We start from the raw sequence: 144,179 nt of genomic DNA on the forward strand, positions 1-144,179 counted from the left end.
TAAATCGGATAAATGAATAATAAATAAATAAGAGAATGGTAAAATAATAATAATAGATAAATGAATAAATAACAAGATAATGAACAAAATAAATAAATAATAATAATGAATAACTAAATAAATAAAAGTGATTGACAATAATAATAAAAATAAAACTTCAATTTATTAAATCAAATAAATGAATAAAAAATAAATAAATCAGAGAATGATAAAATAATAATAATAGATAAATGAGTAAATTAACAAGATAATGAACAAAATAAATAAAAAATAATGAATAACTAAATAAATAAAAGTGACTGACAATAATAATAAAAATAAAACTTCAAATTATTAAATCGGATAACTGAATAAATAATAAATAAATAAAATAATAATAATAGATAAATGAATAAATAACAAGATAATAAACAAAATAAATAAAAAATAATGAATAACTAAATAAATAAAAGTGGCTGACAATAATAATAAAAATAAAACTTCAAATTATTAAATCAGATAAATGAATAATAAATAAATAAATAAAATAATAAATAAATCGGAGAATGATAAAATAATAATAATTTATAAATGAATAAATAAAAAAATAATGAACAAAATAAATAAAAAATAATGATTAACTAAATAAATAAAAGTGATTGACAATAATAATAAAAAATAAAAATAAATAAATAAATGAAATAAATGAGTCATGCAACCAAACAAGTCACGCTAAAATGTCTAATAGGTCAAGCGTGCCTAAATAGGCTTAAAAGTGTCTAAAGGGGCTTAAGTGAAACTAGACAGGCCTAAGGTGTCTAAATGGGTTTAAGGTAGTGCCTAATGGGCCGGATATACCTATATGGGCCTAGGGTGAGACTAGGTGGGCCTAACTAAGTCTAACCTAAAGTGCACCTAAGTGAAGCCTAATCTAAACTTGAAAGGCAGCTAAGGTCATAATGTGGAACCAGATAAACCCTTTAACCAAATTCTTCAAAGTGGTTCAGAAAATGTAAGCTGCACGAGTAGTAATGGGCCACCAAGAAATTGTTGTAAAGTACCGAACAAACACGTAAAAGGACATGTGCTAAGAGGACAAAATGGAGGTTTTACAAAATCATTAATATTGTAATGTATGTCCAAACTTACATTAAAAGAGAAATGTAGGACTACTAAATCCATATTAGCAATTTATTTATTCAAGTCATATAATTTTGAAATTTAAAGTAATTGTGAGTATGGATAACCCATAATAAATCCAACAAAGAAAAATTTAAAGTCATCATTATAAACAAAGTAGGAGAACGTTAGAACCATAAGTGGTTTAATGACCACATTAAGTTTTCTTATAAAAAAAAGAATCTTAAAATGTTTGGATTTATTTTCTCATGTATGAATTTTGACAAAATTAAATTAGTTCATTTTGAAATTCATAATACTTATTAAGTTCATGTTCCAATTGTTATTATTATCAATTAAAAAATGTTCAAAGTATTTAACTAGTGGTTTATTGATGGATAGAACCATAATGCACCTATAAATAGAAGAGCTCTTAATCCCTTTCTCCACTCTTACAATTTTTTTTAAGGATTTAGTGGACTTATAATAATGGTTGCAAGCTTGCATTTAGTGGAAAAGCAGCAAAAAGAAGCAAAAAAAGAAGTGGTTATAGATTCATGTCTTCAAATGGTTACAACACCTAAAAGCCTATCCAACTCTCAAATTCAAATCTAAAACAGCTTCAAAGTTGCTGGTGGGGCCAGAACTTTTCACATGTGCAAGTAGCATTTGTGGAATAACTAGCTTGGGGTTGTAAGTTAGCATGAGATTGTGAACCATTAGATTTTGAAGAAGCCGTGTAAGAGTAAAAATGAAAGATGCTATGGATGAGGAAATAAGACAATAATATTGAAGTAAAATCTCTTTCAAAAGAGAAAGACATTTGAAGACAGACAGATATACAAAACAAAGAAGAAAACAAAAGGAGAAGTAGACAAATATAAAACCTCCCAAATTTGCAGATTTTAGAAGATTAAGATCAGAACTTTTCATATATGCAAGTAGCATTTGTGGAATAACCAGCTTGGGGTTGTAAGTCAGCATGAGATTATGAACCATTAGATTTTGAAGAAGCTGTGTAAGATTAAAAATGAAAGATGCTATGAGGAAATAAAAAATAATAATATTGAAGCAAAATCTCTTTTGAAGGGGAAAGAGATTTGAAGTAAAACAAATATACAAAACAAAGAAGAAAACAAAAAGAAAAGTAGATAGATACAAAACCTCCCAAATTGGAAGATTTTAGAAGATTAAGAACACTACTTGAAGTTACAAATTAAGTTTAAGAGAGTATGTTAGAAAATAAATTTGAGTAGATAAAAAAGTTTCCAATAAAAAAAATAATTTGATTTAATTAGTTTCTAAAAGTCAATAGAAATATTTTAGTTTGAGTAATTCAGTCACATTTTATTACTTGGAGTTTTTATTTTGTTAAATACGAGTATGTATAGAAAGATGATGGAAGATAATAATTTGTTCTTAATCTTTCTCAATTATTCATCTCTTTTTGTAAATGTTTGTGCATTTTTTCAACCCTATTACTTCAACAATAACGTGCTACTTAATCTTCGAATTAAGTACACACCATATGTTATTCTCTTGAGATTTGATGAATGAAATAAGGAGAGAATGAAATAAAGGTACACCCCTTGAAGCTAGCTTTCAGCTGCTCCACAGAGGGCTCAGCATGAAGCTGTGAGATCAGCCATCAAAAGAAATAATAGCACACCCCAAAAATCCATGGCCAAGTTGGAAACGGTGCCAAAGAAGAAGCTGCTTGTTCCGGATTCCCACGGCATGTCATGAGAATGGGACAGGGAAAGCTGGTGGCCAAACCTACCAGAAGGAGAAAAAGGGTGCCCCAATTCTCACAGTAGAGGCGAATAAGCCAATTTGACCTTGTTGGCTTTTGCTTCCACAGCTGCCCTCACCTTCCATTGCGAAAATGCTAGGTTGGAGATTTTTTTTGTCCATTTGTTCCATCAATAGCTTGATTGGAGAAGCAATCAGTGATGGTTCTTGAAGTTTTTAGACCCTCCCCGCTTAAAACTTCTTCAATTCCCTTTCAAATGTTAGGTGTTAAACTCCCGTTTCCAAATGTTAAGTTTAAGAGAGTATGTTAGAAAATAAAATTGAGTAGATAAAAAAGTTTCCAATAAAAAAAATAATTTGATTTAATTAGTTTCTAAAAGTCAATAGAAATATTTTAGTTTGAGTAATTCAGTCACATTTTATTACTTGGAGTTTTTATTTTGTTAAATACGAGTATGTATAGAAAGATGATGGAAGATAATAATTTGTTCTTAATCTTTCTCAATTATTCATCTCTTTTTGTAAATGTTTGTGCATTTTTTCAACCCTATTACTTCAACAATAATGTGCTACTTAATCTTCGAAACAAATATAAAAAAGATGGTTAGTTATGGTTATGATGGTTTTTGCCCTTCTCATTAAATTTGATAGATGATTAAAAAAAAAAACTCTTCATCAGTTAATCCTATTTACGAGCAGAAATTATATGGAATTTGAAAGTAAAAAAATATATAGTTAAGCTTCCATTGTTGATAATCTTGTCGTATGAAATTTAATTACAAAGTCCCATTGGAGGATATATTAAACTTGTTCAACATCAGTGTCTGATTTTTGGTTTGAAATAGACTTTCTGTTAAGGGTCATCGTTGAATGGTGGTTGTAGAGTTGATCCATTATTGACTTGGTAAGTTGAGTACTCCACTTGTGATGTGGAGTCACCATATCACAAACACTACAACCCCACCATGATCTTTTCCTTCTTTTGTTTTTTCTCTCCATGTGATTCTGCAAGAAAAACTTTCCCTACTTTAAGTTCAACCAGCTTAACCATCGTAGAGATGCCTTGTCTTTTTTACTTTGTCCAGAAAATTACACTTTTCTATTAAATTTTGTGGTAAAAAATCGCACTAACATCACATCACATCACAGCAGCCCTTCTGTTTCTGTGTTGTACGTTACTGGAAAGTGGTTGATGATTTTCCCACATACATTGAATTCTCTGTCATGTAGGGGTTGCAAACTTAATTAAGCTAAGTCTTAACTTTCTACAATAATATTCCATTAGATCGACAATTATACAATAATGGTCCTTATCAAGTGAGTTAAAGAATTAATAAATTAAAGTGACACTTGATAAAACTAAAAACTTAGGCTATGTTTAATTTTTAGAAAAAAAATTAGGAAAAAAAAAAAGGAAAATAATTTTTTTGGGATTGGTTTTGCGTCAAACATATGAAAGAAAATTAAATATAATTAAAATTATTAAAAAAATGTATGATTTTAAATTATATAATCTTTATATAAAAAAGTCAAATTAGTAAAATAAGCTTTAAATAGCACATAAAAACTATATATCAAATTTAAATCTAATTTTTATTTTCTTTCATTTTTTTTCTTTTAATTTTATTTCCTTTGCATTTTCTTTCGAACCTTCCAAAAACCAAACATAGTCTTAATAGTTAATTGTGTAAAATGATTTAATACGAGTTTTACTAAATTTCATGAGTTGAAACTTATTATTAAATTTTTACTTTAAATGTTAAAATTGCTTAATAAATTAAATTATAAACTTTTGAAACTTCTATATTCAACATATTCTCTTATATTAAGCAAAGGGCTTAAGAGAAACAAGAAAGCAAGATGCAATTGTGATAGAAAATTAATGAGAAATTGAAATAGAGTTAATTTTAGGAATAATTGTGCTTGAGGGGTGGTTGAGATTGATAATTGACCCGAAGGACGTCATGTAAAGAGTGATGTTAACAACATCTGCCTAATTGGTATTATACAAACTACAAATCCTTCAAAGCAATTATTTCACTATGTTTTTTGTGCCCAATATATATATATTTGATAGAGACAAATTATTAGGTCTCATAGGTTCAAAACATAATTGTCTCTTAAAATTCAACCGCCCAAGATACTATCTTGAATTCCATAAAGATGATCTTTTTAATTTATTAGTTGAAAAGGACTATCTTGAATTCAGTAAAGGCGATATTTTTAATCTATTACTTTAAATGTCCATTTCAACTAGAGTACTATGATAAAAACACTTTTAACCTATAATGTTTTTCTTAGTAACACTTTAATTAGAAATACTTACACTAAGACGTGATGTTTGGATATAAAGAAAAATTATTTTTATAGTAATTTGGTAATATGTTATGTAAGGAACATTTGAAAGAAAGAAAAAAAAACCTCATGTGAGGACTAATTCAAGGATGGGTTCAAGTGATTTTCTCAAGTTTTTTAGTGTAATTTTTAAAACTTTACCAATAATTTTATTTTGTCAGATATAACACATTTATAATGTAGAAATACAGTCCTGATCATGGTTTTAAAAATCGGACCGAACTGGCCTATCTGACCTCTAGCCGGTCACGATTCAAGTCCAGTCCGACCAATTAAATCGAAAAGTGATCGAACTGAAATTGTACCGCTTGAACCGGCGGTCCGATTGGCGAACCAGACAAACCGACCGGTTCCCTCTGAACCGTCTGGTTCAACCATTTTTTATTTTTTTAGTTATTCTCATCCCCCTCCCCCACCTAGAGCATCGTCCACCGACAATGGTACCTCCACTGTCGCCTGTATCATCGTCCCATCGACAGCATATCCCCAACATTAGAAACCCCACTCCTTGCGTCGCACGATCGAAAGCCCCCCACCGTGTGCTGGAAATCCCCCCCACCCAGCACCGCGCGCTGGAAACCTCCCAACCCCACCCCAAAATGGCTGCAAATCCCCATCGTCGGCCCCCGCTTGTAAAGCCCCATCGCTCCCCACCATCCCCCACCCCTGACAACATGTTGAAAAGCTCCCACAATTGAAAAATGTAGTTGTTCAAGCCACCTTTGACAAAAAAAATCCGTACTTGGCTGAAGTAATGAAGTCCAACTCCCTATCAAAGTGTTTTGAGGCAGGTTATGTGTGATTGGTGGATGAATCTTTAGCTGAAGAAGAAAGATGGAAGACTTGGAAGTGTTCCAAAAAAGTTAGATGATGCGTTGGAAACGGGAAACCTCCCAAATTTTAATGTTTTATATTTAATTTCTTAAATTTTTTTATTGATTATAATTGTAGTGGTATGTTTAATATTTATTTTTTTGTTTTTGTTTTATTTATTACACATTGAAATTTTAATTGATTGAAATTATTGAAAATGTTAGGTGATTGACATCTACATGTAAAAAATTTTGTGAAAAAACTTAACAAATATAGTAGATATTATCAAAATTTAGATAGAATTTATTATTTTTATTTATTATTATTTTTTTAATTTTAATAATATATAAAATATATATTTATGACGTCACTGGTTCGACCGCTGGTCCGACCAGTGAATCGTGAACCGATGACTTTTTCGATTCAATGACCGGTCCAATTATGAAAACATTGGTCCTAATACTTGTCCAATCATAAAAATGAAAGGGAAACACTATTGTAGGGTTGCTTCCAAGGAGTGGCTGTTATGAAAGGAGGGATAAATCCAAGCATCCATTAACACCTCCACAAACTAGAGTCCCATATATCTGTCTAATAAGACAACTCTTAAGGTATCCTCCTCCATTTTCCAATGGCCAAATCAATCCCCTCTCCTCTCTATGAAAAAATCCCCCAGAAAAACACACTCCATAGAGCCTTGGACCTCACCATCTTCTTCCTTCTCCTCTCTCTCCTTGCTTATCGTCTCCTCTCCCTCAAAAACAATGGCCTCACTTGGCTCGTCGCCTTCCTCTGTGAGTCATGGTTCACCTTTCTTTGGGTTCTTAACTTGAGCTCCAAATGGAATCCTGTGTCCTACAAAACATACCCTGAACGCCTTCTACAGTGTCATCGGTATCCAATTATATCTTCTCTTAGTAAAACTCTTCACGTGCTTTGGCGTTTTTTTATGCCTTCAATTTTTATATATAACTATACTCATGATTTTCTGAACAGGGTTGATGAGCTTCCTCCAGTGGACATGTTTGTGACAACTGCAGATCCCATCCTGGAACCTCCTATCATCACTGTAAACACTGTCCTCTCCCTGCTGGCGGTTGACTATCCAGCTAACAAGCTTTCTTGCTATGTGTCCGATGATGGGGCTTCCCCTCTCACCTTTTACGCTCTCCTTGAAGCATCCAAGTTTGCCAAGCTTTGGGTTCCTTTCTGTAAGAAGTATGGTATTCAAACTAGAGCTCCCTTTAGATACTTTTCCAGCGAGTTGGTCTCATCCCATGATAATTCAATGGACTTCCTAAAAGAATATAGAAAAATTAAGGTACGCTCACTATTCCTAGTTGGAACTATAAGAGGAGATTAATCATATTAATATTTCCTCTCTATCATTGTACAGTGATGCTTTGATAAAAGCTTTTACAGATATCTGCCTTACGCTTAAGCAATTTTGTTTCTCTTCATCTCTTTTAGGAAGGATACCAAGAGCTTGGACGAAAAATTGAAGATGCAGCCCTAAAGTCAATGCCGTATGAGCTTAGTACTGCAGAGTTTGTTGCTTTCTCAAATGTAGAAAGGAGAAACCATCCGACCATAATCAAGGTATGTTTATATATATACACCATCATTAATTCTATATCAAAACAAGCAACCACTTAGAGCAAATCATAAGAGATTAAAGTGACTGTATAGTTTGAAACTAATTGTTTTGGGTTTTTCTCTATCATTGAAAAGTAACTTCTTTGGAATTAATAAAAAATAGTCATATTACAAAAAGGTTTCATCTATTTGTACTTTATGTGTGTCATTTCTTTGTACTTATTATCATTTTACTGTAAAATAATATTTCATTCAGTGATGTAGATTTAGTTGCATGCATCAAAGGTTGGTTGAGATTAAAAGTTCAGTATACTAAATCGAATAAGCTTGGCATGAACTCATCTTAAGGCGAAATAGCATTAAATTTTTTCAAAAGCATAAGGATTTAAATATTTTCCCCGTGGATTAGTATTTAAAGAACAGAAAAATGCATCCAATTTAAAAGATATTACTTTTTGGCTAACATTGAGAGAGCGAGTGGTGGTAAAGGACGTATTTGACAATATTTCTATAACAATGAATGGTGATTTTTGTAGGTTATATTGGAGAACAAGGAGAGCAGCTCTGATGGGTTGCCACATCTAGTCTATGTATCCAGAGAGAAGCATCCCAAGCATCCACACCATTACAAAGCCGGTGCCATGAATGTTCTGGTAAGGAAGCCCCTTGAATTGGTATAATTACTGATATTCCTTCTTTTCCCCTAATTGTTTCATGATAAACAGACCAGAGTCTCTGGAGCTATGACAAATGCTCCTTTCATGCTGAACGTAGACTGTGATATGTACGCCAACAATCCACAGATTTTTCATCATGCAATGTGTTTGCTCCTCGGTTCCAAGAGTGAACAGGACTGCGGGTTTGTTCAGTCTCCACAAATGTTCTATGATGTAGTAAAGGACGACCCACTTGGAAATCAGATGGTAGTTTTGTTTAAGGTATGCCAAATTTCAATAGTGAAGAGCGATCTCTTCCATACTATAGAGCACACCTAGTAGAAGCCTCTTTCATTTTTCTTATTAATTAATGTGTTTTTCTGAATTAGTATGTGGGAAGTGGGATAGCAGGGCTTCAAGGACCTCTGTATTCTGGAACGGGATGTTTTCATCGAAGAAAAGTTATCTATGGGTCATGGCCGGATGGCAGGATGGAGATTAAAGGAAGAAATGGTATGCAGTCAACTTTTCCACGGTCATTCTTCACTTTATTTATGTACCATTTTAATTTTCTTAGTGGGATCTTAAAATGTGCTATGAAACTAAGCATTACAGTTTTCTCTACTTTTTGGTAGGAAAATTAACCGATGAGAGATTAGAAAAAACATTCGGAAATTCAAAGGAATTCACAAAAACAGCTGCAAGGATTTTATCAGGGTTGAGCGGGATTTCGGATTGTCCATATGATCTTTCGAATCGGGTTGAGGCAGCATACCAAATTGCAAGTTGCAGCTATGAGTATGGAACTAGCTGGGGCACAAAGGTGAGTTGCCAATAGTTAGAACAAGAAGAATAGTATCTCAAATGATACATTTAGTTCAACCATTTTTCATTAAATAAGGATCTATTTTTATTTTTTATTTTTGAAAAGAAACTTAACTAGAAGTTACATGCATTATGTGACTATCCATGTTCAGATTGGTTGGTTATATGGAACCACAACAGAAGACATCCTCACAGGTATGAGGATACATGCAAGAGGTTGGAAATCCACAGATTGCCGGCCTGACCCTCCTGCATTTCTTGGGTGCGCACCCTCAGACGGGCCTGCTGCACTTACCCAACAGAAGAGATGGGCCACTGGCCTCCTTGAGGTCCTGTTCAGCAAGAACAGCCCACCCATTGCCACCTTCACTGCAAAGCTTCAATTTCGCCAATGCCTCGCATACATGTGGATTATTTCATGGGGTTTAAGGCCAATTCCGGAGCTTTGTTATCTTGCTTTGCCAGCATATTGCATCATGGCCGGCTCACATTTCTTGCCCAAGGTGAGCAAAACCAAAACCATTCAGTTTTCCTCTTAAATACGTACATAGCATTAGTAGTAGTACTTCACCAACCTTCGTTTTATTATCATCGATGCAGGTCCATGAGCCAGCTGTGTTGATACCAATATCCCTCTTTGTCAGTTACAAATTTCACACTCTATTTGAATACTATGGAGCTGGGTTTTCAATCCGAGCATGCTTGAACAACTTGATGATGGGGAGAATAATCACAGTGACCTCATGGTTATTTGGATTTTTAAGTGTCATTCTGAAGCTCCTGGGGTTATTGGAGACCGTCTTTGAAGTTACAAAAAAAGACCTATATACTACTCCTGGGGAGGGCAGTGACAAGGATGCTGGTGGGTTCACCTTTGATGGGTCTCTGATTTTTGTTCCGGCCACTACTCTTTTGTTGGTGCACCTGATGGCACTTGTTACAGCCTTGTTAGGACTATTTGATCATGTCGGGATTGAATCAAGAATAGGGGAGATAATATGTAGTGTGTGGGTGGTGCTATGCTTCTCGCCGTTTCTTAAAGGCTTGTTTGGGAAAGGAAAATATGGGATACCCACATCCACTATATGCAAGTCAGCAGCTTTGGCATTGCTTTTTCTTGCTTGCACTATTACAGTAAGAAAATGATTTTAGTAGAAACGGTAGCAGTTTATTAAAGCATAATTGTTAATCAAGTGTGTTATGACATGTACTATAATGGCAGTTTGCTTTCCACCATTGACGTAGCAGTAGCTCCTTGAACTGAAATGATGTAATGATCACAAGCAGTTAAACTATCCAAAAGGAGTTTTGGGTCAAAATGGCCTTCTCCCCAAACTTAATATCAAAATTGGGCTTCAGGTGAAACTATTGTTAAATAGCCTCATCGTCCACATAATCAAAGAACATTTTTTTATATTATTTTTTTTAACTTTCCCATTTGCTTCCCATCCCGTGGTTGGTTGTCTCCAAAGTTTCTTTAAAACCCTAGCCCCACCAGTAGGCCACTGTAAGAGACATTTTTGGAGTTGCAAAGTTGAGGTTGGTTTTGTTTATGCGTGAGAAATTTATTTGGCTTACAGGTTGTGTTCCGTGCGTGAGAAGATTTTGTGAGAAATTTTTTAGGTTGTATTCTATGCGTGAGAAGTTTTTTGAGAAATTATTTTGACTTACAGGTTGTGCTCCATGTGTGAGAAAATTTTGTGAGAAATTTGTTCAGCTTACAGGTTGTGTTCCATGTGTGAGAAATTTTTTTTGGCTTACAAGTTCTGTTCCATTCATGAGAAATTTTTGTAAGAAATTTTTTTGGTTGTGTTCCCTGCGTGAGAAAATTTTGTGAGAAATTTTTTTGGCTTACAGGTTGTGTTCCATGCGTGAAAATTTTTTGTGAGATTTTTTTTTGGCTTACAGGTTGTGTTCCATGTGTGAGAAACATTTGTGATAATTTTTTTTTTTGGCTTACAAGTTCTATTCCATTCGTGAGAATTTTTTGTGAGATTTTTTTTGGTTGTGTTCCATGTGTGAGAAAATTTTGTGAGAAATTTTTTCAGCTTATAGGTTGTGTTCCATGTGTAAGAAATATTTGTGAGAAAATTTTTTTTGGCTTACAAGTTCTGTTCCATTCGTGAGAAATTTTTTTTGTTGTGTTCCATGCGTGATAAATTTTTGTGAGAACTTTTTTTGGCTTACAGGTCACTCCATTTGTGAGAAATTTTTTTGGTTTACAGGTTATGTTCCATGTGTGAGAAATATTTGTGAGAAATTTCTTTTGGCCTACAAGTTCTATTCCATTCATGAGAATTTTTTTTTTTTTTGTGTTCCATGCATGATAAATTTTTGTGAGAAATTTTTTTGCCTTATAGGTTATGTTCCATGCATGAGAAATTTTTGTGAGAAATTTTTTTGGCTTACAAGTTGTGTTCCATGTGTGAGAAATATTTGTGAGAAATTTTTTTTTGTCTTACAAGTTCTCTAGGCACTCATCAACATTCAAAGTTGAAATTTAACTATTCAACATTTTTTTGCCAGAAAAAGTAACTTCTTTGTAGGCACTCACCGACATTCAAAGTTGAAATTTAACTATTCAAGTTTTCTAAAAATATTTTATAAATTTTTGTATTGTATATAAGTATGTAGTAATTAAGACATACTAATCATTTTTTATTAAAAACTCTATAAAAGAAATTGAACCTAAACTGTATACTATTTTATTTTATTTTTTGAAAAAAAAAAAATGACATGTGAATTTGTTGTCATGCCCTCATTTTCTTCAAATCCTAAATCTTAATCTTAAATAAGGGAAAAGAAAAAGAAAAAGTAGATAAAGGGATAAGAAATGAGGAAAATGAAGAAAAAGTAAAGAATAATGAGGAGTAAGAAGTAAAGTTAAGGTTTTGGTGTATTTAGAATTTCCAAGTGTTTTCTATTTAGACATGAAGTTTTGTTCCATTTCAATATTTATTTGGTTTATTCTTGTATTTTATAAATCATTTACCGTAAAGTATTATTTTTTACTTGAATAAATATTATTTTTTTATGTAATAACCTTTTGTTATTATCTATGTGAAGGCGATTATGACTGATTTCACAGTAGAAGTGTTATGTTATTGGAATTGAACCATTTTGAGGACATAAACGGATTTGAGATATATTGGAAATAATGTAAAGATTGAGCCTATAGATGTGCCCATTCATACGACCTATATGGAGTGGTTGAAGATGATATATGATATCATTGGTGTTGACAGACACTATCAATTAGTCTTGAAATGTTGACATCCAACTGAAATGAACAAATTTCAACCATTAATGGTGAGAAATGATTAAACAATTGCACATATGCTAGTGGTGTCATCGAAGTATGGAATGTCTTTAGTTCAATTATTCATAGAGCAAGCTCTCAACCACTATCATTTGAGTAATGAAATGGGTCATTTGACACGATTGTCGACAGGTTATACTGATGTTGATGACAAAAATGAGAAAGATGATAGAGATGATGCAATCGACACGGATGAGATTCATTTACCTAATGATGATGAAAATTGTTGTAAAAGAGAAAATATTGATTTGGTAATGGTCTAACAAGTTGTGGAATGTGAAAGCACAAGATTTGTGAACCTTGAAGTTGGTGATAGGTCTAATAATCCTGAGGTTGCGTTTAAGGTTGAAAACACATCACCAGTTGCCTCCTCACATGGCACCCAAGTTAATATTTCTAATGACAACCTAGAGGCAACATTTGCACCCGTTTCATACCATATGCCACCTACACCACAATTTTTAAATATGGACGAGGCAATTAATTGTGTTGTAAGTGATTGGACTCCATGGAAAAAGCCAACTTTAGGAAATGTTGATGGGAAGTTATCAATTGGCCAAATATTTCCCTCAAAATCAGATTTGCAACATGTTGTGAAGATGTTTTCTATAAAGTCGCACCAAGAGTTTACTATTTATAGATCAAATACAAGTGTGTTAGTTCTTAAATATAACAAAGCACTAGAATGCCAATGGCAACTAAGGGCAATGACGGTGAAAGATACGGGTATGTTTAGAATCACAAAGTACAAAGGTCCTCATACATGTGTCAATCCATGTATTAATTAGGATCATTCACAGTTGGATTCTAGCTTTGTATCTTAGTATATTGAAACATTGGTGAAGGCAGAAATGACCATTATAGTTGTTGCAATTCAAGCTATTGTTGCGGAACAATTTGGTTACCAAATTTCTTATCAAAAAACAATGAAGGCAAAAAGAAAAGCAACGACTCAATTATTTGGTGATTGGTACAAGTCTTATGTAGAGTTGTCTCATTTCTTCCTTGCTTTGGAGCAGTCAAATCATGGATGCATTGTGTATTCCAAAATGGTTCCTAGAAACAACCTGAATTTTTCAACGTGTTTTTGGGCATTTGCTCCATCTATTAAAGGGTTTACTCACTATTGACCAGTTCTCAGTATTGATGGGACACATTTGTATGGAAAATATAAAGGGACTTTGCTGATTGCTATGGGATGTGATGGTAATAACCAATTGTTTCCACTTGCATTCTCCATTACAAAATGAGAGAATACAGATAGTTTTGGTTTTCAGCATGTACCAGAGTTGGAGTAACACAAAGGAAAGGCTTGTGTGTGATCTCTGATCGTCATCTAGACATTATAGTTGTTGTAAATGAAACATATTCAGGATGGACTGAGCCAGATGCTTATTATAGATTTTGCATGCATCATTTAGAGAGTAACTTCAACACAAAGTTCAAAGATAAAACTTTAAAGGATTTCATGTGTAGGGTTGCTATGGAGAGTAAAGTTAAAAAAATTATTTCTCACATGGATACAATTGGTCAGATAAATGCCGAGGCTAGAAATTGGTTGGAGCAAATTCTTCTTGAAAAATGGGCACTCTCACATGATGGTGGGCGGAGATATAGGATTATGACAACTAACATGTCTAAAGTTTTTAATGGTGTCCTTAAGGGTGCTCGTAACTTACCAATAATAGCTTTAGTCCAGTTAAATTTCTATCAGGTTAATAGTTACTTCACAGTCAGGCGAGAGCATGGTGCCAATCGACTCACTTCAGGAGAAGAATTCACTCCATATATTGACACCAAGATAAAGGCTAAAGCTGTTAAGGCGGGTTCACATGAGGTTGTTTTGTATGATCATGTAGAGGGATGTTTTCATGTTAAAACTAGACACTCTGTTGGAAGCAGTAATAGGAAACTGCACACATCATGTTAACCTTCAAAGGAGGTCTTGCACATGTAACAAAACACTTTTGTTAGGATTTCCATGTTCACACATTCTTGCTGCTTGTCATTATCGAGCAATTGCTTTTCGACAATTTGTACAAGGTTATTATACCACACGTGGTTACCTATCAACATGGGCTCTCTTGTTTTATCACATATTTGATGAGTTGGAGTGGCCTCAATATAATGGACCAATAATAGTACCTTCAGACTCAATGAAGCGTCTAACTTCTGGTCGACCAAAATCAAGTCGTTCGCATAATGAGATGGATGCAAGGAAAACTAGAACTCCACAAACATGTGGACTTTTCAAGCAATCGGGTCACAATCGATGTTCTTGTCCTAATAGAGAAACCAATGATAGTAGGAATTGATGTACTTCATGAACATCTTATTGTACTGTTATTTTCTTATTTACTAGTATTGACCATAATCATTTTAAAATATATGTAGAAACTATCTTATTGAACATCTTATTGATGTTTGTTTGTTAGAAATTGTTGTTTTTTTGTCAATTCATTCATATTTTGCTTATATCAGGTTACATGGAAAAAAAATCTGAATCTTTATTGTTTAGGGCAGATGCTGCTAAAATTTTTACAACTTTAATCATGAATTCACGTTGTTAGAAATTTTTGTTTTTTGTCACTTATATCAAGTTACATGAAAAAAATCTAAATCTCTACTGTTTAGGGGAGATGCAACTCAAATTTTTACGATTTTAATAATGAAATTCACATTGTTAGAAATTGTTGTTTATTGTCACTTATATTAGGTCACATTAAAAAATCTGAATCTCTACTATTTAAGGAAGATGTTGCTCAAATTTTTAAAATTTTAATCATGAAATTCATGTTGTTAGAAATTGTTGTTTCTTGTCAATTCATTCATATTTTGCTTATATCATGTATTGATGTACATGCAGACATGGATACTCGGTTGTTTCCTGTTCGTCCTGACCTTGAGGATACATCTGTGCTTACTCTTTAGCATCGACATCAATCATCCACCATTCGTGTTGATCTAGATATGGGTCGTGTTTTGACTTGTTGACACAGGTTTCGTCGAGAGTGGGTTTTGGATGATTGTGTTCGGTCATACATTATACAACTAGAATTTTATGTTTTTCATCGAGTGGGGCATGTTAAGGTTGATTGACCTTTTATTACTGCACTAGTAGAGAGATGGCGCCCAGAGACGTACACATTCCACATGCCAGTTGGTGAGATAACCATCACATTGCAGGATGTAGCCATCTTATTTGGATTACGTGTACATGGTCATCCTGTCACTGGTTCTATAGATATCAATTGGCATGCACTTTGTGAGGAGTTATTGGGTGTTTGATCGACAAAGACTGATATTCGTGGAGCATCCCTTAGAGTTCGCTTTATTACTACCCATTTCTCCCACTTACCACCAGAGGTTTTAGATGAGGTCACGTTATAGCGCCATGCTAGAGCATATCTTTTATTGTTAGTTGGTAGTTCATTATTTCCAGATAAGAAAGGAACCTACCTCCAATTAGCAATTCTACACATGTTAAGAGATTTTGGTGAGACTGCACAATATAGTTAAGAGAGTGCAACACTAGCACATCTTTATCGAGAGTTATGTTGAGCTAGCTTAGATAGTGCAGAAACTATTGCAGGACCATTATAGTTGTTGCAGGTATAACTACAAGTCTTATAAATTATGTAATTTTTTCATAATTATGTGCATTTAAACATAATTTTGTTTCATTTTTAGTTATGGTCATGGGAGCGATTACATGTGGGTCGTCTTAGTAGATCACTTCCCCATGCACACTACAGTGCCTATAGATAAGATATTCTCGCCAGATGTACTAGGGAGTAGGTGGAGAGTTCCCTTATCTCATAGAGACACTCCTCATCATGTCTTGGGCACATACAGAGATGAGTTTGATAAACAACGATCTTATTAGGTTTGGGCTAAATATTAGTATTCTTTAACAAGATTATTAATATTAATATTATAATTTATATTTTATTAAATACATGCTAAAATTTGAATATATTAGGTATTATGGCAGTCTTACACAGATGATATACTAGCATTGCTTCCAGACATTTGTTTAGCTGATTAGGATATTTGGCGGACTATGTCACCATTTTATTTTTATTTTATATTGTTGAGTGACATTGTTTTGAGCGTGTGTTGCGACAATTTGGACTCATAAAGGGTATTCCTTAAACATCCTATGTAGATTCTGACCTTCACTCCATATATCGACGCAGTCAACCTCAGTTTGATTGGAGGTTATATCATGAGCGCTACGTGGCATTATGGGAGGCTAGGAGGACCACATTGTCACTGCGGAGCCTATAGAGCCTCATATGGACTACCATACTCCGTACATGACATGGTATCGTCATATTACATGTCCTTTTATTACACATATGGATGATTTTGGACCTATGCGATACCAGACCATTGCCTTATCTACCCACTTATTGGTTTGTATCACTTTTAATATTATGTACATATTGTGTATAATATTTATTCCAACAAATAAATATATATCATTTTATGTGACAGATTGAGACTATGACATCGATCATATCTCGAGGAGGTCATGCATTGGAGGACTCTGATAGTGATGTTTGTCACACTGGTATTGTTGATATTATTCATATGGCCATTGATGTTATGTGCATTATTCAAGAGGATTATTGTATCTCACATGTAGAGCATGGAGGAGGTAGGTCACCAGCTTAGTCGACAGTTGCTCGACCACCACTTGTTCGAGGTCGGTTGACATCTCAAGTGAGAGGCAGATATATTAGTTGTTAGCCCATCACATCGTCAGTATCAGCATCATTACAATCTCCTACCTTTTTATCCTCACGATTAGTACAATCACTCATCTCTTCAGACTTACCATCAGTGCAACGCCCTACTTCTTCAAACCTACCATCAGTGCAACCCCCTATCTCTTTAGACCCACCATCAGTACAACCCCCTATTTCTTTAGACTTACCTTCAGTTCAGGCCCCTATTTCTTCAAACCCACCATCAGCACAACCCCCTACCTCTTTAGACCCACCATCAGTACAACCCCCTATCTCTTTAGACTTACCTTCAGTTCAGGCCCCTATTTCTTCAAACCCACCATCAGCACAACCCCCTACCTCTTTAGACCCACCATCAATACAACCTCCTACCTCTTTAGACTTACTCCATTACAACCTCCTACCTCTTCAGACCCACCATCAGTGCAGATTGACACATCTACTCAACTAGATTTACCGCCAGCCATTCCAAGGGGTAGGTAGGGCCTACGTCGACCTAGATTGCTACCTCCACTACCACCTCTATTTCCAGCACCAACCCCATCACAGACAGATGTTCTTCATGTGTCACATGTAGTACCTGCTATAGTTAGAGAGGAGCGTCTAAAAAGGAAGAGAGTACCAGTTACACATAGGTTTTCTCCTTATGGAGACGTGTGAGATTATATATGTTTTTTTCCACTATATTAATGTTTATTGGGTATTTTTTTGTGACTTTGATGAAACTACCAAAAATTACATTTTGTAGTAGACTTTTCTATTTAATTTCATTAACTAATTTTGTCAAAAAATCTATATATGGCAATTATGGCATAAGAGTATACTAATATTTCAATAAAGATAAATTTGTCATAATAAAAATAAATTAATATCTTAAAAAATAACAAATTAAGTATCTTAAATTAATAAATTAAACAATTTTATATATTATTTATATGTTATATAAGTTTATTATTTTGAGATTATTAATTTAGTAATAAATGAAATATTTATTTATAATATCTTCTATTTATCAATTTATGTTTGTTGAAGTAATACTAGATTCTTAAGTTTAAATATAAATAATTTATTATTAAAGTATATATTTTTAATTTCAATAATAAATTGTAATTTAATAGTTTTTAATTAAATTTGAAAGTAATAAATAAATAAATAAATTGAAATCTTAGTTGGCAACTACGGCTTAAAAGTATACTATTATTTCAATAAAAATAAATTTGTCATAATACAGATAAATTAATATCTTAAAAAACAACAAATTAAATATCTTAAATTAATAAATTATACTATTTTATATATTATTTATATGTTATATAAGTTTATTATTTAAAAATTGTTAATTTATTAATAAATAAAATATTTATTTATAATATCTTCTATTTATCAATTTATGTTTGTTGAAGTAATTGTAGACCCTCAATTTTGTCCCTTTAGCACATGTCTTTAAATCCACTTCCAGTGCTCCACGGTAGTTCCTTGGTGGCCCATTACTACTCGTACCACTTACCTTTTTTTGAGTCACCTCGGAGATTTTGGTTGAGGGATTGCCTAACCCCTTATTGTGACCCTTGACAGTTTTGATTTAGACTCAGGTTTTTTTCATTTCTTTTTAGGATAGCTCTTAGGCACCCTAGGCCCATTTAGGCACTCTAGGCCCATTTAGGCACCCTAGGTCCACTTAGGCACCCTAGGTCCACTTTAGGACACTTAGTTCATTAGGCACCCAGGTAGGGCCGTTTAAACACTTCATCGGGCTTAACTTTTATATATATATATATAGATAACTTTTATTATTATTATTATTATTATTATTATTGCATGCATTCGATAATTATATATATTTTGTTTATTCATTTTCATTTTTGCTCTTTATTTGTTTATTATTATCATTGTCATTATTACTATTATTACTATTTTTATTTTTTTTTATTTTTTTATTTTTTTATTTATTTTTATTCTTATTTTATTTATTTACTTACTTAATAGAAAATTGTTGGAATTGTTTAGATTAAAAATATGCATATGACCCCCTTTGTTGAAGGACCAAATTATATAATCTATTCTCTCCTAGTTCTCTTCCTTTTATTTTAAAATCATGTTTTATTCTATTATTTCCATTGGTCTCTTTTCTTTCCTTTTAATTTTGTTACTTTTATTTTATTCTGTTTTGCATGAGGAGCACCGCCCCACCGCAAAGGCGGTGATGCCCGAACTTGATGAAAGACGGACTACTTCTTGCGTTTGTTTACACTACAGAGCACGGAGGCCTTTACAGCACTGTTACAGTCTGCCTGGAATGCGTTGAAGTTTCTGCTACAGCTTGCAGCAGAGGCAGAGCCTCAATGCAGGGGTTAATGCATCTCAATCTGTTCAAGAAGTGACTGATCCTATAATACCTGAGAAAGCATCAGAAGCGGAATTGAATCCATTTTTTTGCTGCTTCAAGTTCACAAGTTGACATGGGTACTTCAGGGGAAGGTGCGGCAGATGATGTTGCTTCTAATAAATTGCAGCAGAGACAAATTCCTGATACAGGGGTCCATGCATCACAATCTCATCAAGGAGCAATCATGCCCTCCATCATACCTGAGAAGGCACCAGAAGATGGATACAACTGGCGAAAGTGTGGGCAAAAGCATGTTAAAGGAAATGAGTTTATTCGTAGCTATTACAGATGACAAGAGATGAGACTGATAATGATGATGATCCTGACTCAAAAAGACAGAAGAAAGACATTAATAATGTCGACGCCACCAAAAATCCACAACACGCACTCCCTTTGATAACGGGAGCATGCACCAGATTGATGAGGACGCGGTTCGGGAACTGAGTGGTGAACATCAGATTTTTTTATGGAGCTTGATGCGGACCGTTTTATTAAGGGCATGGAATCAGTAATGAGGCGTCCAGTTCATGAAGATGTCACAGCTGACGTTGACTCTGAAGGAGGCTCGTCATCTGACATGGATTTTGATGAATCTGAAGGTGACAGCAATGTCGCATATCCATATGAGGATAAGAGGTGTGCGAAGGCTCGGTGCTACTGCAGTGGACATGCACCATGATGCTCTTGGGATTGTAGAAGCGCATTGGGAATAAAACCATGGGATTGACGCCGCCAAGGATGATACGCAGTCCACGCATGAGAAGAAGTGGACATGTAGTCTACCATTAGCGTACAACACGCATGATCAGTTCCGGGGAATGGAGGGCTCCACAACACGGCCTGTAGCTTCTTTCCTTTTCTTTCTTTAAAAATGAGCAGTCATCACATCGAAGAGAAGGGGGGAGCCAATAAACTAGTCATCTTTCAGCACTATAGAATTGAGAAAGTAAGAATCTTCCACCTCATATTAAATAATTTTCAAATCCGGAAAGATGCAGCGTATAAGGAAATATTGTGGCTGAATAAGAGATCCTTTGGGAGGACAAAATAAGAAACCTGGTACACGGATGGTGGTGCATTCCATATCAGCAGTCATACTTTCCATACTGAAGAGGCCATCCACGCGCATTAAAAGAGGAAATAAAAATTCCCATAGGGAGAGGCTGCCATATAAATAAGAAAAAAAAAAAGGAAGCAGGAGGACTTTTTCTAGGGAAGCAGAGATCCACGTAAAAAAACAATTCTTTGAGAGAAGGCACACAGAGGAGAGATATTATTTTTCGGGGGGAACAAAGAGAGGTCTGAAGGAAGAGGGAAGAGATATGATTTTTCTAGGATTGGAGAAGTTTTGAGAAGAAGGAAAGGAGAGGACAGCCATGAGAGGTGGGAATTGAGGCAGCCATGACGCAGCCATACGGGGGAAACATGCACAACCCACAAAAAAAGAACACCACGCACCATAAGTTTGGAAATCGATCATGCTGCCAGATTTTTGGAGCACACAACCAGCAGGCCTTCTGGACATGTTCCATGGAGATCGGGGAAGAAACAGCTGCATCATCAATATAGAGAAGAGGGCTGCCACTTTGAGTCTTCATTACGTAGCAGATTTTGATCCAAAGAGGATCATGCACAACCCGGAAAGAATATACAGACGCATGATATGTGTGGGATTTTCCATCTTTTGGAGAGAACATGCCTACATAACCCATGCACAGCTCGCACCTCTTCACAACTGTCATCCATGATTCAAAGTCACAGCCGGCTCCAAGCACCATTGCTCCATACACACGCAGCCGTCATGCTCCGTCCATTGAGTGGTATTTTATCTATTGTTTAGGTTTAATTATTTCCAATAACATTATATTCATGATTTAGTTTTAAAATTATTCCTATTTGGCCTATGCATTTTAGATTTTATTCTATTCTATTTTTTATTGTAAATTCATATTTAGTTTAAATGTTAATTTTTAATTTCTTTTTCTTAACTAAATAAATTAATTTTGATTTATCATCCTAGCTTGAAGATTATGATTTTTGTTTAACGTAGTTACAATTTATTTGTTTAGTTTGGCAAATTAGATTTTTTTTAGTATTAGTTTGGGCAATTTTTGTTGATAATGGAAAAGTTAGGATTTTTTTAAAGTTTGGATAATTCATGATGATAGTTAAAAATTTAAAGTTTTGATTTGCATTATTTTTATTCTCAATTAGGAAATCCATAATTTCTTCTAGTTTAAGCTTTAATTTATCTTTTAGTTTAAATGTTATTAAAATTCAGTTTATTAGTTCAATTGCTTCCATGTCACTCTTTTCATATCTAAAAGTTGTTAAATATAATTCATGATTCTTCCTTTTAGTTTATTAGTTTTAGAATTTAAGTTGGTTAATTTATTTCATTCCGCGTTGATATATTCATGTTTTAAAATAAAAATAATAATAATAATAATAATAAATAAATTAAATAAATAAATAAAAAGTAAATAATTATTTTAGTTTGGACTGACCCTGTTTTATGTTGATATTTTTTAGAGTTTTAATTAATTTGATTGGTTTCATATTGTTTAGTTTATGTTAAGATTTTTTTATTTTTTTTTTATTTTTTCTTTCTATTCCATTTTTCCATTAATTCTATGCTTTCGAATTGTAGGCTATTAGTTTAATCTATTCCCATGTTGTCGTTTTGTGTTTAAAAATAGTTCATTTTAGTTTTTGACTAATTTTATTTATTCTATGTGTTTGTTTTCTTTTATTCAATTGTTTAGTTAGTCGATTAAATTTATGACTTCAGATCATCAATATTAGTTGATACGTATCGTTTGTACTATTTTAGAGATCACATAATATTTAGTGCTTGATTAAGTTTATCTTAAGATTAAATGTTTTTAAAGTTTCAGTGCTTGTAAGATCTAAGGTTTTGGTTTATCACTTTGCTCATCCTTTGTCAAAATCAATTTTTAGAGGCCATTGGAAAATCATGAAGATTGGCCTCTACCATCACCATTATCATTTTTGTTAATTACTAAAAAAGATTTTACTTTGAGGTTTCATTTTTCTTTTGTTTGGTATTTTATTTCTTATATTTTATTTTTTCCAAATTAATTCCTTTTATTTTAAAATAAAATACTTTTCTCAAAAAAATCATTTTAAAAATCTATTTCAAAAACTCATTTAGAGTCCTTAGGATCAAAATCTTTTTTTTTTATTTTAAAAAAATAATATGCAACCATATTTTGTTCGGTTTGCATCCTTCTCGGTTTTTAACAAAAAGTTTGGTTTTGAACAAAAACACGAATCAAAGCTTGTAGTCCCACATAAATGGGATAATTCTGAGCTAAATTCGTGTATATTAATTTGGGGGATTGGTGAAACCCCTACATAAGAAAATCTTTTCAAAAATTATTTTTGTTGCCATTTTTGTCACTTGTTGAAATTATGTCTATCTTTTTTAGGGATTGTATACAAGATGTGTGTAATAATTAATGTTTCCATATACTTTGATAATTTTTGTTATGCTAATTAGATAACAAGCATGCTAGGGTTTCTTTATTTTATTATTATCTAATCCCTCATGTCTTATGGGAGTGCATTGTAAGTTATTTATGCTATCCAGGTACGCCCCCCTATCACCTACTTTCTAAATTTTGTAAATAATCATGTCACTGTGAAGTATGCATATGTTTGATAATCCTTAGGTGTTTAGATGTATGCTTGATTCACTATGATTAAATACATGTTGTGTGTTATACTTCTATACTAACTCTGATGTTTTATGATAGCGCTTGAAGAGCAGTTCAAGTACGCACCCTAACTCTCTGTTTTTGTGATTTGATCTTGTTTAGCATGCAAATCTTTTGAAATCACCTAGCCTACTTAGGTATCCATAATTAACCGATTAATTGCCATATTCCCCTTAACTTAGTCAGTAGAGACCTCTTTAGGGCTTAGAGGGGTGCTATCTCCTAGAGGTACCTTCCCGATAAGTAACCTGATCCCCGGACTTAGACTCGGGTTTTTCAAAGACATGCTTTTTCCAAAAATTATGGAGTCATTTTTTTTAGGGTTTTATTTCTTGTTTTATTTTCCCTTCAAAAATAAAAATAAAATAAGTGGCGACTCCAACTTTTTTTTCCAAAAATCAATTTTTCACAAAAAATAAATAAAAAGCGAGTCTCACCGATCGAGTGGGGACGCACGTGAAAAATGCGGGTTCACAGTAATACTAAATTCTTAAGTTTAAATATAAATAATTTATTATTAAAGTATATATTTTTATTTTCAATAATAAATTGTAATTTAATAGTTTTTAATTAAATTTGAAAGTAAAAAAAATAATAATAATTGAAATCTCAGTTGACAACTACAGCTTAAAAATATACTATTATTTCGATAAAGATAAATTTGTCATAATACAAATAAATTAATATTTTAAAAAACAACAAATTAAATATCTTAAATTAATAAATTATAGAATTTTATATATTATTTATATGTTATATAAATTTATTATTTTAAGATTATTAATTTATTAATAAATAAAATATTCATTTATAATATCTTCTATTTATCAATTTATGTTTGTTGAAGTAATACTAGATTTTTAAGTTTAAATATAAATAATTTATTATTTAATTATATTTTTTTAATTTCAATAATAAATTGTAATTTACTAATTTTTAATTAAATTTTAAATTAAAAAAAATAAATAAAACCTCAATTGACAATTGTGACTTTAATTCAAAAATAAAGTCGTAGTTATCAATTAAGGTTTCAGTTTAAAAATGAAGTCTCAGTTGGAAACTACCGCGTTAGTTCAAAAATGAAGCCTCAATTGCTAATTGAGGCCTCAGTTTTAAAACAAAGTCTTAGTTGGCAACTGCAATTTTAGTTAAAAAATGAAGTATCGGTTGTCAATTGAGGCTTCAGTTCAAAAATGAAGTCTCAGTTAGCAACTGCAGCTTCAATTCAAAAATTAAAGTCTCTGTTGGCAACTGCGGTTTCAGTTCAAAAATGAAACCTCAGTTCCCAATTGAGGCTTTAGTTCAAAAATGAAACCTCAGTTGACAACTGCGGTTTTAGTTCAAAAACTGAAGTCTCAATTGACAACTATGATTTTAGTTCAAAAAGGAAATCCCAGTTGTCAATTGAGGCTTTAACTAAAATTTTGAAAAAAAAAATACATTTTTATGACATGACTCTTACGTGGCATCAAAGAGGCTAATTTGAACATAAGTTTCATAAAGTGGTTATATCCAATATTTTTTTAATAAATGGGCCATTTCTTTATGTTAATGATCTATGGTTTATATTTTATATTTTATTGTGTATCGATTATTTTTGTTTACTTTTTATTTAAAGTTTTCTAAAACCTAGATAATTTTTTTTTAATCGTATTGATTTTGTGGTGAATGTTTAGCTTTTTTCAAAGTTTCTTATGGAGAAAATTATCTTTTATTTAATTAGTGAAAAAAATGATGAGAAAAAAGGAAGAAAATTACTTTTTATCATATGTTCTCTTCTTTATCATATATTTTCTTCATTCTCCACTCTCATTAATATGAATATGGAAGAGCATGAGTTCCCCCACATACAAATAAAAGAAGAAATAATTTCAAGAATATATTGATTAAATCGAGGAAAATAAAAGACAAAATAGAAAATTAAGTGATTTTAATGTGAAAGATCAAGTCAAAATAGAAAAAAATCTTCAAAAAGCAAAGTTGCATGTTGAAAATTAGAGTGATAATATTTTAATAGAATAAAATTCTTAATAAAGTAAAATTGCATGTTGAAAATTAGGTTAGCTTTCTTAATTAATTTGTCTAGTTTTGGAGGAGTTCTAGTGTGAGACCTATTATATTTTCTAATATCCAAAATCTGATTTTAAAATAATTTGACCCATTGACTAGCTTATTAACATGCAATCAAAATTTTTCAAAGAGCCTACTACTATAACACTTATTAGCATTAGGTCTTGGTCTCTTATATGTAGTGCACTTAGGACCTTACTTAGAGTTATATTCCCCAAAAAAGGAACTTTCCTAGGTTTTCATAAAAGTAATTTTGTCACTTATAGTAGTTCTAGACTTGTTTATGTATCCTAAACTCTTGTCTCTAGACTTTCTCATTTTGAATCATTTCATTTAAAATTTTAGGGTGAAGATGGAAACTTTAGTATTTTGACTTCCAAAGATCTTTTTCCTACCATCTAACTTTGAGAGGTTAAGGATTTATTCAAAATCAAGGAACTTAATTTTTTTCTTATCAAATTATGATGTTTACAAGTTGCTTCCTTAATCTTATTACCGAAATTAGTTTTTTAAGATTCATATGAAGTTAATTTTTCATTCAATTCATTTTTCTCAGAAAATGCTCCATCCACTTTCAATATATATATATATATATATATATATATATATATATATATATATAAGTCAATGCATGATTATGCATCAGTATCAGTCTATATATCATGTGCAATTGAGCCTGTTAGAGAATTAAATTCAAGACATTTAGAGTCGAAAGCATTGTTTGTCAAAGATGGATGGTGGATGATGGCCCAGAATATTTTCCTTCTGATCTATGAATGGATGGATGGATGGATGAGAAACTCTTCACGAATGAATCCACCTTTGAGAAGAAACGATGTGGGGATATCAAAACATTAAAGACGGTGTGGCTTTTAATGAAACTTGGAGTGTTGATCATCTTAGAAAATTGATTGGATGAAATTTCACTGAAACTCCCTTGGAATCGACTGTGGTCCAGAATAAATTATTTCCATTGCTTTTGCTTCGAAATGGACTCCCTTCTCTACTAAGAGGTTCTTGTTGAATACAAGTTAACCCAACTTGTGACATATGAAGGAAAGAGTTGAGAAACTGGAGTCATACCTTGTGATTGAACTAAAGATTGTTGCCCATTTTGATAAAAATGACAGTGTTGGCCCATTTTGATAAAAAAAAAAACAATAACCATCAAGTCATTGAAAAAGCAATATTTCATATCAATCCTCGAAGTTCACACTCTACAAGGAGACAAAGTCCCAACCAAGCTATAGAGATTTCCAAAAGATACGGGTGAAATTAAATTTTGATGGATCCCACAAAGATGTGGAGAGGACAGTTCCATCAAGATGATTGTACTTTTACACCTAACTCCGAGTTTATGTCCAAAATAATCCAGTGGTAGAAAAAAATGATAAGAATAATACTCATCTCAAAATATTTGTCAAATTAATTTTTTGCATCCATGTAAACATCCATATGGAATTTTTTTTTTAAGTGTGTAAAACCATCGTTGGTAACTGTGGTTTTAAAAGTTTCAGAAATATCCTTAAAACCACAATTTATGACGGTAGTTTTACAATTTTCCTTAGAATCACAGTTAGTAACTGTGGTCCAAAATTATTTTTACTCCACCCCCGTTTTAGTGGTATTGTGTTTTTAATATTATTTTTAAAATATTTTTTTATCATAATAACCATAAAACCACAGTTAGTAATTGTGGTTTTGAAAATATCCTTAAAAACCACAATCATAAACTGTGGTTTTACAATTTTCTTTAAAACCACAATCACAGACTGTGGTTTTATAATTTTATTTAAAACCACAGTTACTAACTGTGGGGTTTCACAAATATCTTTAAGGGGAACTCATGTAACCATACATCAACTAAAAAAATATGAGATTTTAAAACTTTGCTTTTTTATTTTTAATTTTAATGTAAATTATGGATGTATCAAAATTTCTTAACGATGTATCAAATTTCCTTAAAGTTCTTTTTGGAATGGGAAAATTTTCTTACAATTTTCCATTGTCAGTTTAAAATATTCTTTTTTACAAATTATCCTTAATAAATTTTTTCTTTACAACTGTTTTAAAATTATATATATACATGTTATCTTTAATTTTTCATATTTTCCTTGAAATTTTGAGAAAATAATTTCGCCTGCATTCCGATAAAAATTTATATATTTATGGTAAATAAAATATTTATTTGTTTTATGAATTTTATCACATATGAATTAAATAAAATTATTTTTTCATATTATTTTTAAATTTTAAAATAACTAAATAAATTATTTATATTATTTTTAAATTTTATATTTTCATATAAAAATTAATGTCAATGATTATGATTTTAGGTTATTCCTTAATAACGATGGTTTTATGGTTATTATGATAAAAAAATATTTTAAAAATAATGCTAAAATCATAATACCATTAAAACATGGATGGATTAAAAATAATTTTGAAACCATAGTTACTAACTGTGCTTTTAAGGAAAATTGTAAAACCACAGTCACAGATTGTGGTTTTAAGGATATTTCTGGAACTTTTAAAACCACGGTCACCAACGATGGTTTTACACACTTAAAAAAAAAAATCATGTGGATGCTTACTTGGATACAAAATATTAGTTTGACAAATATTTTGAGATGTGTATTATTCTAACCATTATTTTGTACCAATGGATTATTTTGTACTTAAACTCCCTAACTCCACAATGAATTGTCCAAGGGTCACCATCTTTGTGGTCTCACAATGGCATATATAAAGAAAAGGACAACCCTATGGTTGCTTAATGCCAGATATATTTGTCCCTCCCTGTATAAGGCTCTTCTTGATTCATCTAGATGCATTTTTCCACAATCTTTTATATTGTTAAATAATACTTGAGATTTTATATAATATTTGAATAAATTTAGATTTTTAAACTCAATTACTTGGTAGAGTTTGGCAGGATACATAAATAATTTTTATTTATAAAAAGAATGCAACATTATTATTATTCTTTGTTTTGTAAACATAGTCCTATTAGATAAGATTTTAGTTGTAGAGATAGTATGGAACTAATTGCTCATTACAAATTAATTTGTAGCTCGTTCTCACTATAAGTTAATTGATAACACGGTTTAACAAGGCTTTGCAAAGGAAAAAGAAAAAAAGAAAAACTTTGTAATTGATAAGACACGGGCTTAATGAGGCTTTGCAAAGGAAAAAGAAAAAAGAAAATCTTTGTAATTGATAACACATGGCTTAGCGAGGCTTCGCAAAGAAAAAAAAAAGCCTTGATCGTAAGTTAGAAGTGATTGGACAAGACCACTTGATAGACGATAAAGGCGGCAAAAAAAATCCCAATCAACACCACCACTTTCAACTAACATTCCAAACGAAAGGAGCCAACAAGGACTGATAGCTGAAAATAAAGTAGTCCTGCACATCATATCGAACACAAAAACTTGGTAGTCTGGAGTCTTTCTTAATAGTTATTGTGAAAGACCCTATTGAAATATTATACTAACGGGAATAAATAGAAAATAGGGTATATGTATTTTATGAGACACCCATGACAGCATAGGCTGATAGTAATTGTGATCCATTTTCTTAGCTTGGTAACAAGCTAGTATAAGTCTAATCTACAAGGAAGGACTAGTACTGATGCCGGAATAAATAACCCCAAGCACAACTATGGAGCCTTGACAATCCAAATACGCATAAACCACACTTCTAGCAGAGCCTTAAGCTATTGTTCTCCGTTTTCTAATGGCCGGCCCAATCTCTCTCCCTCTCTACGAAAAGTTGCCCCAGAAGAATACAGTCCAGAGAGTGTTGGACGTCACCATTTTCGTCCTTCTCCTCACTCTCCTTGCTTATCGTATCCTCTCCCTCAAAAGCAATGGCTTCAGTTGGTTCTTCGCATTACTCTGTGAGTCATGGTTCACCTTTGTTTGGGTTGTTATACTCAGCTCCAAATGGAATCCAGTGGTGTACCGCACATATCCAGAACGCCTTTTATTTTGGTATCTGAATAATTGTCTGAGTTCAACTCTTATCATTCATTTAATGTGTTACCTCATATATTACCTTTTCTGCTTTGATATTTTGCCTTCACTGTTTATAGCATATTTCATATTGTCTATCCAAAACTTTATACTATGATATTTTCAATAGGATTGATGAGCTTCCTCCAGTCGACATGTTTGTGACAACTGCAGATCCCACTCTAGAACCGCCTATCATCACTGTTAACACAGTCCTCTCCTTGCTAGCATTTGACTATCCAGCTAACAAGCTTGCTTGCTATGTATCTGATGATGGCTGTTCACCTCTCACCTTTTATGCTCTCCTGGAAGCATCAAAGTTTGCTAAGCTTTGGGTTCCCTTTTGTAAGAAGTATGGTATTCACACAAGAGCTCCCTTTAGATACTTTTACGATGAGGAGGAATCACCCCATGATAATTCAACAGAGTTCATCCGAGAATACACAAAGATGAAGGTGATTCAAGCAATTACATTAAGACAAATAATTTAAGAAAAAAATAAAAATATTGACTTTTTAATAGTAATTTTTAAAAACCTAGAAAATCTAAGTTAAACTTTCCAACAAGTAGAAATTTCAAAAAGTGCTTCTAAAGTAAGCATATAGGATTCCTATAAAAGTTAGGTGGTGTTTGTTTTTTTACTTAATTTTAAATAAAACCTTAATGCTTAATAGTGTTAAATATTAGGTTGTTTGTTTTTGTAGCATTTTATTTTTATTAAGTATTAAAAAGTAAAGCAAAACAAATATGTTATTTTTTCTATTTAGAAAAAATTAAATATTTTTATTTTTTCTATTCAATAAAAAGTTTATAATAAGTCATGAAAAAATAAAAAAACAATCTAAATTCTGGAAACAAATTACTTTCAGCAAAAAGCCAAAAAAATAAACACCCTCTTGGATTTTTATATAAAGAATAGTAATACTTCTGCAAAACCTTTCAAGAAGTTTTTAAAAATCTTTTTCAGGTTAGATATTGAATAATAAATAAAAAAAACTTCGCAAATATTTGCCATAAGTATTGGGCATCCTTTGTTAAACTGTCTTCATCTCTTTGTAGGATGAATATGAAGTGCTCAGAAGGAAAATTGAAGATGCAACCGAAAAGTCCATACCATGTGATCTTAGTTCTGAAGAGTTTGTTGCTTTCTCGGATATAGAAAGGAGAAATCATCCTAGTATCATCAAGGTATATAAATATCTCACTTATTGATCATTACTTAATTTCAAAATAGACGATGAATCTTAATCTAATTGTTCGAGATAGAAAGACAGTACAACTAATTTGTTTTTTTGCATAGAAATCAAATGAGTTTTCCATCAGCCCCAACACACGCACTGACATGTTCAGTGAGTGTGTTAATTTCTTTTTTCTTTCCTTTTTTTTTCCTTTAATTAGAAGATATTATTTATCAGTGTTTGGATTATTTTTAAAAAGACAACAAATTTAAAGCCGTAACCTTTTTGTTGACATGAGAACCCGAAACAGTACTAAACGAAATATCACTGGGCAAATTAATGGTATTCCATAGACGTTCGATTAGTAATTAATGCTGGTGCACTTGCAGCCTAAAATAGGCTATTGATATCTAAATCCATAGACGTTCGATTAGTAATTAATGCCGGTGCACTTGCAGCCTAAAATGGAGCATTTATTGAACAATTCACACTGATTTAGATTGCTTCTTTGTAGGTTATATTGGAGAACAAGGAGGGCCTCGTGGATGGATTGCCACATCTAATCTATGTATCCAGAGAGAAGTGCCCAAAGTATCCGCACCATTACAAAGCTGGGGCACTGAATGTTCTGGTAAACAATTTCCTTGAACTAGTACTATTCATACTATGTCTAGTATCTAATTATTTTTCCCTGGTTGTTTTATAAACAGACTAGAGTTTCAGGAGCAATGACAAATGCTCCTTTCATCTTGAATGTAGACTGTGATATGTACGCCAACAATTCACAGATTGTTTTTCATGCAATGTGTTTGCTCCTTGGTTGTAAGAAAGGACAAGACTTTGCATTTGCTCAATCTCCACAAATCTTCTATGATGGTTTAAAGGATGACCCACTCGGAAATCAACTAGTAGCTACGCAGAAAGTACGTTAAATATTCAAAATCTAAAAATTGATCTCTTCCATACCATAAAGCACATGAGCTATTTTTGGATGGGAACTGTGAAGATTTTTTGCTGATATAGAGACTTCTTTTCTTTTTCTTATTAATATGTTTCAATCAGTATATCGGTGAAGGAATATCAGGGCTTCAAGGACCTTACTATTCTGGTACTGGATGTTTTCATCGGAGAAAAGTTCTCTATGGGTTATGGCCAGATGGCTGCATGGAAACCGGAGGAAGAAGTCCTAATTGTGTGGCTGGTAAGCAAATCTACTTTTGACAATCATCTTTTATTACATTTTTCTTCTTGTTTTGTGTCTTATGTATTATTCAAATTCTTTGTTGGGATTACAAATATTGTAGAAACCTCTGCATGATAATTTTTCTATACTTTTTGGTAGGCAAATTAACTGATGAGGGATTACGACAATCTTTTGGACATTCAAGGGAATTCTCTAAAACGGTTGAAAGGATTTTATCAGGGTTGAGTGGGAAGGCCGATTGTCCATATGATCTTTCAAGTTCTGCAGAGGCAGCAAACCAAGTTGCAGATTGTGGCTACGAGTGTGGCACTAGTTGGGGTACAAAGGTGAGTTGTAAAACAATTTGAACAACCAAAAATGCTTGAAAGCAGAATGGTTTGGGACTTAAAAGATTAGGGTTAAAAGGCTTTTACCTAAGAGACTGAACAAAAGGCTTCATAGCATAATTTTTCTCTAGAACAAAATACACCATTGATGAAAGTTTAATGGTAACCTCTATCACAACATAACCAGTATACAGTGTTTTTGCTAATTGACGTATTGGCCATGCGGGCCGTGATCTCAGATTGGTTGGATATATGGATCCACTAGCGAAGACGTTCTTACAGGACTGAAGATTCATGCAAGAGGTTGGAGATCTGCCGAGTGCAAGCCTGATCCACCTGCATTTCTCGGCTGTGCTCCCTCAGGAGGACCTGCTTCATTGACCCAACAAAAGAGATGGGTCACAGGCCTCCTCGAGATCCTGTTCAGCAAGAATAATCCATTCATTGCTACCCTCACTGCCAAGCTCCAATTCCGCCAATGCCTCGCATATATGTACATTCTTTCATGGGGTCTACGGTGGATTCCTGAGCTTTGCTATATTGCTTTGCCAGCATATTGCATCATCGCCAATTCACATTTCTTGCCCAAGGTGAGGAGAACCTACAACCTTCCAATTTCTTCACATATCATAATTACTTCACTTAGTTTTCTGTGGTCTATATATGCTGGATGTTCATTTGATGGTTCTTATATATGATGGTTATTTCTCATATTTGTCTCATTCTTGATCTGATAAGTCCATTATTCTATGTTGGCATATACTTCGGCCTATTTATGGATTAAAATTGATCTAACAATGAAATGTCCAACTCAGATATAGTTTTGTGACCCTGGTTTGATAAAGGTTAATCTATGAAATAATGTCAAGATATCCTATGGTGACTCGTCATTTGAATGGCCAGCTTGATGCCAAGGTATAGAAGTTAATATCATAAAAAACATCTTGAATTGCTAGCATTTTGCGCAGGTATAGATGTTAACATATATAATTTGAATCTAGTTAGTCCAACATTTGTCAAGACATATATTGGTGGCAATGAGTCTACATGTCTTTTACTTAGACTTAGGCCTTGTTTCTGATAACTTCTTTCTTCTTTAAGTAGAAGTTGAATCGAAATTGAAGTCATAATTCTCCAAGGATAATATTAATATAATAAAAGTTCCATTAAACATCAAATAACTTCTTATATAAACTAAAATAGTACTTATATGAGAAATAATATTTTCCTCACTTTCATATAAGCTATCTTAAGTCATATATTCTTTTAACAAATTCATATAAATGTGTACAAAAGTTTTTATACATTGAAATTTACAAAGAACTTTGGCTTCTCACAAGCCATTCCAGATAAAGCCTTAATATATATGGAATCCACTTAGATAAAAGTTACTTATAGAATCACCATCATCAGCCCATATAACGTATTGAAGTATTAATGTTGCCTCTTAGTACAATCTTGAGTGAGCTTGCTTAAAATAGTTAATAAAATTTTAAGTTCAGAAACCTTTTCATGTAATATGTTAACCAAAAGCATCTCTGGCTCCAAATCTGTGGGAAATAGTTTTTGAACTATAAATCTTATTTCTAGTTTAAAGTGTATAATTAATATAATTAGATAATCTGCAAGGTACTTTTGAATTAAATTCTATCAAGATCTTAAAATGTGCAAATTCATGCATGCATGCAGGTTGAGGAACCAGCCTTCTTGATACTAGCAGCTCTCTTTGCCATTTACAACCTTCACTCTCTACTTGAATACTGTAGAATTGGGCTCTCAATCCGAACATGGTGGAACAACCAAAGGATGGGAAGAATAATCACCATGACTGCATGGTTTTTTGGATTTTTAAATGTCATACTGAAGCTCTTGGGCTTGTTCGAGGCTGTCTTTGAGGTTACACAAAAGAACCAATCTAGTGCCTCTGGCGATGACAACCACAAGGATGCTGGTCGATTCACATTCAATGAGTCCCCAATTTTTGTTCCAGCCACTACTCTTGTGTTGGTGCACCTGGTGGCAATGGTTAAAGCCCTGTTAAACCTAACTCATGGAAGGCATGAATCAAGGATAGGAGAGGTGATATGTAATGTGTGGGTGTTGTTATGCTTCTTACCTTTTCTGAAAGGGCTGTTCAAGAAAGGAAAATATGGCATACCCTCATCCACCATATGCAAATCAGCAGCTTTAGCAGCAGTTTTTGTGCACTTGTGCGAAAGGGTCTCAATAGCTTGAGATAATGGATAGAATACCTTGAGATATCTTTGCTATTTTCATGTTTTTCAGTACTTCATATGAATAAAATGGATTTAATTTTACATCATAGAATTTAAGTTTCATGCTCGATAATTCTTTGAGTCCCCTAGCGGAAGGACATTAAATTTGTAATAATCCATGAGTATCAAGAATCAAACACAAGAAAGAACTGAAGATGCATAAGGCTAGTTGAGAGGGGTGTAGAAGTCGAAGCTTATGTGTGATATGATAGTGGAGATTTTCTAAAAGCAAGATAAAACAAAACAAGAGTTGGTGATGTAAACATTGATACCATCAACATTGATATCCATTTTTAGGGATACGATTATACAAGGTGCTATTGCAGTGAAAAAAATCCCTATAATGGGCAATCTCGCATAAATGATGACCAAGTTCGTTATTACAATTAAGTTTAGGTATTGCTTAGACTTCATTGGTATTAGTAGCATCTGAAGGCCCTTTCAGGGTGTGGAAGCAAAGTAACTTGGAAGACTTTCCAGTTTGTTTGAATCTTGGGAATTTCAGCCAAAGTAGAAATTGTTGAAAAGTGTCTCAAATTCTATTTTTGAGTCAATTGGAAAGTTATAGATAGTTTCCTAATAGAAAATATTCGTGTAAATGGGTTTCCTATTATTATAAAGGAAATATCCTATTACAAGATCTTCTTTTAGGAAAAAACATCTTTGAAAATTATTCATTTAGTTTCTTATATGGAATCTTTCTATGTAACTAGGAAAATATATATAGGAAGAGATTTTGACCAAAATAAAGAGTCTCTTTTTTGGGTGTAATTGGGACTTTAAGATTTGAAAGCTCTAAATTGAAGATTTCTAGAACATCAAAAGATTCCAAGCATAACAAACTAGTACTAAAGCTTTTGCTGACACAACAATTAAAAGGAGAGCAAACAAGCAAATGGGAAGGCACATGGGTTTTGGTGGAAAATATATATGTACGTAGTAATTTGATGAGAACTTGTGATAAGATGTAAGTCACTATATCCAAAATCAAAATACCAACTTTAATCTTTAATTATTGCTTTCATTAACTTCTTAATTTTTAATTACATAAGTTTCAATAACATGAGGAGATGATGAACATACATATAGATTTTTTGCAATGTTATTTCTTTGGTTAACTTCTTAATTTTTAATTATATAAATTTCAATGACGCCATGGTGAAAGTGTATATAGATTTGTATGAAACATTGCAAAATTCTTTGCTATTTATTTTGTGCTAACTTAGAAAGATCAATTACAATTCAATTACTATAGTTCTCATAGAAAGCTATTTCTTTGAAATTAATCTTCAAGTAATTATAACAGAATAAATTTCTCTAAAATTAACTCTTGACTAAAGTATATAATCTTACTATTAATACGTAGATAGATATGAAGAAAGTCTTAAGATGATATTATTAAATGACATTTTTACCTATGATTCTCAATAAAAATAAAAATAAAAATGATTTTTAAGATAAAGGAAAATATTACTAATAGTTGAAATATTAGATAAAAGTATATCATTAAAATTCAAAATTATTTGACATTTTTACCTATGACAACAAAAAATAATTTCCATAGTAAGTGGAATATTATTTACAATTAATCTAGCAAAATAGAAGTATATAACAACTACAATAGAATGATTACTATTACTATTCATTGTAAAAATCGGTTTAAATTGAGAATACATGAACATGGAACCACACACATAAATGCGATTCAGTAATTAGTTTTGATATCATTTCCACTACAATAAAATAAAAGTGATATTACTAGACATTTACTTAAATAAAAATATATTTTTTAATACTTTCTATATTATAAAGTGACTAATACATCTTATATATTTTATATTATCGTCTTACTATGATAAAAATTTATGACATATATTTAAGAGTATAAAAGTATGGCTGTGTGTATTTCAATTTGAAATAGAAACTCTTAAATTTGTGTGTATTTGGATAAAATTATCTCTTAGAGGATTTTTTGCAAAAGCGTTATGTGGTGATGTGCACTTGCAATGATGGTCAAACATTGATGTAATTTTAAGGTAATTGTATATCATTAAGTTATTTTTTATTATGTGTTATTACTTATAAAACACACACATGTTCTAATATGTCAAACTAAAAGTGAAAATGAATAAATGTATTTGACTTATTAATTAAGTTTCTAATTTTAGGAGAAAAAAATATGAGAAAAGTAAAGCGAGAGATAGGATAGATGAATAGGTCTAAGCCTTTATATATTCGACGGGATGCAAACACCAATAAATAATATTAGATACAACATAAATGTTATATTTAAAATAATAATTGATTTTATTTTAATATAATTCTAAATCATTATTATAAATAATAAAATAAACTACTAATAATCATAACAATTGCATATTGTATTACAATAATTAATTATATATAAATAATTTACAACCTTTTACTATTTCATTTTGAATGTAACCATTCTTGTATAGAAGTTTCATGACTAACATAGACCTCAATTAGATGCAAAATCAATTTTAAAAAAAAGTTTAATATATTTTACCGTCAGTCTATCTCGTGATTTACACATTGTCCTTTTAGGTTTAAAATCAAACACATTAAACCTCAAGCTTCTTATTGCATTCAACATTGTCTTTTTTGTTGGACGGTGTTAGTTTAAGTGGACGGAAATCTCACGTGTTGTGCACATGACCGACTAATGAAGGGTAGACGTGTAAATTCCCAAACCCAAAAATCCCCAAACAGCTCTTCCTTTCTCAATCTTCATCTTTGTTTTCGTTTGTAACATAATGCACCCCTAGCCCTTTTTTTGTTTTTGTTTTTTTTTTTTTTTTTTTTTGACAATAGTGCTTAGTCACAAAATTATTGACGAAATGGTAGGATCTAATGGCGAAATTATTTTATTTTCTATGATTTTTTTTTCATCATAAAATTGTGATTATTCCATGACAATTCCAATTTCATGACCAAAACTTAATTTTTTATGACGAAATAGAAGATTTGTAAATCATGACTTTTAGTGACAAGCTTTTGTCAATGAACCTAATGACAAAATTTTCTTACAATACCCTATTAGTGGCAAATTATTGTTTATTTATGACAAATACTTCTGTGGCAAAAACTAATATTTGTTGTAGTGCACAAAATAAAGTCGCATACCTCTAAAGAGGTTTATATAGGCTTCCCCGTGGACTTAAGTAATGTGAATCCATGTTGGGTTTGAGCCACTTATCTAACCTACTTGGGTCATAATTAATGAAGTAACCATATTTGGCTCCAATTAATTAATCAACCTAGTCCAAAAAGACCATTCATGCTCTCTTGTGCAACCTTTTATTTTTACCAAAATGTCTTTATGCACATATGTTAACAAGGAACCTAAATATCCCTTAATAAATTTGTCATCAAGGAATATGACTTAAGTGGTGGCCATAAGGATCCATAAGAAAATACTGGCTTCCTCATAATTAGATTTTCAAGTTGACCAACACGTTGCAACAAAGAATCAACTGCACTTTAGTATTCATAAACAAGGTATATGCTATCAATCTCTCAAGATTATCTTTTCAATCCTTGAGCTTCAAATTCTCATATTATGTGATCAATTGACATAGTCTAGCTCTCCAAGAGTATACATCGAATTCAAATTAAGAAATTACTATGATCATAGTTTTATTGATCACATATTCTTAGGATCACTTAAACATTATAATAAATATCAATTTTTGTCATGAAAGTGATCGTCATAGATAAACAATAATTTGTACTATTAGTGCATTATGACAAAAAAAAAAAAAAAATTGTCACTAGGTTTGTAGACACAGTTGCATCAGTGAAAGTTATGATCCACGAATCTTCTGTTTCATCATGAAAAATTAAGTGGTGGCAAAATTAGAACTGTCACTGAATAATCACATTTTATGATGCAAAAATTCGTCATAGAAAATAACAAAAAATTTTCACTAGATCCTACCATTTTTTCACTAAAAGATATATTTTTTGTGACAAAAAAAATGATATAATTTTGTCACCAAACATATATTTTTATGACAAAAGTGTTCATCATGAAAGAGGTATCTTTAGTGACAAACATAATTTTGTGGCAAAAGGATTTTTTTAATGATAATTTACTGTTATCACTTTGGAATATTTTATAAAGCTCGAGTCAATTTCTAAAGTCAAGATGTTAATATTAACTTGCAATTCTTGTGATTTGAACTCATGTCTTTTCACTCTAAAAACACTTATTTTTACCATATCATTGATAAACCAATTGATGTTTAAAAAGGTCTACTATAAAAACATATTCATATTAATGAGGTAATAAAAGGTTGAGAAAAAAAATTAAAGATTGCAAATCAAATTTCATAAAATTATCAATTCTTATTTGCATACAAACATTATTATCTTTAAAAAAATGCTAAAGAAAATAAAACTCTAAATTTAAAAATAAATTTTAATGTCTGAAATGAGAAATCATTTTTAAAATTTTCTAACTTTTATCTTTTATCAATGCAAAATAACAATGTTACTATGATGATATTTATTCATTATGAAATATTACTTTTATTTATTTAATTATTTTTTTATAGTTAAACATTATATGATATAATAGAAAATGCATATTTGATATGTGTGTGTATGTGCGTTTTCTAATCATTAGTGATGTAAAAAAATTTATTAGAAAATATTTGATAATAAATAATTTTATGACATAACATATTCTTCATTATATATATATATATATATATAATTGGTCATATTAAATTATTTGCTCTAAAACATGTCAACAAAAATGTAAAAGTATTACTATTTTTTGTCGCTAACCACTATTATCATAAAAATAAAATATAAAAAATACTTTGATGACAAAGTAATTTGTCACAAAAGAATAAGTGACTTTTAATTTAATTTTTTTTTTTTCATAATGCAACAATATTATTATAGAATAATAATTACAAATTGTAAATATATTTTCGAAAAAAGGGTTGATGATTTAGTGGTGAAAAATCTTCATCACTAGAAATTGAAAATTGGTGACAAATAATTTCATCACAAATATATGTATTTCATCATTAGTGACGAAAATTATTCATTATTGAAAATTAAAAATTAGTGACAATAAATTTATCACAAAAATATGTATTTCGTCATCAAATAATTTTCCTCCATATGATGAGAGAGGCAATTTTTTGTGTTATTTCTTTAGTGACAAAAACTAGTTTTGTAAAGAAAACTTAATAGTGAAATATTATTAAAGACAACAAACAAATTTTGTCTCTATATGCTAATAGAGATGAACATTTAATTTGTTATCAAATCTTTTTGTAACAAGGATAATGAGACGTTCATGAAACAAAATAATTTTCTTCACATAATATTCATTTTTAGCAACAAAAGGTTAGTGTTGTTGATCATCATCTTTCTTGTAGTGAACTAATCCATCTTGCTCAATTTTATCCATAAGAACTTTTTATAGTGAAGCTCTTGGAACTTGAAAATCAACTTGAGACTTACTTTATTGATATGTACTCTAGTAGTGAGTTTTCAAGAGTGATAGATATTGATGATCTTGAAAAAAATAATAGTTGAGACAAAAAACACACACTCATACACATCATATATCCATTAGTTTACTTGTTTGTTACATTGGTTGTAAACTTATTTATTGCATGAGAGGTATTTTTCTATTATAAATATCAAGAAAAACTTATTGCAAAATTGCATAGGAGATCAATGCATGGTTGCAACTACTATTTTGGAGAGGGAGTTTTCTACTATGAATATAGCGAAGAATCAAATGCAAAATTGAATGGGAAATCAATGGATGAATGAAGACTTGCTTTTATATATATAGAAATATATTTATTTGATATCATTGATAACGAAATTATTATAGAAACTAAAAGCAAATAAATTTGATATCATTGATAACGAAATCAATCTCCAACGGCACATGCATGCAGAGCATAAAACACGTCCAAATTTATTAATTTATCATTTGATTTATTTTATTTTGTATTTTACATAATTCTAATATGTAATAAAAAAAATTGAAGTTTTATCTTTTAACTAGTGAAAGTTAGAATTTATCATAAAATTTGTACAAGACAAAAATAAATCATAAATAATTTAAACATGGGTGTAAAATGTGTTCAATTTGTAACAATGTTGCTCCTTCAAAATAATGATTTAAAAAGTAAGTTCAAGATTAACTTGACTTGAAATATAGTGCTAGCTTCTAGATTATGTCAAGTTGTGATTCACCATTTCACCTTATTGATAACCCATTAACTTTTAGGTGAAAGGTTAAAAGTTTTGGGCAAAGTTAAGTATTTTGTACTATCATCATTAATGGTATGAGTAGTTTCTTTTAAATACATTTTGTATTTTTAAAAAAAATTATTATGTGCTTTAAAAAGTGAAATTTGTTTAAAAACTAAAATTTGAAGATAAAACATTTAGTTCTATTATTTAAAATTTTGATTGTGAGAAACAATTAAGAAGGGATTTATAAAGATTTTTATGTTAAATTTTTCTTGAAATGAGTAAAATTATAGTATTTATTTCCATAATTAAAACTTGTTTTGGTTCTTATCTAATCCATTTTTTAAATTAAAAATTTACTCATTTCTTTTACACCATTACCTATTAATTATTACTTTTCACATATATTGATTTTATTTCTTTTGTAAAAAAATAATTCCAAATTAATTATATGAGGGTAAATTCTCAAACAACATTTAGAAATAATTTAACTAACCAAAATTCATCAAATTACACTAATAAGTAAAGCTACTCACAAAAATTATAGCCTCTAAAAAACAATTAAAATCCTATAAAATAACTCTAAATAATATAAAATTTTTATATCCAACTCTAAATTGAAATTAATTTTTTTTTTCCCAAATACCCTAACCCATTTATATTTTTTTCTAGAAATTAAAATTTGCCAAAGGGCACGTGGATTGCAATGACCACCCAAATACCAACCCCACTCAAAAGCCTAATTTTCCTCTATATAAATAGTGAAACTTTAGAAAGAGTAGCAGTCAGAGGCATGTCTCGTTCTCTTTCACTCACTCTCATGCTCACTTACTTGTCAGAAAAAGTGAGAAAATTTTAGGGTTTTCTATTTTCTTTGATCAATCTCGTGCAAATCCTAAAAATGTCGAATTTTTCTTTCTCCGATTGGAGTCAATTTCTAGATCAATGGGGAGCGAGTTCTAGTTCCAGTTCTTCCAATGCCAACCGCATGCCCGAAAAAATCACCCCCACTGCTACTTCTGTGGAGAAGTTGATCAAGGATATTGAGAACCCACTGACTCGAGAACATGCTCTATTTCTTCTATCAAGGGTATATGAAAAAACTATTTTTCATTTTTGTAATCTATTTGGTTGGTAAGAAAATGTGAGAAAAGAGAGCGATCTAGGTTTTTCTTTCTTATCATTTCTAATCTACCAAGAGGATTAATAGATTTTGTTTATCTAATGATCTTTACTTGATTAAAGTCTTTGCATATGGGTTTTATCATGTGGATATAGAAAAAAATTGGAAGATCTGGTATTGGGTTGAAGATATGGTATTGGGTTGATCTAGATCTTCTTGCTTTGCTAGGAAAATGCTTGTTTTTTATTGTGATGTTTGTGTGATTTAGATGTGAGGTTTTTTTTATGAAACCAAATTTTCATTAAAAAAAAAAAAAATTCTTTCTTTGTTAACCTAGATCAAAATCATTCTTACTTTGAAATCTAGGGTTTAAACCCTAGGTCACAATGATTCATATTTATAGTGTGTTTAGTGAAAGGAAATAATTCAAGATCTTATCTTGTTATTGTTTAGCCTTCTCATATCTTTTATACTAATCTATCATCCTCATTTTAAGAACAATGCTTTTTGAAATCTTATAGTATTTTTTTTTAATTTAGTTATGATTATTGTTTTATCTTACCCCCTTCAAGGATCATCATTTTATGTCATTTTTAAACTTTAGAATTTATATAAGTGGATTAATGTTTGATATATGTATAATAAGAAAATAATGAAACTTGCAGGAAGATTTAAGACTGATAAGACTAAAAGCTCATACAAGCAAGAATTTGTCAAGAAAAGTTTTTTGCAGGTTTTACTAATTAATGAAAACTAAAAAAAAAAAAAAAAAATCAACTTCTCATATATGTATTGGAATACTAACAAAGTGAATACAAAAGAAAGGGGAGTTAATTCTAATGTTAATTTTATAAGGTGTCTTATTTGTGAAAAATGATGTATCCTTAATGTTTCTTTCAAACATGTATTATTTTTCTTTCTTCTTATGCAAAAAAAAAAAAATTGAAAACTAGTGGTAGTTTCCATTTGGAGCTTAGAATGACTAAAATCCAAATTTTTTCAATTTTTCAATTCCAACTATTTGGATGCCTTTTTTTTTTTTTTTTTCAAGATGTAGCCTCAATTGAAGACAATATCAAGGAAAATCATCTAAAATGGTTTAGTCATGTCCCCATGGAATTAAAATCCATTTCACTGAGGATAGAGAAGATAGCAAAATAAGCACTCATGCATTTATCGTGAAGTTCTTATTTTCATTCCTCATTGTTAGTGTTAGATTTTGTTTCTATCTTTTAAGTTATATTGTTTAACTTATTCAAAGTTGTTGGTTAAACATCTTGCTTTTGTTCCTTGCTTGGGGAAATTCTAGTGCTCTATATTTTGTCAATTTATTTAACTACAACTTCTTAATGGTTGCAATAATAGAAAATTACACCTAACCTGTTGTTCACCTTCTCAAACCATTTTTTGCATATGGTGCTACCTTTGGATCTTAAATAACACAATCGTATATTTTTGTTCAATGTATCATTCAAAATCAAAATTCTTTCCAAAGTAAATTATATTGTACGATGGAACAATAATTAAACTCATGTTATCATATTGAAGAGAACTACAATCACATCTTTTGACATAATGTTGATGCATCCTTTGGTTGATCATTCTAAACTACAAAGGCCTAGTATTAATATTTGTTTATCTCCTATAGTTATACCAAAGTATCTTTATATTAATATACAATTACATTTGTTGTTAGGTATGTAAGCCAAGATCATCAGATCAATGGGCTTTATTTTTCTCATTTGATGATAAATATGCTATATTTATTTTGGATGAGTCTAAAAATGTCACTTCTATTTTTATTTTTTTTTCCTAGAATCGAGGAATACGTGCGGATTTAGCACCATTGTTATGGAACTCTAGTGGTACCATATATTTACTCTTACAGGTTTGAAATAAACACTTCTCTCAGCTCATGCATTTTTTAATTATAATGTTCTTAAGCTCTATTCTCCTATGTATGTAAACTAACTGGTCTCTTTGACTCTTATATACTACTTTGGTCCATGTTAAATGTAAGGTAAACTTGATTCGTAATAGCATTGCTGATAAAACTATTGACTTTGTATTCCAACTTCCCCTCACATTTGTCTTAAATCTTATCTAAAATAAATAAAAAATGGTTATTTAATTACTTAACAATTTTATTACTAGTTTTATGTTCTTTTTGTACATGTGATAGCTTTTTATAGATTGCTAAGTGTTTTATTTCTCCATGATTGAGGTTTGTGTTGTAATGAATATATCATCATATTATAATATTAGAAATGCTAATACATGACTTTTTTTAATTGCATCGGAGCTATGAAATCTCTATTTAGTTCATCTTTCTAACAAACACTTTATATGCTTACATGTGTTTTCCAATATGTGGATCTAATTGGTGGATTGTAGGAGTGAATCCCTGTTTCACACCCTACTCTCTCCCCCTACTTTTTTTTTTTTTTTTACTCATTTCAATTCAATTTGATATTGTTGATTTTAAATATGTATATGATTTAATTATGGGTCATTCAACATTCTTTTGCATCAATGCAACTTACTATAATTTTTGGATTAGTAACTATTCAATATTTCAGGAAATAACATCGGCATACCGTATCCTATCATCCCCTGAACTTGTAGCAAGAGCAACTAACAATGTATGCAATGCACTTGCTCTACTTCAGGTTGGTCATTGCTTTCATCCTTCATCGTCCTATTATATATATGAAGTCTTTTTCTAGCTCCTCCTTCATATGTTATTATGATTCTCTTTAACTCCTTAGAGGTTATTTCAAAGATGTAGTTGTTGTCTTTTATGCATGATGATTGTCTTACCTAAATTTGTTTTTCTCATGTAGTATAATTTTTTTGTTCATATCAATATTGTTGACTTTGAAATTCAATTGTGATTCCATTTTTGTTACAGTGTGTCGCTTCTAACCCAAATACGAGGATGAATCTCATTCAAGGTAATCAAGCTTAATCCTTCTAATATATAAGGACTTTATGATCCCTTGGATGAGCCAGAAGGTTAACTCACAAATTAATTGTTCTTTTATTAATAAAAAAATTTTCACAAAAGAGCATTAATATAGGTGTCACCTACCTGCAAAGGAGTGTTATAAGCAAAATCTAAGAAATTGAAGAAGAAGACAATAAAACAATGACCTTAAGCCTCCCCAAATCATAAAGTTTTGGTTCATGTTTTCTTTATTTCTCAAATGGAGAGTGTCATTATGAAAATACTTCCAATGCATTATAGAACTTTAGATCTATCATTCCATTTGCATTTCTTTCTTTCTTATAAAAGCATTATCAAATATAAAACCACAGGGAATTATTAATGACGCTAGATTCTATCATTTCAAAAAGGTTCATTTTTAATGAACTTTCTTTTTATTCCATTTCCCAAATTAGAAGTTTTCTTGATAAGAAGATTCATGAAGCTACTCTTCTGGTAATATTTTATTTCATGGAGTTGCATTTGTTGATAATAATTTTAGTTTTTTAACAAATTTTCTGAATGTACATCTAGGAACTTTTCTAATGGACTTAAGAAAATTTCATTTCTTTCAGCTAACATACCATGTTACTTATACCCATTCCTCGGAGTCAAGAACAAAGAAAAACCTTATGAATATTTGAGGCTTACCAGCTTGGGTGTTATTGGTGCCCTTGTGAAGGTACTTCCCTTTTAACATTAATTTTGAATCCACCATCTCTTGTTTGTTAATTTGTTTTTAAGTGTTAGCATATTTTCACCTATGATCTATTCATGTGGTGCACAAGTATAATATCTAGCTTTTAGATTGTGGGATACCATAACTTCATAAATCCATATATTCGGATGTGGCTCTTTCCTTTTTAATTTATAAAGATGAAGTTTGCTTGTGTTTGCATCAAATCATAGAGAGTAAAATAGTAATATCAAGAAAAATTGTTGGCATATTTTGACCTGTGATATGTTCATGTGATACATAAGTACAATATCTATATTTTATGGTGTTAGACATTGTAACTTCACAAAATCTAGATATTCGGATGTGACTCTTTTCTTCAGAATTTATTAAAATGAAGTTTGCTTGTGCTTGCATAGAGTAAAACAATGTCGAAATTGTATGATAATTTTCCTAACTTAATAGACGGTGTTACAATGGTAAAAATGAAACTCAAAACCCAATGAAACTTGATCTCTAGTCTATAGAATTATTCTAAAATTATATTTATAAGTTTTTTTGGCAAGAGATTTCTAAAGAATTTATACCTTTCTTACTGCTTAATGAATAAAGTTCCTATGTCATATCATATATTTCACATAGTTCCAAATTTGAGGCCCTAAGAAGCATCCTATTGTATAACAAGTAAGTTATGTACTGGTGAATCCAAAATCGGGAACTCTCAACTCTAGAAAAATTTTGATGCAATCCTTCTAAGTTACAAGATATTAGATTTTATACGAACCAACTAGGGTATTCTTTCTTCAAAATGTCCTAAGTAGCTCATACAATATTCTTGGATGTTAAGTGTTATAAGTGATAAGAAAAGTTGTAAATGCTTAAGCATTCATTTTCATTTTTATTTTCCCTTAGAATATTTTTTGATAACATCAACAAGCACCGCCTTCAATGCCAATTTTTTCCCCAAAAGAATTATATGAATTTCATTTCCTTATTATCTTAAACTATCAAATGGAATTGAGACCCATAGTTTGCTCAAAACATTTATGAGTTCTCAAATCTTTTTAAAAAAAATTAAGTTCAATGTATTATAAAACACTAAGCTAAATTTTTTGCATTTGTACACAAATAAATCATTGATTCTAGTTGTTTGTAGTCTCCAATTATATTTGGTGTGAAAATTAAAACAATTCCTTCCTTGTTATATATATATATATATATATATATATAATTAAGTTTTAAATCTTCTATTTTTCTACAGGTTGATAATGCAGAAATTGTTCACTTCCTTCTCCAATCAGAGATAGTTCCTTTATGCCTACGTTGTATGGAAGTGGGCAATGAACTATCAAAAACAGTGAGTTCCCAGTTTCATGATCTATCACAAACATACAATTAGTTTTATCATTTTCAAATTGTATTCTCTTGACCATTTTTTTATTTCTTAATAATTTTAAAAAAAAAAAAAAAAAACTATTTGACTTTACAGGTTGCTACTTTTATAATTCAGAAAATTCTGGTGCAAGATGAGGGGTTGAGGTACTTTTGCTCCTTTGCAGAACGCTTTTTTGCATTAGCCCGTGTTATGGGAACCATGGTTGACAACCTTGTCGAAGAACCTTCGCAAAGGCTACTAAAACACATAATTCATTGTTATGTTAGGTTGTCAGGCTGTCCAAGGTTAGTTCAACATTTATCATCACCAAATCTAAATTGTTGGGGAAATATTAACATTATGATTCTAAATTCATGGTTTTAATGTAGAGCTTGTGATGGGTTTAAAATTTGTCTTCCTATAAGGTTGAGGGATGCTGCTATCCTTAACCTTGTTCGAGTAAGCTCCTTAACTTTCTTAGTGCAAGTGTTCATGAAATGTGCCAATAAAAAAAATTGCATGAGCACACTCACATCAAACTTTCTTTTATGTCAGGCATTTTTATGAGATTTATAATTAATAGTGCGACATTCCTTTCCAGGATGACCCAATTGCACTTGAGTGGCTAAGACAATTGTTTTTCAATATTGCAACTGGAAATCGTGTTTCATCATCAGCCATTGGAGAAACACTTGGGAGCTTGCTTGCAAGCTAGGTAGAGTGTACAAATGTGTCCTCCATCTCCAAGGTGGCACCTAAAATAACATACGTTATCCACACAAGTCTAAGTTGACATATGTAGTTGTTGTTATGTATGTTTTATGTATGTTATGGGATTTTTTTGTTAAAGAGCCATGGAGTTTGTTGTGAGTATGAACATTTATGTCATTTTCTTTTTCTATAAGAGCTAAAGTTTAACAAGTCTTTGTTATTTTGTTACATTCCTATAGTGCCTTTGTTGTGTTTTATATCAATCAAACTAGTTGTGCAATGACTATTTCAAAGAGTTTCTAAGGATCATAGGGGAATAACATATGACATGAGCTTTGACTTAATGCTTTGTACTTTGTTATACACTTTGAGGAAAATGAATGTTTACATGTATGTTAATGATAGTGTCTCTATCTTTTAGAAATTTAATAGATCTTATCGTAAACTAGTGTTTTGAGATGAAGGAAGACCATAGGATAAGGATAATAGAAAGCAAGTCTTGTAGCTTTTACTTTTAAATACCTTAGAGGAAAAAAAAAAACAAAGATTAACATGGTAATTGATTTCTAACTTACTTGAGAAATGGTAATTCTACGTATTATAAATAAGTAGTTTCTTAAATGAATACATGACATAGTATATTTTATGTTTTTTTATTTGTATGATATTGTTAATGTCTTTGATGTTTCCTTGATTAGATGATTTTAATTAGAAGCCCTTTTTTTTTGGAGAAATTTATGTTTTTTATATTTTGCTAATTACATATCTCCAAATTTTTCCTTACATATCAACATTTTTTATTGATTTAATCTTTGTGATTTCATAGTAAATGTTAAGAAATGAACATTTTATGAAACTTCATAATAATGAGATTTCATCAACATATCACATATACTTGTAGTTATACCATATTTTAACAATATTTAATACATTTTTTCTTTTTCTTTTTTTCCAATATTTCTACACCATCTTCTCATTATAATTTCTCTCTCCAATGTTTCAATTCTTGGTTGTCAATTCCTAAAAGCTAATATAAAGAAAATTTCATAACCATAAAGAATCATCTCATTATTGAAGATCCATGCTATGCAACTAAGCACCACATTCACATAAATAATAAAATATTTAAAATTAAGCATAAGAATCAAATGAAAGAAACCAATGTCGCATTTAACAAATAAAATATTGTCTATAAAAGAAACCAAAGCTCATAACCAATTAAACAACTCAGATCATAATTGTATCCGAGATTATCCAACCAAACAAGCCATATTTTCAAGCTCTTAGTCCTTTATCTCTCCTCATACCAACCGCAACACTTGTTGCACTCTACCCTCTCTTTTTTCTCAGGTTACTCATTTCTCATAGAGACATGAATTGTAATGGGAATCATGTTCCTCTTATTTATAGTGGCTAGAAGGTTGTAAGGCGATCTCATGATTAGTGAGTGATAGAAAGTGTTCTAATATTTTAGAATATCCTAGAGTTATAGATTAGCAAAGGTAGCCATGAATTGAAAGAGCTCTCGTATCCAATACATATCTTCTTATCCAAATTCTATATATAGATTTCCCACCTTACCTTTATACTCACACTTTTCATCATCATTCTAACTCTCTAGCTTATGCTACCATTATTGCTACCTAAATTCCTACATACTTTACATTCTTTCACTACCATCTCAATATAAACTTACAAAAATTCACACCAAGTATAGTTTTGTGAAAAGTAATCATTAATACACAAATTCTACATTTTGCTACCATAATTTTAGGCATGAATATAATTTTGTGGCAAAAACAAGATTTTTGGAATAAATTTATTTTGCATGACAAAAATGATTCTTTTAGGAATGAAATTTGTATTCATCACAAAAAAACTACATTTTTTACAACATTATATGTGAATTGTGTATTCATGGCAAAGAATCATATTTAATATCAATAGCTAATTATGGCAAGTAGTTTTATCATTTACCCTAAATTTCTTTGGTGGTGGAAAAACATTAATTACATTTAGTCATAATATTTATTCATGTTCAATAGTCTCCCATTATAATACTCATGAATGGTTGTAAGTGTATATACATATATACATACATACATACATATATATATATATATATATATATATATATATATATATATATATATATATATATATATGGTCATATAAAGGTCTCATTAAATCTAGAATTTCATTTTTGTCATTAGGGTCATAATAACCCTCACAAATTTGTCTTTTAATAACAATCATATGATGGTTGTCAAATAAAGGTACTTCTAAAATTAAAATTGTATAAAAACTTATTCAAAGATAAATTATCTAAACTCAATTTATTTTTACTATATATAGCATTGTTCTTGATAATTGGATATGATAAAAATTGAAAAAAAATTGAACATTTTTACTATATTTCTTATTATATTATTAGTATTGTAATAGGACAGGAATAATATATATATGAATAAGATTTAACAAAAGTAATGGAAAAAATATTATTTTTGGTCCTATCTCAAAAATATATATTTTAAAAGAATTTGCCGTCCCTAATTAAAGATTTGCACTCTATCCACAACGCCAAAATAAGAACTCTATGAGAACCATAAAAAGAATTCTCAAGCATTTCTTGCCCTCCAATTAGGGTTGGTAAATGAACTTATTCCAAGCATCATAGACACTTAAAAAAATGTCCAACAAGCATTTGATAAGTTACAGTAGGATTTTAACACCATGACAAGGTATGCATCTCCAAACTACAAACTTTGAGAAAAAGCATAAAAAAATTTTAAACTTGAAAGATTCTAAGACAACCTAAGATTAGTATTCAAGAGTAGATAAAAGAGCATATCAATTGAGAGCCTATGAGGATGATATCCTAAAAAGGAAAGTTGTGGAAAAAAAAGAAAAAAACTAATTACTTGTGTGTGTGTGTGTGTGTATGAACCAATCATTACTTATGTCAAATAGTAAAGGCAAAAGAAAATTTAACAGTAACATAATTGCTTATGAACAAAAAATTGAGAAGGCGGGATGAAAGTTGTATTAAGAATGACTTCTAATCTAAAATCAATATCTAGACTTAGAAATCCAAAGTTAGGAGAAAATAAAATTAAACTTATAAAAACAAAGGGAGTCAAGGAAACTAGATAGAAAATGAAAGCAAGTACCTTTCTCATAGTATATGCAAGAGGAAAAGACACTTGGATAGCTACTATTGTTTTAAAGGAAAACTAAAGTGTCAAAATTCTAGATAAAAAAAAAAAAATTTAAATGTGTACATCAAGAAAGCTTGTCATTCAAATAAAATTAATCAAGTTGATATATTGAAAGAGAAAAATGCAAAAAAAAAAAAAAATCTCTTTTGTACTTGCCAAATTGCAATAGAAGAGAAGAAACATACATGGTACTTAGACATAAGTTATAGTAACCACATGACAAAAGATAATAGTATTTTCAAAAATCTTGGTAAGATCAAGGCATAAGTTAATAGAAATAGAAATTTCATGGAGGCAATAGGCAAAAAAACCATTTCCATTTACACATGAAAGGGCAAAAAGTACATTAGTAAAGTATTCTTGGTCCCTAGCATAAACCAAAATCTATTAAATTTGGTCTAAATAATGGAAAAAATATATTATCTACATTTTAAGGGAAATTGTTTGCATATTATATGGTAATCAAGATAAATTCTTTAAAATTAAAAAAAAAATGATGGAATACATGTGATGTAGAAACGAAGGCACAAATGAAAGAGTCATGGCTATGACACAAAAGATTTGAATACTTCAACTTCCATGGGTTCAAGCTTCTTCCCCAAAAAATACATAATGAGAGACTTGTCAATGATTAAAGAAAACAATGACATGTGTGAGGATGAGTTCATGGAAAACAAGATAACAACCTTTTTCATCTAGAAAAGCATGGAAATCAAGGAGCCATTAGAGTTGGTCCATAGAGATGCCTACCATAAGTGTATTCTATCACTTGAACAAAATAGGCATTTCATTCTCTTCATTAACTACTACACAAAAATAACTGGGTTTATTTTTTACACAAATATTGCATCTCTTTTAACTTTTGAAGAAATTTAAAACCTATGTTGAGAAACGGATTAGCCACTACATCAAGATGATAAGAAGTAAAAAAGAAAAAGAATATACCTCTAATGAATTCAACAAGTTTTGGCAAATAATTAGTAGGTATATAACTTCATCAAAACAAAAAAGTCATAGGGGTTAAGTGGGTTTATAAACAAAGATTAACTCTAATGGAAAATTAAGCGTAAAGTAAGGCTAGTAAGGATACTTGCAATTGAGAGTTTCCTACAATGAGACTTTCACTCTTAATATTGCACATCTCTACACAATAAAGGCACTGAGAGCACTTGCTACTAAAAATAATAGAAGATCTACTAGCTAAATATGAAATCTACATTCTTCAATGATGACCTTGAAGAAGAAATCTTTTTGTGAAACAATCTTAAGGGTTCATAGTGAAAAGATTTGCATATATGTTCAACTTTTCATGAAATGAGTAAAATTATAGTATTTATTTCAATAATTAGAACTTGTTTTGGTTCTTATCTTATCCATGTTTTAAATTGAAAATTTATTGATTTCCTTTACACTCGGACCTATTAATTATTTTTTTACATACATTAATTATATTTTCTCTTTAAAAGAAAATAAAAATCTAAATTAAGTATAAAAGGGTAAAATATCATAAATCATTTAGAAAGAATTTAACTAACCAAAACACATCAAATTATGCTAATTAGTAAAGCTAGTCACACAAATTATAGCCTCTAAAAAGCAATGAACACCTAAAATAATCCTATAAAATAAACCTTAACAATCTCAAACTTCTAAATCCAACTCTAAATTTAAATTAATTTTTTTATCCTGAATGCCCTAACCCTTTTCAAAAAAAAAATTTAGACAATAGAAGTTGAACATTTTCAACTGTAAAAGTTCCCAAAGTGCACATGGATTGCACGTAATCACCAAAATACCAACCCTACCCAAGAAAACTAATTTTTCTCTCTCTAAATGAAGACTTGGGAAATAGAAGAGCAGTCCAAGGCATGTCCTTTCTCTTTCATTCACTCTCATGCTCACTTCGTTCTCAAAGAAAGACTCAAAAATTTGGGGATTTCTAGAGTTTTCCATTTTCTTTGATCAATTCATGCAAATCTTTAAAATGCTAAATTTATTGTTATCCAATCAGAGTTTTTTTCTAGATCATTGGGGAGTGAGTTCAAGTTTCATTTCTTCCTATTCCAACCACTAACCCATAAAAACCATCTCACTACTATTTTGGTGGAGAAGTTTATCAGGGATATTGAGAACCCACTAACTCGAGAACATTCTTTATTTCTTCTACCAAATGGAATATATAAAATCCATTTTGATTTTATTCCTTTTTTGTAATCTATTTGCTTGGTGAGGAAACATAGGAAAAGGGAATGCAATTTGGGTTTTCTATCTTTGTGTTTCTATTCAGCCAAGAAAGGTAATGGGTTTTATCTATCTAATGATCTTTTCTTGATATATGTCTTTGAATGTAGGTTTACTGTATTGATATAAAAAAAAAAAATTTAAAGTTCTAATAGTGATTATTCTTGTTTTCTATTATGATATTTGTGTGATAAAGATGTGAGGTTGCTTTGATGGACCCAAATTTTCTTAAACAATCTTACTTTCTTGTTAACCAAGATTAGATTCTTAATTTGAAATCTAGGGTTTTAACCATAGGATACAATGATTTATATTTATAGTGTGTTTGGTAGAAGGAAATAATTCAAGATCTTACCTTGTTATTGTTTGGCTTTTTCATTTTTTTTATACTGATCTTTCAATCTCATTTTAAGAACAATTTTTTAAATGGATAATTTTTAAAATGAATTCAAATATGGTTATTGTTTTATGTTACCCCCCTCAAGGATCATCATTTTATGCAATTCTTAGAATTTAGAAGCTGGGTAAGATAAGTGAACTAATGTTTGATTTCTCTATAATAAGAAATGAATAAAAATTGAAGAAAGAATTTAGGTTAATGAGACTAAAAGCTCATATAGACAATAATTTTTAAACAAAACTTTTGTGCAAGGTTTACTAATTATTGAAAACTACATAAACAAATTAGCTTCTCATATATATATATGAGATACTAATAAAGTGAATACAAAAGAAAGGGGAATTAATGTTGTGAAGCAATATTAAATAAAGTGAATACAACGTAAAAGGCTAGGTATTATTAAGTCTAATATAATTTTGTAAGGTATCTTATTTGTGAAAATGGCATATCCTTAACATTGCTTTTAGACATGCATTTAGAAGAAAATGGAGAAAATATATGTTGTTCTCTATTTGTATGCAAAAATGAAAACTAGCGAGTAATTGTCATTCGGAGTTGGTTTTCACATTATTAGGATCATTGAAATCCAAACTTTTGCAATTTTTTAGTTCCATCTATTTGGATTTTTTCCAGATAAAGCCTCAATTGAGGATAACATCAAGAAAAATTATTGAAAATGGTTCAATCATGTCCCTATGGAATTAAGATCCATTTAACTAAGGATAAAGAAGATAGAAAAATAAGTCCTCATGCATTTACCAATGAAGTTCCCGTTTCCATTCCTTGTATTAGTGCTGGATGTTGTTTCTATCTTAAGTTATATCATTTCATTTATTGAAAGTTGTTGGTTTAATATCTTGTACTTGTTCCATGTTTGGGCAAGTACTAGCGCTCTATCTTTTTTCAATTGATTTAACTATAACTTGTTGGTGTTTGTAACAACAAGAAATTGCATCTAAACTATTTTCTACCTTTTCAAACCCTTTTTTTTATGTAATGCTACAATCTGAATCTTAAATAACAAAATCATATATTCCAATTCAATGCATAATGTGAAATCAAACTTCTTACCTAATTAAATTCTATTCTATTCTATGATGGAAAACAAACAACTCATGTTATGGTAGTGAAGAAAACTATAATCACATTTTTTTTAAATGATGATGAAGCATTATTCTTTTTATTATTCTAAACCACATCTAGTGTTAATGTTTGTTTCTCTCCTATAGTTTTATCAAATTATTTTTTTGCTAATATAGTTATATTTGTCATTAGGCACATAAGCCAAGCTCAATGAATGGATGGCCTTACTTTTCCTCATTTAATGATAAATATGTTGAATTTATTTTGGATGAGTCTAAAAGGAGCATTTTTTTCGAATCAAGAAAAACATGTAGATTTGGTATCATTGTTATAGAACACTAGCAATACTATATTTTTTCACTCAAGTCTAACTTAAATGTTTATCTCTACTTGTGTCTTTTTTAACTGTAATGTTTTCTTAAGCTCCATTTTCCTATGTATATAAACTAACTTGTCCCCTTTGTCTCATAAATACTACTTTGGTCTATGTTTTAGCATAAAGTATATTTCTCAATAGCATATTTGATAGACTATTAACCTAGCATTCCATCTTCCTCTCAAATTTTCTGAAATAAGTAGAGAAGGGTTATTTACTTAACAATTTTATTGGTCATTCTATGTTGTAGTTGTATATGTGATAGCTTTTTATAGATTTCTAAGTCTTCTATTTTTGCATGATTGAGGCATGCATGTTCCACAATAAATGATATGGCATGATATCATAAGATTAGAACTACTAATATAAGGCTTTTCTTAGTTGTGTCAAAGCTATCAAGATCAATCACCATTTACTTCCTTTTTTCTAATAAACACTACATGTTCGCACATGTTTTCCAATTTAAGGAGCCAATGGCTATACTTGGTGGATTCCAAGATAAATCCTTCGTTTCACCCCCTTCTAATAGAGGTAAGCGAAAATAATGACTAAAGGTATTGATATGGTTGGACACTAAAGTTGTTTACATGAAAAGATTAAATAGAGCCCAAATTTGGCAATGAAATTATTGTTAGGGAATGTAGTTGCAACCATGATAAGAGCCATAACTACCAATAACTTCATAGACTTGATTACTTTTAGAGTCGCATCTACAAATAACTTTTTGAACACGGTAGCTTTTTTAATGTCATCATATATTTATTTTAGATACAAATACTTCTTGACCACTCGCTTAGGTCCATGTATTATGTATTTATACATTTATATTTACATTTTTAAGTCTAATGTTTCCATGTCCTAGCTTTGCTACTCTTCTTAGCCTCTTTGATTCATTTCTATAAGAGATTGTCTTCTCTCTATGATTTCACACCCTAGAAATCATTATATTCTCATTATGTGAAAGTTTGATTTTTCTTTAATGCCTATGTGATTGATGAGTTCAACCATTGATATCACTCATACAACACTGTAGGTGCAACTTCTCTCTCTCCAGGTCCTCATTGAGAGATTTTCTTGAAGTTGTTTCTTGTAGTTGTTTCTTGTTCATCTATTGTAGTTTGAGTGATGCTTAAATATTTCTTAAAGTTGTTTTTCCTTTTGATTTTCCAACTAGATGTTTGAAGTCTAAGGATTTGTTCTATTTTTCAATATTTCTATAATTCAATCTTTATGGAACAATGTCATATGTGGAACATAGTTGCAGTAAACAATATCAAGTACCAGAGTGATGATTTGAATTCAAGGAGATGAGTGGGTAGATGAGCTTCATTTGACTACTTTTTTTTTATATTGTTTCATAGTTTATAAAATGATTATAGAGGTTTCACCTATTTTCCGTATATAAAATTTTAGATTTAACATAATATTGTACAAATGAATTGGTAATTAAAATAAAACGATTTGGGTTCCTCTTTGTTGTACTCCGCTGCATTCTTTTTCCTCCATGAAATTCTGTTCTTTTAATTATAAGTCTATTTATTTCCCAAAATTTGAGGACCAAAAAATACAACATATAGTTTTCCTTAATATTCTCTTTGGAATGTGCATCATGGTTATTCAATACAATGGGTCATCAAAGAATGTTCTTGCATAAGTCAAATGGTTGAAAAAAGACCACAAATCTTATATATGTTAGTTCAGATTTCTCAAGACTAGCTTTCAACCTCGAGTGCTAATTTTTATGTTAGATCACAAGTCATAGTAATTGAAATATGGTGCTCTGAATAGTCAATCAAGAAGAATTTATTCTTATTAAATCACCATGATGTTTAATGCATAAGTAAGGAAGATAAACACAATTTTATAATCTAAACACATTTCTTTTCTAAAATGTTAGAAGACTGATTTAACCTATAAAAGTTTACTGGTTAATTCCCTTATACGAAACTTAACTACCTAAAGTAGCCTGTGTTGTGTGATGGAGTGATACTTCTATGACTAACCTCTAGAACTATAATACCCATTAGGTTTATATGATTTGTCAGAATAGTAGTGCCTAATTTTGCATTTGACTAGTACCCTACCACATATGTATTAGTTGACTTATATGTATGTATATATATGCACAAAGCCTTGGATATTATTTGTGTTATCATATTGTTTAATATTGATTTGTTTAACTTAAGAAAATTTGAGATTCTAATATTATATGTGTTGTCCTTTTTTTCAATTTGAGAGTGTTGTTAGTTTTTCTAATTAATAGGTGTTTGAAAAACAAGGATAAATGATGTGGATTTTTACCAACCTATATAGAATTATTTTGATTTGGATTTTTTTTTAAGTCTTGGATGAAGCTTGTGTTGTTGAAGTAATTATATTCAGTTGGTTGTGATGAGAACATTACGGATTATTGAAGCATGTACAAAAGCAACTAGTTCAATTATTAGCTCTTATCCATTCTCCAATAGGAGCTTCCTTTTTAAAACTTTATGAAAATACAAATGATATATACCCAATCCACTATTTATCAATGATTGGTTTTATCAATGTACATATGCTAAATTGTTATAAAATTTTGCAAATTCAGCTCACTATTGTTTAAGTAGTGTTAGACTCTCTTAATGTCAAGGTTTATTCATTATTTATTGTCACTAGTTCTAAAATGTTAGTGAGATTTTAGCAATATGGTTCTAAATTCATGGTATTAATGTAGGTCATGCAATGGGTTTAAAATTTGCCTTCCCATAAGGTTGAGGGATATTGTTATCCTTAACCTTGTTTGTGTAAGCTCCTTAACTTTCTTAGTACAAGTGTTTATGAAATGTGCTAGTAGAAAGAATTACATGAGCATACTTACTTCAAACTTTCTTCTAGGCTAGACATTATTATTAGATTCATGATTGACAATGCTATTCCTTTTGACAATGAACCAGTTGCACTAAGTGGCAAAGGCAATTGTTTTTCAATATTCTAAGAAGAACTGTGTTCATGCCAACCATTGGAAAAAAAAAACTCAAGTACTTGCTTACAAGTTAGGCAAAATGATTGTGCAATTCTGTCATCCATCTCTCAAGTATGAAATAAACAAAATAACACATGTTATTAATAGTCGTTTAAGTTGACCTTTGTAATTGTTGTTGTGTTTGTTATGGTACTCTTTTTCATTAAAGAGCCATCAACTTTGTTGTGAGTTTAAACCTTTATGCCCTTTTCTTTTTCTATGTAACTAAAGTTTAACTCTCTCTTATTGTGTTGTTATATCCCTGTAGTAGTTGTGTTGTGTTTTATATTAGACTAAATGTACAATGATTATTTCAAAGAGTTGATAAGGATCATAAAAAAATAGCATGTGGAATGAGCTATGGCCTTGAGTTAATGGCTTTATTGTGTTTTATATTAAAATAAATGTGCAATGACTATTTCAAAGAGTTGATAAGGTTCATAAGGGAATAGCATATGGCATGAGCTTTGGTCTTGAGTTAATGGCTTTGTAAAGAGGGGTTTGTTGTATGCTTAGAGGGAAAATGAATGTTTACATTTATGTTAATGATATTTCTATTTTGGTAAAAATTTGATATATTTATCCTAAATTGGTGTTTTCAGATAAAGGAAGAGCACGAGTTAAAGATAAGAGAGCACTTCTTGTAGCTTATACTTTTAAATGCCCAAAAAAAAAAAAAAGATGGTTGCTATGATTAATTTCTCGCTTGTTAAGGAATACTAATGCTACTTATGAATTGTTAGTATGTTTTAGACTTTTGTTAATTTTAGGATATTGTTATGACTTTGATGTTTCCTTGATTTATTAATTTTAGAAGTTGTCTTTGGGTAGAAGATTTCATAATATCTTTTATGTTTTTCTAATTACATATCTCCAAAAAAATTCTTATATTAACATTTTTATTGATTTAATCTTTATAATTTCATATCTTATATTATGCATTTGTTAAGAAATGAGCATTTTATGACATTTTGTAATAACTGTAGGGACCCCTTCCCTTGAGAAACACGTGGCACGCAGTTCATGGTGACGCGTGGCACATATTATCATCCGGACCATCATCATCCGAATTCCCCTAAAGGTATGCATGGTGCAGTTATCCTATCCGGACCACCTCAAGGAAAGCCAAGCCCTATCCAAGGAAGAGCAAACGACGCAGGCAGAGCGTAGACATCCAGATGGTCTCCACAACACATCCGGATGATCAGCATGAGCCATCCGGATATAAATCGTCTGGATGGTCAATTAAAGTAAAGCGAGTCTTACACGCAATCACAACAAGCAGCCATGACCCACATCCCATCACCTGCAGAGTGAGAAGACAAGGGGAAGTGACAGCAAGTCACTTCCCACGATCATTCTACATAATCACTGCCCACGATCTCTGACAGCCGCATCACCTACCATGGTTTCTGACGGTCGTTCGTAGGGCGATAATGCTCCTACTAATACCTATTGTCATCATCACAACATAAAATATCTCCTCACCATTAATGAGAGGAACAGTACCCCTGAAGCTGTATATATATACCTTCGCACGAAGAAGAAAGGGATCCCCTGGTAACCTCTTGATACCTAGTAAAAGGCCAACTGATTTATATATCTCTCTCTCACCATGGCTAACAAAACCATCGGAGGGTGCGTCCGGACACCCTGTCCGGATGCCTTTTGCAGGTGCAACCGCTGAATCAAGAACCCCTTGTGTGTTGAGAATCACGTGTCCATCCATATAGCAGCAACGTGGACCACCGGATACGCGAGGCGACAACAATAACGATCTTCATCCACATATATATATATATATATATATATATATATATTTCTCATATCCTTGTCACTTGTACCCTATTTTAACAATGCATGGATATATTTTTGCATTTTTTTGTGTCAATATTTTCATATCTTATGGTCAATATAATTTCTCACTCTAATATTTTAATTTTTGGTTGCAAATTCCTTGCCACAACAAACAATTAAAACAAAGCAAATTTCATAACCATAAAGAAGCATCTCATTATTAAACTTTCATGCTATGCAACTAACCACCACATTAGAATAATCATAAAATATTCAAAAGCACAAGAATCCAATGTAAGAAACTAATGTCACATTTAACAAATAAAACCTTTTCCATAAAAGAAACCAAACAACCTGTAGCATAATTGTATCCAAGATTATCTAACCAAACAAGTCAGTGTCAAGCCCTAAGTCCTTTCTCTCTCCTCATACTAACCACTCCATCTCTTCCAATCCACCCTCTCTTTTTCCTTACTTTACTCATTAATTTCTTAGGGGGATATGATTTGCAAAGAGAGTCATGCTCTACTTACTTATAGTGGCTAAAAGGTTGTAAGGGATACAATGATCGGTGATTGATACAAAGTGTCATACAATTTTAGAACATCCTAGAGTAAAGTCACATATATGGATAAAATAAATAAATAGATAGTGTAGTGAAAATACAACTATAAGATTCGATGAGAGTTATAGATTAACCATAAATTAAAAGAACTTTTTTATCTAATACATGTCTTCTTATCCAAATTCTACTCATACATTACACAAACAATTATTTCTTTTCTCAACATCATTCTAACTCACTAGCCTACACTATCATTATCATTACCTAAATTCTTACACTTTTACTATCATTTTAATTTGGACTCAGGACTTCATACCAAGTAGAGTTTTATGGAAAAGTAACCGTTACTTCTACACTCTTGCTACCATAATTTTAGGCATAGATATAATATCATAGCCAAAATGAGATTTTTAGAATAAATTTTATTTGTATGGCAAAAAGGATTCTTTTAAGAATGAAATTTGTATTCATCACAAAAAGCTACATTTAAGCACATTATAAATGAATTTTACATTCATAGCAAAAAAAAAATCACATTTAATCACAATAGTTATTTATGGCAAATAGTTTTTCATTGTCATAAATTTATTTGGTGGTGACAAAACATTACATTTAGCCATGATATTTATTCATGCCTAATAGTCTTCAACAACCCTCACAAATTTATCTTTTAATAAGGATCATAATGGTCAACATTAAATAAAGCTACTTATAAAATTAGAACAGTATATAAATTGATTAAAAGATAAATTATCTAAAATTAAAATCTCTTTCAAACTTCATTTTTTGTATTTTATTTTTCTTGATGCTTATTAATAAATAATAAAGCTACATATATAAAGGGAAAAATCTTCACTATTTGTACTATATTTATTGTTAGATTATCGATAAAAAAAATACACACATAGCACAATGTTATTGGTCTCTACCAAATCGATGTCATAATGGGCCCCAAATAATATATATATTTAAGGGGAAAGGAGATATTATTTTTTATCCGAGATAATTTAAAAAGTGGGTTGACATAAAAAAGGAAAAAATGAAAGAAAGATTGTTTTTTCAACTGACTAAAACCATGAATAAATGCATTATGAAAGGAAGGGCTCTGAAGTCATCAAAAACCTAACCTGCAGGAAATCAAGTGTCATGTGGCATAAGTTTTTAACTACAGAAAATTATGAATAAATGCATGAATGAAAGAGTGGGCTCCCAAAAACGTCACCTGTAGGAAATCAAGTGTCATGTGGCATAAGTGAAGTCTTCAGATTTTGAATAGTTTCAGCCATCTAAGATTAAGGCCAAAATGGTTTAGCGATTTTGTTTTCTAGACAAAACAAAGAAGTGATTGGCTTCCAAGAAAAAAGAAACTCTCAACTTTCTCGTCGCCCTCATTCGGAGAGAAAATAAAACTAAATGGACAAGATGATGTTCTGTGACAATTACATCACCATTAATAACTAGAAAATCTCTAGATCCATTCTTGTAACTTTCCCTTCCACTCTGTTTGGTCCTTGAGAGAAATAGAGGGAAATAAGAGACAATTGGAACCTCGTAGTGGTCTTTTAACAATTTATGACCTCTTATGAGGTTTTGAAGTTTTCATTCGTTTCCCTTTTTCTTTTCAAGAAATTGTTGTCATTGTTTAACTTTTTATCTTTAGATAAAGCTTTATATATTAATATGTGGTTTTGTTGTTTTTGTAGGCTTTTTCTTATTACCTACATTCCCTCAGTTTTCTTAGCTTTTATGGTTATATAATATATTAATTTGCTATTGCATATTCAAACCTTCAAACATCTCCACCATCTAAGACTCAAGGGAAGATCTCTAGTTCATGTCTTCTTTTCTCAATCAGAGAGGATTTGGTTAGGCAAATTTGTATTTCAACATCGATGGTTCTACTAATAAGAAGTTGCGGGCGAATTTGGTTTAAAACACTATCGATCAAGATGTTTGGAACTTTTTATTGATCCATATGCATTAGACTTTCTGACATTATAATTATCTCTTCACTCCTTACATTTTCAATATCTTTTTGCAAGCTCAAGCAAATAACTGGTTGATCTAGTGGTATTTGCTCTTGGCACAAAAAGGTAGGAATGTTTCCTAGAGAATGAGTGTGGCTCCCTAAACATTATTAATGATGGTGTAACTTGGCCAAAGTATGGTACTTCCATGTTTTAAATTCTAATTTCACCTTTTTTAAGTTGAATATAAAGCAAGGTGAACATGTTATAAATATTGTTAATTTTTTATTCACTTACCTTTTTAGCGTATGCTTCAATTTCATAGTCTCTTAATGGAATGAAAATAATTAAGCAACATGTCTTCCACTTTTTATAGATCCAATCATTAATTTTTAACTCATATGGGTAATATGTATGAACCATTGTTCACTATGCCACCTTACAAATTAGCCCAATCGAGGGACATTGTTCACTAACCATTGTACAATCTTACGAAATTACCAAAATACCTTTATGCACATAAGTGAATCAAAAGTTAATTCAACCCTCATCAATTATACCATTAAGGTGTATGAGCTCTAACAAGTAGGGATTGCAACGGGGCAAGTTCAGGACGGGTCACCCTCATTCCAACCCCGTCCCATTTATTCAAAATAATTTTCATCTTCATCCCATTAAAAAAATTAAAAAGGGCAAGGCGAGGAAGAACGAGTATGAGAATTTCCCATACTTGTCCCGCCCAACCCCGCTTAACTTTTTTTCAATTACTTTTAAAAATTTTAATTACATTAAAATAAATATATTCTATAAATAATTAAATTATTATAATTTTTTATAACTTATTTTATTAAAAAGTATTTTTTTTATTGTCTATATATTATAAATACAAAAATAAAATTAAAATTAAATTAATTTTATATATAATCGGGACGAAGTGGGACAAGGTGGGACTGGATAAGGCAATACCCAAACCCGCCTCGAATTCTTCCTAGGTTTAAAAAAAAAAATTCAAACTCGTCCAAAACCCGTTTATTTAAAACTCAAACTCGTCCCATTAGGGGCGGGGCAAGGCAAGTACCCAAAAAAACATACCCCATTGCCATCCCTACTAGCAAGGACCCTTAGGACTTATAGGATAACATTAACTCCCTTAAAATCTAATTCTAAAGTTGATTCAACGTCTTACTATAAATAATCAATTGTATTTCAATACCTTATGTAAATAACAATGAAATACTAAGTGATTGGATTCATGACCTACTACTGTCTGTTGTATCTAATCTCCTCATAAAGTGGTGTCCATAGTCTAACAAGGTAAAAGTTATCATTCTCTCAAGACTACCTCTACTATCCTTGAGTAGCAAATCCTCATATTGTTTGATCAACTAACATATCTTAACTCTTCAAAAACCTATGTCAAGTTCCACTTTAAGAACTACAATGATCATAATTTACATGAACACACCTCCTTAAGATCATTCAAAGGGGCACTCTATCTCAATCTTATGAGATATTATGATGTCTCTATTGAAAATCATCTTCTTATAAGAAACTCATGACTCGAATCTTTTGTGCAACTCTTAATGCACCCAAGTCATGTATAATGCAAAAGATGCAAGCCAAAATACTCATAAAATAGAATGCATAGAATAAGGATTGATAAAAATGAAACTGAAATTTTATCAATAAATAATAAACTCCGAATTTGTTACGTTGTGTCCTAACGCTTAATGTGACTGGTGTCCCTTTAGTCCCTAGTAAAGAAGGAATAAAAGAAAAATTAGAAATTTTTCTCTATAATTCCTTTATCTTTGATAAAGAGGGAATATGAAGATAAATTATACAACCTACTAAAATTATATAATCAATCAACAGTCTCATGGTTCCAGTAGTTCAATTCACCTAACATCTATTTCAACCATGTGAAATCATGCAATACAAAATAAAGCATAATATAGGCTTGAGCAACTTGCAAAGAACCTAAGGAATGTAGGATAGGCGTAGGTTATTCCCTTTTGTTTGGGGCCAAGACAACAGCTTGTAATTCTCACCAAAACTTGGGAAAAGAAATGAATTCATCTTACACACACATAAAGGCTTTTTTTTTTTAAAGACACTTTTAATTGAAGAAAACTTGGACATAGGGGCTCTTCTTTTCAAAAGACACTTTAAACCTCAAAAAAAAAAAAAAAAAACAACCTCAAAAAATCTTGAAAATTTGAAGATTTAAAGGTTTTTATAAAGACTTGTGAAGATTATAAGATCTTAAAGATTTTAGACTTGAATACTTAAAAGTTTTTGTTTATCAAAAAAAATTTCATGTTCATTTAAAAGATGTCTTCAATCCAAAATCAAGCTACTTGGAGGACATTTTTATTTTTTATAACAAGAATTGGAAGATAGTATAAGGATTGTCTCTAATTTCACAAGTTAATCAAATTTATGATTTTATTTATGATTTTGTTTATGAGTTTTTATTTAAGAAAATTTTATTTGTAATGTGTGGTTAGTTTGTTTGTTGATCTACCTAAGGGTTAGTCTTAACCTTACAAACTAGTATGTCAAAGCTTTAATGAAAACAATATTAGTTCAAGAATACAAAGATAAAATAATCCACACAAAGGTACATAAGGTTTTAACAGTCAATCATGCCTACATCCATAAATGAGAAATCATCATTTTACTATACTATAGAGAATATTACAAAAAACATAAATCAAATATAACTATTGAGTTCTTGAAACATCTCATATTTCCCTAATCCTTGTATTTACAACCTAAACTATGAACTCTCTCACTCACTCCACAAGGCATCTCTCATTCTTCCTCATATCTCTATCCACCTCATATAGTCTTCATAAGCCTATCTCTATCTCATAACCTTTTCGCCTCATGACCTAAAATATTTATAGAGATATTCATAATAACTTTCCTTATTCTATAAGAAAATTTAATATTATAATAACATAAATATTTTATACAATATTCTTTACAAGAAAGGAATTCTAATTAAAAATTTGGGACACTATCCAACAATCTCTACCTTACTCTTATACCAATTTATTGTGTTTATGAAAGATTTAATAAAAATGATATCAATCTAAGAACACAAAGATAAAAATAATCCACACAAAGATACATAAGGTTTTAACATGGTTCAATTAAACATGCCTACATCTATGGATGAAAAAAAAAAAATCATTCCACTATACCATAGAGAATATTACAATAGACAAAAACCAAATACAACTATTAAGTTCCTAAAACATCTCATGTTTCCTCGTTCCATACAGTTACACCCTAAATCACGAGCCCCCTCAAACCACCAAGTATCTCTCATTGTTTCTCACATCTCTATCTATCATGTATATTACTTAGGGAATCCCTAGATTACTCTAATTCCAGTCCTGAATCACTTAAGGTGCATGCAAACTATACCTAAGGCTCTCTAGATCTAACTAACAAAAGGCTACATGCATAAATAAATAAAAAACTTAGATCTAGAGGTTTAGAGAGTTTTACCTTAGATTTGGATGTTCTTAGATCAAATTGATCTTGTCGGTGAAGATGTGTTGTACAAGTCGTAGAACTCACAAACCCAAAAGTCTTTTGCCACCATGACTTTTCCTCCTTGAATCCAAGTACTAAAAATGGTGGAAGTCTCACAGAGGAATGGTGGCTAGGGTTCTCCTTTCTCTAGAGTGAATAAGAAAATATGTCTAAAGCCATAATCTCTAAAGGGAGTTTATATAAGCTTCCTAATGAGCTTAAATGACTTAAACTCATCTTAGGCTTAGGTCACATAATTCAACCCACATGGGTCATAATTAATTAATCCTATTATGCTCCAATTAATCAATTAGCCCAATTTAGAGAAACCATTCACAAGCCCTTGTACAACCTTGCATGTTCACCGAAACACTTTATACCCCTTAATAAATGTATTATCAAGGAATACGAGCTCGAATAAGAACCATTAAGGCCCACAAGAAAATATTAGCTCTCTTATAACCTAATTTTGAAGTTAACTCGACATCTCATTATAGAAAGTCAATTGCACTCCAGCATCTGATAAGATTACAATAAGATACAAGAATTCAAGTTCATGATCTACTATCCATTATATGCATGCTTCTCATGAACTAATGTCCATAATTAAACGAGATGAACATTATTAACCTCTCAAGATTACCTCTAGAATCCTTGTGTCTTAGATCCTCTTATATAATAAATTAACACACTCTAGCTCACTAGGAGCATGTGTCAAATTCCATTAAAGGAATTACTACGGTCATAAATTTCATTACCACATGTCCTTAGGATTACCCAAAGGGACACTGATTCATGCCCAATTGAGTATTTTAACCAAAAATATTTATAAATCCTATGACCTTATACTGGCGTAGCAAAGCTACTATAGTATAGCAGCTCTAGGGTCGAACTCAGGGATGGGTTTTCACTCTACCAGTGATAAACTCTAGATTAGAAATTGAGTCTGATGATTTCCTTTATCATAAACTTAAAGTTTAAAAGAGAATAAAATTTGTTTTGAAAGTGGTGACTGAAATTAAACTAACATAGAACTAAGTAAAAATGGAAGAAAGAAAGTCTCCCAGAGCTAAGGGTTGCTAGGATCAAGTTCAGAATGCAAAGTGGAAATTCCGGATTCTTCACCTCGCATTGGGGATTTAACCTATAGTTATTTCCCGAACCGGAATAGGTTTAACAATGAAGATTTAATCCATAAAAAGTCAATAGAAGTGGTAGTTAAGTTCCATTAATGGCTTTAGACACTATGGGTCTTCACCTTGAATCACTTTCCAATGGCTCGTACATGATAACTAATGGACTGATATGGATCTAGCAATAAGCATCCACAGAGACCTGAAGCTTACCATGTATTGGCCATTCAAAGTGATTCTAAGGGATTTAAAGCAAAACTTTAGATTTAGAAGCCATTTATGAATTCCAACTACCTATATTTAATGCACGAGAGTTTTCCACTTTAGCATCTGGACTTTTCACCTAGCTTCCTTCACTCCAAGAAACCAAAAAGTTAGTCTCTCATCCTCTGGGAAAACATCCTCAGAGGTTGTTTGGCTTCCAAGAAAATAGTAGAGAGAAAGTAAAGCAAAAGAGATCTCTGTATTTCCTTAAGTGTAAAATATACATAAGTTGGTCTCCTGGAAAAAGCTCCCCGAGATAGTCCCTTTTTAGTGTTTACAAGAGAGTTTATATAGGAAGGTAATTTACCCTTCCATGGATACTTCCTAGCTAAGGAATTACATGAGTGGCTGAATACAAGGAGAAAATGGAAATTTAGCCACAAAAATATCAAAAGAAAAAGAGTCCGCACAAAATATCCCAGTTTCGCACGTTGCATGGTGACTTGTGAAAATTTCGCAAGTTGATTTCACAACTTAGAATCCACTTTCGCATGTTGATATCTAAGTTCACAAGTTGCAAAATCAACTTCGAATGCTGGGCTTCACCGCGACTTCACAGCTGCCATCCATTTTAAATTTCGCACGTTGAAGTTCCAATTTCGCAAGGTGCGAAATTGTCCCTCAACTTGATGCAGTTGCCTTCCGAAGGCCATATCTTCCTCATTTCAGCTCCAAATCGTACACGGTTTGAAGCGTTGGATTCTTGACTTCCTGAGCTTTGAAATGGTATATAGCATGTAAAAAATGGACTTCGGGAAGTGCTCCAAAAGTGCAAAGGAAGACTGCAGCTGCTGTCCTCTGTTTTCCTCTCTCCGTTTGTTCTTTCCTTGCATACTTTGAACGACTTTGGCAAAGGGCTATGGAGCTCCAAAGCTTGGTTTCTTCATGAATTTGAGCTTTCAAAAGCTTTTCCATGAAGAGTATACAGCTCTCCCTCATTCTTGGATTGCTTTGGTGAGCAAAAAGCTATCAAAAAGCACCAAAACTTACCACAAAATGGTTAGAACCAATTACTAAGGGCCTTAATGAATTAATTGGGTTAAATGAATATGATTACTACTCAAAGGTGCTTAAAACCATTATGATTAGGTCTACAAAATAGCACTTTTTGGTAATAATCAGACACATTATCTCAAATTCATAAGACATCATGGTGTTTCTATTGAGAATACTTATTGTCACCAACCGCTATCAACAGTGACCCAATTCATAGGGAAGATATGACTATATTAAAGTTTCACCAATAGGTAAAAGTCATTAAAGACTTTAACACAAACTCAATATCTCAAGGTCGAGAGGATATTGAATATCCGTTAAATGAATTATTGTGGCTACAAATTTCATTATCACATGTCCTTAGAATCGATCAACTAAGGGGTCATGTTGTTTCAAATCCATGAGATATCATGATGTCTTTATTGAAAATAACTATTGTCACCAACCTCTATCAGTGGTGGCCTAATTCATAGGGTATGACCACCTTAAAGTCACACTTGTAAGTCAAAATCTCTAAAAACTTTATCACAAGTTCAATATTCTCTCAAGGTTAAAAGTTCAATAATAGCTTGGTGAAATTATGACTATCTGATAACGAATGTCATGTATCACCATAAATTATGTCAAATGTGTAATCATACACACTAGTACACTCACAATAGAAACTTCATTTCGATGATCAAGACCAATCATCTTTCCAATTATGAGGCAATGCACTTCAGCCTTAAATAAATCGCCTAAATTCATGAACAGTTATAAACAAATCATCTACTTGCAATGAATTTATACAAATTAGTAACTTGAGACACTTCCCAACACAAACCATCCCCTCTATTTACAATCATTGCCACATGGCTTCATGTGTCATTATCATCGCCACATGCCCTTTTGTCTCATCCTCTCGTAGGCCTAACTAAAAGCATTTTGATATGAGATTCTAAAAAAGAAATATACTATTTTTAAAAAAATATTTTTTACAATAAGACAATTCAAAGAATATTTCATATTTCCGGTTCTACAACTATTGAAAGAAATCAAATAAAAAGATTTCTTTAAAAAAAATTAAATTTTAAAAGATATCTCTCTTCAAAAAGCAATTTCTATTAATACCTTAAAAACTATCATAGATTTGAAAATCATTTTTGATCTTCCATGCTTTAAAATTTGTGTCTATATTTTTTTCAAAATCCCAAATTTTTCCCCTTACTATGGTGTGGATCATGGTGAATCCTACTTAACCATGTACTCTTGTGAGCTTTCATTGTCACGTCTGCATACCCCCCCATGATATTAATAAAGATATTATAGCTTATGAACTCAACACGGTCAATGGTTCATCTTTGCGCAGTACCATTACTAACATAATCAGTGTCATAGTAGCTATTAATCCTGCTTCTCATTCTTGCTTTATAAAAGACCAAAATTTTGTTATATTTCACACTCGAGTATCTGCCTTGTTATTTCAAGACGAAGTTTCTTTGGCTTCTGCATTCCATTCCATCAACCATTTCAGCGCATTCCATCTTCAATATGCCTAATAATCTAGCTATTCAACATTACGGCAGAAGGATCAAACTCAGAAAGCCAGTAAATACATTAAAGAATACAAAATTATAGGGGGAAAAAACCCTAGAAAACAGCTCAGTGATTACAACTGGAGGATCAAATATGTGGCCGTAAGACATATTGGACAAAGCACATTATGTAATAAAAGCTCAAGGACAACACCTGGGTGTTTCAATCGTCTATCTTATCATGTAAAACCATCTAGCTTTGTGGGACCGAGAGCTTGCTTTCCAGCATAAAAGAGAGATCATGCATTTGTGACATCAACATCTCTACGTCTTCAGCCTTCGAACTAGTGGTTGCATCGAGAATATCTTCATCTTTCACAGATTGTTCTAACCTTCCCCCATCTTCTGCACTTGTATCAGCTTTCCTGAAACATGCAAAGAAGAAATGAGGATCAATGATTAGTCCGACTGTTTGCCCATCTTCAGGAGGTCATAGTTTGAGGCTCACAAGCAGTCAGTGTTCTAAAAACTAAATTAGATCAGACAGCCTGGTGAAACTGTGATCCACCAGAAGTATCATGGTTCGTAGTTCAATTCACCTAAAATCTATTTCAACCATGTGAAATCATTCATACTGAAGCAAACCATAGGCTTCGGCAGCTTGCAAAGAACCTAAGGGATGTAGGATGAGTGTAGGTTGTTCCCTTTTGTTTGGGGCCCAAGACAAGGGCTCATACTTCTCACCAAAACCTAGGAAGAGAAACGAATTCATCTTACACACACACTTGGATAGGACAATGACAGAGAGAGAAGTGCCCACACTTACATCACCTTTTCTGGAAGCATGCCATACCCATAGCCATAGGCATAGCCCTGACTATCACAGCCATGTCCATTTCTTTCTAGTTATCATTTTTGAATCATTTCTATGCCTATGTTTCACACCAAGATTGGGGTTCCCACCTCTCTAGTACCCTTGGTAGCATCCATGGAACTCAATATTACATCTTTATTCATTGCTCAAATCAAAAATAAAAACATATACGTTAAACTTATCAACACCTTTTCCTTTCCCCTTGCATTTTGATTTCAATGCTTCAGTGAGTATCATATTGACATAACATTTAACTCAACTTAATAAAGATGCATGCCAACCGTTTACAACATCCCATGTTATCCAATGAAGCTGAGGCAAGCCTCATGTCCCAAGGCGTAGCTCAACTGAAAATCCCCATGCCTCATATCATACAAAGGCATCTAAAATAAATACATGACTTTGAAATAGAACCTGATACCTCACTGATATTACAAAATCCTAAGCAATTGATTTTGAGGAGATTCTTCTACTGCATCTTCAGATTAGGGTTTTATATCAACAAGTGGGAAGAGAAGAAGATGATTTTGGGATAAGTTGATGTCTTTCTTGGTTCAGTTACTTCAAGGAACCCAACTGAAGCGTGCAACGGGGCTGGTGTATGCTATCCTTTCAGAATTCGTATACAGTTTATTAGCCCCTTCTGAAGTGGCAATTTTCATAGGGAACATGGCCTTAAACATAATCTATACAGTTGATTTAATATCTAGAAAATGAACTCAAAGGAAACAATATCTCAGGCTCAAGGGGATCTTAAAGCTTCCCATCATCCTCTAATTTATTAGTATATGCCATTTAGTATAAAAAGAAACTCTAACCAAGGTTTTAACTTCTAAAAAAGCAATATGGCAATTTGAATTTGCATAAATAACATTTTCAAAAGATAATAGACAGACAGAGTATACATACCTGTTTGAATCAGAAGCTTCTGGAAGCATATTGCTAACTGTGGAAGAATCATTTTGATTGTTATCTGCCCCAGAAGAAAGGTCCTCCTGCTGTGAGAAGTTACCAAACTCCATCTCTTGCAAGTTACTAGTTGAGCTCAACAGATTTGGTTCAGAAGTCTGTTCAACAGAAGGTGTCAGAGAACTACCATTATTGTGTTTCCAAGAACTTCTAAAAGGATCTTGTGAAGTAGAGGAACTTGGAAAATCATTCCAGGCATCAAACAAATTATCATTTTTTCCAAGCGCGATCTTATTATCAGTTGATTTTGCACTGCTGTTTTTCCATTGATCATCTTGAAACCAATCATTTCTTGTGGAAGAGGGACCAGCTAAATTTTGAGCATCCTCAGCTTGGATGGTTGAATCAACTTGTCCCACATGGGCTGGTACCTTGGAGTTCAAATTTTTATACAAGTCATCTTGAATCCAATCATTAGTCCTGGAAGCAGGAGTTGTGTCATCACTCACATGAGCACTATTTATATCTTTTCCAGATCCAAAGACTGCATCCATGTGGGATGAAAGATCAACTGTGGAACCCACAAAAGGGTCAAACTCTTTGGAGCCTTCATGAACACTTTCAGAATTAGCATTTTGGAACTCTGCCTCCCAACCAGAGAAAGCAGCACTATTCTTGTCTTCTGCAGGCCTCACAACTGTTTCAGAAGGATGAACATTCTCAAACAAACTAAGATTTTCATGACCTTGCAATGCATTGCTTTCCTTACTTCTTATCTCTTTTGTTGCTGCAAATTGTTCTTCAGATGCCTTAATAACAGTATCTCTCCTAGCTTCAGACAAAAAGTTGTCTAGGTCAACTCCAGCCAAGTTCAAAGGACTTTTACTCCGAACTGATGCCTCATTCGAAACACCAGCCCCCAGTTTCTCTGACTCAGAAGTCCATTTTATTTCCAGATCTAAGAGATCTGACAAGGAACCTTCATCTTTCAAAGCACTCCGTCCTCTGCTTGCTTCTTTTACTACAGTTGATGGTCCCAAGGCCTCCTGCAAAACAATGCTGATTTTACTAAACATCCATCACACGAAGCATCCCACAAAATATATTAGAAAATAATCCAAAGAAAAAACATGAATTTTTTATTTTTCATATGGAAGATAGCTTCCCAAAATCAAGAAAGGCGGTACTCTATTCGTTCTATGAATTTCCTTTCACCAACAATATGAGGTACAGGAGGCTAAACAAGTTTTAGTCTCTCTAAATGGGAATGGAAATTGACCCAAAAAAAAAAACAAACAAACAAACCCTATCATCTGACCAAAGGAGTTGAAAATGGGAACTGACCCAAGCCACAAACAGTGTCCAGACCAATGCTATCAACTTCTTAATAGGCTCATGAATCAAAGATAATGCAATTAGGTACCATTTCATTTCTACCAAAACGGTACATACTAAATCAGCACCCCTTTTCCATTTCAGCAGGATAAAGCAAATAAATAGAATGGGATTTATATATATTTAAATTCTGGGAAAATTAATAATAATCATGATCATCACTACCGTTATTTCACTTGTCGTATGATTCCACTCTGTGATAATTTTTAAATACATTAACTTGAAGCAATGTAGATTTCTTTGTATCTTGTATTCGATTTTATAAACTAAAAATCGTGTAGTAGTAAACCCTGGCATTATTTCAATGGAAAAACAGAAATGCTAGCTGAAAGTTTCAAAACCGAAACTCACAAAACCTTACTTTCTAAAATCCTACGCAATACAAACTTCAAAGCCCAGACTCCACTATCCCCAGATGCGATACTTAGCACCGAGCAAGAAGAAGAACATAAAATAGCAAAATTCAGCCTTAATACTCCATTTGGTTGCTGAGAAAATACAGGGGAAAAAAGACAAATTTGGAATTTGGAATTTTGAATTTTTGGACCTTTCTCAATTGTTTATAAACAGAACGACCCAAAAACATAACATCAAAAACCCACATTTTCTTTTCATTTCCTCGATATTTCTCAGCAACCAAACAAGAAAAAGAAACACTCACCGATCCATCCAAGTCCAATGTCTCGAGCAACCAACGAAACCCAGCTGTGTTCTTGAACAAAATCGGCTCTGGAGCAACCTCTCCTTTCTGCTCTAGCCCACAGTATACGCATATGATCGACTGCAACCCTCTGGGTAGCCTTCCCCTGCAGTTGGCGCACCGGAGGTGTGGTGGAGACGGATCGAACTCGGCAATTACTTGGTCGGTCGAAGGGAGATTTGGAAGAGATGGGTCGTGAGGATCGTAGGACGAGAGATTGGCGTCCTTGCGAAGCAAGATCTGAACTTGGCGTACCAGATCGACTGGGATCTCCTCCAATGGCGCCATTGTCTTCAAGGCATCACCATGAGCTAGGGTTCCTGACCTCTCCCTCTCTTTCGATCTGTGATAGACCTAGGGTTTCTGATCGAGTTCTCTGCAATTCGGCTCTCTTAGGGGGAAGGTGGTGCCACGTGTCGATGAAGACTGGTTATTTTGTCATTTGACAGGGATAAGATCTTCTGATCAAGAAAAATAGACGAATAGAGAAGTAGGGGGTGGTTGGATCATCAATATTTATTATTATGAAAAATAATTTGATAAAAAGAAATAGAAAAGAGATAGATTTATAAAATAACTCCAAATTGAAAGTGGGAGGTGGTAATTTATAGGAAAAATAAAATTCATCATGAGTTAGGATCAGTCATTTACACTTAAGTGATAATAAAATAAAATAAGTTTACATGGATTATTAATGTGTTCTCATTAAAAGCCTTGCCAAGAAAATTCAGTGAGATAAAATCTTAATGAATAAAAAAAAATTATAATATGTTAATAACGATGACATGATCATGTTGTTTTTAAAGACTTAGTGTAAAAATCTTTGAGTTGATGTATTCCGATTTGGTGTATAAGTTCATTACATTATCATTTGATCTTATTTGTTGAACACTGATTCTGCTATTTTTTTTAGACTTATGTGTATAAAAGAACTTTGGTGAAATGTGTTTAGTTTGATCACCTTTAATATATACTCCTCTAGTTTATATAACACATAGCATTATCTTCATATGATACTATCATTTTTTATAGAGGATAATCCACATTACTTTCAAATACACCGGATCATAAATCTTAATCATACACATTCACAACTTACAGCATAAATCCCAAGTACTTATAAATGATTTAAGAAGGTGATTATCATTATTTGTTTAACCAATTTTCATGATATTTCAATACTTCCACAAGTAAATACTTGTTATGTTTATGATAGATCTTTATAAAGATCTTAAAGATATTTTGCATCTTCATACTCAAACAACTACAGTTTTAATTCTTTTGAATAAATAAGCACGTGTAATTTATTCTACAAAGATATTATAATATATATTTAATTTCATTCTTATGTCTTCAAAGCTAAGGTAGAATTGTATCTTGCTAGTAAATTGAAAAAAAAAATGTTTAATCAAGCATAATTTGCAAGATGTATTAATACACCTATTTCATTGAGCTATTGGTACTTATGAGCTAAGTTATTATTCATTTTCTTCTTTCAGGACGAGACATGTCTTTATTCATTTCAAGTGAATGAACAACCTTGAGGGAATTAAGTGAATGTGATTTGTTCAAATAAAAGTCTTTCAGAACTTTCTATGCATATATTAATTGATAGATTAACACACTACTTGAACAATACTCAATCTACAAGTTAAGGCAATATCTTGTTTTTCTCAAATTTTTCATTTCAAATTCCTTTTTTTTTTAATAATTGTTGTTTTATAAGTTCTTCAAGAGTTCTTATATGATTCAAAAAATTCACATACATCGTAATTATTGCAAATTTGGGTTTGATTTCTTAGTGATGGTACATAGGTAAATTGAATTATTCACATATCCTTCTTTTAACAAATGCTTGTTCAAATGATCGTACCACATGTGAACAAATTGCTTTAATCATATAGTGATCATTGTAGTTTGCTTGAATAAATGTTACAAGATTTTAAATTAGTTATTTTACACAATTTGAATCCTTTGGGGATTTTTATATATTTGTTGATATCCATGGAAACCATATAAGTAAGTTGTAAGAACATCCATGAAGCATAAATTGAGTCCTTAGAAACTATTGAACTTATTAAATATCAAAACGTGAATGGATTCATTATAGGGGAACACATTTCTTTATAGTCTATACCAAGTTTTTGTGAAAAACCTTGAGTAACAAATCTCGCTTTAAATCTTGTGATTTCATTACTCTGATTAGATTTTTATACAATGACCCACTTATATCTAATAGGTTTTATGTTTTCGAGTGTTTAAATTATAAGTCCATATACCTTTGGTTTTGCTAACAAATTTAGCTCCATTTTGATCGCTTCTTTCCATTTTGACCAATCGTTTCTATTTTGGCATTAATCTACAATTTGTGATTTTTGATCTTCATTCATTCTTATTATGTCCATAGTCACTTGGAAAGAAAATATGTTATTAATACCGTTGCTAGTATGGTCTTGTATTTCTCTCATATGTATATGACTTATTGAGATCTTTTTGGTTCTAGGTACCACAATACCTTTTTAAGAGAATTTTTTAATTTATGCCTCTTCAAAGGCTATTTGTTTATCAAGTTGGGACTTACTAGTCATTTTGTTAACTCTTTTGTAATTGTAAGCTCTTTAGGAACACCAAGCTTTTCATATGTTGCTTTCTTGAGTTTATCTCCTTTGAATAAATAAGTCTATCATGTTTTAGGCATGTCCTAGATTCAATTAGTGTTATATTCTCTAATTGTCATATAAGAACATCAATCCATGCTAGAGTACTCACAACCAATATATGTGACCTTGTCACTTTATTTTTTATTTATTTTTATTTATTTTTGTATCTAAGAAGTTCTTCCAAATTAATAATCCCTTCAACTTCTAATTCACATTGTTTTCTACGATAAACAAGATGAAACAAAGAGAATACAATCCACATAATGTCTCATCATTTGTTTGAAATTGACTTGCTTCTCCTTAATGGCAAGAAAACATTTTCATCAAAATGATAATCTATAAAAAGGAGAATATAAACATCATAAGTTAGAGATTTAAGATAGTAGATAATGGATGATAAATGAAATCCATCATAAATAACATGGAGAATATTATATCCTGAAGTAGGGAAAGGCAATTTTGTTTTTAAGAGTAGTGGTCTAACAATTAATTGAAGATGTTTGATAAGAGATTCAAGTATATTCTTAGTATGAGCATAAGCAACAAGATGCTCAACATTAATATCAACCGACATACAGTAATCAAGGAATGTTTAAGAAAAGATTCACCAGCACCATTGAGACAAATTATCTTAATAAGATGATTAGAGAAATCATACCCTAAGCCGATTTCTTGAGCGACTAATCTAGCAAAGGTAACACTATGAGTTGAAAGAAGAGAAACATGAGACCACCAAGTTAAGACATCAATAAAACCATAAAATAATTTAAGGGTCCAATATAGGTCCTCTTGAATGTGTTCTTAAAAGGATCATGATTTAAATACAACTTTGGTAAAAAAAAATGGAGTTAATAATTACTTTGCATTATAAGCAAGCAATATAACTGTAATTATTAGTCACCAGAACTTTTTGATTCTTTAAAAGATCCACATAGGAAGTATTGATGATATAACACATCATTGAGAATCTTATATGACTCCGGTGTTAATGTCAAAACATAAATGTTTTAAAATTACATGACTTCTGATTCATGATAGCATTTTATAGTTGTTTGATATAACACATATAATAAAAAAGGAAATTTTCATAAGATACACTTTTGTCCATAAATAACTAAAGTAATAAAAAGACATTCATTACCACCATCACTTCAGAGTTTCAATATCATATCCATTCCAACGAATATATTCGAAATTAAGCTAATTTTGATTAGATTTAACAAAATAAAGAGCATCATTGATATGGAATTTAGTTCCACTATGTAAAATAATAATTTATCTTCCAAAGCCTTAAATCAAGTGGACATAAGAATATGGTATTAACATTAGATGTACCAAATGTTAAGTTTCTTTTTTAAAAAACAAAAAACCTCACAAAAGATTATGTCTATTGTGGCTTCATCTTTGAGACATGCATTTACATCGGATGTTGCATTATTAAGGCACGAGAAAGATTCATATATTTTCAAATATAAATAAATAAATAAAATTTAGATACAAATTGAAAATATATAAAAATAAAATATGAAATAAACTATTAAAATTGGATATTATAGATAATGCGTTCAAAAAAAGATAATATAGTAAAAGAGGCTGGATTATGAAATATTTTTTGTATAGCTACGGAAAATATAAATTTTATAAAATTATAAAAATGAATAATTGATAATTTTGTTTTATAATTGAATATGATATTAATTTTTTAATGTAAAAAATAAAAATAAATTCTTCATGTAAGAAAAATGAAATTCAATCATGGAAATCTGGGTGTTCATTCAGGCTCACCAATAACAAAAACTATAAAATGCAAATATGGTCAAACCCTTAGAAAACAAATCAGGAGGAAAATTACGTTCATGAAGGGGTCAAATAACCAAATCTACCAAAAATTTAGTGAAATGTGAAAATGTGATGAGTGTGCAGTCACAGAAAGATTGGACCTCACTGCTCCCACGCCAGACTACGCGTAGTCAAACTGTTAAAACACTGCAAGAACATTTACACTTTCCAAAACTGCTTTCGTTTTCTCTGTTTTTGCTTCCAGAAATCAAAATCGGATTCATCACTCCAAAACCCAGAATCCCAAGAGAGTGGGAGAGATGGCTCTGAACCAGCCAGCTTGGTGCACTCCAGCCCTGTTGAAGGTGTTGTTGGGTCTCTTGGCTCTGTGCTTGGCTGGCTACATACTGGGTCCTCCACTTTACTGGCACTCCATGGAGGGCTTAGCGGCCGTCAGCCGCTCCACCTCCGCCGCCGCCGCCTCCTCCTCCTCTTGCCCTGCATGCGTTTGTGATTGTTCTTCTCAGCCTCTCCTATCCATCCCCCATGGTGAGTCTCAAGCGGGTCATCTCGATTTCCTTGATTCTTTGAAGATCTGCTTAGATCCTAAACTGAATTGTTTAGATTGGTCTTGGTTTCAGCTTTTTTTGAGCAATACTATTGTCAAAATTTGAACCTTGGCGTGTACCCATTTTGGGTTTCATTTCATGAGGGTGGAATTGAGAAGATGGGATTGACCCAGATCTCATTTTTGGGAATCGGGAATCCATATGGGTTGAGGAACCCGGGATCTAATAAAATTACTTCAAATTCAAGGATTACGTTGTATGGTTGATTTCTTCAAGCTTTTCTGTTGTTTCATGTGATCCAATTAGCTTCAAATCTGACTCAATTAGTATGAACTTCTTATGCATAATTCTTATATAGATGTAATTAAAAAATTGGAGTATGTGGTAGTGCCATATCCAGATGCTTACTTCTGAATAGGTTAGATATTGATTCCTGAAGTTCCTTTGAAATGAATAAGGGGATAGGAATACTAGTTATTGAAAATTTTCCGTTTGGCATGCTTTTCGATGTTGTTAGATGATTGGAAGAATGCTCGACTTATTTTCAAATTTTGGGAAGTTTTCCTCTCCCTTGTTTTATGAGCTTCTCTCCAAAGCATTTTGCTAAAACAATAGTATTTTGGATAATAACTCATCGACTAATCTCATCATTTCAGCATATCTTTGCCATTTATTTATTCAGGATTTTGGGATTATGATATCTTCTGTTACTACTTTGATTACCATTCAATCTACTCAAATCCATAATATTTCAGTGCAGGCTTTGGATATGTGGCATGATGATCCAAATTACACATATTACACTTTAATATAAAGTATTGGGTCTTTGTTTCTCACATTGAATTGAGCCGCTAGTATCGTGCACAATCATGCAAACTATTACTAATCTGTTTTATTGGCTAGTCTTCTGATAAACATCGTTGTGCATGTTGAGCCTTGTACATGTGACGTGGCCCGAATAGGTTGCCAAGGCTTCTATTTGGGATGCATATTGGCTTCACTTAAGTTGAATTACATTATGTGCTATGTCTGCTTGTCTTTTAGTTTCTTTAACGATCAATCCGTACTTATTGAGTTCCTGTGTCAATATTTCTTGCAGGATTAAACAACATTTCCTTTTCAGGTTAGTATCTCTCTAATGAATTAACTGGAGAAGTCATTCTAAAATCTATTGAATTGGTCTATGAAAATACAATACTTAGATATTCTTACTTTCATGTGGTTTTCTGTGTGTTTTTTATCGTTATCTTGAGTGATAAATGTTTTTCTTGAAAAACTGCTTGTTTGTTTGTTTTTTTTATTTTTTTTTTGGTCTAATCTGGAAAGTGTGCATGTTGGATTTCACTTTTAAATACATAGAAAAGTGTCACATGAATATGTCCTTCCTATGTTAGCTTTTTTCCAAGTCTAGAAAATTGGGAAGTATGCCCTTTGGATCTCATGCAGTTCCGTGTTTTATTGCTCTTTTTACTTCTGATAAAATAAGGACTGAAAGAGGGGTCTGCATCCAGTTTGGGGTTTTTCCTCTGGGTGCTGGTGTAATTCCAACTAAATGATGATTGCATTTCTGTCTAGAATTTTCCACTTCCACGTAACCCTCCTCACATGGAAATGAATCATTCGGTTTTTATAGATGCACCTTCTTATTCAAATGTGAGGAATTTGGTCAGTTCACATAGAAATGAACTGTTTCGATTTTGTAGGCACCTCAATTCTTGCTTTACATCAAGGTGGAGTTTGGTGTATAGGCATATGCCTTCTTAGCAAATGAAACCTGGCCAGATTGTATGTCAGGATTTTTAATATTATTTTATTTTTGGTGGGTCTGCTTAATATGCTTTCTTTGGATTGGCTATATTATGAGATTGTTTGGACCAAACTGATATTACTTGGCCATTCTGAATTTTAATAGTAGCATATTAAAACAGTTGGCTTTAATTGAAGTGGATATTCTTGCAGATATGTGCCATGGTTAATTTGACTACCAACCGAAAATATCGTAATCATTAACATAGGGACTTTTGGACTCTTTATCTTGAAAACATCTGTATCAAATCTTCAAAGCAAGGGTAAAATTCCGGTTATCAAAATAATGTAGCAAAATCAGAATTCAGATGGTTTATAATCATCTACTCACCCTTTTAAATTATCATGGTTATGCCTTCAGGTATGACCTGTACAGTATGTGGATTTTATTTTATGAATCCTCCATACCCAACCTCTTCACTCTTTTTGATCCTCATCCTTAGTAGAGAAGCCCAGTACTAATCCGATGAGAGTATGCTTTTCTTCTTCTTAGGAAATTGGGTTGGCCTTATCTTTGCTGGACCCAACCCTAAATTCATGAGGAATATGAAATGAGTCAAATGACAAGCGTTCCTATTTCTATGAACTTGCAAGCCATATGCATGGAATATCCCCTGTTGACCAAGTAAATCAGTCTTCTTAGGCATGATTTTTTGCTGTTTTTGTCTTGCTTGGATTGGCATTCACATTTTTGTAGTTTGCATGAAAGAACTTCAAGATACTGAACAGCATACTAACATGTGATTGAAAAATGTTGTGTTGTGCGTATGAAATTTACAAAAGTATATTCTTTCCTTGAACTTCCAAAACCTTCTAAGCTTAAGTTTGGTTTGAGGAATTTGAAGAGCACGTTTCTGATTTTTTTGGATATTTGTGCACTTATATTCCTTAACTCTGATCAAAAGTTCTTTGTTTGATTGGTTATACTTCATGCAGATTGCTCAAAGCATGATCCTGATATGAGTGAGGACACAGAAAAAAATTTTGCTGAGCTATTAACTGAGGAACTTAAGCTACGGGAGGCTGAAGCCTTGGAAAATCAACAGCGGGCTGACATGGCTCTGCTTGAGGCCAAGAAGATAACATCCCAATACCTTAAGGAAGCAGACAAATGCAACTCAGGGATGGAAACATGCGAAGAAGCAAGAGAGAAGGCTGAAGCAGCATTAGCAGCACAGAAGAAACTGACAGCAATGTGGTTACAGAGAGCTCGTCAGAAAGGATGGAAAGAAGGGGTTGCCAAGTCTCGTGCCGGGTCTCAGGGAAATGTGCAGGCTGTCTAAGAGGCTTTCCACACGCTCATGGAACAATCATAGGGTAATGTTCATCTCCACACTTCTTCTGTCATGAGAAAATTTATTGTTTGGTCTCCCCTCAAAGCAGGTATCATATTCATGATTCTAATCAACTTGCTTGAACAATCTGATGGTCATGGCATAGAAATCTTGGTCCTAATCAGGTCTCTTAAAGTGGGAAATCTGCAAAGAAGCCCCCACATTTTCATCTTTTTATTCTTTCATCATTAGTTTAAGGATTCCACTTGTAAGACACTCTGAAATCAAAAATGGTAACTGTGAAAAATGGAGTGCCAGATATGTAATACCTCTTCTTATTACTATTAAAATGCCTTTGCTTTACTGTTCAGTATACTCTTCTAAGTTGTTGCAGACTATGTTAACATGATAGTTCATGAATTCCAAGAAAAGATCGATCGATTTCAAAATTCAAATAATTATTTGAATTCAAATTTAAGATTTAGTTATTTTCTAATTATGACAAGTTATATTATTTTTTATTATAAAGTAAATATATGTATAGAGATGTCACGATGCTATAATATATTTTTATTCATTTTCTTTTTAAATGAGTATATGAAAACACGCTTTTTTTTTTGTCGATAATATATACTCTGGAGAGTATTTTTGAATCATGAGATCATTTTTGAGAGGAGCCCATATCAATCACCATAGAGATAAACCCATAGCACTAATGCCAATGAAGTGATAAACATTAAACACTAATCTTTCAATACATAGGAGGAGACACAAAAGGTGAAAGAAAACAATCAAAGGACAATTCCACAGTTCCAAACATTGAAAAGAAAACGAAAAAGACCACGGAAAGGAAGGACCCCTTACTCAACTCAATAATTGTACATATTATCGACCTCAATTATTCCAAACACATGATGTCATACATCGCTTGTGGGGTCGATGATCGGAAGTGTTTGATGAACAACAAACCTAACAAACCAAGCTCGCGTAGAAAAAGAATAGTGCATATCATGAGGATCATCATCAACCACCATCACCTCCTCCGCCGTGACCATTACCATCACCGCTGCTCATTTGGGCCACGGTGATCGCCGCAACAGGCATGCCGGCGTCGGCACCGCTAGAATTGGCAGCCCCACCATGGGCGGAGTCAGCATGGCCTTCCTCATCATCGCCGCCCACATGAGCATTCCCTCTTTTCTTGGCCTTCTTGTGAGACTTCCGCCCAGAAGACTTCCCGCTGGAGGACTCATCTTCATACTTGTCCTTCCGCCCCGCAGGGATGCAGAAACAAATGGTTCCGCCCTTCATTCCTACCTGCCTTCCCTTCGCCTTCCCTTCTTCGACCCAACACTTTATAAGACTTCCTTATTCTTCTCTTGGATCAACAGCAACCCTGCTTAGCTAATAAGTATTATTAACCCAACATAGCAGCATCTATTCATAAAGCATTGTCGGTGAAGCTTTCGCTTTTTTTCTTATTCCCCCTCCTTTTTTCCGACCTATTTCCATTAATTTCTATCATATATCAAATCAGATATAGGTGTTTTCAAACATTTTTCAAATATGATTGTCCTATGTTTCATATTTTAATTTGGCAAAGCTGTAAACTAAAGCGGATTATACGGGGTAAAGCAAAAGGTCCCTTCAAAAGTCATTAAGCTTAATTTGATCTTGTTGAATAAGCAGCAAGACGCACTATAGAAAAGCAATGGATGGCAATTTTCTTATAGCTGGCACAAGGCATTTTCTTCGGGGACAAACGCACAAAGTTAAACTCATGAGAACTGGACAGACTGTCTCCAAATTATGAGTGTCCAATTATAATGATTCGGTAGACGTGTCATGAGCCATCAACAAATTATTTTGCCAAACATTTTGGCAGCATAATTTCGAGATTTATGGAAGGGATAGTACTGCGGTAAGTTTTAAATTATGATTGTCATGATGTGCTCGGCAAAGGCATGCATGGGAACATTGGGCGGCAAGGGATTACGCCTGATTTCCAGTAAGTAAAATGGTTAGTATGTCGTTGCGAACGGTCGCACTTTAATGATGAATTCAAAGAATTAAGCAACATCCGTCAAAGATTGTTTATAAAAGCTAATCAAATTCCCCTGAGGGATCATCGGGTTTTTGTGTTGCATAGTCTGAGATTCTTCAAGAAAAACACTCAATTCTAACTTAAGCATCGAAGAGGGTGGCCTGGATTCACCCAAACAATCCTTTTGTGCAGATTCTGATGGTCGAGTAAGGAACAAGAGTACCCAAGTCACCAACAATTGGTCCCATCTGTGGGAACTTACTGAACAAAAAATTTAATACCAAGAATGGCACACAGAGAAACAAATAGTCAGATAACTCGGAATGAGAAAAATCCTGCATTTGAAGAGTCACTCCCGATGGCAACACTTTTTAATTTGCGTGCTGAGTTTGAAGAATGTTGGCAAGAGTAAGAAAGGAGGATGTAAGCCATCCTGAAACAAACTGAAATGTTTCAACAGGAAAACAAGGCACTCTACCTCCAACTAGCCTAACAAAGTCACCTCCGTTCGCTGCCAAGTATTCTCGTTCGCAATAACCAAATCATCTACTTATAAAGAACTCATGATTTGGATCTTTCGTGTAACTCAAATGTATTCGAGTGATATATAATGCAAGAAATGTTAAATTGAAATACACATAGAGTATAATATATGAAATAAAGATAGAAAAAAGTGAAATTGAAACATTAATAAATGAATAATAAATTTCAAATTTATTATATCATGTCATACTTTTAAAGACTTTATTATAACAAAATGCTCATGGAATCACATGTCACCATATGGCATTGCACCATGATTAATTATCATCCTTCGAATGCTCATGGAATCGCATGTCACCATGTGGCATTGCACCATGATTAATTGTCATCCTTCGAACTTTGTACTCTCATGCATCTTTCCAATTGACCTGTCAATTAGATCAATTATCATGAGATTTAACATGTCTTGGCCTGCTTGTCATTGCATGAATGGTAGCAACTAGCCCTCAATCTTCTTGTCAAGTCAGTATTTAAAGTTATTGCTTCCATGGTTTGGTTCCTTCCTTGTTTCTTAGCCTCTCTAGCTTTCTCATTGTGGTTGGTTGCTACTTCGTGTCTAGCAAAAACAATCAGGTTTGAATTCACTATGCCTTTCTTTTTCATTTGTTGCCACTTTAGTCGAGAAAACGTTATTCTCTCATCTTCTCCAAAAGGGGTGCAGTAACTTAATCCTTTCCTTTTTCACCTTTGCAACTAGGATCCTTAAATGTTTTAGGGTTTTAGAGCTTCAATGGTGTTTTTTTGGTGCACCTTTGCATAGTGAGTCTAACTTAACCTTTTTGGATGCACTTTGTGTCTAGCGAACCCTTAAATTGGTCCCATTCCATTTCCCTGACGAGGTTCCTTAAGGGATTGAGAGTCCTGGTGTCTTTGAATAACAGTTCACCATGTCTGTACTTTATTCAAGACTCCAATAGTCCAACCTGAACCCCATATCTGGCTTTTGGAATGATGGAGAAGCAGAACAACACTTGCACAAGCAGGAGGCTAATCTGGCGCAGTGCAAGTTGCACATCCGGTAACCCGTACCCACATAGTACGGATTAAATAAAAAATAAGCTACAGGGGCACATTAAAATTAAAAAAAAAAATGTAGCATTTAGTACACATAGTAAGAGTACAATCCAACATTTAATATCTCAGTTAGCTTTCTCAACGGCGGTGATAGAAGAACCGCTAGCCGTGACAGAATCGTAGCGCTGAAACATGTGAGTCACGAATAGGACAGCGGTCATGGTGACATAGTCCTTGGCCGCGCACTGCTTGTTCCTGTCGCTGGGTGAACCGGTCTGGGGCCCGTTCGACCAGAAGAGATAATTCAGTAACTCCCGCCCCTTCTCTTTCGTAAACCGGTCCGGTACGAAAGTTTCCGGGTCGTCGAAGATCTTCGGGTCTGTCATCGCCACCTTCTGGAACCCGCAAAGCAGATCTCCCTTCTTTATCTCAAAAACTGAGTCGTGTGAACTCAGTTGAAAGTCCTTTCTGGCTCGAGCGTATTGGAGTGGGACGGGCGGGTTGAGGCGGAGAGTTTCGTACACGACGGAGTGGACTAGTTCCAAGTCTTTAACCGATTCAAAGGTTAGATTTGTTCCCGGCTTGATCTTTGATCTGACCTCTTCTCTCAGTTTGGCCTGTAACTCCGGTTTGCCGCTAAGAGCGCTGAGGAGAGATGGGAAGAAGATGGTGAAGCCACCGAAGGCGTTGAAGCCGAGGACGAAGAGGAGGTTGTGGATGGTTTCTTCTTTGGAGAGGTTGAACTCGGTTTCGCCTCTTTGAAGCACGGCTTGGCCGTGTTGTTCGACGAAGTCGTAGAGTTTTCTGTAGTCTCCTTTGACGAGGAAGAATGGGTAAGCGAAAGAGTGGAGGAAGATCTCTTCGAGTGGTTGCAGGAAGTTGACGCTGATGGTGGGGAGGAGCTGGAGGAAAACCCATTTGTCGAGCATGACGTAGCCAGACTCCGCAATTTCCGGCGACACAGCGGGATCCGCGCCAACAAGGCATTTAGTTAGGAAATGGAAGATGAAGCGCTGGAGAGGCTTGATGTAACTGGCGCTGTTGCTCTTGGCGACGCCGGCGTCGATGGTGTCCCACATGGTGTCCAGGCTGGCCACGACCTCGCTTGCCCAGATGCTGGAACTCCGTTTCAGAATGTCCATGGCAAAGCTCTTTACCTGCCGGAGATTCCATAATTGTTGATGTGATTTTTCTACAATTTTTATTGATTTATTTTAAAGGGTAATTCATGAAATTTAATCTATGAATGCAAGACATAGAATAAGATAAAATTTGTTGCCCCTATCCCATGGTCATGGTGATGAGTTGCGAGATATTTTTGACTTCGAGATTGTGGGGAACGCAACGTTCTATTTACAGAGTGTCCTCTAGACCACTCTTGGGCCTATATTCGACCTATATTCGAAAACGTTAAATGAAAATTATTATATTTTTATTAAGAAATAAAACAAAAAAATCCACTTGTGATTTGTTTTTAATATTTAAAAAATATTAAATATTTATAATCAAGAAAAATAAAAATAAAAAATTAGAAAAGCACATCCTAGTCCCTTAATAATTTAATATATATATTAAAAAATTATTTAAAATCAATTCATTATTTTATATACTACTCCGTTTCATTGATTTTATGTTTTCTGTAAAAATAAAATGATTTGAAAATTTGTAAGTTATAGAAAGACAATAAAATAATTTTTTTTAGTATTTTTTTTATTATGTTTAGTTTTTAAAAAATTTGAAAGAAAATACGAAATAAAGAAATTAAAGAAAAAAATTAAAAAAATATGAAATAAATTTAAATTTAATAAATTATTTTATTCTATTTATTTTTTTTATATTATAACAAGATTAAATAATCTTAAAATAAAAAAAAATTAAATTTATTTTATTTTATATTTTTTTAAATAAAACCAAATCTGACCAACCATCCAAACATATTTAATATTTTTTGAAATCAAATATAAGATAAAAATAAAAAAATAAAAAAATAAAATATATTTAAAATTAATCAATTATTTTTATATATTATATGAAAAAAAATTCCCACAAAAACCTTATAAATGTTCGTTTTCCATCGCAACTACTGTTTCAACATTAGTGGTTTAGATTTTTCAACACACAAATTTATAAATATTTCTTCCTCCATAAATGAAGGTACGACTATCAGATCTAAAGCAGTGTCACTCGACATAGATATGCTGACTCACTGAGTCGATGACTGAACTGGACTCAGTGAGTTTGGAAGATCAGAACGAGGCAACGGAATCTTACCCTGGCGTGTTGGGTCTCGGCGGTGTCGAGATAGGCACAGACTCGAATGTCGCCGGTGTACTTGACGCTGGGCATGAAGTCGCCGACGAGGACATTCTTCTTCTCGACAACATCCATATCAAAGAGAAAGGAGAAGGATTTGCAATCGAGGACGGCGATTACGTTAGGATTGACACCGACGAAGAAGGGGAACGACGGAGGGACGTTGGTACGGAACACGGTGCTCTTGTACTTGTCGATCCTCTTCCGGAAGAACGTCTCCGGGCCCTGGAACCAGAAGTAGTCGAGGCGGTCGGCGATCGGGCCGAGCACAGGCCAGCCGTAGCTGCCAGGAATCGCGCGAACGGGGGAGGACGAGGGAGGAGACGGTGGAGTTAGAGACGAGGGCGTCGGGACTCCCGGCGAGACGCTCATGACCGTGGAAGACAACATGATTCTACAGGAGAAGAAACGGTGTGTGGTAGGCAGTTTGGGATCCAAGAGGGGAAAGGTTAAATAAATATCTGTCGAATCTTGGTGATGATATGTGGAGGCAGTGAATGTGACAGCGATGTGGGACTGTGAAATGGAAAGCTGGTCCACACAAGTTAAAGGTTTCTTCTCTTCAAAAAATTATCAACAATTTCAAGTGTTCACATTTTGATGATTTTACTTTTATTAGAAAACGTGCCAATTAGGTTTTAGAAGGACAAAACGTTATCCTTTTTAAGTTAGAAATTTGAAGATTTTTCCAAGATGAATGATACTTCGACCCAACAGTAGTTATCGAATTAGTACACGTGGCACCATCTAACTCCTAACTAGTGACGTATTTTTGCACCAATTAAAAATAAGAGGTTCACTCAAAAATAATAATAATCTTTTTATGTTTAATTTTATTTTACAACACGTTATCAATATGATTTACAACCGAATCAATATAATTTTACTTTTTATGTAATTGTTATAATTGACCAATCATTTATATTTTTACAACATTGTCTAACTCTAATTATTCATGTCTGAAACTATGGAAAAAATGCTAGTAAATTAATAAATATCAAAATTCATATAATCAAAAGTTATATGAGTAAAGTTTTACTATATATATATATAACAAAATTATTCTTTTATTTTTATTATTAGATATTATGGAATTTTAATGTGATTTTTATCATTAGATTGGTTTTTATTTTTATACGATTTTGATTAAATTGTATATGTAGAATCATGTAAAAATAGAAATTCTCTTAACCCGAAGGTACAAAGAACTATAGAAATAATGTTTTTAATACCATTTAATATTTAATATATTAAAAATAAGAGGTTCACACAATAATAATAATAATAATAATCTTTTTATATTTAATTTTATTTTACAACACATTATCAAGATCTACAACATAATCAATATAATTTTACTTTTTATGTAATTGTTATAATTGACCAATCATTTATATTTTTACAACATTGCTCAACTCTAATTATTCATACCCTAAAACCATGGGGAAAATGTTAGTAAATTAATAAATATCAAAATTCATATAATCAAAAGCTATATGAATAAGGGTTTACTATATATACATATATATATATATATATAACAAAATTATTCTTTTATTTTTATTCTTAGATATTATGGAATTTTAATGTGATTTTTATCACTAGATTGGTTTTTATTTTTATACGATTTTGATTAAATTGTATATGTGGAATCATATAAAAATAGAAATTCTCTCAACCCGAAGGTATGAAGAACTATAGAAATATGATAATTTTTCATAACTTGAAGCAACTATCTTATATATTCATATAATAAATTTTGTATGACTCATATCATGAAGTTATATCAATTTTATATATTTTCATAATCGAAGATTATGAAGGAACTATGTGAATTTTTATTTTTATCTTTGTTTTTTAATTGAATTATTGAAAATTTTAATTTGTTATCATTCAGTTTTGATTGATTATATCATCACTGTTATCTTTAAGTTATAAAGATTGAAATTTCTAAAGTTGTACATTTCATATCATAGAAAAAAATTATCTTTTTAATACATGCACTTGTCATATTTATTCGTTGTATGCAATGATTAAAATATCGCGATATGTTGGCGATATATCGAGTATCGGTGAACTAGACAATTTATCGTGAATTGCGTCAATTTTTCACCCATCTCTCATGATATGTTGAGCAATCAACGCGGGTCAATCAAACTTTAAAAATTACTCCAATTTTCCTTCACAAGTTTGCCCCTTGTCATATAAATTGTACCAAATATATATAAACTCAAATTCATCATATAAACATAATTTTTTAAAAATGTTTTAAAGAACAAATTAAGTATAATTATTTTATAATTAAATGAAAATTTTTCATCTATTTAAATACCAAAAATATAAAAATTAGGGTAATAATTTTTTTTTCATAATGTTTTTAATACCATTAATATATTAATTAAGTGTTAAAAATTATACATAATTATCATTTATTTTATATTATTTAATATAATTGAATCAAATGAATTATAATAGTAATATTAAATATATTTTTAAATTAAACATATTTTAATCAAATATCACAATATTATTATCGAATAATATTTGATATAATTTAATAATAAATGTATATTTATGAAATTTATATTTTTTTATTAGCACATACAATATTATTATCAAATATGATAAATTATACTACACATATATCAATTTCTTGAACAAAACAACTTTAAAATATCTATTATATTTCTAATTTTATTTTAAGAGTTTTTTCTTACATTTTTATAATTTCTGATCAATTTTAGGTTCACCAACATTTTGTGTCAAAATATCCATCGATATATTTTCGATATATCCGTAAAATGGAAGTATTGATATATCTGTAATTACAAATATTTTCATCCTTAGTTGTATGCATACAATATCAAGTGTTTGATAGATTTATTTCAAGATATTTGTCTCATATATTGAATAACATATGTAACAACTGATGTTAATCGACATCAAGCAAACTTGATTACAGACTTTAGAAGGGATAAAATTATATCACAAATAATATATAATTCTATTTGAATGACATTTTACATTATATTCAATCCAAAAGAATATAATATAATTAATATGGTCCTCATGTCAATAATAATGCATTAATTTATTACAAGTCCTGTAGACATATATCATAAAGTTAACAGTTTTTTGTCTAACGACAAGTTTATCTATACTTTTGAAATGTAAAATGATATGTTGTGTAAATTATTATTTTTAATGAGATAAATTTTCTTGTCATTGAGGAGAAGAAGTTGATTCCAAAAGAACAACATGAAATTTCTTAGAAATTTTTTTTATAAAATATGATACATTAATGTCTATGAAGAAATATTAATTGACATAGTAGATACTCGCTCGAAACATGGTAGAATAAAAAAAGCAAAAAATACCATCCTAATGGGACAAGTGGCTATTATAATGAAAAATGAATTTAAATTATGCCCGAAGTGTAATAGATTTGTCAATTCAAATGATGTAGTTCCTCAAAAAGGGAAAACAAAAAGAAAAAAACATATGAAAAAATTGACACTCTCCAAAAGGTAAAAAAAATAACTTATCAGTTTAAAAGTGATGAAAAATTACATTTGAAGAGACAATAACGAATGATCTTTAAAAAGACGCATATTGAATAAATAACTCCTAAACAAGTACAAATTGGAGGAATAAAGAGACACAAATTGAATAAATCACCCCTAAAAGGGCATGGATGTCTTCATACTTAAAAGTAAAAGAGATCTCTATTAGTTATGGATATGATAGAAAGAAATGATATCAAAACTATATTGTCATTGACAAATCATCTTCTTTTTAGATGACCTTTTACATAATATGGAATGAAGAAAATTCCAAACTTATGAATTATGTAACAATGTCCAAGTAGAAAACAATTGTCCAAAATGGAATACAAAATTAAACTAGTTGATGAAATGCCAATGTCAATGTCAAAATAATTTGAGGCTGTTGAATATAAATGAATCTGAAGTCCAATGCCAAAAGACATAAAAACCATTGGATATCAATGGGTTATTATGCTATTATAGTATAAGGTTTTCTGCAAAACCCTAATATCAATTTTCATAATTATTTGGTTATATGATTGACAGTTAATGAAAGACTTGATATATCCTTTAAAATGTATATGGATGCATAAATGTGTTAAAATTCCTAAAGAATTCAAAATGTATTAAGCAACCAAGTCCTTGAGGAATTATGTGCCTAAAGCAAATAATTCACTGAGCTATTAATATTTAAAGTAATAATTGAAAATTTCATATCATATTCTAAATGATGTCATGTAATATACTCAACTAAATTATGTCCTTGTATAGACTAAAATAAAGGTTTGTACTTGTTACAATCTTATTAGAATTATTGAAGAGTTTTATAAGAGTGATCAATTATCTAATGAAAAATCTTAGAAAACCAAATTTTATCCTAACTTACAAATGAAGCACATTCCAAATGAAATGTTCGTCCATGAATTAGTATACACAAAAAGTCCTAAACTACTTTCATATTGATAAATCACATTCATTAAGTTCTTCAATGCAATTTGTTCACTTGAAGTGAAAAAAATTCCTTGTCTTAAAGAAGATAATAAAAAATTCCTTTGGTCCAAAAATACTTTTATCTTGATATTAGTGGTGCACTATGTGTTTTGTAAATTATACACGATCAAATATAACATTCTTTCTTAACTTGTTTGTAATATAATTTTATACCTACTCAAAAACATTGGAATAAAGTCAAACACGTTTTACAATATCTTTGTGAAGCTACTAACAAGAGTTTGTTTTATTCAAAATGAAAATAATCTCAACCGATTGGATATGTTGATGTTGGTTATCTTTCAACACCCTCACAAAACTTGATCTCAAATGGGGTATATATTTACTTATAGTAGTGTAATAGTATCATAGAGATCAATTAAATAAATAGTGGTAGTCATTTCTTTAAATTATTTAAAAATACTCTCTATCAAATATAATTTTACCAAATTACATGAAAATAATGAGACTTGTACTATACAAATTAAAGGGGTATTTATAAAGGATGATCGAACTAAATAAATCTTCAACAAATTCTTCTATACTCATAAGCTTCAAGAAAAAGGTGAAATTAATATTCAACAAATTCGATTATATGATAATCTAATAAATTTTTTCATAAATGTGCTACTATCAATTACATTGAAAAAATTAAGATATAATATAGAAATACATAGATTGAGATATCTACAAATTAAAGTGTTGAAGAAACCATAATTATGTTTACATTAAGGGGAAAATATTAATATAAATATATTATGCCTTTTTTTTTCTTTATCCAAATTTGTTTTATTAGGTTTTATTATGAATGTTTTTAAAGAGGTAGTCATAATGGTCAAATTATTTAAAGAATGTTATACTTTTTTTTTTCTTTATTAAGGTTTTTCTATTGGATTTTTTCTGATAATGTTTTAAAAAGGCATATTTTTATGATTATGTAAGAAGAAGTGTTATAAAAATATGTGAATGATCAATATCGATGTAAATTTATTCCTATCTCTCTATCAATAAATAAATAAATAAAGACTTGTTTATGAAATTCTATTTTATTTTTCTCTCAACATTCTCATTTATTTTATTTTTCTAATTCTTTATTTTACAACATTTTTATTATGAAAATGCAAAAACAAATCAAATATAACTAAAATTAAATAAAAATTTATAAAACTTTCAATTATTTAAAATAATTAAAATACCATATATTTTAAATTATTTTTTCTTTTTTCACCCATTTTTTTCCAACATTTTCCCTCCCCACCGAATAGTCAAACCGCATCAATCATGGGCATACTACTTACATAGGCCAAGTTTTAAAAAAATTAAAAAGCTGAAGCGATAATGTGGGACCTACGGGTCGGTGTCTCTATTTTGGCTTGACCATTTCTCCTTTTGCAGCCGAGAGGAAAAAAAAAAAAAAAACAAACAAACAAACAAACTAGAAGTAGCTTTCTTATCAAGAGGCCTATGCTCTTGAAAAATCCAATTAGGAGACATCGTTGCCAATATTTTGGTCTATTGAATCAAATAAAAAAAAAAAAGAAGAAAAAAAGCATGGAAATATTGGCGTATTAGTAGAAGGTGGGGTGGTTAGAATCAATGAATCCGCCTACCGAGGCTCAGGAAATCTCAGATGTGGACCTCACACAAGATTTGACACGTTTTTTTTTTCCTGTGAGCATGGGCGGATTCGACACGTCAGAGAAGAAAAGGAAAAGAAAATAGGAATTATGCTAACGTGTCCTAAGGTTCCTGACAGCCCATGGATCCAAAACCCTCATTGGACAGTGGGGGGAAGTTCAACGTGAACATCAAATTTTAGGGTTGCCAAGTCATCAAGATGAAAATATTGGTTTTTATGATCGCCACATGGCGCATTAGGTCAGCTGTGCTGAAGGCTGATTCAATTAAATCGATCATTCAACACTGAAAAAAATCAGTACGTATCAGGAAAAATTGGAGAAAATCAACAAATGATCGACTTTTCTATCTAAATATCTTTTTGGTGGTTAGCGAGATTTGAGGGATAGCTTTGAATATAGCATATGGAGCAACTCATGTTTGATATGATACTATTTAGGGATAGCTTCCTTGGCTTTAGTTTATTCAAACAACCATAATTCAACGCCCAAGACTCATAGTTTATGATAGTAGAATGTGCTCAATGTTACAAAGACAAATTCTGTCAGCAAATCAGCATATGATATGGACAATATTGTAAGAAAAAGGCAGATTTTATAGAATTCAGTGCTTTCAGTGCTTGTTTTTAGAATGCATTGCAGGAAGACAAATACAGAGTGAGCTACTCTAGAGTACACAAATCTATAGAAAAAGCACAAGAAAGAGAGAGATGAGGGTTTAGATCACTTCACTTGTAAGTGTATCATCATGAGGAAGGTGTATGCTGAGATCATCCAAGTCGGCACATCCGTTGATGCTCAAGCCATGCTCGTTGGCTAAATGTAGTAGGCATATGAAACACAAATGAGGCGAGATATCCTCCATTGCAGCAGCTGCTCTGCTGTGATCAGGAAAACTGGCCAGGATGTGCCTAAAAGAGACTGCTTCTTCATCCTTAGAGAGATGAAATATCCAACATTAGGAGTAGCTTTCCATAGTATGAAGGATAAGAATAAGAAGCAGATAGTCATGGAAGCACTTGAGAAGATAATGAAACAAATATCATGGAATCTTAGAATTGTTTCAATTGGTATGTGTCATGTATTCATACCATGAAAATGGTCAAAAACTTCAGACTGAAGCAATCTTGCTTTGCAACATCCAAACAACAGCAAACCTGATGCTTCATGATTTGATAATTTGGTTTCTACAACAATTTTCTTCTCATGAATCATGGTTAGGGGATAATCCCTACCATGTTAGTAAGATTGCAGATTGTTACGCTATTTTTAATAATGCAAAAAACAAGGCCCCACCAGTTCAGCGGTCAAAAACTTGTCCCTGATGATGTTTATTTTTTTGGTTCAAGTTAAACACACAATGACGTGCCACTATCTTTTGCTTTTCCATTTTACTTTTCTTGACCAGCTAGGCATCATCATTTCGCTTATCCAATTCCCTTCAATATTCTTTCTCTCTTGCTTTTCTTTTGTTCACCTATCTTGCTAATAACTTAGATGGCGGACTAAGACTCCCACAGGGACAACTGCATCTTACCGTTTTCTTCTCAAGCAGCAAAAAAATTTCAAATATCAAGATCACTATGGATCACGAGAAAGGGTTTTGACAAAAAGAATCAGTTGCATAATAGAATGACATATCAATAGTCCATACTTGATAACCTTGTGTCCGTTTATCCACTATATCCTAAATCAACATTTACTGATTGAAGAGTAATCACCAGGAAACCAGAACAAAGAATGCCAAGAAATTGGCATTATAAGGATCAGGAATATAAACTGTGGTAAAATGACATGACAAAAAATTGTTCTATGGTAATTCCAAGAAAGGAAAATCAAGTGCATTCAGATTCCTCTGATAAGTCAGCAAGATTTTTATAGATACTTCTACCCTAATGCTTTACTCATGTGGTGTGCACGTGGCGGGTGTTTGTTTTGCATAAAAAATTTGAAGGAAAAAAAAGGATGAAAGAAAAAGGATAGCAAGAACTCTTCTATATTTGGTTCGGTTACAATAATACAAGGAACATCCAATATCATAAAAAGATGTTATGAAAAAAATAACAAGATATTCACTTACCTTGACTGATGATTGAGTAGACTTTTGCATATGGCCCCAAAGAGTTTCTTTTAGTGCCTGGACATCAACTTGTTTAGATGTTTTATCATACTGGACTTCAATCTTGTTTACCTGAATTGTTTGAATAACAAAGCAAAGCATTAACACAAAACGTAAAAATATTTTCAATGCAAACTAATTCTGTTTGACCAATAATGCAAAGCATATGTTGGAAATATCAGTTAAATTACAAAATATTGCCTCCTGATGAAATATAATATGCTGGACATGCTTCATGATCTTAATATATGAAGCCATATATTCAGGTTATAAAACTAACAGACTCCCATTTAATGAGCCTTCCTGATTCCTAGATTCAGGCTCAAGTGCATGGGTAAACATATACACAAGGATTATCAAAACCAACCTGACGAGGTTGAGAGACAAGAGTGCTGGAGTCCTCCAAATCACTGTGAAAATTTCCATTGTCAAATGCGTCATCAAACCCATTTTCATCATCCCATGATGGAGATACACCAAAATCGTCAACTTGTTGCCTTGATTCATCTGAAAATCGGGTAAGGATTAGCAGTGGCAATTCGTGTTGGTGGGTCAAGTTCGTATTGTGTCAAAGCCTAGGAATTCTACTACATAGCTCAACCCAAACCTGACACAAATAATAATTGTGTCAAAAACATAAACTCAAATACTACCTAATTATTAAATAGGTAACATGTCGTGTAGTCCATTTAACCCATTTGATAATTAGGTTCTCTTATTTAATAAAACAGGTTGAGTAAGGTCTTATGTATGTCTATATGATTAATGTTTCAGCTAAACATATTTATGACTCAATTGACCTATTTATTTAAAAACAAATTTCAAATGAATCAAATATGGGTTAAATAGTTTAAAGATATAATTCAGTTAATAACGAGATTATTAGATGGGTCAATTTGGGTCAAATTCAATTCGTGTTATGCAGGTTGACCAAAAAATTACCTATTTATTAAACAGGTTATGCAACTCAGCACGAATTTGACTCAAACCCATTTATGCTCAACCAAAACTCATGAAAAGCGTGTTGGTGAATTACATCAAACTTTGTCACCCTTAGTAAGGATTGATAACCAACAAGAACAATATGTGCATATTCTATCAGTTGGAGTACAGTAGTTGATGCATCATGAATGAATAAGAATAACAAAAGGAGGGGGACATGATGATGGAAATTCTCATGTAAAATGTAGTAAGCAGCTTTCATAAAAGATAAAATGTGTATCATTGCAATGAAGCAACAAATAAAAGCCTAAAGAGGCAGTACAAGAGAAAAAATCCCAGAAAATTGAGTAATTTTGAATCATCACAATCCCCTTCTCTGGTGTTTACATCCAGTATCTGATATGTGAAATGACTAACATATTAGAGTTCTGCACTACTAAGTAGACGAGGTTATTAATACTTCCTAGATCTCCTAGAGATTTTAAATCATATGTGAGTAAAACAATCTTACCTGAGAACCTTCTTCGCCTCCTCCCAAGACACTACAGGCAGACCAGATGTTTCATCAAGAAAATTAAAAGCAAAAATTAGCATGAAAAATCTACAGCAAAGCAACCATTTTAAAATACCATTTTCACAAACCAAACGGTAATCTACAATCGGTACACCTAGAATTACCATTATATTAGGTAGAAGAAATAACTTGACAAGATTCTCCGGCTGATAGTGGCAATCTTCTGGAAGTTTTGTATTGCAAGGAGCTCTATTAGCAGGCAGAAACAATGACTTGGGATTTTTGGGAGGAGCGAAGACATCTGAGATCTCTTTGTCCAAGGCTTTTGTAAAATCAATATCAGGTTCTGCCTGTTTTTTACCCCTTGCTCTCTTAGTTGTTAATGGTGATCCCTTTTCTGTAGCAGGATCATCCTCTGGACCTAATAAACAGATAACATGTTATGTAACCACACTAATGAATTTCCACAATAGAAAGGCCAATTAATATATCAACTACCTCCAGCCTCCTAAAGCTTACCTTTCACCTTCCGATACTTCCAATGATCAGGACCTGCCCAGGCATTTTGTTTCGAAGCAAAACCCAAACTTAAAAACAAATAATCATCAACTCTCTCAAATCTGTCATCCATATCAGGTTCAACAACAGTAAATGGTCCACTTTCCTGCAGAGTAAGTACCAACTTGTGAAAAAACTTAATTTTACTCTTTGGTTTATCAAGATAAATGTATTAAAGTTACAAAATAAATAACAGACAAAACTCCTTTTTTGAGCGGTAGGAAACAGACCTCATGATGAACTGGAAAAACTGGATCTGCACCATAGGAATCTTCATCAACCACACTTGTTCTGTCATCATGATCAAAGGTCCAGGTATTGCAGTTCTCAAATGCATCAACATCCGACTCAGCCTCGTTATAAACTGAATTAACTTGCTCTTCTGATTTATGGGCAGAAGAAAATGTATCTAATGGCCTTTGATTGTTTTCATCAAATCGATCAACTATATTCCTTAAAGTTGGCGAAATTTCATCTTTTGTACGCATGTTCAATACCATCTGTTCGATGCTTTCTACAAAGAAAAGAGGAATAATTATTCTGTGAAAGAAAACTGCAATTTCCTATTTATGTGCATGATAACACCAAAGAGATTAGAATATTAACAAATGCAACACACCTTTTGCAAAAGAAAGATCTATTGTATCTGATTTGTCAAGTTCAGTTGCACATGACATACAGTTCCCTGGTATTTCAAAGGAATCAAAAAGCACCCGACAGCCACCATACACTCCAAGATTGTTCAACAAGAGGCCTTTGGCTCCACCTTCATCAAACTGTGCAGATGTTTGATGATAGAGAGGGTCGACGGCAAATGCAACTAAGAAACCAAAGAAATTTCTTTAAAACCTCATCTAAATCACAAACTGGTACCATATATAATACAGGATTGGACTCACCATCGAACTTCTTTAGATTAAGAACCTCAAAAGACGATTCCAATGTTGACAAAGGTGATATCTGCATATATTTACTTCAGTCAGTTTGTAGTCTCGTCAATTAACCTATTCTACAAGTCAGAACTATTAACCTTCCTATCTAGCTCTTTCTTAGAATGCCCTTCCTCTTGCTCACTGTTGACATTAGCATCCTCCACCACATTATCTGGCATCATAAGTCAATATATTTAAAACAGAAAAACATAGAAGGAACACAAGGTGCAACAAAATGTTACAAGTCAGCAACTCAAATAGATAGGCCTCCAACCTCTTAACAGTTAGCCTCACAAGCAAAAGCTAAAAAAGAAAGTGAAACCAAACTGCAGCAATAAAGAGAATATAAAAGAAAGGAACAATAGAACAAGCAAAAAACTTCTAAATTCAAACTTCAATAGTTACCTACTAATAGAACTGTAACATAAATATCCACTTAGAGGATGATAAGTCAATTTAAGTATTGCAAAGGCAACTATATAGCAAGCTTTCCAAAGGATGAAATTTGTAGTGTTAAAAGTGAAAGTGGAATACATATGTGATATGAGGCTTGAAGAATAAAACCATTTCCATACCAAACAAGCATACATTAAAGAGTAAAAAGGAAAATTAACCTTGTTCATTTTCCTGACCCACTCTATTAATCCCACCAAGGACCTTATATGCCTCTGAGTGCACTGAATCCACCCTCAATGAGTAAATTTTAACCCCGGCTTCAAGAGTGCAACTTGCCTGTATAGAGGAAAATGTTAAAATAAAAAAATAGAAAAAAAATAAATAAGAAGAATGCAGAAATTACAAAAGAAAAATAAAACATAAAAAAAAAAATTTAGGGCCTGTTTGGCAACATTTTCAAAAACCATTCTCAAAAATTAATTTTTGAAAACAATTCTTAGAAACAATTTTCAATTGTTTTCAAGAACAAAATTTTATTTGAGAACTTATATATGGAAATTAGTTTTCTTAGCCTATTCTCTATGAAGGTATTGGAAGCCTTTGTATAATGTAAAAGTTCTTGACCTCTTCTCCATGTTTCAAATTGTTCCTTAACAAACTCTATTAAAAACAAAAAAACAGAAAAAAAACACCTGCAAACATTTCAAATTTGTCAAACCTGTTTTTAAAGTTGAAAAACTGTTCTAGAACAAAAAACTATTTCCAAACAAGGCCTAAATTTCGGACATAAGCTCTCACTTATTTTTTTCATCTATCATTTTAAAAAGCTAAAGTCGGTCTTGAGGCATTTTGCCTAAATGAAGGGATGCGTAAGCCTTGAGGTGGAACAAGGAGTAAACCTCAACTTAAACAAAAATAAATAAATAAATAAATAATACGAAAAAGAAAAGAAAAAATCTCAAAAAAAAAAAAAAAAACTGGAAAAATACTAAGACAATCACATGAAAATTGAATAATAAGCAAATCATATAATCATAATAATCAAATAAATCGTTTTTTAGGGCCTATGGTTTTCAATTTAGTTCTTCTCTCTCTCTTCTAAAATTCAGCTCTTCTCATGGCTTCATTAAATAATCTTCAACATTATCATCAATATCACCAGTAGGATCTTCCTTGGAAACATAGTCATATTAATTGCTCTATTGTCCTCCCCTTTAGTGTTAACGTCCACTCATTCTTCTTCTTCATCTAGTAATTGCAATTATCTATCAATAAACAGATAATGATTATATATGAGCTCAACCACCACAATGGCCAACTAAATCCTTTGTTAATTATTTAACCCTAGTCTTGGACCCCAAATAAAACCTGTAAATCTAAACCAGAACCCCACAAAAGCAAAATTCATTAAAACCATTGAATATTGAGGTTTAAACCTCTTACAAAATATATACAAAAAGCCCATAAAGGTCTTAAACCTATTATAAGCCTTAGACTATTTGAGGCTTAAGCCTCGAGGCTATAGCCTAAAGGTTGTAAGCCTTGATTACCCAATACTGAGGCTATTGCCTCAAGGCTAATTTGCACAGCCTCACCTTTAGGTGAGTCTCAAGGTATAAGCCTCAATTGCCTTTTAAAACACTATTTGCATCAATAAAGAAATAAAAAATTTCAGGGGTGTCCAATTCCTTGTGAAGTAGACTGGTTTACTCATGAACCAAAACCAGAGCATAAAGTTTAACAGTTATAAGAGCAAACAGCAAAGACTGATGAGTAGTTTACTGTCTTAAGGATTATATGTCCAATATACTGTTGAACTGACGGTTATCCGATCATGGAAGAATGTACAATATGTTCATGTGTCTAAAAAGTTATGTAAAGAAGAAGGACATTATGGAGTAGTCCAAAATAACACATGCTGATAATCATAAACAGTGTGCTTATAGCCTTATCATATATTTACTCCATGAATTATCAATATCATGTGGCATACCTTTTGAAAATTTGTCTCCGCGTCATCTTCTTCTTCAACTTTAATTATCTCGCAAAGATGATCTATTAGATTCAGCTCCCAAGTGTTCTTTTGATTGATTTTCTGAACCAACACAACCCAAAAGACAAACTAAACCCTGAGTTGCAAGATACAATAGCGTACTGTTTGGTGACTGAGAAAATTGAGGAAAATGAAAGAAAACATAACTTTAAGTCCTACATCTTCACTTGTTCCTTTTTCTAAAAATAAAATATAAAAAATAATAACAACATTACCAACTAGCCCAAGTACTTGTCTTCGGTTAAATTCAATCTATTTTTCCCGGTTCTTTTTAATAATCAAAATTTAAATTTCTTTTTTTTTTTCCCTTAGAAATCAAACTGATCTGTCAAATGGGGACCCGGAGAATTCGGTTGGCGTTGAAAAGGTTGTCCATTATACAAAGGTAGAGTGAGAGAAATTACAGACATTTTCGCTAGCGAGTTTGATGCAATTCTGAAACAATTCAAGAATCTGCTCTTTGCCGAGGCACGGATCGGGATCGGGAGGAGGAGGGGCATGAGCAGCCACGGACTTTCGGCGAATAGAAGCTGCGCGTGCTGCTCGTGCCTGAGCCCGCTCGAGTTGGTCGTCATTGGAGCCCAAGAAGAAGGGACTTGTGGGAGATTGGATCCGCGCAGACATTAGGGCTCTCTGCTTCTGCACCGTCGCTGGATTGGGGCTTAGGGTTTCAGCCATTAGTAAAGATAATCACTGTATTTTTTCTGATCTGAAAAAAAAATTATGTTTCCGAAGCTTCACTGTTGAGAAAATGCAGCGAAGAAGAAGCGGAGTTGCGATTTTCCCTCCCTTTTCTTTGTTTGAATTTTGGGGAGAAAGAGGCTCTGCTCTGCATAATGGACAGAAGAAAAATTATGCCTTAAGTAAAACGACGTCGTTTGGGTTCCACCGTTAAATGAAACGAGCCCCGTTAAGCTCTTTTGCAAGATTTAGGAATTAAGAACATTCAAGAAATTCCATGTTAATAAAAAAATGAGGTGATTTAATATCATACATGATGAATACTCGATAGTGGAAATAAAAATAATTTTTTAAAGATAAAAAATATGTTCATTTTAAATTATTTTCGCCTTGTATATTTTAAATAAACATTTTTTGTAAATCTTGTTTGTTTTTTTACGTGAATTTTACCTTTTTCTGTTAAACTAAAAGTAACTTGTTAATATCAATTAACATAATTAAAGTAAACCTATTATCAACAGGTTCAATTTAATCATGTGAGTTAATATCAATCGAGTTATTTTTAAATAAACAAAAAATAAAGATAAAATAAAATATTTTGACTTTTTCTATTGGGTCAAAAAAAAATACCACTACTTATTTTTTATATAATTTTTACTTTTCTAATTTTAAAACAAATACCAAAGAGACCGAGTTGTTCAAATTTCCCCCAACAATACCATACCATGTGAAGGAGAAAAATCAAAATTCAAAGAATAGGAATGAATTTTCATTTATGTTCCCATTTCTAATAAATAATCCAAACCAGTAATTAATGGGAAATAGTATGAATTTCTCCTTCCTATTACAATGTGGGAGTTCAAATGCCAGGAGTAAGATTCCCATATTCAATGTAAATCAGCAACAGAGGAAACATCAGAATAATTGTGCTAAGAGAGACAGAAAAAAGGAGAAACAATTTATAGAGAAGCCCATCCATTCCATGTATACAGGGGACTAAGCGAAAGTTAACAGCAAATATTAACTCTCCCTGAATCCAAATGAAGCACCCCCAAACCACTTTATAGGCTTTCAGTAACTGGGAAATCTTCTTGCACAGCAGCTCTTCTGCTAGTCCTTGCCAAAGCTGCTGCATATGATAATCAATGGTCAATTTGGTGACGAGGTGAAAAAATTTGTCAGTGATCCCATGTCTTAATTGGAACCCCTCAACAGATACGCTACGATGCATCCCAACAAGCCACCTGCCACAACCTGTATAAATTCAAACCAAGTGAGCGTTGTGTCATCTCATGTTTATGCATAAATAAAATCAAGTCCATCAGTTGTGGTTGGGTTAGAAGAAGAGAAAAAAAAAAAAAAAAAACCAGCTTGGTAGTTGGTAGAAATGAAAAGGCTTGAAGCAGGAACAAGTTAGTAATTTGAAATAGAAGTCAGCATGGAGGGCAACATACCTGAATAGGAGTGTGCCCAAGTGAATCACGCAGAGGTCTGCTACTGGATAGTGGGTGTTCAGGAGGAAACTCACATACTATTTGATTCAGTAACTGCAATGAGGGTAAAATGAAATCATTTTTAATAGAAATATATGAAACAAGTGAGTATGGTCTTAGGTACATAGTCAGAAACATGTATATCTACACTACACAAATACAGTGATGACATGAATTTATCCATCTTGTTCAAATCCCTCTTCCCTTTCTTTTTTGATTTACTTCTTGGGAACCCACAGTACATTATATCAGCTGCCTAACATTATTTTTTTCCATCTTTTGTAATCACATGGTGGACTCCATAACATCTTAAATGTTAATGTAACTTTCAACTGAAGGCTCACGTTACAGTAAGCTCTAGCCTCAAGCAGGGTTTGCACTTTCCCAACTTTGAGGCTCTAGAAGACATCTCAAGGTTCAATTTTGGTATATCGTAGAACAAGGACACTGAGAACAGCCTCAGTGTTCTACATCAATACAAGACTTGTGAAACACCAACCTCAAAAGCCAAACACAAACAAATAGAACACTAAAAAGAAAGCAAAAATGGAAGTGTCCATGCAACATATAACAATGGAAAGTCAACAACAGGAAACCAAACTTTATCTGATGTGACAGAGATCTTACTTCAGCCTGTCGACCGGCATGCTGTCTGACTCCAGAGGCGTCATACATCACCTGCAAGTATTTGAATAGTAGTCATGCTCGCATTCCTCAAACAAATACAGGGAAATTTGTCCAGAGAAATAATTTCTGAACCAACTAGAAAAAAGACCACTGGTAACTAATGATTTTAGAATTGGGAACGTATTCTTTTAGACCAAATTAAAAGGTTGGACTGGCTGTATGCAACCTCAAAATGTCATTTATTGACAGCTACACCCTGATCCTTTCTATCTCTGTTCTTGAACCCCTCCATGTCAAGATCCTACTAAAATATTCAATCACATAACTCTTAGTCAATGGGGTCACTTTGATTGTTGGTTCAAGTTTCATTTTTATTTCTCATGTAGTGGGAAAAAATTGATATGAAGGGTTTAGAGTCTTCAACCCTCATGAACAAGTAACTAATTCTATGAACGTAGCTTAAGGTATGGTTAAAGGGGATTTACTTTTCTTTGCTTGCAAATCTGTATTTCAGACTCCAAAAAGTTATTTCATAAAACATAATACTTTAATAATCTAAGTCCCATTTTAATGGTTCTATACAGATTACAGACTATTCATTCAAACTCTAACTACATAAAAGAAACACCATAAAGATAAAAGATCTAGGCAACATGATTCAGCATTTGAAATTATGGCAATCAACAAGCATAAGCTATGAAAAAAAGGAACCTGGTTGCAGAGTACATACAACACATGCAAAGACTATTGCTATGGCAAAAGCAGGTCCTCCTGTTCCATCTTGTAGGCCTATAGTCAACGCCAAAGCTGTTACTGTTGCAGAATGCGAGGATGGCATTCCACCAGAATCAATCATTTTTTTAGAATCCCATCTCCTCTCCTTATACCTGAACACCTAGGAGAAACATATCAAGAACTTGAACCAGCATTTCAGATTATACGTATAATTTAGAAACTTTCAATTTATCAAATCCAGATTTGAAGCAATTGAAGTTCAACCGAAATTAAAGCCCCTAACAGTATAACAGTAGAAAAATTATATGAATTGATTGAAGTCCGAATAGATTTATTATTCATTTGTATCTTCATCCCTCTCCCATAAACATCAATTTCCACCACATTCAACATTCTCAAAACCACAAAAACATCAACAAAAACTGTGGGCAAAGTATCGACTCAAAGCTTCAATCCTTCTTCAACAGAATCCTTATTTTTAATTGTGATTTGTTCTGACTTCTAACTTATGACACAATAGAGATAAAGGGAGCTAAGCAGTTTTTTTTCAAATAATAAAAAAATATTGTCAAATGAAATCTTGTCAAAGCTTCCCCTTTGTGTTTTCATGTCACCAGTTTCTTCATTGTTTGCATCCAAACCAACAAAAGGCAAATTCGGACACATATTCCAAAAGTCATGAACCCTAAATTTGTGTATGGTTGCATAGGGTTCTGGCACCCAGAACTGAGACTGAAGACCCTCATTCGAATCCCACAGCTAAAGAAAACATAGTTGGAATATTCCAAATTCCAGAACCCGAAATCCAAGCATAAAAACAAACAAACAAACGAGTTTTGAAATTCTCAGAAGAAATCTGTATCAAGGAAATCAAACGACATCGTTAGGAATGAATTGAAACGAGGGAGGAATGTACGGACCAGGTGGTGAAGAGCTTGAGGAATTGGGCGATGGCGAAGGAGAGGAAAGCAGAGATGAGAGGGAGGTTGAACGGAGGAGACCAGTAAGACGTCGTTTGAGAATCCCCCGCTGAATCTGCTGCCCCGATCGCATCCTCCATTTTCTTACGACCAACAAAAATCAATCACAAAACAAAGAAAAACACCTGATCGATTGCCTTGATTTGATTCAAAACACATTCAAATCTTCATATACTCTCTCTCTAGAAAAATGGTGGGAGATGAGAAAGAAAGGAAGCCATATTGGACCAATGAGATTCTGAATAGTGGCGCCCATTTGGGGTCTTGGTCTGACTCTGACTAATGTGAAAGTGGCTTATTCGGTTGGGAAGAAACTAAGTCAAGGAATTATTTTTTATGCCTTGTGATGGAAAAAGTGTTGAGTTATTCCAATGTCCAAATCCATGTAAGAGTCGCACAGACGACAAGTTTGACGCATTATCACCCAACAATGTAAATACAAAAAAATAATAATAATATTAAAAAAAAAAAATTAAAGGCTTGATTTATTTATTGTCTAAGATATTGATTCCACACATGTGGAAGTATTAATTTCTATTGAGAAAATATATAATAAAATCTAAGCAATTGGATAAAGGTATAAATATATAAAATTACGATGCGAATAAGATCGTGTATAATACTTTCTCGAAGAGTAAGTTGAGAAAACCATTTTTTGTATTTGAATTATTCGGTATAATTTTGCTTATGAAGAAAATTAAAATTTGTTTTAAAAAGGAAAAAATGGTATGTTTGATTGATGTTTTTGAAAACCGTTCTAAAAAATAGTTTTTAAAAACAGTTATTTGTGTTTTCAGAAAGAAAAAAAAATTGTGTTTGGGAACAATTTTTATTCTCAAAAACAAAAAAATATATGTTTGGTTGAATTAATAAAAAAGTTTTTTACAATGAGCAAAACAAAAAAACATATTTAATTTTTTAATTAATAAAGTGTTTTCTTTCATTAATTTGATATTATAAATATATAAATAATTTTCATATTTATAATTCATTTAAATTAAAAAAAATTATTCTATTTTGAAAATTTTATACCATTTATAATTTTTTTAAACTAATGATGATTTTATAACCATATGTAAGTATATTAATTTCAATGATTTAAGGAAGAAGAAAGGGATTGTGGATGGGGGTGTGGTAGTTGGGTGGAGTTTACCTTTGTAGAAACATAAAAAGCAAATAGGAAAATACACAAAGAAGGAAGAGAAAACATGAAAAACAATCCATGCATTGAACATTAAAAAAACAATGAAAACATCTTTTTATTGTTCTCAAAAAAGTGGTTTTTGAGAACACGAAAAACACAAAAAACACAAAAAACAAAACACACGCCCTTCCCCAAACAAGTTTTTTGTTTTCAAGAACATAAAACAATTCTTGAGAACAGGAACCAAACATAACCAAAAGCTTTGCTTCATTTCATCAAAAGACAAAAAGGGCTTGTCTGAACAAAAATATTACATTCATTGTCCCCTTCTTTGGGGGATTGGTTGGTTGGTTGGTTGGTTGGTTGGTTTCTGTACATAACAAACTTGAGTCTGCCAATTGTCTCATTTTTTTTCAGTTCTATTTCCACAACTTATGCCATCAGAACCTCCTGAGAGGCCATGTACATAATAACACACACACGCTCACTCTAGGAATGGTCAAGAAGAAGCCTTTCTTTACAAGTTTGGGGCAGGTTGGTTCAGCAGGGGCGCATCACTGCCTATGCTAGACATTGGTGTATGCCTTCGGGAATGGCGTTTTGTTGGGACTAGCTCAGGCTTCTGCACCATCTCCACTTCATTTGCTTCATCCATCTCACTGTCATCATCCCCAGCTTTGAAGATTGGGTGGAAGTAGGCTTCCCTAAGGTAGCCTTTCAGGTTCAGGTTTGGCTCTCTTACTCGTTCCAGCGTATCTTTCATCATCGCTTCCTGAAAAGCAAAAACCCACCAAGAGATCAATTCAAGTTACCAGACAACAGCTGAGGATGCATGTGAAACAATGCCTGCTGATGGGACTTTACATTTTATATAGCAAGGAATATGCTCTATTGGTGGGACTAAGGGCATGTAATGTTGTAGAGGACACAGATGATAAGCACATATAAATCTAATGAAGCATCCTCTACCTGCTGCCCCTGTATACTAGCGTGTCTCAGTTCATTTCCCATAGTTTTTGGTTTGTTTGCTAAGTTTTCTAGACTTGTCTAGTTTGGTTCCTCGGTATGTATATAAGAACTTCAGAAGATTACAACTATTAAGTAACCACCCTGATCAATTCTCATACCAACATCTCTCATGTCAAGTAGTAGAAAAGGACTAAAACCAATTCCCTCATCCTACATAACAAGGTGACTCACTATTTGGCCCTTTTCCACACTCAAGCAGGTACCTGTGCCCCTAGAAGGTTCCCATGTCAAACAACTGGTATCCATGCTGATTATGACAATTTTTTTTTCTTACATGATTTTCGATTTAAATAAGCCAGTCAATCAAGAATATGGTGTCATGCAAAAACATGGATAAGCTACACACAAGTCCAAGAAGATAGAAATTAAACAACTTTACCATATCAGATTATGATTAAAGAAACAAGGAAAAAAAGGGGTACTACACAATAACAAATGATGAAATATGACATCCTCTAAATACTGTTCATGCAATCATTTCAACAGAAAAGAAGCATCAGTGATGCCAATGGAATATCCAACAAACCTGTAATGGGTATCTAACAAAAGCAGGTTCATAACGCCCTTTGCAGAAAAAATGGAACCATATGGTCAGGACTGGAAGTGCTATGAGCAGTGGAGTTGATTGAGCTGCTTGTTTTGTACTTAACAATCCCATTAGTAGCAGCTGTGAGACAACTAATGCAACTATGATGCGCATGTGAACATCAGGCCAGAATGCAGCAGCACTCTCATACTCCTGATTGTATACATTTATGATCTACATATCCACCAGAAATTTTATTAGAGAAAGAATTTGGGCAGAGAGGACAGAGATAATATATTACATCAGAGATTCCTTTCCAACCACCAACTGAAAAACACTATACTGTAAAACAACTGGGCAGGGAAAATATGATTAGGGTAGGAGGAGATTCCTCCACACAAATGTGAAGGAATACCAACTTTTACCTGATGACGAAATACAACATATGCCAAGCCGAAGAATACTATTATGAAAGGAAGTAAAATGGGGGTGACCACGGCATAAACGAGGCCAAGTAAGAAATAGAGTTGTATTTGGGGTTCGCCTGTGTTGAAACTAAGGCTCCCTGGATCCATTGCTTCTTCCCTATCTTTTTCAGTTTTCACAGTGAAGAAATTCTTTAAGTGGTAGATTATCATTGGCTTCAATCTTAGAATCTCCCCAGAAACTCCAGCCCATCCATCAACCATTATGTAAGTTATGAAGAAAGTTGCCTTCATTGGAATTGAGGTTCCGATGATCTTTGGGATACTGCAAAATCAACCACTTGACTTTATATTAAACATATCAGATCAAAGTAGCACTTGATGTCACATCCAGATCTAATTAATCCAGTAACAAAAATGGTATTAGAATATTCTATCTATAGCAGTATCTAAAGACTGTTTCAAAGGAAAGAAACATCTGATGAATTATGTTTGTGGAAGAATAAGTTATGGGAGCCAATATGCTCAATCCATACATAGAATAAGTCATGGAATCAAGGTAAAAGTGTCTTTAGAGATGATAGTTCATTGAGCATTGTCATATAAAACAAAAAGAAACCTGAAACAAAAGGGACTAGAGATGATTTACTCTCACAAAACATAAAAATCAAGACCATCAGATGCTATATCTTGACAAAATACAATTGGAGGTGCCATTGATCCTGTTCTGCTATCTAGGTTTATAAAGGGTCATATAATTGACATATGTGAGACAAAAGCTACAATCAATTTTGTAATTGCAAAGAGAAAGATACTGCAGAACTGTGTGCATAGGAAAGAAAATTTTTAGAGAAATATAAGAATGCAATGATTTTTGGATCAATCTGTTTTGCCTCATAAGAACTCACATTGTCATTTATAAGCCTGTGGATTTCAAGTTTACTTTGAATATGTCATCCTCACAGTCTAGTTTGCATCAGAAGTCATTTTGTTACATGATTGGATCAGAAGTCAGTTGGTGAACATGGGTTTCTTCCCCTTTCTCTACTGGCCTTTTATAAAGAAGCTTAAAAAGAAAAAAGAAACAGCCATTAATAAGATAGCTAAGGCAATTAAAGGAGCTGGGTTCTCAGGATGTAAAGGTATTTTTGTGGGTTAGGCTTTAGGGCGCCTCAGATGGGATTCTACATAAGAGAGAAAATCTAGCGTTCTTTGGATCAATGAAGATGATAAAGATACAAAATTCTTTCATAAGTTACCAGTTTGTGAAGGAAGAATATCATCTTTAGGTGGATGGTGCAATCCGAGATGACCTAGTATTTATCCAATAAAAGCTAGGGCGTTCTACTATCCTTTATTCATTATTTATGTATCTAGGTTCAAACAATTTCATTGTGCCTATGTATTAAGATAAGAAGCCAAGCATAAGAGAGTTTTCAAAATTTAGGAGCTCATACAGACACCTCTTTTTTATCTGATATTAATAGGAACCTGACCAAGGTCTGAGAGATTTCACACCGAAAGTTTCCATTGCTCCACTATTACTAAGGAATACAGGATGAAGTTTTCTTTCTCTGTTTCTATTATTATTATTATTATTATTATTATTATTTGTCATAATTTGCTGCCAATTGGAACATGTTGGCTTCATTTCCCCTGAGGATATCAGGCCTAAGAATTTTGTACCTATAAACTAGAGAAGCCTCAGTCCTCTCCAGATGCCTGAAATATCTTTACTTTTGTTGCAGAGAAACAAATAACTGATAAACATCAATCGGAGCAATGGTTAGAGAAAGCAACTTGAATTGATGAAAACAATTATCTTCAACTAAAGTGGAAGATGATAATTCAGGGAAAAACTTTGTCACAACTCTAGAAGATAATATAATAATACATGCATCGATAATGATTATTTGAAGATTGCATTTCCAAAAACCTAAGAGATGTCTCAGAAATATAATGCACAGTGCATATATGAGAAGAACTTACTCATTTGCAGACTGGTGGATAAAACTATTTAATTGTTGAAATGCAGTTCCAGTGATTATGCTCCCAAGAAAAACATTAATAAATTGGAATATATAAAATCTAGCTGCAGATCTCCTCTCTAGAGCTGACCGGCTGATAAATCCCTCAAATTTAGACATTAGCATCAATATTGATGGTAGAAAAATGAGAAAGATCTTTAGAGCAATCCCAGGAAGAAAACCTTGGATGATTGACTTGATGAAGTGGCTGCATGACAAAGACAATGCTGTTAATAAATATATATATATATATATATATATATATATATATATATATATATATATATATATTTATATATATTTAAAGTAATCCAATCTCAAACTAAAAGATGGTGAACCTTGTGTAAACACACAAGCTTCAAATCATTCTCAAGTATTAAGCAGAAACAGGAACTGTCAATGCTGGGATGTGATTGATGAACTATGGCAATGTATTATAGTAAGAAAGAACATTCTCAATTGATTGGAGCAAATGAAGCACATGACCATGAAAAAACCTCATCTAACAACATCAAACCCTTAATGAACCAACAAAAACTTATCAGATAAGATCAACCCATTTCTGATCTTGAATCAAAGATCTTAAAAAATGAAAGTTGATACTTGATAGGTTCAGGAGAAACAGAACAGAATGGATAAAAGGGGAAGTAAAAGAAAACCAAGCTAGAGTCAGATTAATGCACATAAGTATCATTTGGTAGGTTCACGGGAAGCTGGTCAATGGACTCCCAACAGCAAACGGGACTGGAACCAGCAACCACCTGCACTACTTACAGCAGTTCAATTTCTGGTATGCCACCTAGGGCAGAAGGGCAGTGATGACCAAGTCCTCAATTAAAATACCAAGTACAAGGTGGACTAAACTTAATTGATAATTGTAGATAATATAGTTTACTAGGGATTAATAAAAGCACCAGAGTAGTATGGCATGCAGAATCAATTTACTAATAAACCAAATCATTCAAATCAGTACAAATGTGTGCATAAGTCTATTTGTGTGAATGTGCATATGAAATATATACACAAAGAAAAAGATACTATCAAAAATTTGAGAACAGATGACAATAAATATTCTGAGATAGCAACAAGTAGTAAAGAAGACTAGCAAACTCACGTCTCAATTAAAGGCTTAAGAAAAGGTACTGCCTTCTCAATTCCCTCAATGTTTGCAAGGGACTGTACCAGTGCAATGGGAATCATGAAAAAGAAGGTAAGGAAGAAGAATGCAACACCACTTATGAGCTTCCTAACTGCAAGTGCAACATAAGGAATTGCCAAGTTTTCCCAATATACATCACGAGGTTCTGGAGCCCATTCAGTTAACCATATAGTTGGATTTCTGGTTTGTTGAGTTTGTGCACAAACAGCAGCAGCCCATCGTGTCTTAAAGGAAACAAATGCTGCAGGCATGACATATTTAGTGTCATTTGCAATGACCTCTCTCTCCACTGATATCTGGCAGTTATCCATTCAAAAGTATCAGTGAGCCATGAACTACTATTTGAAGAGTACACAGAAAGTACACATAACATTAAAAACATTCTTTTAAACAAACACACAATTCAATCCACTCATGCAGTGAAAGTAGTAGAAGAACTTTCTTTGAACTTGGGAACAAAATTTTACAGTACTTGTCGGGCAAACATACAGAAGAATCCTAGAGACCTTCAACTTGGACTCATATTCTGGATTGAGAATCTCAACTTCAGCTTGGGATTGATTTTCTATCACTTTCGAACCAGAATTAATTCATAGAAGTTTTGGGGGCAATGAATCAAACTAGAAAATTGAAAATAACCAGAAAAAACGCATCAAAGTTTAAGGTGGTCTGCAATCAAGCAGACAGTTCCTGATGATCATAAGCTTAAGAAGTTGATTGGGAGAATCCCAGAAAAACTGCTTTAGTTTCAGAGGGTCTCACCAAGAAAAGATAAGTCAAGTGAAACAATATAGCAAAAACAAAGAAAGAAAGCAAATATTCCAGGAGTCCCATGTCAGAAGTTGAGAATAAGAAATTATACAGGTCCCCTAATAAATGACAACAAATGCTTGTGGAGCAGTATGCAGTAGAATAGAGATATCATATATGCCTTCTGGGAAGTGTCAAGAATAGGATAAAACAGCCAATTAAAATTTTGAAATTACAATACAGGACGCTAGGAGTGCTGCTTACTTCTTTTGCTAGTCTCTCAATATTAGATGTATAGAAATCAATTGCATCCACCCTATTTCCCAAGAGGCCCAGGTAGCCAGTCTGCTTAATGCTCAAGAAAAGAAACAAAAATAAGAAAAAGAAAAGAATCCTCATGATGTTAGTGATCAAAGGTGAATAATAATATGATTTCATTTGCTTTTATTAAGTTGTGCATAAGAAACACAAATTTTAGAAGATATTAAACAATCATAAGGTCATTGTAGATACAATACCTTCAGTGTGGGCCTTTTAGAGGGATCTCTAACATATTTGAGTTGATAGTAATCAAGCCAGTTATGCATTTTTTTCTTCTCATCGACTAACTTAAAAAGTTTGTTTGCATCGTAAACAGCCTGCATGAAAATTCTCAAATAAGAAGTCGAAGTACAGAAATTTTCATCCTTAGGATGATACCTGAGTACAAAAATATAGGCAATCAAAGAATAGACATAATACAAAAAGAAACAAATATAAAGTGTATACCATCTTGGATAATTGTTAATAGTAAAATATACTTTGGCCAAATTAGAATTAACTATGATCATCAAAACCAGCCCCCAAGCCCCCTCTTGAATAAAATAAAATCATAATTGCCGCTAGGGTTGTAGCCCAAATAAGCTTGATATATATTTTTGGTTCAATACCTAATGACTTAAGCTTTTGGGTCAAATTGATAGTTTAACGATTGAAATCATCCGTGTTTCTATAGGTAATGATAAATTCTTTAAGGAAAGTTATCAGGATGGTTGACTAGGAAAAAATGCTGCACAAGCTCTAAGCTTCCAGTTTCTTCTTTATGTGTGCATAGTTAGATGTTATAAATTATAATGACAATGAACAAGTTACATTGTAAAGATCTATATGGTCCAAATTTTAGAGGCATCTTAGCTAATTAAGCTTTACATATGTGAAATTATAGCAGGACCAACCTGAAAACCCAAAAAGTGATTGGGATGGTTGACCAAGAAAAAATGTTCCACAAGCTCAAGAACTGATTCGTCAGGGTCAGATGGCACATTTCTCACAATCACCTGTACAAAAGAATTTTGCAATGCATGAAGTTAAAGGAGTAATTGGAAAGACAACAATACAGGAGCATTACTACTCAAATTTGTGTGACTAACTATACATACCAAGCTTTTTTCTAACTCGCCTAGCAAGTTGAGCTAGAACATAAGAAAGTCTACAAACATCAAAATGTAACTACTGACATGTTTATTACAGTTGAAGCAGGTCTAACAAGATCAACACTTAATTAGTGTGTCTCTTTGTCATTCATATTCCTTAAGGCAGCTTAAATAAGTCAAGCAGGTAAGATGTACTTACATCAAAAGTTAATAAGAGCTTGAAAGAATCTATTCACTGGTAGTTTATATTTTCCCAAATAAAATTCCAAGCAAAGCAAAGAGACTAACATGAAAGAAAGATAATAAAAATAAGTCATTCTTTAAGTGCTACTATCTTATTGAGAAATAAAGTTGATCTTACCGTAAACTGATCTGGCCGGCGTCGTTCTGATGCAAGAAAATGTAACCTCATTGTTGCAACTATTTCATACTCCTTTTTCAACACATAACACGTCCAGAAGGAAAAAACATAAGCCATTACCAAATGAGTCCAAAATCTGTAACCCAAAAGGAAAACAATAAAAGAAATGAGTAGAATCCTACCACACAAGTCTGATCAAGCAAAGCAACTGCAATGAAAGTTCATCATTAAGGAAGAAGGAACTCCAGATAACAAATAATCTAAACCAGTAACCAACTGGTATATAAATGTGGCTGCTAAGGTTCTTTAACATGTACCATGTGATGTCACAATGGAACATCTTTCCAGTAGATATTTTAAGCGTCTTCTTCACCAGAATTTTAAATGTCAATGTTGGTGAAGATGTTGGAATTCTGAAGTATATATGTGTTAATGCAGATGTCATGAAACAGAATAAAAATTGTAGAAAATTGGGGAAAAGAATAGTGAAATCTCTGTATAACACTATGAGAAATGCATAAAGAGAAGCAAAAAGCCTAAGAAGAGAAAGGGGGTTACAAAAGATTGCTTTGGTAAACAACTATATAACAAGTAACGCACTAACGCACCATGAGTACATTGCTATGGAAATCCTTAATGCAATGTAATGCCCAACAACAACACTACTCAATCAAAGAAATTTTCAATGTCCTGGTTATACCAAATGTTAAATAAGTCATATACAAAAGTATTAAGATTCTTATTGTTAGATGAATCACACACACACACATATGCACATAGACATCTAAAGAAATAAGAGAAAAATTGTTAATGTTGAGAAAGAAAATATATTACCCAAGAACAAACCTACAAATGCTAAAATAGATTTACTTTTGGATCTAGTGCTAACTTTTCACAGTTCAAGCATCAATCGAGCTTTTAAAAAGCGGGAAGGATGGCATATTTGATGAAGTTATCGAAAAAAAGAAAATAATGATGACAATTTCGGTATAGATAACCGAAAATGCCAGCAAAAACAACAGTAAAGATGTCAGCAGGATCTTTCAATAATAGAGACCTAGAGATGTTGATGGGAACCCTCAGTTTCTCAATATCTAATAGAAGTATCTATTGATGCCCTTCAGCATTCAAAATATCCATTGTTATACAACATGTCAAGACATTTTTTCTTATTCTCTTGGGCTAGATCTAGATCACCTACAGATCATAAATCAGGCTAGATCCCATTACAATGAAATACATGTCACAATCTAAAAAGACACTTAATTGTCCCTAAATTCTGAGTGTTGACTGTCAGAGAAGTTGTATTTACAAGGAAGTTATTTCCAAAGAATCATTCCTAAATATTTTCACTTATTCTCACAAGATACTGATTACTACTCAAAAACCACATATTTTAGATACTAACTTTCATGAGTTTCACACCTTTTGAGTAGTAATTATGCCTAATATGCTCAAGTAATACATTACTACCCTTGCAAGAGATTCTAATGGTTCTTTGTTGAGTTTTGGAGATATTTTAAGGTGATTTTTGAAGCATGGAGTGACAAATGGAAAATGGAATGGAGGAGGATACATAATGTGGATGAAGAGGAAGAGGAAGAGGAAATGCACTTGGACCAAGCTTTGGAGCTTAATTGAAGGTGGTGGAGATGGATTAAACATGAACAAATGAGAGAATTTGCAAAGAGGAACCGGAATAGCATGATTTTCGATTTCGCATGACCATGCGAAATTTTCGCACAGTCATGCGAAATGAAACAGAGAGAGTATGGCTGCAGCATATGAGGAAATTGTGAAGAAGTGATTTCGCATGACCATGCGAAATTTTCGCACAGTCATGCGAAACGCTCCAGAAGAACGAAATTCCAGCTGATTGATTCTTCATTTCGCACCATCATGCGAGATCACTAGGGGCTCGTGCGAAAGTGCATTCTCTCCAGATTCCTTGATGAAGAAGCATCCGGAAGACCTCTAAAATGTTGCCAAGTGTCCTTTTTACCTTGGCCTATAAATAGAAACGGGATTTTCTCATTTAAGGACTTTTGATTCATTTTCTAATTGTAAAACTTTTCATACTTCTTCTCTCTATATAATTCTCCATTTTCCTTCAGTTTCTCTTATTTTCTCGGTAGCCAAACATGTCTTGTGAGATCAAATCTCCAAGCATGAGTGGCTAAATCTCGTTTTTCTCGGAGGAGGGAGGATCTAAAGGTAAGATCTATGGTGAATTAGAGAATTGAGCTTGAATTGCTAAGGTAATTTGATCCAATTGATTGATTAATTGAAATTTGGGGATTTTTCTCTTCAAATTGTCTTGGATGATTACTACAATGCAAGCTAGGTAGATTCATCAAATTCTTAATGCTAGATTTGATGAGATTGAATAGTTGCATTGTGTGAATCATTGGAAGATAATTTAAGATGAATTGAATATATGATTCAAATTGATCTCTTAGATTAGATTACCTAATTTGAAGAGAAATTAGATCTGGATCTAAAGCTAAATCAAAAATCGGTTTAGATGAGAATTTAGGTTTTCAATCTAACTTGATGAAAATTAGATCTTAATACCTATTCACCATGGAAATTGCTCTCTAGAAAATCCTAACTCCGAGAATCTCACATCTTATAAATTTTCTTCTCTTTTAAACTTCATTTTCAATTCAATTTGAATACATTGTTAATTTGGAATTTTATCATGCAATTTCAAGTTGATTTCATTTTTTCACAATCACTTCTTATCATCTCATTCAAGCCTTAATCACCAAGAATAATCCATCCTTGTGGACGATACCTAAAAACCACTATGCTACAGTAGTTTGTACTAAAGCCACTTTTTGATCGGGTACAAATTGCTATAGAAGAGTGAATTAGGTTATAAATTTTGTTTTGATCCAACAAACGACAAAATCTGAGCGATCAGATACCTACTTTGCCAAGGCATGTATGATGCAACAAATGGCTTTCCACAGGCAAACTTGTTAACAGAATCATCAAATTTAAACTTCTTTTTCTTGATAGCCAGAATTGTCAAATTTAAATTGAACTTGAAAATTATGAACATTGCCCATATAAGTCAGGATGATGAAAGAAACTTGTGCAATGACAGGTTCTTCCAATATTTTCTGTTTCCTCTTTGTACAAAAGTCTATTAAGCAAATGAACAAGGTGTTAGAAGATGGCTTTCCTGGTGAACAATAGTAGACTGCATTGAATTGTATGTCCAAGTCTTCCATAAATGGTTTAATCAGCTTCACAATTGAAGCCTAAGAACAAGTAAATGTGATGGATTTGGACTCTCAATTCATATTATGCCTCAGTTCTCAAAATGTCCAAGCAATCAACTAATTAAGTTAAGAATATAACAAAGTATTGGACATAATCACTATAGTTCTCTTAACTGGTCTGAACATAAGAGGCTGTTATCACAAGCATTAGAAAGTTTTGCATACCTGGGTGATCCAGTTGGAACATTTGAAATAGAAAGCTTATCAATATTGCTGTAAGTTAAACCAGAATGCTCTAATGTGCCATTGCTCCAGTTCACTGGTACCATGATTGAAAAGGCAAGCAATGCAATAGGAACAAAAATTTTAAGCCTGCATAAAAAACCAAAGATAAATAAAAAAAGAAAAAGAAAAAGAAAAAGAAAACAAAAAAAGAAGAAGAAGAAGAAGAAGTTGAATCAGTCCGAGAGAACAAAAAAGCAATAAAGCAATGTCCAATTTGAGAGGAACATTCTGTTGAAATATTATGTTCTTGCAATCCAAAACAGCATTTCACACGAGAAAAAACTGCTCAATGGAAAATGACCATGCTCGTGGGAAACTCAGGATGAGCTGCAAAAAAAGAGAAGGAAAAAAAAAAAGGGCAAGTGTCCATGGAATAATTATCCATCTTGAAAAAAAATCAAGATTACATTTCAATGTTTAGCCATTTCAAAGCTTTTACCATTTTCAATCCGTTCACAAAATTCAAACATTGTGATATGAGACTTAAGTACCCTACCCTTGATACCAATAAGGACCAACATTAGTAACACAATTAAAAAACCTCAAATGCAAGTTAATAACAGTTCCAGGGAACAAAGAAGAATGCCTGAATTAATCATGACATTTGCATATGGAGGGGATCACCATATTTTTGTGCTTATTCAGAGTTTAATGGCTCTTGGAAATTAAGTTTGAGACGCATCATTTTCCTTAATTATATCCAGTGATTGAGAAATCCTCAGGATGAATACAAAATACTTTATTCTAAAGTATTAAACAAAGAAAAAGGAAAAGAAAAATGTTATTGAATAGCACCATGATAGAAATTTCTTCAACCTCACATTGTTAGACAATGAATTGGATAAAATCAACTTTTTAAATTGCAACTCAAAACAAACACTTAACTGAAGTTGCCCTGTCAAATAACAAAACCATGTAGAAAGAGATGAAAAATGAATGGAAATGAGATGTAATTGAAAATACCCGGTCCAGTAAATCCTCAAGTAAACAGCAGAATCCAATCCTGCATGGTCAATAAGCTCAGGTTCTGGCATTTGCAAGGCAGCTAGCATCCAGTTCAGAAACCTCAGGTACGATCTAAAGTCCAAATTGACAAACCTCTTCACAAATACACCCGAGCTTAATGGGCTGTTCCTTAAACCCTTCAGATACCATTTTGGAAAATAGACACGATCATTGCAAGGTTGAATCCTTAGAATGGCAAATGCTATAAAGAAAGCAAATGCAGTGAGGATATTGATTGCTGCTGCTACTGCTATATCATAGAGGGTAGCCATGCTTCCAGTTCAATCAACAAAGGTGTATTATTCCCTGTAAAATAAGTAAGCTTTAATATAGTAGATGATACTTAAACAAAAGAGAACTTACAGGCCACTGATGTGGACATAAGCTATTCTTGATAAAGGGAACAAACACTCCTTTTCATCACAGAATTTAAATGTTAAATGACCCTTAATGAATGAAGGCTACTTTTCAATTTCAGTGCTTCATTTTGAAGAAAGGATCTTCCTTTTTTACAAAGGCGTGATTTGGTTGTTCAATTTGCCCAAGTTGTCAACAGAATTGGTTCTCCGATAGTGTAGATGAAAGAGCTTCGTCTACTCTAAAAAATGGAGATTGGATTCAACTAAAACTGACCCACTTCATATATAGAGGAATAAGAAGAAATAATCCAGCTTCAAGATGCACATTTGATTGTCGCATGAAAATTGAACAGTCCCATTTTGTCCTGCAAGAGCTTTTATGTATAAATTCATCATCATCATGAATGGGACCATCAACAGAATATGGCATCCAACAATACAACTAATTTTGAAACTTTGAAATGGAATCATCCCCTGACATCATAAAACTGATCCCATCCCATTAGTTGTGGAAATAGCCACAATTTTCTTTAATGGCCCCATTCTAAATCATGGTTTGATAAACTCCAAATGCTAAGTGACACACAGTTAGACACTCAAGATATAATTTCTACGAAAAGAAAATGCTGGATCAAACCAAAAATAAACAAGTAAATGCAAAAAACAAAAGAAAAAGAAAAAGAAAAAAAAGAACCAATGATCAGTAAACCCTCCACTGTTTGGCTGCTGGGAAAACCACGGAAAAGGACAAATAAATGGAAAAAACCTTAAGCTCGGCTGAGGAGGATGTCCCATTTGTTCCCAGTTCCAAACAACTCAAAATTTTCTTTCCTCGCCATATTTTCTCAGTAACCAAACACACATTCCCACTCAAACCCACCTACCAGAGTTTAAAAAATTCACAATACCCTTGAGTCAATCAGCAACAGGCTCTGATCAGCAGCCCCTGACAACAGCCCATCAAAAAGTACACACAATCCTCGGCAAAACGCGGCGTTTGAGCAGTACCCTGAACTGTATTGAGAGAGACAAGAGGGAGAGGATGGCAAAATAGTTGATGGGGTCTGCTGATGTTTCGATATGACAAGAAGGCTCTCCTGGATATGGACTTTCGCTCAGTATTTTGAGACACCCTCTCTACATAGTATAAAGTTTGAATAAGTGGCCCATTCATTGTATTGTCGGCAAAAGAAACCCTTTTTGCAAACGTAACGGCTACTTTTTTTTGTATGAATATGGAAAGTATGCGCCCACTCATCTTCTCAAAACGACATTGCTGACTACTAGATAACCTTCATACCCAATTTTGCTTTTTTTGTAATAAATATCGCTTTCTGAATATGAGAAACATATGAAATTTTGGTATAATATATTTTTGGTATGGTAAATTTTTTATTCGTCTGTTTTGCATATATGAAACTATGGTATAAAGTTTCTTTAATATGATATAATTTCCTTTATTATTATTTTATTAATTTGGTTTTGAAGGTCTATAATAGTAAAAAATGGGCATTTTTTAAATTGGAAATTGGAATTATTGTTATCCAAAAAAAGAGAGAATATTATCAGATATTTAAGATGCTAAAATAATAATCAAATCTAGGGAATTAGAGTAATTTAGAGGTGGTTTCATAGTAATTTTATAAAATATTTTTAATATTTTTAATATTTAAATTTTTTTATCTTTTAAGTATTAGACATGATTAAATAATCACTTTCTATAATAACTATCAAACACACTCTTAATTAATATATAATTATTATTAATATCAGTAAATTTAAATTAAAAAATTATACTTTGATTGAGACCAACCTGTATGGTTGAAACACATCAAATATGTAACGCGTGTCAAACATGTCACTTTTAAAACCATATGGTTGACAAAGCTACACTCCTTTTGACTATCGTTTGATAGGGAGGTGTTTGAATGATTGAACCTAAAACGTTAAAGAAACAAAATTAAATTTTTTAAAAAGATAGGGAGGTGTCAATTTTCTTTTTGATTTCAAAGTGGTGAGTGGGCCACCAAGAGTCATCACCTTTACAGCATGATCAGCAGATGGATTTTTAATTTGAATGCCAGATGAGAACATGCACCTAACAAAAGGCACAAGAGTTCTTCAGATTTAAAATATGAAGTGAAATACTACACAGGCAAGCAAACCAAGTTGATTGATCCAGATTGGCGTTTCATACATCACACCAGGATTTCCAGGAAAAAATAATAATAATATTAGAATTACATGCATATCAAGGCTGAACCACGATATCAAAGTTGGATATATGCTGATGCAGAGTGATGGGATATATGCTGAAAGCATCTGGTTCATGCTGATGTTTATGGCAGAATTTCCAGGTCTTGTGCCCTAAGCAGCATTAGGGGCCATGAATGAGTATAGGAGTGAGAGCTCATGCGTGGCATTAGTTCCTCTGATGAACGGCTATTTGGTGGATGTCCATCTCTTTTAGCATGACGGAACGCCCACATGAGTCGCATGGGGCGGTTCTTGAGCCACAGATGCTTTCATGCTCAGACAGTCCTCTTAATCGGTCTCGGACGTCCATGGCAGAACTCCCAGCCTGAACCATGTCACCACAAAACCGGCATGTTATTAGGCGAAGAGGGCACGCTGAAGCCTGGTGTTGCACCTGCAGAAGACCATAGTAAAAATGAACCAATTGCAGATGAAACTGAACATGAGGCTGGTTGCCCATACAAAATGGCACAAGATTTTCACTTACTACATTGTTAGAAAAAGTAAAAAAATCCGAAGTGAAATTTCTGATGTCATTTTGCAATATCGATCAGCTCATGAATTTGATGACTGAACGAAAAGCAACTATAACACGAGACAGTAAGGGAAAAAATTGTTGAAATGAGCAGAGATCGTATTGCTAACCATTAGTTCCTTCTCAAGTACTACCCCGCATGGGCAGTGAAGTGGTTCATGGAACACTTTCATGTGCTTCTCCATCTCTCCCCTTTGAAGGGCTTGCCCACATTTGTCACAATGCACATGGTTCTTGGCCTCTGCCACCCTGAGAACAACCCCACAACCAGCATGTGGACAAATGATGTTATGTCTGCTACAATAGGCCTCATGCAGTGCTATAGATCTACTGGGTATATAATGCTTGCAATTCCTACACTCTACGGTATCCACCTCCATAGATGAAGAAGATGTAGCTTGTTGACCCACCTTGTGGTTTAAGTTATCTTGAACACTTACCGATATCTGGTACTTTGTTGTTCCTTTAAAGCCATAGACACCAATGCTAAAAGTACCTGCTTCCAAGCTCTGATCCTTATGACTCAGTATCAAAGTTTTTGAACCCACATCATGAGAAGACCATTCATGTTGGTGCCTATTTGGGAATATGAGGGGATGTCTCGAAATGTAAAGATCAGTATCTCCACCATCTGACTCTGCTTCTATCTTTACCTCAATTCTTGCATCCCCAGAAGCAATTATCCCCAAGATGTCACCATCCATTGAGAACTTGTAATACACATAATTACCTTCCTCAACCATTCCAGTCTCTGATTTTCCAAATTCCAGTGGTTTCAGGAACTGCTGATTTGTCCTCCCTGAAACCGAATCAGGACCCACTATATCAACCTCAATATCTGTTTCCAGGACAGATATACTTGAGGATGGTTTTAACTCAAGAACCTTTAACTTGTATGTCAACTCCCCATGGTTCACGATCAGGACATCATCTTGAGAAAGAGTGGCATGCTGGCGTAGTCTTGTTTCAAGGACAGCCTTGTGATTGGGTATGTCTGAAAAGCCAATCCCATCTGCTTGAAGTTTTGCATAAGTTCCTTTTGGGAGCCAAAGATAACGAACTTCAACCAATGGAGACTTTAAGGTTTCCTCCGGAAACAAGTTACTCCATACATGAGGAGGAAGGCTGACAGAACCTTCCTCTGCAGTGAATTCCAGAACACCTGCATGAGTTGTCCTCTGATTTTGTGTTTCAGCTGCCTTTGTATCTAAAGAACCCTCTTGATGAACAACTGAAAGCCCAAAGTAAAGTGGCCCTTTATCAAAAGCACCCTGATCAGATAATTCCTTAAAGCAGGAAGGTGGCAATTTGATCTTATCTCCATTACCCTGATAAGCAACAGCTTCTAAAATACGAAAAAACATTACTCCTCTGCCAGCAAGTAAACTTTCTTCCATTTGCTGATCAGCCTGAGAAGAAAAGCCAATTTTTGGTAAATAATAGGACATGGCATTAATTTAAGAAGTGTAATTTCCATGAAGATAAAATAAGGAAAGAGGCCATCTAACTTTAAATTGATTTAAACCATGCAAAAATTGTAATCAACAAACATGATAATAAGGCTTTTTATGTTTAACAACCATAAAGGATAATGAAGGGGTGAAACCGGTATTCAACTACAAAACACAAACGTACATCAGAAGGATTTGCCAATCATGCTTAATCAATCAGTCACTAGGATGGCTGTGCTCTGTTTTAGTTAGATGTATCCTGTTCTTCAAATATCTTCTGTTACTCTTGTTTAACCAGGCTTCAATGCTTTGATAGTATCCAATTATTTAAGAGCTCTTTTATAATTTCAGGAAATCAAGGAGGAGTATTTATCATACCAAAGTCATGTTTTAACCACTAATGAAGCAATGCAATTCAAGAAAGCTGGGTCCATGGCACATACAACACTTAAAAAGATCCCCTAAGCTAAGTGCAACATGCTGTGAAACAATATCAGTAACCTGTCAAAATGCCAGGGACTCAAAATTTGTAGACAGTAAAAAACACATAGCACCAAACCCATATTCTCCTTTGCAATATTTGCCTAAGTTATCTCCATGCAGTAATTCATTCTTTTAGCTAAATACTATAGTTTGACACCTTCCAACTGTAATGGGTCTTTCATCAAACTGATTACCAATTTAAGGTTTCAATTATAAATTCATAATCATGAAAAATCATTGCAACCTCTATATTGCAGTGAGCAGCTTGGAGGACTATCCTAGTTTAGCCCATAGATAAGCAAACATCATATCACAAACCCCTCAATTCATGCTAGATGTGTCTCAGAGGAGCATTTGAACATGGTCATGTACAACTCAGCCACTGGTAAATATGTGCCACGCATGTAAGTTTCTTTTATATTAGTCAAGTGAGCATTGTTAAGCCATCCAATTATCTTTTCTCTTACTTGTCATTGAAGCTTTGGACAATAAAGGAAATGGATTTTCTAGAGTACATTATCTCCACTGAGCTTCTTTTCTTGGTAGCAATAGAAGAAAATGTCAATATATATATATTTATAAAGTAAAGGTAAAAATGCTTTGACTTAAGCATAAGACAGCAGAGATTTATAGTGACCCAAATGCTTGTCAAAAATAATGCTCATTCGAAGAAAAAGAAGTTGAAGAAGAAGATGCCCAAACATAAACAAGAAGAAGTTGAAGAATGCAGGAACTTATGGTGACCCAAATACTTGGCAATGTAATGTTCATCCTAGACATTAATAAGATGCCTATTAATAAGAAGCCTGTTCCAAATTCATGTTTGGGAACCATTAAGAAGATGCCCAAACATTAATAGGAAGAAGAACTTGAAGAATAGCAATGTGGCTCATCCCAAGCACTAGCAGAGCCAGAAAATAGGTTGGGGGGCATTATATGGAACTTATTTTAGAGGGGGCAAAATATCACCAAAGAACTTGCATAGCCTAGTGGTAGGCAGTTAAGTCCTACAGAATTTGAGGTCAAGGATCAAATTCCCACTAACCCTCAACATTTTTTTAAAACTTTCAGGGGGGGCATATGCCCCTCCTGGGCACTGCCTAGCTCCGCCCCTGATCCCAAGCACATTGAACCTATTTATTATTTCCAAAATGATGCTCAATTATTGTGCATTATTAAGTTCATCAAGGACTCAAGATTATTGCCATCCACACATGTGATAGGAAATGCAAGTACTCCTTGATTCATATGCTTGAAGAACAGACAAAGAAGTGGAAGACTCATGCATTATTAAGTCCATCAAGATTTTTGACATCTACAAATATATGATAGGAAAAGGATATCAAAGCAAACTCTTTCACGTGAGTAATTCATCGCTTTTTATTTTTTATTTTTATAAAAGTAAGAAAAACAAGTGATGATTCATCTAAGATGTCAGCATCTAATATCTAAATTGCTTGGTCTAAACCAGGTTACTATGACATCTACCTACATATGATAGGAAAAGGGTAACAAGCAAACCCTTTATTCTCAGGATTCATTTGATTCATACTTCACAGCTTCTCTTTTAATGCGTCCAACAAAAACAATACTTTTCCAGAAGAAAGTTGAAATTATTTGATCGAACTTTGCCAAAATCACAGCAAGTTTACCATTCAATGGCACTTCAATACACTAGACAAAACAATTACACATTTTTCAATCTAAGAAACGAGAACAACTCTTAAGAATCATATCACGCACGCAAGAACGAAGCCTTATTGCTCAAATTCTATGTTTATCGATAGAACACCATGATCGCACAATCTCCAAATCGAAAAAAATCAAGAAAAATTATCAATTTTTATGATCGGTTCGATAAGATTAAAATTAAGAACAGAAATTAATTAGCTTGGCAAAATCGAGGAACAGGAAGGGGCAGAAAGGACAGAAAAGGGACCTTGAGTTGGGCTTCGGCGGCGTCAAGGCGCCGAGATCTCTGAACCGCTTCAATGGCATCGCGCTGGCGGGCCGCTTCCTGTTTGGATTTTCTATCCCTTTCCAACTTCAACCTTGCTTTCTCCTTCCTCTCCTTCTGCTCTCTCTCGAGCTTCTCTCTGGCTCTTCTCAGCTCGAAATCCATCCCTCTATCTCTAGATGTTCACAGAAACCCCTTTTATCTCCCTAGGCTCTCAGAGGAAAATCTTTGTTTCTCCCTCTACTTTTTCTCTCTAGAATTGCAGAGGAAATCGAGTAGCAGGGTGGTTGTCGTGGGGAAGGGGTTTAGGAGAAGAAGATGGTTTTCACTTTTCGAAACGGTGTCGTTTTAGGATTCGAGTTATCCGGGGCATGCGGGAGATTTTCTGACTCTGGAAGGATCTGGGCCTTTCCTAGGAGTCCAAGTCAATTTGGGGTGTCTTAATAGGCCCCACAGGCCCATGTGTCTGTGAGAAGGCCCATGCTTGCTTTAGAAAAATATACACAAAACCACACCTGCGGTTTTTGGAAATTTCACCACCCTCCTCTTATGGTCTAGTTTTCGAAATAGCACATTTTCATGGCCCAAAAAGGAAAACTCATACCTGCGGGGCAAGGAAGCATAGAAAATCCATTCCCTTTTCCATTGTGAATGTTGTTGCTATTATAATTTTTAACTTACATAATTATGTAGTGAATATTTATTTGATTCACCTTCATCAACAATCAACTTTTGTTTGGTAATAACTAATTTGATTGTGATTTACTAGTTCTAAAATTTATGTTGTTTCGTTTTTATTTTTGTTTTATATTGAATTGTATATGTTTCGAAAATATTATATACAAAATACATCATAAAAATCTTTTCGTTCTTTTAGATTTTTCTCATGGTATCAAAGCATTAAGCTCTTGGAAGACTTGTATCAAATTTCTTAGGCCAATACGACATATTCGTCTTTATCAAACATAATTAAAAGTGATGTTCTTGTGGCCCCTTCAAATCCTTTTCATCTTCATCACTCAAGTCATTTAAGAATTATTATAGTCACAAAACTATTGAATGGTGATAACTATGACACATAGAATTGCTCAATGAGAATAGCTCTTAGTAAAAAAATAAAATAAGACAAGTTACACTTATGGATAGATTAAGACACATCATCAATTGATGAAAAATTTCCCTCATGGATAAGGTGCAATGACATGTTAACTTTGTGAAATCTGATCTCACCAATAATATAATATATGTTGAATCTACTATACAAGTCTTGGCTAATATGAAGGAAAGATTCTCATAGAACAATTCTCCTAGGATATTCCAAATTGAAAGGGATATTGTTTCATTATATCAAAATACCTATTTCACTAAACCAGGGGATTATGAAGTGAACTTGCCTCCTATAATGACCCACCTCTTTGCACACGTGGTGTTATGAAAAAAGTGGAGTGAGAATTATACTATTTGTGGTCAAATTCTCCTTATGTTACCCTTTCCTATAGTTCAGAAAGTTTATTCCATGATTCTTCAACAGGGAAAACAAAGAGAGTTGATTGTCTCCAAAGAAGTCATGATGATGGATATGCGAAAAAAATAATTTCAACAAAAAATTATTAAATAAAGCAAAGTTACATTGCAACCACTATAATAGGAATAACCACACGGTTGATAGATGCTATCATTTACATTTCTTTTCTTTAAGATATAAACTTTATAAAAAGAATGAGAAACTTGGGAGCAAAATCGAGTCATTTTCCAATAACTCCTGATTAGAAATTGCAAGTTTCACTCATGAGGAGTATTAACAACTTTTAGCCCTCTTAAATGGTTCATTCCCTTTTGTCTTTTATCTCATATCGATTCTACAATTTTCAATAAGTAGGACATTGAAAGTGGTGTTATTAACCACATTGTTTCATCATCTAACTTATTACATAAGATAAGGTTGCCCATCCGTTCCTCTATTAGATTATTGAATGGAAAAAGACATAAATCACTTTCATTGGTTCAACTAAACTTAGTCCAGAGTTTACCCTTCTAAATTTTCTTTATATGTCTTTATTTTATATCAATTTGTCGTTAGTTAGTAAAATGACAAAAACATTGAATTACTCAATCACCTTTTTTTTCCTAATTTTTGCCTTTTACATGACTTGTGAATGAAGAGGATGATTAGTTTACAGAGGCAACATAATGGTCTCTATTGCTTCTCCACAAATACTTCAACACCAACAATTCCACCTATTTCAAAAGCAAACAACACAACTTCTCAATCCTCTCTTTAGCATATACACCTTGGTCACCCATCTATACATCCCATGAAGCACTTTATAGACTCAATTCCTCAAATTTTTGTGAGTTTTAATAAGGCTTGTGATATTTATACTTTGGCTAAACAAACCAAGCTTCCTTATGGTTTGAGCTATATTTTTACTATGAACCCTTTGAATTAATCCATTGTGATATTTGGTGTGCTTTCTAAGTTCCTTCTTAATTAGGTACCCATTATTTTTTCCCCGTCGTGGATGATTTCTCTAGAAACACATGAATATACCTTATGCAGTTTAAGTCACAAACATAAACTTTATTAAAATCTTTATTTGCTTTTGCTACTTAATTTAATCAAAGGATTAAACAAATTCGAGTAAATAATAATAGTGAGTTTTACTCGATGCATAATTTTTTTAATGATAATGGGATTATTTATGAGCATAGTTGTGTTTCTACACTAAATTTCGTCACATCTTGAACATAGGTCAAGCCTTGAGATTTCAATCTCAACTTTTATTAAGCTTTTCGGAAGAGTGTGTTTACTGTAGTTTATCTCATTAATAACTTATCTACAACTTTACTCTTAAAGAAAATACCATTTGAAATTCTTTGTAATCAATCACCCACCTATAGTATTTGCGTGTGTTTGGATGTTTATGTTTTGCCACCAATATTCAACCAAAAATAAGTTTCACCAACATGCTAAAAAATGTATTGTTGTTGGGTATTCCTCAAGCTAAAATGCTTACGAAGTATACAATTAAGAGATTAAAGAAAATTTCACAAGTTGAGATGTTATCTTGCATGAATATTAAGAAAATTTAGGCTAATCTTAAAGAGAAAACACCCAAGAGGGGTTGGGGATTGGGGAAGGGGGGAGGGGTTGAATTGGGTTTTAAAAAGATATTTTTTCAAACACCAAAAATTCAAGCAAAAGAAGCACAAATATAAAGAGATGGGGTTAAAAGAAGCAAACTTGGAATTTATAGTGGTTCGACACTCCTTGCTTATGTCCACTCTCCTCAAGCTCCTACCCAAATGAGAGTTCCACTAAATTTGAAGCTTCAACTAAACTTCCAACCCCTTTACACTTAGATTCTGATTCCAATGAGCTATTACACAATCCTTTCAAGTCTCTACTTACTTGAACCTTCTAATACTCAAATAACAAGTTTGAATCTCTCAACCTAACTCAACAATGGCTTAAACACAACTCAAAGTTAGGATGAATCACAAAGGTGCACTAAAGAATATGCAAATGGAGATTTAATGCACCAAGAAAAGAATAAGAGCTTTTAAGGCAAGAACAAGTATGTAAATAAATAAATGCAGGTGTTCTCTTGCTCATAAATGAAGTGGAACTCCCAATTTATAGGTTTCTAATATTAGGAGTCAAAATGCTAAAAAACAGTCTTGACTGATCAAGTTGGGGGTCGACCGGTTCACTAGCCGTTAGGTATTAAATGCATGGTAGGTGACTCTTATGTCTCGACTGGACCTCGACCCAGAAGACATATCCCTCAATCGAGAAAGAAAGGCTACTAAAAAAGAGAGAATATTTTTTACATCTCTTGACCAGACCTCAACTGGGAAAGTGTAATTGGTTGACCGATACCCTAACCGGTTGAGCCGATTGGCCACTACCTCGACCAATTCACATTTTTTAGCCTGAAAACCTATATTTGTTTTATTCTTTTCTCTTCTAATATTTAGGCAAGATATTTAGGTAAATTAATATTCAAATTTTGAAACAATTTGCCTAAGGTTCATTTGATAAAACTTAGGTTTTGATGAAAATGTAACTTTAATGCATAAACTAAGTTTTTAAAGATGCATGAAAATATATGAAAATCCTAAGTGCACTCATGCATTCATCTTACATATGTTTCTTATGATCAAAGGTCTTCCAAATGTCTTGATCTTGCATCCATTGGGTCCTTTGATGAATTTCCAAACTAACACCTGAAATTCTTTGTAATTCAAACTAATTAGCTATTTAACCATGGTTTGTTATCATCAAAACACGATTAGGAAAACCCTTGGACTAACAAATATATACTCCATTTTCTCAATTGTGAAACAAAGTGATGAAAATGAATCATATGGATTGCCATTACTATTACTTCACCAAGTCTCTGTCCTTGAATTTCAAGTTGTAAAAAACAATAACAAGTATATTGAAGAACTCACTCTATCTACTTCACCTTAACATATCCATTTGGTTATGAGATTTCCATTGTTTGTGGATCACATGTTGCCCTTGATACATAATCAGCACAACACCATATGTAATGTGGAAAGACTATTTTTTAAAAAAAATAGAAAATCGTAACAAAACCTTCTTCCATTTGAATGAAAATGAAAATACAAGTCCTTGTTAATTTCTTTAATAATGGAAACTAGTAGAAATATAACAATACTTGAGATGGAAACCTCTTATCTCATAAATACAAAGAAGATGAAGCGAGTATATCACAAAAACTTTCACAATGATGGAAATAGGAACCTTCATAAGCAAAGTTGAAGGAAATTACCCATAATAAACTTCACCATTTGTACCCTTGAGCCCTAAAATCGTGCTTCAAAAACCAATATGTTTTCTTTCTTTTTCCCACTTCAAGACTTCATCCACAAATTGATTCATAATGGTCTTAAAAGCTAGTTGTAGACCCCCTTAAGAGAGCAAAGACGTTTAGTTTGTTTTTAAGGGATTTTTGATGACATGGGAAGGATAATATCTCGCCACTTGGAGGAGCTGGCGACACCTAGGATAAGTGAGTGGGGGCCCCCTTTTCTGCTGGAAGAAGCCAGATTGGTGGAAAGAGCAAGTCAAGATCGGCCATGCTGGTGGTCAGAGCTGCCATGCTTGCTGAGTGAAGCAATAGTGGAGCCGGTAGTGGCTTGCGGTAGAAGATAGAAACAGGAGGAGATAAAAGGTGGAGGAGAAGGATATCACAAGCAGGGGTGAGCTTTTCTTCGAGCGGGACATCCAGAGCACAGGGGGAGATTTTTTTAGCAGCGAGAGAGACTTGGGGAGAGGGTTGCTGATTACAGTGAGAGATCTTAGAGCAGAGGAAGAAGTGTTTCAGGTTTGGTTACTGTGCTTTTCCCCATACCTTTTTTATTTTTTTTATTTTTCTATTTTATTTTTCATATCTCCCACGTTTCATTCTCTGTGATTTCTACTCTGTTTGTTGGGTTGTCTTTGTTTTTTTTTTTTTTTCTTTTTCTTTGGTTTCATATTTGAAGAGCTTGAGGTACCTTATACTCTATTCTGGTAAGTATTTTTCCACTTAAACCCACTGATTTGTTAAACTCATGGAAAAACAATGAAATGGGTTTAGCATAATCCCGGCTCTGTTCCTTGTTCTGTTTCTTGTTCTGTTCCCGTTTCTATTCCCTTACTCCCCTGTTTTCCCTGGAAAGAGAGACAATGCATTGAACCATCGCCATTGTATGCTTCCGGACTGAGTGAGGGAGTTATTGAGGCACGATCAGGGAGGCTTTTGAAATGCAGTGTGGAAATGGTTTAGGATTCTCCCTTTGTGTATGTTCTCACTGAAGCTAGCCCCAAGGTGGTCGGAAATTCTGTTTTGAACCCAAAATCATGATCAGTTTTAAAACTGGGAGATGAAATGGTTGAAAGATGAACACCAGAGAAGTGGACGAATGAATGATCAATGTCCAGAATAAGAACTCTTCACACTTTGATTGGATACCCAGCAATGTTAAATCAAGCCTTTATGACACTCCACCTGGAGGCCTTTCCATGGCCCCAATCTTCATTGGTAACTCTACTTCAATCCAGGAGATGTTCAAGCGGGTGAGCGAGCAATTCACTGCCACGTTCAGGAGGAATGCTTTCTTGCATTAGTGCACTAGGGAAAGCATGGACGAAATGGAGTTCACCGAAACTGAGAGCAATATGAATGGCTTTGTGTCTGAAAATCAGTAGTACCAGGAAGCAAGCTTATGAGAATATCCTCAGGAACTGTGATGATCGTGAGACTGGAAGGTTTGAGAAATGCTACGACACATTTGAAAAGGTCCGCATGGAGATCTTATGGTGCTGATGGGTAAGGATACCATGATGAAGCGCACCATTAGGCTTCATGCTAGGATGACTTAGGAGTTTCAGGAACATGCCATCCATGAGGCACGTGGTTGTAATTCAAGTGTTATTTCTCATCCACTCACATGCTTGGGCACCATGCAAACCAAACCATCTAACCTCCTTATCCGTTCCCCTCTCTAAGCCTCCCTATTCATCCCACCACCTTTTCTCTCTCCTCATATCACTAACCCATCACCTGCGTCTTTTTTCCATCACTCAAACCCATTTCCTTCCATTCATCACATCTATGTTCATCCCCTTCCATCTTTAATCCCATGCATGCATGGTCACCCCATACCACCAATCCGCGCCACATGCATACATGACCCATCAATCCCATTCAATTCTCACCATCCTTCTAACCCCCGTACCCACCTCCACGCCCACTCCTCTCTCTAACTCACCACTCTTTTTACTCATGTCATGCTCAAGCACACTGGTATTTCTGTTATGCCTATGCCTACCATGTATCCACCATGCCAATACCTTCCAAGCCTTCCATGCGTCGGGTTCATTAACAAGCCTGTCATCCTCTCACCGTCCCGTTCATCCAGTCGAGCCGTGCGGTGTCCACACCCTCGCCAGGAAATTTTCCTCATACCGGTAGCAGCCTGGCACCAGGCCACCGCCTCACCATTTCATGCGTCTATGCCCGAACCTGAGTAGTGCGGCATCACTCGAGCTCCAGTCATCCGTTTCCTCCTCAATCCACTTCGCCAGCTGATTTTTCATCACCTTCGCTTCAATCCTCATCATAGAATCTCATTCGTTGTCACGTTGAAGCGTTGGATGAATCACTAAAGCCCGCGCCTCTCCAGATTGATCGTCTCTCCATCACTGAGATCTACACCGACGCCGCTGTCTGTAGGTGCAGCCCTCCCCATCTCCAGCTGCAAAGGCCTTTCGGTGGGGGGATGCAGCAGCAGCCTATGCATATGCGTCCCCAAGTTCAATCCCCCTTAGCAATCCCCTTAGAAGCGCCCTTCTTAGGCCCGTGTTTGAGGTCAGCAGCAGTCGGCTTTTTAGCCCTTACCAAGCAAGCCATGGTTGCCCACCAATATGCTGCCATATAGCCCATTTCAGTAGTCATTGCCTCGCTCAGGTGGCCCAGCAGTCACCTTTAGGCATCGGTCAGGGTCCATTACCTCATCATGGGCCATGTTGAGCCTCTAAATGCGGCACTAGTTGTACCCAAGCCCACTAGCATGATTCTATTTCACGTGGCCTTCTTTCTTGACCCATCCCCAAAGCCCACATACTCTAAAAATTGATTTTCAGAAACCTAATTTCCATAACTCTATAATCTTATCCTTAGAATTTTCAAGTCCAAAATTTCCCCCTTCAAATAAGTTTTTCAAAATTCTACCTTTCATATCTATTTATTTACTCTTTATTATTATTAATCTCATCATTATTATCATTATTCCGTGTTTAGTTATTTACTTCTTTTGAAAATTCCAATCGTTACTTAAAAATTCCACTTCCCATTTTCGATTCGAGTAAATATCATCGTTATTTAATTATTAATACTATTCTAATATTTACTTATTTATTTCTTTTTAAAAATAAAATCTCATGTGTTCAAGACTAATTCTAATTCTTCAAAAATCCTAGGTCCAAACTTAATTTTCAATCCCAAAATTTATGCTATTCTATTTCACCCATTTAAATATTATGATTGTTAATTATTATTATTATTTCGTATGTATAGATTTATCATCTTTTAAAAATCCTATTCATTAAAATATAATTTTAATTCTTCGAAAATCCCACGCCTTGACTTAATTTTTTAATAATTCGTTTAATTCATATTTTCATAAATCGAATCTTTATACCGTATTTATTAGTCATTCAAAGTCTAATCCATCAAGAAAATCCCATACTTTAATTTAATCTTTCAATAATCCGTTTAAATCTTATTTTTATCAATCAAGATTATTATCCCGTATTCATCTATTTATTTAAAACCTGGTTCTTCAAAAATCTCGTCTTAATTCAATTTTTCAATCCTAAAAATTCTACAATTCGTCCCAATTTTATCCTCATCAATTAGAATCATTATTCCACATCTATTCAAAGTCAAATCTTCTGAAAACCTCATGCCTTAATTCAATTTTCAATCTCAGAAATTTCATTATTCATCTAAAATGTTATTTTGGTTAATTAGGATTCTTGCTCCATATCTATTTATTTATATAAGGTCCAATTCTTCAAAAATCCAATTTCTGAATCAAAACTTCAAATCCTAAAAATTCTACTATCCATCATTATTCGCCTAAATATTTATTCTCGTCAATTAGTATTATAATCCCCTACTTGCCTATTTATTCAAAGTCATATCCTTTAAAAATCCAACACCCTAATTCAAATTCTCAATTAAAAAGAATTCCACTAATCTTCTCTTTTATTATTCGTTCAAACATTATTTTTGTTAATTAGTATCATCATTCCACATTTATTTATTCATTTATTTCAATCATTAAAATTCAATTCTTCAAAATCGGATTTCCAAATTTAACCTTTAGACTAAAAAAATTCCACCATTCACTTTTATTCATTTAAATATCATCTTTGTTATCGTTATCATAAGTTCCACGTTTACTTATTTCTTTCTTCTAAAAATCCAATAATTAGAGTTCAATTATTCAGAGGTCCGACTTTCAAACCTAATTCTCAAAATCCCACTATTCACTATTCATCCGTCCAAATATCGTTTTGATTAATTAGTAACATTACTCCATACTTACCCATTTATTTCTCTTAAAAGTCTCAAATCATTAAAGTCTAATTCTGCAAAATTCCAATTTCTAAATTTAGCTGTTTGAAATTCCAATTGTCCTATCTCCAAACTTAATTTTCAGTTTCTCATGCTCCAATTCCCGTATTTATCCCGCTACTTATTATTATCATTATCACTATCGTCTTATTCATTATTTCTATAAATTCTACCTTCGAATGATTTCCAAGACCTCCAATTTTTATACATCAACTTTCGTAATTTCTACGTCTCAAATAACTTACGATTCTGATCCCTTTCAAAATTTAACTCCCATAATCCCAATTTTTGTAACTTAGTTTTTCTTAAAAATCCCGAACTTTCAAATAATTATTCAAAAACCCCATTTTCTTTCAAAATTAATTTCTAAAAGTTCTCATTCTCACATCTAATTCCTAAGAATCCAATTTTCAAATAATCTCTAAGATTCTGATTCTCAAATGAATTTCAAAAACCCAATTTTCCTTCGAACAATTTTAATCCCTGTTTAGTGATGCATATGATATGTTTTGTGCTCTATATGGTGTACTAACCCTCTCTTTTGATAGCACCTGGTGACTCGTTGCCCAGGTATGTACCCATTTTCCCTCTAATCGTCGTCTATGCATGTCTCGATTTTTTATGTGTGCATGATCGTTCAAAATATTCATTGATTTACTCATCAATTGCCACGTCAGCTTCATTTTATTAGTAGAGACCCGACTTTAGGGATTTAGAGGGGTGCTATGGTTGTTACCGTACCTTCCCGATAAGTAACCTGACCCCCGAACTCGATTCGGTTTTTCACAGACCACCTTTTCCAAAATAAGGAGTCACACTTGGGGTTTTTCTTTCTTATTTTGTTTACCCTTTTAAAAATAAAACAAAAATAAGTGGCGACTCCAAGTCATTTTCAAATAATCAATAAAAAACCAATTTTTCAAATAAAAATCGAGCTCGCCATCGAGTGGGAAACGCATGAGCCGAAATGCGGGGTCCACAAAATGGCGACTCCACTGGGGACTTTTTTTAGAGGGTCAAGCTTGAACTTAGAGTGAAGCAAACGTGGCATTTGATTGGACGATCAGTGGATGCTCATATCTTGATTGCACATTGAGGATTTCTTGACGCATGCTTAGATGTCGTATTCATTTGAGATTTTGACATGCTGGATTATTGATGATTGATCTTATTGCATTGCTTAGTGTATTGATTATGATTTTGGCATGGTTTTTTCTGATAACTTCACATGCATGCACTCACCATTGTATATCACTCGGCTTGACATGTTGATTCTCTGACTTGTATACTATTTTGATCGTCTTTGAGCATGATGTTTGTATCACTATTCATCTTGATTGTCGTATTCTCGCTTATCTTGTGTGTACATGAGTGATATATTCTGCTCTGCCTGACTGTATGATGCATGATTGCCCTCCTTCTACATGATTGCATGTAGCTTGTCTATGTGGGTCTCACTTCTATCCCCTTACTTCCAAATCTCTTGGTCTCGGTCATTCCTTTCATCTCGGTTCTCACTATTGCAAGTGTGAGACCTTCTGTGTGCTTGCTCTCTGACTGAGCCAGAGATTAGGAGTAGGGTCTAGCGACGGGCTATATCGATGCACGGGAGCATTCTGGAGGAGAGCGACACTTTGATGTCGATTGGAGTCCGATCATTGAAGACCTGTATAGCCCCGAGCTAGGTTTCATGGATAGCTGTGCGACCAGCGTGTTTCCTCTTTTGCTCTAGATTCTTAGGGTTTTCGGATGCACCCACACCATTCACTGTGCACTTTAGTTGACCATTGAGCGTCGAGAGTTTGAGAGGTTTCACCATAGGAAACCCCCTGGGATGTCGAGGTAGTGCATGTGTGGAGGTGATGACCACCTTGCATGGAAGCACCCCGTCTCTTTTTGAGGCGTGCAGATGGTTGCGTACCGCCGGAGGGTACGATCGCTTCTGCTAGGGATCTTTTAAAGTCCACCCATATCCGTTTAGAGCCACCCTTCACCTTGTAGGTTGAGCCGTAGATCCTCCGATTAGGACTCCCTCCCTACACGTGGGTGCATCTGTGGGCCTTCAGAGCCGGTTCAGTAGTAACAGGTTTGGTTACCTTCGCAGTAGTCTCTTATATATCTGCTCAAGATTGGATATCAGTTTGTTTGCTTCCAGGCTACCTTTTGTCACATTTGATAGACATTCTTTGTGAAGTTTCCCTTATCCCGCACCTTATCTAGTATTTCCACTATTACAGGAGTACCGATAAGTTCAGTCTGGGTTCGACTTCTTGGATCAGAGTTGGGGGTAGATTGATCAGGACATCAGACCAGTTAGACCAGAGATCAGATCAGAGGGATATGGATTCACAGATAGTTACCGTCGATCAGTTCGCTGAGGCCATGGCTTCGATTCAGGAGGCTATAGCTAGCCTTGGCCGGAGGATAGATGGGCAGCAGGCCCAGCAGGTCCCGCCCCTGGATGGTGCCCAGTATGACCATACAGTGCCACCACCCCCTCCACCCAGTCAGTCAGCACCACAGGCCATGCCGTTCACCCTACATAGCCAGACCGAGGTTGCTCCGCCTCCCGCCACCGTGCCTACCCCGACCTCAGAGGACCCACATGCTCGCATGGATAGGCTTGAGCAGGGGTTGAGGCAGTTGAGGACTTCCGACAGAGCCATTACTTGGGAGGGTTTTGATGGAGTGCCGGTAGCCAGCTTGCCGGCTAAGTTCAGGATGCCTGACATTGAGAGGTATACTGGCATTGGTTGTCCACGCCTCCATCTCCGATTATACAGCACCGTGATGAGGGCTCATGGATTGGACGAGCCTCAGATGATTACTCTTTTCCCACTATCTCTGAGTGGGGCGGCCCAGCGTTGGTTTGCATCTCTGGAGGCCTCGAGGCGCCGCACATGGGACGACTTGGCCCAGGAGTTCCTACGACAGTTTTCGTTTAACACTGTCGTAGATGTATCGAGGAGAGAGCTCGAGGCTTTGAGACAGAGGGCGGAGGAGTCTGTTTCTTCTTTCATTTCCCGTTGGCGCGGGAAGATAGCTGAGATTATCGATAGACCATCAGAGAGGGACCAGATTCAGATGGTTTTGAGGAGCCTACAGCCGCGGATCGCCAGACATGTGGTAGGGGCCCCGTTCATAGATTTTGGGTCTCTGGTTATGGCTCTGTATGATGTCGAGGACGGCATCTCGAGAGGATTATGGACAGATTCTTCCCCTAGTGATGTTAAGGGGAAGAAACCATTCGTAGGACAGAGGTCGATAGATGTTAGTACTATCAGTTCATCCAGTCAGAGGCCTCCTAGGCGTCATCAGCCGGTCCCACAGCTCCTTGAGATTCATCCGTCTTACACACCTCGGCAGTTCAGGCCACGGGCACCTTGCCCGGCTTTTGATCAGACATATCAGGCTCAGCCATTGGCTCTACCTTACTATGCCACTCAGGGCATTGAGAGACCTCCTGTTTCATACACGACCACTGGACAGCCATGCTACGCTGCACAGTTCACTCCGAGGCCCGCACCTTCATACCCTAGGCCTCGAGCTCAGCAGACCTCTGCACCTTTTGCTTTGAGGACGCAGAGACAGTTTTCACAGATAGGCATGCCGTTGAGCCAGGCTCTTCAGAAGCTCATAGAGGCCGGTTTGTTGACTGCACTCGCTCCGAGACCGCCCCCACAGCCTCTACCTCCTCAGTTCAGGATGGATTTGCATTGTGCATACCATCAGGGACCTGGACACGAGACCGATCGATGCACTGCTTTGAGGCATGCCATTCAGGATTTGATCGACCAGGGTTTGGTACACTTGGGTCAGCCGAGTGTGACCACGAACCCGTTACCTTCTCACACCACACATGCAGTCCCTCCACCAGCCGATGGCATTCATTTCTTAGAGTTTGATGTGATCGATGACCACATCCACATGCTGAGTGATGATGATTCAGACCCAGAGCCTATCATGCCAGATGTGATTTATGAGACGAGTGGGGTGACTCTGGGTCCTCGGATGCCCGCTCCGTTCCGATTAGTTCCCGAGGCGGCGTCCATCCAGGCTGCCACCGTTGAGCCATTGATTTTGCCGCATTACAGTGTCCGGACGCCTTTCATCTTGATCCCGGATGTTGCGGGGGTTCAGGCTCCGTACGTTGATGATTCTCAGACTCTGGACATTCAGTATGTTCTCCGAGGAGGTAGAGAGATGAGACAGCCACCTCCAGCCGTTGTCGCTAGACCCTTAGGGGGTACGTCATCCCAGGAGGAGGTCAGAGCAGAGGATGACGAGATTTTGAGGCAGTTGCAGAGCACTCAGGCTCGTATTTCTATCTGGAGCCTTTTAGCGTCCTCCAGTACTCATCGGGATGCACTGACTCGAGCTCTGAGCCAGATCAGAGTTGATACCACGACTACTCCTGAGGGACTCATCCATATGATGACGGCTGGCAGAGCCACTTGTATCGTCTTTTCCGATGACGACTTGCCACCAGAGGGTTCTGGCCATACGCGTCCTCTCTATATATCCGTTGGCTGTTCAGGTCGCCGAGTTCCATCTGTCCTTCTGGACAATGGCTCGGCCTTGAACGTATGTCCTCTGGCCACCGCCATCGCTCTTGGATACGCACCATCCGATTTCGGCCCGTCCACTCAGACTGTTCGCGCGTATGATAGCACTCGGAGGGAGGTCATGGGTACACTAGAGATTGAGCTACTGATTGGTCCAGCCACTTTTGTCGCCGTGTTTCAGGTTTTGAGGATTCCTACATCCTTTAACCTGCTTCTAGGCCGACCATGGATCCATAGAGCCGGAGCTATTCCTTCTTCCCTTCATCAGAAGGTGAAGTTTATTCATGATGGCCGGGTCGTCGTGGTACAGTCTGTAGGGGATATGTTCATTTCGGCCGAGCCCGTACTTGAGATCAGTCACGCTGATGATGATCTTTTTCTGACCGGATTCACCTTTGATGAGGTGCAGACTCTGGAGATGGAGGACTTCTGTCGAGACTTTGTAGCCCTGTCCTTCGACCAGCACAGCAGCACGGTGGTACTCGATATTATGAGGAGCATGTCTTATCTTCCTGGTATGGGTTTGGGGCGGCGTCAGCACGGGCCTAGTGGGTTCATGACCTTTCCGGACCGCGATGTACCATTCGGGCTCGGATTCATTCCCACTGAGGCTGACTATCGTCATATGGCGCGGCTGCGCAGGGAGAGGGTGAGGGCTCGCTTGACTCATACGCCCTTTTATTATCCTGTCCGCCCATACACCATGAGCCTAGCCGATTACTTTGTGAGGGCATCAGAGCCACATGCACCATCTGATGGGATCATCAGAGGACTCAGCACCACTCAGGAGGCCGAGCTTCAGCGCCTCGTCCAGCAGTTACAGTTGAGTGACGGAGCCCCTGGCCCTTCGGCTTCTGTGTTGATTGCTCATCCCTCCCCAGATCGCACGAGCCTTATGACGCTTTGCTTCCCGGATGAGATCGATGATCATGAGACTTTTGCCGAGATTGGAGATGTAGTGGATGGAGCCGTGCCGCGTGACGAGTACGTTGATGAGATGCTCGCGATGAGCTTGAGCCAGACCGAGGAGATAGCCCCGCCAGAGCTCGCTTCGCCATTTGATCTCTTCGGGGTGTCCGTCCTCGAGATCGCCGAGGAGATCCAGGTTGCCCCCACTCCAGAGGTCGTCGAGGATGTTATAGTTGCTGTTGATGTGTTTGATGGCCCTGTTGGCCTAGTTGAGGGAGCGTCCGACCTTGTGGACCCACCTCTCCCCTTTGATGTTTTATCGGGATTTGTCTCCCGTCATGACTATGTTTCTGACTTTTCATTTATGGATTTGAGCACCTTTGAGTATTTGCTTGTCTCTCATGTTATTGATTTATCTGCACCATCTTCACCCACATCACAGATTTTTGACATTGATGATGAGATTGCACAGCATGATTCAGATGATGACTCATCTCCTGCTTCCGATTCAGACCCCGTTGATCAGAGAGTTTCACCTGCTGTAGGGGACACCGAGATTGTTGACTTTGGCACGGCAGATCAGCCTAAGGAGTTGAGGATCGGATCGGATTTGTCTACAGATGAGAGAGATAGCCTCATCCAGCTACTCAGATCCTACTTGGACGTTTTCGCATGGTCCTATGAGGACATGCCAGGCCTTGATCCATCTATCGTCCAGCATCGTTTGCCACTTCTGCCCCATGCCAGACCGGTTAAGCAGAAGTTGAGACGATTGCATCCTCGTTGGAGCTTGCAGGTGAAAGAGGAGATCCAGAAGCAGCTCAGTGTAGGATTCTTATCAGTGGTTGAGTACCCGGAGTGGCTGGCCAATGTCGTCCCTGTTCCCAAGAAGAACGGCAAGGTGAGAGTCTGTGTTGATTTCCGAGATCTCAACAAGGCCAGTCCTAAAGATGATTTTCCTCTTCCACACATCGACATGCTAGTTGACAGTACGGCGGGTCATTCGATGTTGTCCTTTATGGACGGATTTTCCGGGTACAGTCAGATCTTGATGGCTCCAGAGGACATGGAGAAGACGTCCTTCATTACCGAGTGGGGTACTTATTGCTATAGAGTCATGCCATTCGGATTAAAGAACGCAGGAGCCACATATCAGAGAGCAGCGACCACACTCTTCCATGACATGATGCATCGGGATGTCGAGGTTTATGTAGACGACATGATAGTGAAATCCCGAGATAGATCAAATCACTTGGCAGCTCTTGGGAGGTTCTTTGAGAGGATCAGACAGTTCAGATTGAGACTGAATCCCAAGAAGTGCACTTTCGGAGTGACTTCTGGGAAACTTTTGGGATACATGGTTAGTGAGCGAGGCATAGAGGTAGATCCGGACAAGATTAGAGCCATTCTTGACATGCCTGCGCCGAGGACAGAGAGAGAGGTCAGAGGCTTCCTGGGCAGACTTCAGTACATCAGTAGATTCATAGCCAGATTGACAGACATCTGCGAGCCCATATTTCGACTCTTAAGGAAGAGTCAACCTACTGTTTGGGATGACCAGTGCCAGCGTGCCTTCGAGAGGATCAGAGAGTACTTGTTGTCACCTCCTGTTTTGGCGCCTCCTACACCAGGTCGTCCTCTACTCTTATACTTGTCTGTATCAGACGTGGCCTTGGGTTGCATGTTAGCTCAGCTCGATGATTCGGGCAAAGATCGAGCCATTTACTATCTGAGTAAGAGGATGCTAGACTACGAGACGAGGTATGTCATGATTGAGCGTTATTGTTTGGCATTGGTTTGGGCCACTCGCCGATTGAGACATTACATGACCGAGTATTCCGTGCACTTGATATCCCGTCTAGATCCTTTGAGATATTTGTTTGATAGGCCCGCCCTAGTCGGTCGCCTCATGAGATGGTTGGTACTTCTGACTGAGTTTGACATCCATTATGTCACTCAGAAGTCCATCAGAGGGAGCATTGTAGCAGATCATCTAGCCTCATTACCAGTTTCTGATGCCAGAGCTATTGACGATGATTTTCCGGACGAGGATGTCGCTGCTGTGACTAGTCTGTCGGGGTGGCGCATGTACTTTGATGGTGCGGCCAACCATTCTGGATATGGGATAGGCGTCTTGTTGATATCCCCTCACGGTGATCACATTCCCAGATCAGTTCGTTTGGCATTCTCGGATCGGCATCCGGCCACGAACAACATTGTTGAGTATGAGGCTTGTATCTTGGGATTAGAGACGGCCCTTGAGCTTGGGATTAGACAGATGGAGGTGTTTGGTGACTCCAGTCTGGTGTTGAGACAGATTCAGGGCGAGTGGAAGACTAGAGATGTGAAGCTTAAGCCTTATCATGCATATTTGGAGCTACTAGTTGGGAGATTTGATGATTTGAGATATACCCATCTGCCTAGAGCGCAGAACCAGTTTGCTGATGCTTTAGCTACTCTAGCTTCCATGATCGATATTCCCGTTGACGCCACTGTTCGACCTTTGTTGATCGAGTCGAGATCTGCTCCTGCTTACTGTTGCTTGATCGATGATGCAGAGCCAGATGATGGTTTGCCATGGTATCATGACATATATCACTTTTTGAGACTTGGCGTATATCCTGAGGCCGCCACGACCAAGGATAAGAGAGCATTGAGACAGTTGGCTGCCCGATTCGTCATCTGTGGCGAGACATTATATAGACGATCGCCTGATGGGATGCTACTATTATGTTTGGACCGCACCTCTGCCGATCGAGTGATGAGAGAGGTTCATGCGGGAGTCTGCGGACCACATATGGGAGGACATATGTTGGCTCGTAAGATCATGAGGACCGGTTACTTCTGGTTGACCATGGAGACGGATTGCTGCCAGTTTGTTCAGAGATGTCCCGAGTGTCAGATACATGGGGACCTCATTCACGTGCCACCTTCAGAGTTGCACGCACTGACTTCACCATGGCCATTTTCCGTCTGGGGTATTGATATCATCGGGAAGATTTCGCCGAAATCTTCCAGTGGTCATGAGTTTATCCTGGTTGCCATCGATTACTTCACCAAGTGGGTGGAGGCCGCTTCGTATGCGAGATTGACATCGTCTGGAGTTGCTAGTTTCATCAGATCACACATTATCTGTCGCTATGGAGTCCCTCATGAGTTGATTTCAGATAGAGGAGTACATTTCAGAGCAGAGGTTGACACCTTAGTACAGAGATACAGCATCCGGCATCATAGATCGTCTGCGTACAGGCCGCAGACGAATGGGGCAGTAGAGGCCGCGAATAAGAATATCAAGAGGATATTACGGAGGATGGTCGAGACTTCTCGGGATTGGTCAGAGAAGCTCCCATTTGCATTGTGGGCTTATCGGACTTCTTTTCGCACCTCTACAGGCGCCACACCCTACTCCTTGGTATATGGTATGGAGGCGATGCTACCCGTTGAGATTGAGATGGGTTCGTTGAGAGTAGCATTAGA

At 33.7% G+C, this 144,179-nt stretch overlaps 11 protein-coding genes across 15 annotated transcripts; 4 read left to right on the forward strand and 7 right to left on the reverse strand.

Moving 5' to 3' along the window:
* The first annotated feature begins 6,596 nt into the window (after positions 1-6,596).
* Positions 6,597-10,331, forward strand: LOC100260280 (cellulose synthase-like protein H1). The gene is made up of 9 exons (XM_003633234.4): positions 6,597-6,912; positions 7,015-7,339; positions 7,489-7,617; positions 8,151-8,267; positions 8,340-8,552; positions 8,660-8,783; positions 8,906-9,093; positions 9,248-9,598; positions 9,696-10,331. The coding sequence occupies exons 1-9, from the start codon at positions 6,650-6,652 to the stop codon at positions 10,239-10,241; spliced, it is 2,256 nt and encodes a 751-aa protein (XP_003633282.1). The 5' UTR covers positions 6,597-6,649; the 3' UTR covers positions 10,242-10,331.
* Positions 10,332-28,968: 18,637 nt separating this feature from the next.
* Positions 28,969-34,413, forward strand: LOC100244725 (cellulose synthase-like protein H1). Its single transcript, XM_010658914.3, has 9 exons — positions 28,969-29,359; positions 29,511-29,835; positions 30,440-30,568; positions 31,073-31,189; positions 31,269-31,481; positions 31,621-31,759; positions 31,901-32,088; positions 32,328-32,678; positions 33,778-34,413. Exons 1-9 carry the CDS (start codon positions 29,103-29,105, stop codon positions 34,321-34,323), a joined length of 2,265 nt encoding a protein of 754 aa, XP_010657216.1. The 5' UTR covers positions 28,969-29,102; the 3' UTR covers positions 34,324-34,413.
* A 7,060-nt stretch (positions 34,414-41,473) lies between these two features.
* On the forward strand, positions 41,474-47,494 carry LOC100267046 (uncharacterized). The gene is made up of 9 exons (XM_002270487.4): positions 41,474-41,709; positions 43,559-43,630; positions 44,322-44,411; positions 44,654-44,696; positions 45,304-45,410; positions 46,666-46,761; positions 46,894-47,084; positions 47,169-47,238; positions 47,381-47,494. Exons 1-9 carry the CDS (start codon positions 41,521-41,523, stop codon positions 47,492-47,494), a joined length of 972 nt encoding a protein of 323 aa, XP_002270523.1. The 5' UTR covers positions 41,474-41,520.
* A 22,150-nt stretch (positions 47,495-69,644) lies between these two features.
* LOC100261856 (uncharacterized) lies at positions 69,645-73,981 on the reverse strand. The gene is made up of 3 exons (XM_002270516.4): positions 73,434-73,981; positions 71,378-72,423; positions 69,645-70,019 (listed from the first exon to the last, which is right to left on the reverse strand). The coding sequence occupies exons 1-3, from the start codon at positions 73,758-73,760 to the stop codon at positions 69,848-69,850; spliced, it is 1,545 nt and encodes a 514-aa protein (XP_002270552.1). The 5' UTR covers positions 73,761-73,981; the 3' UTR covers positions 69,645-69,847.
* Positions 73,982-77,964: 3,983 nt separating this feature from the next.
* Positions 77,965-81,930, forward strand: LOC100256881 (uncharacterized). The gene is made up of 3 exons (XM_002272595.4): positions 77,965-78,460; positions 79,580-79,603; positions 81,223-81,930. The coding sequence occupies exons 1-3, from the start codon at positions 78,232-78,234 to the stop codon at positions 81,567-81,569; spliced, it is 600 nt and encodes a 199-aa protein (XP_002272631.1). The 5' UTR covers positions 77,965-78,231; the 3' UTR covers positions 81,570-81,930.
* A 343-nt stretch (positions 81,931-82,273) lies between these two features.
* On the reverse strand, positions 82,274-83,204 carry LOC100256762 (glycine-rich protein DOT1). Its single transcript, XM_003633235.4, has one exon. The coding sequence runs from the start codon at positions 82,869-82,871 to the stop codon at positions 82,584-82,586; it is 288 nt and encodes a 95-aa protein (XP_003633283.1). The 5' UTR covers positions 82,872-83,204; the 3' UTR covers positions 82,274-82,583.
* Positions 83,205-85,286: 2,082 nt separating this feature from the next.
* On the reverse strand, positions 85,287-87,864 carry HPLA (fatty acid hydroperoxide lyase). Its single transcript, NM_001281082.1, is given in 2 exon segments — positions 85,287-86,318; positions 87,433-87,864. Coding segments are annotated over 2 exon segments (1,464 nt in total).
* Positions 87,865-94,221: 6,357 nt separating this feature from the next.
* LOC100251638 (condensin complex subunit 2) lies at positions 94,222-101,984 on the reverse strand. The gene is made up of 13 exons (XM_010658916.3): positions 101,569-101,984; positions 101,101-101,202; positions 99,326-99,443; positions 98,810-98,883; positions 98,679-98,739; positions 98,399-98,599; positions 98,010-98,293; positions 97,741-97,885; positions 97,386-97,642; positions 97,219-97,249; positions 96,133-96,272; positions 95,727-95,837; positions 94,222-94,580 (listed from the first exon to the last, which is right to left on the reverse strand). The coding sequence occupies exons 1-13, from the start codon at positions 101,836-101,838 to the stop codon at positions 94,365-94,367; spliced, it is 2,010 nt and encodes a 669-aa protein (XP_010657218.1). The 5' UTR covers positions 101,839-101,984; the 3' UTR covers positions 94,222-94,364.
* A 604-nt stretch (positions 101,985-102,588) lies between these two features.
* On the reverse strand, positions 102,589-106,053 carry LOC100246493 (uncharacterized). Its single transcript, XM_002270628.4, has 5 exons — positions 105,617-106,053; positions 104,692-104,848; positions 103,962-104,012; positions 103,296-103,388; positions 102,589-103,095 (listed from the first exon to the last, which is right to left on the reverse strand). Exons 1-5 carry the CDS (start codon positions 105,754-105,756, stop codon positions 103,036-103,038), a joined length of 501 nt encoding a protein of 166 aa, XP_002270664.1. The 5' UTR covers positions 105,757-106,053; the 3' UTR covers positions 102,589-103,035.
* Positions 106,054-107,070: 1,017 nt separating this feature from the next.
* On the reverse strand, positions 107,071-120,526 carry LOC100241369 (CSC1-like protein At3g21620). 5 transcript variants are annotated; one of them, XM_010658920.3, is made up of 13 exons: positions 120,297-120,517; positions 119,663-119,753; positions 118,988-119,335; positions 117,965-118,111; positions 114,510-114,645; positions 113,951-114,052; positions 113,255-113,374; positions 113,001-113,081; positions 111,942-112,282; positions 110,790-111,035; positions 108,801-109,125; positions 108,376-108,609; positions 107,071-107,592 (listed from the first exon to the last, which is right to left on the reverse strand). In XM_010658920.3, exons 3-13 carry the CDS (start codon positions 119,299-119,301, stop codon positions 107,338-107,340), a joined length of 2,301 nt encoding a protein of 766 aa, XP_010657222.1. In that variant the 5' UTR covers positions 119,302-119,335; positions 119,663-119,753; positions 120,297-120,517; the 3' UTR covers positions 107,071-107,337. The 5 variants fall into 5 exon arrangements, with proteins under 5 accessions (XP_010657222.1, XP_010657221.1, XP_010657220.1 ...); XM_010658919.3 differs by having other exon boundaries at positions 120,273-120,517; XM_010658918.3 differs by lacking the exon at positions 119,663-119,753 and having other exon boundaries at positions 120,273-120,526.
* Positions 120,527-121,536: 1,010 nt separating this feature from the next.
* Positions 121,537-126,462, reverse strand: LOC100246609 (uncharacterized). Its single transcript, XM_002273261.5, has 3 exons — positions 126,053-126,462; positions 122,290-123,588; positions 121,537-122,038 (listed from the first exon to the last, which is right to left on the reverse strand). The coding sequence occupies exons 1-3, from the start codon at positions 126,233-126,235 to the stop codon at positions 121,811-121,813; spliced, it is 1,710 nt and encodes a 569-aa protein (XP_002273297.1). The 5' UTR covers positions 126,236-126,462; the 3' UTR covers positions 121,537-121,810.
* Between the last annotated feature and the right edge of the window lie 17,717 nt (positions 126,463-144,179).

The sequence above is a fragment of the Vitis vinifera genome, chromosome 12, assembly GCF_030704535.1.
Source record: "Vitis vinifera cultivar Pinot Noir 40024 chromosome 12, ASM3070453v1".
Lineage (NCBI taxonomy): Eukaryota > Viridiplantae > Streptophyta > Magnoliopsida > Vitales > Vitaceae > Vitis > Vitis vinifera.

Excerpts from the sequence above, each read along its gene's own strand:
- LOC100260280 (XM_003633234.4), top strand. The coding sequence starts at position 6,650 with ATGGCCAAATCAATCCCCTCTCCTCTCTATGAAAAAATCCCCCAGAAA. Across the intron at positions 7,618-8,150 it reads ACCATCCGACCATAATCAAG|GTTATATTGGAGAACAAGGA; the intron begins GTATGTTTATAT and ends TGATTTTTGTAG. Across the intron at positions 9,599-9,695 it reads GCTCACATTTCTTGCCCAAG|GTCCATGAGCCAGCTGTGTT; the intron begins GTGAGCAAAACC and ends TCATCGATGCAG.
- LOC100244725 (XM_010658914.3), top strand. The coding sequence starts at position 29,103 with ATGGCCGGCCCAATCTCTCTCCCTCTCTACGAAAAGTTGCCCCAGAAG. Across the intron at positions 31,482-31,620 it reads AACTAGTAGCTACGCAGAAA|TATATCGGTGAAGGAATATC; the intron begins GTACGTTAAATA and ends TGTTTCAATCAG. Across the intron at positions 32,679-33,777 it reads ATTCACATTTCTTGCCCAAG|GTTGAGGAACCAGCCTTCTT; the intron begins GTGAGGAGAACC and ends GCATGCATGCAG.
- LOC100267046 (XM_002270487.4), top strand. The coding sequence starts at position 41,521 with ATGTCGAATTTTTCTTTCTCCGATTGGAGTCAATTTCTAGATCAATGG. Across the intron at positions 46,762-46,893 it reads GCAATGAACTATCAAAAACA|GTTGCTACTTTTATAATTCA; the intron begins GTGAGTTCCCAG and ends TTGACTTTACAG. Across the intron at positions 47,085-47,168 it reads AGGTTGTCAGGCTGTCCAAG|AGCTTGTGATGGGTTTAAAA; the intron begins GTTAGTTCAACA and ends GTTTTAATGTAG.
- LOC100261856 (XM_002270516.4), bottom strand. The coding sequence starts at position 73,760 with ATGGCGCCATTGGAGGAGATCCCAGTCGATCTGGTACGCCAAGTTCAG. Across the intron at positions 72,424-73,433 it reads CATTGGACTTGGATGGATCG|GAGGCCTTGGGACCATCAAC; the intron begins GTGAGTGTTTCT and ends ATTGTTTTGCAG. Across the intron at positions 70,020-71,377 it reads GAAGCTTCTGATTCAAACAG|GAAAGCTGATACAAGTGCAG; the intron begins GTATGTATACTC and ends TGCATGTTTCAG.
- LOC100256881 (XM_002272595.4), top strand. The coding sequence starts at position 78,232 with ATGGCTCTGAACCAGCCAGCTTGGTGCACTCCAGCCCTGTTGAAGGTG. Across the intron at positions 78,461-79,579 it reads TCTCCTATCCATCCCCCATG|GATTAAACAACATTTCCTTT; the intron begins GTGAGTCTCAAG and ends TATTTCTTGCAG. Across the intron at positions 79,604-81,222 it reads AAACAACATTTCCTTTTCAG|ATTGCTCAAAGCATGATCCT; the intron begins GTTAGTATCTCT and ends TACTTCATGCAG.
- LOC100256762 (XM_003633235.4), bottom strand. The coding sequence starts at position 82,871 with ATGAAGGGCGGAACCATTTGTTTCTGCATCCCTGCGGGGCGGAAGGAC.
- LOC100251638 (XM_010658916.3), bottom strand. The coding sequence starts at position 101,838 with ATGGCTGAAACCCTAAGCCCCAATCCAGCGACGGTGCAGAAGCAGAGA. Across the intron at positions 97,886-98,009 it reads TTTTTCCAGTTCATCATGAG|GAAAGTGGACCATTTACTGT; the intron begins GTCTGTTTCCTA and ends CTTACTCTGCAG. Across the intron at positions 96,273-97,218 it reads GAGGCGAAGAAGGTTCTCAG|ATGAATCAAGGCAACAAGTT; the intron begins GTAAGATTGTTT and ends CCCGATTTTCAG.
- LOC100246493 (XM_002270628.4), bottom strand. The coding sequence starts at position 105,756 with ATGGAGGATGCGATCGGGGCAGCAGATTCAGCGGGGGATTCTCAAACG. Across the intron at positions 104,013-104,691 it reads CAATAGTCTTTGCATGTGTT|GTGATGTATGACGCCTCTGG; the intron begins GTATGTACTCTG and ends AAATACTTGCAG. Across the intron at positions 103,096-103,295 it reads TTGGGCACACTCCTATTCAG|GTTGTGGCAGGTGGCTTGTT; the intron begins GTATGTTGCCCT and ends GAATTTATACAG.
- LOC100241369 (XM_010658918.3), bottom strand. The coding sequence starts at position 119,301 with ATGGCTACCCTCTATGATATAGCAGTAGCAGCAGCAATCAATATCCTC. Across the intron at positions 114,053-114,509 it reads GCCGGCCAGATCAGTTTACG|GTGATTGTGAGAAATGTGCC; the intron begins GTAAGATCAACT and ends TCTTTTGTACAG. Across the intron at positions 112,283-113,000 it reads TTGAGAGACTAGCAAAAGAA|ATATCAGTGGAGAGAGAGGT; the intron begins GTAAGCAGCACT and ends GATAACTGCCAG.
- LOC100246609 (XM_002273261.5), bottom strand. The coding sequence starts at position 126,235 with ATGGATTTCGAGCTGAGAAGAGCCAGAGAGAAGCTCGAGAGAGAGCAG. Across the intron at positions 123,589-126,052 it reads CCGCCGAAGCCCAACTCAAG|GCTGATCAGCAAATGGAAGA; the intron begins GTCCCTTTTCTG and ends TTTTCTTCTCAG. Across the intron at positions 122,039-122,289 it reads TACTTGAGAAGGAACTAATG|GTGCAACACCAGGCTTCAGC; the intron begins GTTAGCAATACG and ends GGTCTTCTGCAG.